Source organism: Scleropages formosus, chromosome 1 (assembly GCF_900964775.1).
Source record: "Scleropages formosus chromosome 1, fSclFor1.1, whole genome shotgun sequence".
NCBI classification, from domain to species: Eukaryota; Metazoa; Chordata; class Actinopteri; order Osteoglossiformes; family Osteoglossidae; genus Scleropages; species Scleropages formosus.
Window position 1 is genome coordinate 25,797,686 of NC_041806.1, and position 144,179 is coordinate 25,941,864.

The following is a 144,179-nucleotide window of genomic DNA, read 5'->3' on the forward strand; positions in this document are numbered from 1 at the left end:
ACGTACATCTCAGAGAGAGCGAAACAGAAAGTGGATTTCATCAACAAAAGGAAAAGAAGAAAAAAAAGCAATATATACACTCGTATTCCTGTGTACCCCAGTTCCAATGCTGTCTGAAAGATATGACAGTACAGATTAGCTGCATTTAAAATGACAAAAATAGCCTTGCACCCAGCACCACCATCACACTTTGAGAAAACATTAGGTGCATGAAATCCCTGCACTCTGCCTAGAGCAGTTGGAAAGAATACTGATCTGAGATCTGGAGGCGCTGACCTTCATCCCAGGTACAAACTGCTGTAGCGCATGCTGGATTGTGTGCCTTGCATCGCACAAAAAAACATCCTTGGTGGAGATCAGTTTTTCCTTATGAGAGCCAAGAACAGGTTTGGCATGACCCCTCTGTAACAATTTTATGATATACTGTATATATACAGAAGCTTCTTGTTGTAAGTACTGTGACAGCAAAATGTCAACACTTGTGCATTTTTGGCAGTGTTGAACATTATTGACTTGCTACATTAAGGTTGTCACTTCTAATGGTTCATAGAACCCTGATTAAATGCTGCTGATCAAGATGCTTAACTTTATTTGCTTTGGTAAACATGTGTTGCTTAACATTAATTAATTAATTAATTAATTCATTCATTCATTCATTCATTCATTCATTCACCAGACACTTTTCTCCCTAAGAATGTTATAATAGTACAGTCATACCTCAAGATACTCCCACTGAAGTAACGAGAATTTAACTTTACAAGGAGTTTCATTTAATACCTCTACTTTGGCTTACCCAGTACTCCTTTACATTGACGAGGACAGAATTTGGATTTTGTGTGTCCTGACAAGCAGCGGGTTTGGCCAGTGCCTGCTCTCTGGTGGGCCTGGGGTTTGAGTCCTGCTTGGATTGCCTTGCGACGGACTGGCGTCCCGTCCTGGGTGTGGCCCCTGTTAGGCTCTGGTTCGCCACCACCCCACTTGGGACAAGCAGTTTTAGACAGTGTGCGCGTGTGTGTGTGTGTGTCCTGACAGCTGAGCAGTGTGAGATATTTATATTTATTCATTTAGCTGACGCTTTCACTCTAAACTGGGACATGGTAGTGGGGTGGACAATGCTGGTGCCTCACAGCTCCTTAGCTGCTCAAGCTGTGTGAGGCTTGTATGTTTCTCCTGTATTTGCAAGTGCTGTGAAATACATTAACTTGTTCAGTAAGTGATGAAAATTCATGTGTATTGTTTTCATTGATTTCTTTAGTTTTAACTGTTCTTTTGTTTTTGCATTAAATGTTAAATTAATATATAAACCTTGGGTGTTTACGTGTGTAGTTTTAAGCGTATAGCACATAATGGCTACCAAAGAGCTGAATTAGTGCATGTAGACAGCCATGCAGTATCATAATTAATGAAGAGGAACAGCTATGCTCTGTTATGATAACCAATATTAACTATTGGAGTAACTGTGTCATTAAAATGGTTCTTAGTGATATTTCAGAATAAATGTGTCTCAGTTTTGGAGCTTGCATACCAGTTTTTACCAGTGAAACTAAGGGTATTTATGTGTCTTTCCAGTTCACCTTACAAAGGGTTGTTCAGGCGTGATTAACCTTTGTAAGGGATAAATAGCCCGTATTTGTCCACACAGGGAGTTTCCAGGATTTTCAAATACAGAGGATTCATTCTAAATGCAAACACAAGCACACACACACACACTGAAACGAATAAAGCTATACTTTCCAATGTGAAATGTTCATTAAATGCATTAGTTTGTAGGGAACAAGTGTTATTAGACTCTAGTGCTGGTGAATTGGAATTTACTGGATTTTAGGCAGATTTTTCTCTTTCCCTATTGAAGCTATGTCTGTAATTACATTTAGTAATGGCTTAATATGCTGTATTTTAGTGCAACTTTACGTATAATCGCATTTATGTATTGATTGATTTACTTAGAGTGAAAAGTAGAGCTGAAATTCTGACAAATGTGGGAAAGGTTTAAACTCATTAAATTTCAGTTTCTAAGTGACCAAACAGTGAAGAAATATGAACTCAACATTTTCATTAAAATATTTCAGACACTAAGAAATTTAAGAAACATTTATTCAAACCAGAACCAACAGAATCAGAGAAAAGCAGAAGAGGGGATATAACCCTATTATTTTCACGCCCCCATTGGCTGACCCATCAGTGACGCCTGCTGCTGCTTAGGGAAACTGCCGATAAAAGGCAGCCCCGGAAGTTCTCACACGTGGAACCTCTGCAAAAACCAACTACTGCCTTCCTTCGTGTGTTTTCCTGAGTCTCTGCCTTTTCTGGATTTCCTGACCTGTGCCTGTTCCTTGACAACGAGTTTTCCCTTGTACGACATTTGCCAATCGCCTGACCTTCGTCTTTTATTTGACTACTCCTTTGCCTGACCCTTCGAACATTAAAACATGGAACCTGAGCTCTGCACTTGAGTCCGTTCCCTCTGTACCACCGGGCCAACATGACAGAAGGTTCCGCCATGCACACGGACACAGCAGAGCTCGCCCAGATCCGCAGCACACTCGCGTCTCAGGGTGCCCTTCTAGGAGCACACGATCAATCCCTCAAGTGGATTGAGGAAACCGCGTCCTTCACCTAAAACAGGGGAATTGAATGGTGGCTGCCTATGCCTTGGAATTCCGGACTCTGGCCGAACAAAGCAACTGGAACCCCTCTTCCCTCCTAGCCTGCTTCAGGAACAGACTCTAACCCCGGATTCAAGCCGAATTGGCATACTATGGGGAGAATTGGACCCTTGACTGCTTTGTGGAGACTGTGATCGTGATATACAACCTCGGACCAGAGTCGATGCAGCTCGGACAGAGTAGGATGGACCCTGAGGATAGGAGGCATCATTTTCAGAATAACCTGTGCTTCTACTGCGGTGCGTCTGGCCACGTTTGCTTGGCCTACCCAGTATGCTCCTTATGAGGAACCACAGGTAAGCCACTTGGGCCGGCCTGGTCAACTGATGTTGCTAATTCACATAACCTGGGAGGGAGGTCAAGTACACACTCACGCATTAGTGGACTCAGGGGCTGCTGGCTGCTTTATGGATATAAAGTTCGCGCAGGCAAACCATGTCCCAGGTCGGGACTGTGATTTTAGGCTACGGGTCAGTGCCCTTGATGGCCAACCCCTAGGGTCCGGTGTGGTTGATAGCTGCACAATGCCCTTGCGAGTTACAATTGGGGCATGTCACCACGAGGACCTAGTTTTTTATCCTATCTGAGCCCCAGACACCCCTATAATTCTAGGTTTCTACTGGCTGGTCTGACACGATCCGACATTCCGATGGAGTACAGGCGAGCTGGTGTCCTGGTGTGATGGTTGTCGACAGTCGTGCCTAGTATTCCCATGCCAGGCTACATCGGTAGAAGGGGTTGCAGAGTTTCCTCCAGTAGATGTTCCGCGAGACTACGAGGATGCCCAGGAGGTCTTCAGTAAGACCCGAACAACCGAACTACCACCCCATAGGCCGTGAGACTGCGCAATAGACTTGTTGCCAGGAACAACCCCTCCTAGAGGCTGTGTGTATCCCCTGTCCTTGCCTGAACAGCAAGCCATGCAGGCATACATCCAGGAGGCCCTGGAAGCGGGCATCATCAGGCCCTCAACTTCACCTGCCTCTGCCAGGTTTTTCTTTGTTGGTAAGAAGGATGGGGGTCTCCGTCCCTGTGTAGATTATTGAGGATTGAATGCTATAACAATCCGTTATCCTCACCCCTTACCTCTGATCACAGCCGCCTTGGAAAGGATCCATGGAGCCACGATCTTCACCAAATTAGACCTCAGGAGTGCTTATAACCTCATCCGCATACGCAAGGGGGGCGAGTGGAAGATAGCATTTAGCACCTCCCTAGGACACTATGAATACCTGGTAATTCCATTTGGTTGATCGAATGCTTCCTCAGTGTTCCAGGCGTTTGTAAACCACGCCCTAGCAGACTTCATCAACTGCTTTGTGCTGTTGTACCTGGATGACAGCTTGGTCTTCTCCCGCACTCAAGAGGAACACATCGAACAAGTATGAGCTGTACTGCGTCGACTTCTCAGCCACTGGTTCTGTGTGAAAGGTGAGAAATGTCTATTCCACTAAACCCACATATCCTTCTTGGGATATATTCTGAGCCCGGATGGGGTGGCTATGGACCCCCAGAAAGTTAGCGCGGTTACTAATTGGCTCAGACCCACTACAGTGAAGGCACTCCAACATTTCCTAGGTTTTTTAAATTTTTATTGACGTTTCATTAGAGGTTTTAGCACCATTGCAGCCCCACTCACAGGTCTGACCGCCACCAAGGGACCCTGATTTCCCTGGAGCAACACCGCAGAGAAAGCCTTCAAGGACCTGAAGGACCGCTTCACGTCGGCCCAAGTGCTCAAATGCCCCGACCCCACTTTGCCTTTTGTGGTTGAGGTGGGCGCTTCACAGGTGGGAGTAGGAACAGTGTTATCCCAACGACAGAGGACCCCACCTAAACTATTCCCCTGCGCCTACTTCTCATATAAGTTGTCACCAGCCAAACACAACTAACCGGCCGAACGCGACAGTGGGAACCACAAGCTTCTGGCCATAAAACTCTCACTCAAGGAGTGGCGGCATTGGCTCAAGGGTGCAGTGCCCCCATTTTTGGTGCTTACCGACCATCGCGACCATCCGGATTCACAACCCAGATCCCCCCCAGGACCTCCCTGAGGGTATTTTACCCAATGGGTGCTTTGTGGCTCCTGTGCTTTGGCAGTTCTTCCAAAAGTTACAGGCTGCTCAAGCATCGGAACCAACTCCTCCCGACATACCCGAAAGAAAAGAGTATGTACCTCCTAGCCTACGGTCCACTCTGTTGCAGCAGGCCTACAACTCCCTATCCCTTTTGCAGGGGCGGTCCTGGTGGCCATCGTTATCTGATGATGTCCGGGATTACGTGGAGGCCTGTACTCTATGCTCTCAAGCCTGGAGCCCGACTCTGAAACCCACAGGGCTCCTGGAACCTCTGCTGGTGCCTTCCCCTCCCTGGACCCATATCGCAATCAATTTCCTGGTGGACCTCCCAGTCTCCGAGAGTAAGACCATGATTCTGACCATGTTAGACAGATTCTATAAATCTTGTCATTTGATCCCTCTTCCCAAGCTCCCATCCGCCTTGGAGACAGCCAAAATCGTATTCCACCAGGTATTCAAGCTGTTTGGATTGTTGGAGGATATCATCTGAGATCGAGGCCGTCAATTTACCTCAAGGCTATGGAAGGCCTTCTGGAACTGCTTGGGCACCCAGGTAATCCTGACCTCCGGATACCATCCCCAAGCCAATGGCCAGGTGGAGTAGTTCCAACAGGAAATTGCCCGGTACCTGCAATCTTATTCTGCTAGAAGACAAGATCAGTGGGTCAGTTCCTACCCTGGGTGGAGTATGCACACAACACCGCGCCACACTCTGCCACCGGGCTGTCACCTTTCCAATGTGTGTTGGGGTACCAGCCAGCTCTGTTCCCATGGTAGACACCCTCTAGTCAAGTCTCGGTCGTAGAAAATTGGCATCGTGGCAGTGGCGATGTATGGCGGACCGTTCAGAAACAGCTGCAGGACAGTGCCGAGCGCTACAAGTGACAGGCCAATCAGCATCATAGGACCCTTTACTTTTTACCCTTTCCTTTTTACCCAGTCAAAGGGTTTGGCTCTCAACGGGGGACCTCCGGTTGAAACTCCCCTCGAAGAAGCTGAGCCTGTGGTACATTGGTCCATTCAAGGTTTTGCAACGGGTTACCCCAGTGACATATAAACTGCTGTTGCCTCCGGACGCAGCCCCGGAAGTTCTCACATGCGGAACCTCTGCAAAGACCAACTGCTGCCTTTCTTGACCTGTGGAACCTCTGCAAAGACCAACTGCCTGGATTTCCTGACCTGTGCCTGTTCCTTGACGACGAGTATCGTGTTTTCCCTTGTACGACGTTTGCCAATCGCCTGACCTTCGCCTGTTATTTGACTATTCCTTTGCCTGACCCTTCGAACATTAAAACCCAGAACCTGAGCTCTGCACTTGAGTCCATTCCCCCTGTACCATTGGGCCAACATGACAATTATACCCTATTATACCCCCAAAGCAACAGCTACACATGAATAGTGGTGAACGTTATAGAATTTTGAAACATTTAAATTGCTGTTTTATTGGGACATGGAAAGACAGGGGATGTAAGATTAAAATTCCTGTTGTCAGGTTGAGAAATGAAGCACTTCACTTTGGTGCACAAAACAGAACAAAGTCTATGTGGTGAGATACTTTTAGCATTGTTTAGAAGGGGGATGGGGGGCAGCATTGTCATTGCTGCTGATTTGATACTCAACTGAGGTGGAGCCTGTCAACTTACATTTACATTTATTCATTTACCAGATGCTTTTCTCCAAAGCGACGTACATCTCAGTGAAAATACACTTATGCTTGTAGAGCCAAAACACCTCATGATACACAGGTTACAGAGAGGAGATGGCACTGGGGGAACTTAGTTTTGTTTTGCAATACATTTATAGAAATCTTTTCCTCGGTCAGCTTGCATTTCTACCTCTGACAGTAATGTCCATTTTTTACATGTGCAGTGTGACAAGTTTCACTGACAACACTTTTCTAAAAAACCTGAACCACACCCAACATAAAAACACATCAATCACTGTCTGAAACACTTTCATTTTCTTGCCCTTCTGAATTACCAGCTTGAAGTGAAGTACAGTTAAAATCATTTTACACGTTTTATTTAATTGGATGGAACTCTCTTTTTCTAGGCATCCTCCATCAGTTTTTTCCTAATAACTTCCACACTGTGTATATAATGTGCGAACAAGAACTACAAGCAGCATACATCAGGGTATTAAATGTGAATAACAAAAGTGAGCAGCAGGTAAAACACTGAAAAGTACTTTTTAACTCCTGTGTTATTACTTTAAGTAAGTAATTGTCATTATATCCAACTTGTAATCCAGTGATGTAAAATAGTGTTACAGCAGCTCATCATAAAGGTCCAATAGCTGTGCAAGGAAGGAAGTAATGAAGTTAAGATATTAAACCTGGGGCATGGCAGGCAGGTGGTTTTGTGCTTGTGTTTTGATTTGTTTTTTAAATCTTGTAAAATAACTGGGATTATATGACTTGGATAAGAGAATGATATATGTACAAAAAGTGGGTTTATTAAATTCTGATATGGACCTGAGATGATTCTAAAATCTTCAACTACACACATTGCAGGTTGTTATGCTCCTTTAATTTTCAGTAATTAATGTGGTTTTATTTTGTGAAGGATTTATAGGGAATTAATGAGCGTGTAATTCTTTTTTACATTGATGTTTTGCTGTCTGTACATTTCTTATGATGAAGAGGACAGATGCACCGATTCCATCACATCTTCTATGTTCTTAACAACCAGATGCTGGTAGATGAGTTCAGCCCTTATTTGAAAGAACAGCAATCTTCAAATAAGTACATTTCCTTAAGCTCTATACTGCCTGCTGTTGCACAGTTTAACTAGTAGCGGCACAAATAGCATGGATAAATTTCACTTAGACATTTCCCCAGGCACAGGTTATGTTTGTGGTATCCTGCGTGTGCCAGTGGCAGTATGACTGCACATGGGAAGGTGCAGGGTGTGAAGGAGCCTGCCAAGCTCATAGCCGAACCAGCTAAACAAAATGGAAGAGGCAGATGCTTTCCAGCAACACCTTGGCCTAATTCTCCACCTTTTTTCATTTCCCAGTATATTTTTGTGACTTGCTCTCTAGGGAGCACACAGAAGCTTTTAAAAGGGAGCCGAAAAGAGAAAGCTTTAAGAGGGATTTGTGTTATGTTGACTTTTGAGCTCGTGTTTCGTTCCTGAAGTTTGTTTGGAGGAAGGATGTAGAAGTCACTGGAAAACAGAGTTTGAACAGATGGAAACTGAACTTCCGTCATGTGCAGCCACAGTCTTACTGACCATGAGGGCATCATTATTGAATTTCAGTGTGCCTGCACTTAAGCCCTGCTGGGTTCATTGGAAGGTTCTGTCCTTTTCCATATCTCATTTAGTTTGACCATTTCTTATATCTTTATATATCCTTACTGGAGAAATTCGGAATAATTACCTTGTTCAAGACTACTACAACCAGGCTGGGGACACGGGCCGGGCACTTTCAGACTGCAACAGCCCTGACCCATCCCAGCAGCCTGCTGACCCAGCAAATGAACATGAATATCACTTTCATTCTTTCGGCAACTTTGATTTCAGTAGCCGAGTCCCTCTGACTTTCTTTACAGCAGATGTGTCTTTTAATTCTTTCACGTTCTTAGGATCATGTAAACATGCTGCATGATCATACTTGTGAAGAATTGTTACCTTTTCACCCTGAACCCCTTGGTCTATGTATGTGGAGAGATTAGAATTTTGTGATAGGCACATTGTTAGTAATTCTCCAGTAAGAGCAAACAAGGTGGTCCTTTTGACCAAAGACTGATGACTTCACTGTCAAAAGAATATTCCTCGATCCCTCCTGATCCCTGATAGAGGTGACAACTACAGCACAATTGCACCAGCACAAAACACAGCATGAAAATCTTATGCCAGGCTGCACGGTGGCACAGTGAGTAGTACTGTTGCCTCACAGTGCCTGGGAGGTGTGAGAGAATGTGGGTTTGATCCCTGCTCAGTCTGTGTGGAGTTTGCATGTTCTCCCCATGTCTATGTAGGTTTCCTCTGGGTGCTCCAGTTTCCTCCCACACTTAAAAGACATGCTGTTCAGGTTTACCCATAGCGTGTGAGTGACAGAGAAAGTGTGTTCCACTGATGTATGAATGAGGGAGCCATTGTAAGTAGTGTATCTAGCAGTGCAAATCACCTCTGTGAATAAGGTGTGTGGGCTAGTAACACCATATAGAATCCATTGTAAGTAGCTTTGGAGAAAAGCATCTGCTAAGTGAATAAATGTAAATGTGTGAAAATATAAAAAGAGAAATGATTTTTCTACATATGTTCTAGATAAATATATATATATATATACAGATGCGCACACACGCATACACACACACACTGTCTAAAACTGCTTGTCCTGAGTGGGGTTGCGGTGAACTGGAGCCTAACCTGGCAACACAGGGCACACAGCTGGTGGGGGAGGGGACACACCCAGGATGGGACATCAGTCTGTCGCAGGGCACCCTAGACCCTCCAGTTTTACTGTTTCTTGTTTTTGATATATGATACAGTTTGTTTTGGTGATAGTGTATGATAGCTTGATTCGGTGATATATGTTACAGCCACGAATTGGAATTTAAAAGATTCAGTTTCTATGGAGTTTGTCCCCTTCCCCTCCAGCTTTGCGCCCTGTGTTGCCGGGTTAGGCTCTGGCTTGCCGCGACCCTGCTTGGGACAAGCGGTTTCAGTCAATGTGTGTGTGTGTGTGTATGTGTGTGTGAGTTGCAATGGATTCAGCCAACAGAAAATGGAAGACCGTCATTCTGTAACAGCGCCACTGAGTTTTAAGAATGTGCCAATGAATGGACTGTTTTCATACAAGGTTGTAGTTGTGCAATAGAATGGCAATTTGTTCTTTTAACTGCGGGACACATTTACCATCTTATACATGACCTTTTTGATGAGGTAAAAGCTGAGCAAAATGTAAAAAGCATTGACCTTGCATTAGTCTTCATGGAGGAAGCGGAAGCACAGACACATGTCGCTGAGGTAAAGCAGTGATTCTGTCAGAAAGAGTCATTCAGTGCCACAAAGGCTGTGTATCTCATTCCCACCCAGGCTCAGTTAATCTTCTCACAGCTAATCTTCTTGTGCATCTTCTTCACCGCATTATCCTCAGTGCAGCGGGGTTTTTTTTTTTTTTTTTGGGTTTGGGCTTTATATAACTGGTAATCTTCCCATATGACTTGAATTAAATTCCACTGGCTGAAAATCCTGAGCTCCACAGAAAAGCCATATCCACACAATTGTAGGAATGGTACATTTGCACCACACATTTAATAAAAACCAAATTGCTTCATTAAAAAATACTTTTGTGAGGATGATTTGCAAGCAGTGTAAAACAGCTTCAGTATCAGCATATATCTACATAGACTGTGACATAAAATCTAGGTCATAAAGTCTAATAAAGTCTCTTCAAAAATGACATTGACAAGGTTCCATAATGAGTCATGGATGATCTGAGCATTAATCAAGAAAAATGGAATAAGTACACTGGGTCCTCATGTTTGCAACAGTAAAGTTTCAAACTTTTGAAGATACAAAGTTTTGAGTTTATTTTTCATTGTCAATTTATTTATCAATTACCTTTTCTGAAAGAATAAACTGTTAGCTGGCAGCCCAACACACCTGTTACACTCCAACGTGCTCTCATTTCTCTCATCCACTGTTTCGTTCTCCTGTGCTGCAGGAGGAACATTGGAACAATATACTTAATAGGAGGATTTTTAAAAAGTCTTCAAGTGCACTTCATTCTAATGTTGCTTCAAATTTAGCTCAGTTTATTTTCATAGAGTGATCTTCTCACACACTAACACAAAGTGCTGAAGAAAGGATCAGAGGCATAATACAAATAAAAGGTTGGCTACACATTAAATTACTACAATAACTGCATTATAAAAGCTGCAAGTAAGCTGTGGCAAGTTTTACAGCTGTAATAAAAGTAAATATATCATTGCACTTACTCATTTAGCTGACACTTCTCTCTAAAGCAACTTACAAGGTTAATCTACTTAGAGTTATTTACTCATTTATACAGCTGAGTAATTTTACTGGAGCAATTTTAGGGTAAGTATTTTGCTCAAGGGCACTAGAGCTAGAGGTGGAGAGCAAACATGCAACCTCTGGGTCCAAAGGCAGAAGCCTTAATCACTATGTTACTAGATGTCCCTTTCCTCCACTGGTGTGGATATGGCTTCTGCTGGGCTTGGGATTTTCAGACACACACACACACACACACACACACACACACATCTTCTGAACCGCTTGTCCCATACGGGGTCGCGGGGAACCAGAGCCTACCCAGCAACTCAGGGCGTAAGGCCGGAGGGGGAGGGGACACGCCCAGGACGGGACGTCAGTCTGTCACAAGGCACCCCAAGCAGGACTCGAACCCCAGACCCGCCAGAGAGCAGGACTCAACCAAACCCACTGCACCACTGCGCCCCGGATTTTCAGACAGTGGAATTTAATTAATCAGATGCATTTAAATAATGAGGAGGGACGGAACACCAAAAAAACAAAAAAAAAAAAAACTCCCAAGGGAGAAAAAAACTCTGGGGGTTCAAGTGGCAGTGGCTAAACCAACCCCCCCCCCCAGGAATTTTAGAATTAAAAAAAGACGTCAATTTGCGGTTTTATCTAATATCGTTGCTTGATGCTGATCAGTTCAGTTAAGGTACAGTACACACAGGTAGGTCTCGTCCAGAACGGAATATGCAGGAGGACCCTCACAGATCTCTCTGACACCACTGACTCTGCTATGAGGGCCTACAGTTTGTGTGACGGCTGTGCTCTACTCATCATTTATTGTTCACTTCTCATCAAATGAAGTGGTGAATGAAACAGAAATCCAAGTTTGAGCCAAGCATAGCTGTGACATCAACTTTTTTTTTTAATAAATAAATGCTGTGGTAATTTGATTGTTATTTATCTGTTAAAGGAGAAAATATAATTTAGCACTAAAGTTGCTAAATATGTTTATATGCATTTGCAGATGAATTACATCTGACAAGTTTATTCATGGTTGGGTAGCTAAACAAACAAACAAACAAACAGCTTTTAATTTGTACTATTATCAGATTAGTGGGAACACAAGCAGTAAATGGACGTGTTCGTGTTTGCAAGAGGATACAATGCAATCATGCGTTGTATTCCTGGGGCAGTGTGTGACGCTTCTGTTGGAGTCGACTTGGTACACGTTTGTGTGTGCAGGGAATACTGCCGTTCTGAACATGCTCTTCTTTCCATGCTTGGCTATGATTCTGTCATGTCTCCTGCTGTATCCATATACTGTATATGTATTTATGAACACAAACATAAATAAGGTCGCTATATTGCAATATTAATAGTGCATACAATATGTGGCAGTGCTAAAACGAGGCTATTAGGAATGTGCACTGATACTGTTACACTGCACACACACATTGTCCGAAGCCACTTGTCCCAAGCAGGGTTGCAGTGAGCCGGAGCCTAAACCAACAATACAGGCTGGGACACACCCAGGATAGGATGCCAGTCTGTCACAAGGCACCCTAAGCAGGACTGGAACCCCAGACCCATCAGAAAGCAGGCACAGGCAAAACCTGCTGCGCTACCACATCCCCCTGCCTTAAAATGGAAATAGTGTATTCTTTAATGGTGCTCTGATCTGAAAACATCAATAATACAAGTGCGTATGTTAATGAAATCTGCTGTTGAAATTAGGTAACATCTAAACATACAGCTATAATGGATTGCTGATCCTCAGGCGTATCTCAATTGATGGAAGATGTCGTATGCAATGACCGTCCAGGAAAGACTCATTTCTTTGTCTGGAGAAGCAGAAAATGAAGAAAGGCAAAACTCTGAGTTCATTAATATAATTTCTCAGACCAAGACTGGTTTATCTCAGCCTATTATTAGTCTATTATTACTGTGTGACTGCAGCAAAAACGTAAATTACACTACTGAAATGTGATCTTCAAAGCCTCCAGGTAGTCAAGTTATCCACAGATCTTTTTATTCATGACGGTTTGTTACACTGCCTCATATTGTCCACATCGGGTGCTCTGAAATATGTCATCATGTCCGGTGATATGTGTGGAAGAGCTCTGCCACACGGGGCTCTCAAAGCCATGCGCTGACCCTGCTGGGGGGCAATTGCTTTCCATTATTATACTGTGATCTCCTCATTGCTGAGCTCTCTAGCACTCAAATTAATGCACTTTATGTTAAACAACACATTTTATGACGCATCATAACTGTCATCAATGAAAGCATTATAGGAACTCCTACCTGCTCATGGAGGGTGGTACTCCTACTTTCTCCATTTGATTCACTGACTCTGCCCATTGTGAAACATAAGCATGTTTTTTTTTTCTTTTACCAATGATTACTGTATTCTACTGTATTTGTGACAGTAATTAATATGGTGCTCTTATCAGATGATAGCCTCCTGCTTTTTAACTTACAGAACACATTAAATGGGAAACAGTTGCTTGTTCCATCCGCTTTATGCCACAGTTTAGCCACCAGATGGGAGCCTCACACCACTTACTAGAGTATGTTACCATCCCAGAACACTTGACATTTACTTGAATGTACTTCATTTAACTGGTGCTCTTCTCCAAAGCAACTTGCTGTCATGTCCCTAGCAAGAACCTCGGGGTGCCAACCAGGACATGACTTCATTTCTTCAGCTCCTTCTTTGGGTCAATTACTTGTCATTGAGCAGGTCTGATACTTTCCAATGGATTTGAGCTGGGACACAGCTGTAGTGTTTCAGAAGTGGTCTGATAATGTCGGTATGTGCAGGGCGGCAAATATTGTGGGTTTCAGGAGCAGAGCCAGAAGTTAAATGGGCATCTCTCTTTCAGGCCACATGAGCTCCATCACTGAGCAGTTATTATAGTTCAGAGTAAAACACAATAAGCATGGAATGGGTCTGGCACCATTAGTTATTCCTCTCCTTGCCTTGCTTGTGCAATAAAGCTGTTTTCATTTGTATTTGTTTAGTGAAGACTGCCAGCAGAGGCTAGAAGCGTAGCCATTATCTACAAAGACGTTAAGCCTTTCTTGGGAGAGACATTACAACTCGGTTAACGCCTATAGCACTTCTTCACAGTACACTACAAACAGTTCATTAGACAAAACAACTCTTCTGCATAAAGCACGTTGCTGAATGAAAATAATCTGCAAGTAGTGTAGGGTTTGCAGTCATGGCATTGCAGTTTTGTAGTTTCAAAAGCCCCGGGTTTGAATTCCACTGCCTATTGCTGTACCCTTGAGTAAGGTCTTACCCTGAATTCTAGGAAAATCGTTGTATCTTGCTTTGGACAAAAACATCAGCTTAAAGAAAGAAACAAACAAGAAGATGAACATATAGATAGATTGATAGATCGATCACAAAGCAGAATAGGAGCTGTACTGTGCATGAAAGCCAAGCGCTGCTTTATCACTGTTCAGTATAATACACTTTGTATTATATCCTGTTGCTTTTATTATAATTATTGGCACAAATAGTTTCAGAAAGAGATAAAACATGAATGTACGGCTGAATTTAACATACAGGCCTTTAAACAAACAGGCTTAATGCTAAGCTCTGAACTGAGTGATTTCCATGCAGAATGAAAAAAGAACAGCAATTCACATTCACATAGAAGCTGCTTGTCCCAAGTGGGGTTGTGGTGAGCTGGAGCCTGACCTGGCAACTCAGGGCACAGGGACACACCCAGGATGGGATGCCAGTCTGTCACAAGGCACCCCAGGTGAGACTTGAACCCCAGACCCACCAGAGAGCAGGCACAGGCCAGATCCGCTGCACCACCACAACCCCCCCCCATTCAATTCAATTCAATCCAGTTTAATTTTATAGAGCACTCTTCTCACCAGTGTAGCACAGAGCGCTGAACAAGGTTGTAATGTTAAACAAGGTGAGTGGAAATAATTCAGAATTACAGAAATAACATATCATTAACAAGAGAATACGCAATCAGAGGGAGGCATGACTTGAGGACATGATGACTTTATGACCTGATGACTTGACATGCTGATAGGGGTTCTAGACAAGATCTGTTGTAAAGAGCCCAAGTAGGTCCTGGTTCAGTTGTCCTACTCTCACAGCTAACACTGAGGACTGGCCATCAGTAACTAGCTACAGAATACCTTAAAAACTAAATAACACATTATACTTTTTATTAAGGGGGGCATGGTGGCACAGTGGGTTGGACCGCGTCCTACTCTCTGGTGGGTCTGGGGTTCGAGTCCCACTTGGGGTGCCTTGCGATGGACTGGCGTTCCGTCCTGGGTGTGTCCCCTCCCCCTCCAGCCTTACGCCCTGAGTTGCCGGGTTAGGCTCCGGTTCCCCGCGACCCCGTATGGGACAAGCGGTTCTGAAAATGTGTGTGTGTGTGTGTGTGTGTGTGTGTGTGTGTGTGTGTGTGTACTTTTTATTAATCACTTGAATTATGTTTTTCTCTATCGCTACATTTGCAAAACACTGTTTCAGTCACCTCTCGTTGTATGCCCTTAATTTTTACTGTCATGCACACTGAAAGCAGAAAGTGTGTGAGGAAAGTTGTGTGTTACAAACCAAGGCTTGGCCTGGCGGCCCGAGCAAATTTCTAAGGCTCAATACCCAACGAAGCTGCCGAAGTCATGACCCGAGGCTGCACTGTGCACTATTTCAAGGTGTGAAGCAATCGTTGCAAAAAAGCGAGCCAGGCGTGAACGTGATTAGTGCCCTCCATGAAATTACTGGAACTTCAAAGAGTAACAAAAGCGGGAGCCAAAGTGGAAAAGAAAGTTGAAATAATTCACAGTGATCGCCATGCAAGGGAGTAAAATGTACTTTACTGTATATTCCAGTCTAATGAATAGGGCTTCTCTATATCGGCATTTTATTGTGCCAACAATGATATACTCCATCTCCTTCACTAATAACAAGAACTGCACAGCATCTAAATTATTTAGCAACAATGTGGGGGGAAAACAAAATAATAGATTGTGTCAATAAACTGTGTCAAGCAGAAAATTAATCTTTCAACTAGAGCGTCTCTTGATTCATACAGGATTGTTCAAGCATTAAATAAAGAGAATAATAAAAAAAGGCTAAGATAATCTGGTGGCATGCCAAAGAAAATTTTTAAAAGGGCATTAAACTACAAATTCTCTAGAGACATACTTTATACTTTGAAATGGTTACAGTTCAAATGGTTTCAACTTTTTAGCACCTCATCTGTTCTGTTTGTCTCTTGGGTTTTTACAGTTCACTTATTTAGTAAAGCAAAGTAAAAATTCTCTGCATGCTTGGGAAAATGTAGATGAGATTCTCTTATTCCTGCTCGTTTCCCACTTGACTGGTTAAGTCTTGTCATCAGAGCCATTTCATACATGACAACACCTGGTTAGTCATTGCAACCCTACAAAATACAACTTTAACCCGTTTTTGACTCAAAAACAATCTGATACTTTTCTCCAAAGCAACTTACATTGTTAAGGTCACAATTATTTACCCATGTGGGTAATTTTTACTGCAGCAATTGAAGGTAAGTACCTTCCTCAAGGCTACTACAGTGAGAGATGGGTATCAAACCTGTGACCTTTGGGTACAAAGACAAGAGCTTGAACCACTGCACTACCAGCTGGCCAACTAAACATCACACAGCCCTGTCAGAAAAAGGAAGGAGTAACGATTAGCACTCCAGGGACACTTTCATTTTCTCTTTAAATTATTCCTGTAGGTTTGAGCTACAGAATGTTTAGTACGCTTGTCCTGCTCACTAAGTTTTCCGCAATCCCTGCTGTGTCTGTCTGTATTTGTTCAGAACGAAAACATCGCCGCTGCACATACCCAGGTATGGTTTCACATGAGGAGTTTCCAGATGTCACTGGTCAACAACATCAAGAGGAGATCATGTGTCTCTATGGTGCACAGTTAGTCGAGCTTCTTCAGAAAATAAACTGTGAGCTTCTTGGAAATCTCCTACTGAGAGCTCTCGCCCAGTGGTTTGAGGGTTCTAATGATAAATTAATCGTGAAGTCTGTGTTGCCTCTTTCATCTACATTTTCTCCAAGTGAATAAACAAAAGATTTCCAAAACACATTGTCTGAAAAATTTACTAAGCGTGTGGGAACGTCTTTCAAAATATCCTGACAAGAGGACATTCAGTCTCTCAGTAAAGCAATTAAAATATACTGCTCCGGCATGAGTGGGAGATGTTCATTCCTGAACATTTACTCTCAGCTTAATTTCATTTCACCTTATGGGGAAAAAACCATTTCTTCTGCAGCTGCAAAAAAAAAAAACAAAAAAAAAAAAAGAACCACCTGCCGTGCTAATTGCCCGTTCTACGTGGCACACGATTTCATTTGTAGAAGGTAAACACCACTTTTCTTTTTAATTCCACTACAAGATACAGTCTTCTGCTTTTTCTCATTAATTATTAGCAAGTTTGCAACATGAGAAAACATTTTGTGCTGCCCAGTGTGCTATACAGTATTGTAGGGTGTAGTACTTCACCTCGTTCCTGATACATTTTTGGACATGTTTTTTTGCAATTTTATGGATGCCAGGATAATAAATTTTAAGAGCAATACACAGCCGTCTAATATATATAAATATATATGTGTGTATATACACACACACACACACACACACACAGACACACACACACATTTTCTGAACCGCTTGTCCCATACGGGGTCGCGGGGAACCGGAGCCTACCCAGTAACACAGGGTGTAAGGCCAGAGGGGGAGGGGACACACCCAGGACGGGACGCCAGTCCGCCGCAAGGCACCCCAAGCTGGACTCGAACCCCAGACCCACCGGAGAGCAGGACCTAGTCCAACCCACTGTGCCACCACACCCCCTTAATATGTGTATATAAATATATGTAATTAATTGTAATAATAATCATGTCATCATGATAATAATATTATATCTAATATATATGTATATATGTATATTAGATAAAACCCCCACTTCCCTGGGGCTGACTTCTCAAGTTCTGAAGGATGTGCTTCTCAGCCACAGAGCAACAACCTCCAGAGGAGGAAATCTCCAAATCAACTTACAATGTTAATCTAATAAAAGTTGATTACCCATTTATACAGCTGGGTCATTTTACTGGAACCATTTAGGGTAAGTACCTTTCTCAAGAGTACTACAGCCAGAGGTGAGATTCCAACCTACCACCAGAGGGGCCCAAGCTAACAGGTGTAACCACTACACTACCAGCCGTCCCTGAGCTCTCTCTCTGTCATGTATTATACCTCTAAAAACCGACTCTGGCTCAGTACGATCCTTTATCTCGTTCCGGTTAGGGTTATCCGAAGATACGTTGGGAAAGGTTATCAAAAATGTACCCCGATCCATTTTTTATTATGTTGTGCATTATTTAAAAGGCAATTTTTTAAAAAGGGGCAATGTTGTTTCTTTAAATGCTGTAATAGATTTAAAGATTTATTTCATCAGGTTGAGTGCACAGCTTACCAAAAAGTGGAAAATACAGGTACTCAGACATTTGATGGGAACATTTTCTGTTTCTGCTGCAAAATAACAATAAACATCAGGAATGTTGTCAATTTGGGGTAACTGTTAGAATGTACATAGCCAGAGGGTATTTTTTTTTCTTTTCATGCTGCCGCACTGCAGCCGCATTCAGTCGGTGAAGCCACAGGGGAACTTCTGGTCATGTTTCTAACGATGAATTTGTTGTCACACTTTCTCAAAGCTGAAGTGTCTGTGTGTCAGTCACTATCTTTATAGACTTATGTGTTTAAAACAATCCACAGAAGGATACAGGATCTTGTTTTTATTTGCCTGATGCCTGTGTTAAAGTGCTCCGTGTCACTGCATGAGAAAAGTACTCTATACAAATAAACTGAATGAAATTGATACTTATTTGAGATTTTTTTTGAATGCGATGCTTTATGTTGTGTCCATGCAGCGTGTTTTTGAAGTCTGGGCAAAATTGGTGCAGCTGTCTGAGATGAGAACTTTTATCGCTCAACTGCTTTCAAGACTTGGCAGGGGCTGCACTGTGCCTTAGCTACATTGCCGAGACAGTGGAGTCCCTGGAGATGGAACTCGAAAGGCTCTTCCCTTTCAGAAGAGAATTTGTTTACAATAATCAAGAGAGCACTTTATTATTTTGCAGACAATGCTAGTCCATATTCAATATTATCATTGCATATCTCATTATAGCTGTGAGGAGTTTGCATGTTCTCTCTGTCTGCACTGAGTTCTTCTGGGTGCTCCTGTTTCCTCCCACAGTCCAAAGACATCTAGTTCAGGTGGACCAATGACTCTGAATTGCCTCGAGTGTGTGAATGGGTGAGTGTGTGTGTGTGTGAGGAGCTTACCGCGACCTCCCTCAGGGCAAGCAGTTATTGAAATTTGGATGGATGGAAGGATGAGATATCTGTAGAATTTCCATTAACTGGACATAATACATAGTAGTAACTGTGCGATATAAAAATTTAGAATCAGTAATTGATCCCATTGGTCTTTAGTTTTATAGGCCACATAACAAACTTCTGAAAAGGCAGAAAAAAGAGATCGATTCATTCTACAAAGGGAAGCGTGGTACATACAGGCTCTTAATATGCCTTGCCCTCATGGAATCTGTCATTGAAGTTCTTCTTCAATGTATTCTATGACTTGCTTTAGTACATATATTGTTCATTGCATGTCATTATATCTTACGTACAGTTTTCAGTTGAAATACAGTAGTGCTGAGGGCGTGTTTTCACTTTTGTCATTTACCCTGACATTTATTCTACTATAGACAGTCCTTTTCTTTCCTTTTGATTCATTTTATTGATTTGCTGTTTTCCTTAATTTTAACATTTCGCTTCTTGGGTGTGCAGTGTTGCGGTTCTGTGAGACAGTACACCACTCGAGACAGTTCTAGAAATATCAGAACAAGTCTTCACTTAAAAATGTTCCACGTGTGAAGGAAACCTTGACTGCCAGGAAGAGAGCCTTGACTCAGTTTGATTAGGATGTTTTGGGAATACTATTGATAAGAAGAAGTCAGGCTCTTTGTCAGCTTGTGCTACAACCAGTGATGTTTTGCTTTTAAAGTAGTTGTGTGTGTGTGTGTGTGTGAGTTGCTTATGGATAAAATCTGGGGGGAAAAAAAAACTTTGCAGAAATGAAACCAGCACACCTGACACTTAATACCTGCATATAGATGGGTAGATTTTTTTAAAACATTTTTTAAGCAGATAAATTAAGTTACTAAAGTATTTTAGGTAACCCCTCATTCAATGTTTTGATGGATTCAGCCCTTCTGAGAGATAGAGGGAAATAATTCCACCGCAATAAAGGCAGCACTGAGAACCTTTCGGTTTTTCATTTTGAACCTCTTGTACGTGGGATGAGCAAGTGGCCAGAGGTGGAGGAATGTAGCAGTGTGCCTGGGATGTAGGTAACGGGGGCAGATCCATTTATGGTCTTGTAGCCTAAAACTACAGTATTGAACTTGATATAGTATTGTAGATACAGTACTTGGTATAATACAGTAGATACATGGGAATGCTTTGGCAAGTCAAACACAACTTGTATAGTGGCATTTGGTAAATAGACGGAACTACCGCTTTGGCAAAATGATTCAAGTGATCATTTCCTCAACAACAGTGGCAATTTATTATTTTAATATATAGTAAAAGGGGGGGTAGCGCATTGGATTTGACCGGGTCCTATTCTTCAGTGGGTCTGGGGTTTGAGTGCCACTTGGGGGTACCTTGCGACAGACTGGTGTCTCGTCCTGGCTGTGTCCCCTCCCCCTCCAGCCTTGAGCCTGTGCCGCATGGTTAGGCTCCGGCTCGCTGCAATTTCAGACAGTATGTGTGTGTTTGTGTAGCATTAAATTAATTCTGTTTCCACAGCAACTATAATTGTATCTTCCAATAATGAAAAGAAATTAATGGAATTTTTAATTGCAATAATTTATAATGCTTGCATGTAATAAACATTCATTGGTAGAACTTTGCTAGAGGCAACAACAAATGGCATATTGTGTATATGCAGATAGATCTAAACAAACAAGCCCCACAATAACTTTTGATCTTAGGTAATAATACTGTTGGTATTGATTTTCATCTAAATTTTATATTTTCCTTTTACTATTTTTTGCATATTTTTTTGTAAATGTTTTTCCATTCAGATATATTTTAGCTTTATTTATGCCTATATATTTGCATTCCCACACACTCACACACACACACAACGTCTACATTTATTAATTCCTCAGACACTTTTATCCAAAGCCATGAATAACACAAGGTAAAGAAAAGTGCATTTCAGAACAAAGCACATTACAGATGCATCATTACTGAGGCAGAGCTTGTTGTTTCGGTACCATCAGGAGTTACATTTAGCTGATGCTTCTCCTCTAAGCAACCTACAAATATTTACCCCTTAATATAGCTTGGTCCCTTTTACTGGGGCATTTTAGGGAAAGTACCTGCTCAAGGGTAGTAGGTAGCAGAAGGGGGATTCGAACCCCCGACCTCTGAATTCAGATTTTAATTTTTGATCTTCAGTATTACACGTAACAGCACACTGGAAAGGTAACACAACAGCATTTCAAGGCACAACCAAAGTGAGTAATTTCTCCTTCTTTACAAAATGAACACGCTACTATGGCAGGTCCCAAATTAAAATGATCATATGTTTGATAAATAAGTAATTAATGTGCACAAAACATGAACTGTAACTGTGCAACTGACAACACTGGAACAATAGTCAAACCCGCAACAATATTATCAATAACCAAAATCAGTTATCAGTGATCAGGGGCAGCTGGTAGTGTAGTGGTTACCGCTGCTGCCTTTGGACCCGGAAGTTACACATTTGAATCTCACCTCTGGCTGCAGTACCCTTGAGCAAAGTACTTTAAATTACTCCAGTAAAATTACCCCTCTGATAAATGGGTAATAAGTGTAAAGTAGCTTAAGTTTATAAGTCGCTTTGGAGAAAAATGTCAAACACATGTAAATGAGTGTTATGCTAAAGAAGTATGAGTGTAATAGAAATGCCAAGAAACTATGCAATTATATCACTGACTGCTGCACCGCTTCTGTTCTGTCCACAGGAGCTCAGTGATGGTGGTGCAGAAAGGAACTGGAAGGGCATTGCCATCTCCCTGCTGGTGATCATCGTGGTCCTGTCACTCATCGGCCTGGCCATTGTCCTTCTTTCCAAAGGTCAGGGACGTGTGTCAAATTACTGTCCCACTGAGCCGTCTTTTTTTAGAATGATGCGATGTTACACGACGTATACGTATTGTGTAAGTAACAAAAAAACTGTACTTAAAATCTAAAGATTTCTTGTTCACAGTGGGGAAAAATGATGAGAACAAGCTATATACTCACATACTCACATCAAGGGGAACACCTGACAATCATAGAAATTTCATTTCAGAATATGCGCCTTGGTGACATTGAGTACCCCATGTGGCAAGCATCCCCTGTCCCCCTCCGCTCACCTTTATATTACATTACATTTACCTTTGTTCACACGGCAGATGCAAATCCAGCATAGCTGAGGCAGGTGGAAGTCGAGAAGTTGTCTGAGATGGAGATGACTTTGTGTCTCTGAAAAACAAGGCAAAATTATCAACAGTGAGAGAAGAGAGAGGAGAAGAAGGGCATAGCAGGGATGATAAGGTGGAGTACAGCCTGTGGATTTTTGATTGTTTTTTTTGTGGGAGAAGGTTGTTTTGGTTAATCAAATAGCAGAGCAACAGGTCACTAGAGGTTCTTTGTAAATTCTCAGGTCTGTCAAGTCTTTCGTTTCATTAGTCAAATCTTATAGACCTTGTAGGGCAGCTCCAGTTGGACCTGGAGCTGAGGTAGCTCTTGTCTTCCTGACCCCTCCTCATACCTCCTTAAAAGTAGGTTCCTTCCTTCCAAAGCAGTCAGTGAATTCCGAGGTGTGTGGTTCCGTCAAGACCCTGCACTGCCTCAGCTCCTGCTATCTCTCAGGATCACTCATTGTTGAAGTAGCTGCCAGTTTCCTCTTTGGAGCACAACAAGCTGTGTACTGTGTTTCTGCCCCAGTAGTCATCTAGGAAACCCAAACTGTCCCGAACTGACCAAGGAAGGCTTCCTGCTTTCTGGCCCTTTTTTTCCCTCTTTTCTTAGGTCACTCTGACTTCTGCAGGAACCTGAGACTCTTGCTAAGAGTGCTGCTCAACTGCCCGTGCTGCTCTTTCCTTTTTGCTTGCTGTCCCAAGCCGCTGTCCGAATTTACTCAATTCTTGCATTTTTTCCTGGGTCCTCTGTTCTCAGTTGTCCTTGGCATGTCCTGGGTTGACTGCCTTCTCTTCTGTGCCAAGCCTTTTTTGTGTCAACTAATTCCTCGTAGCAACCCTTATCACCCTTTTAGGTTGCCTTGAGCATCTTATCTGTATCTTTAAATAATTTAAGGGCATGCATGTTTTCACTGAAAAATGTCTGTGGAAAGATCAATTTTGTTGTCAGTTAAATTGGTTTTTATTCCAAAGATTTTCAAAGAATACCCTTGCAGACCTTTTCCAGAAAAATTGATACTGTAGTGCCTGAAAGCAAAAAACTGCCATAGCAATTTCAGATATAAAATGCAGTGCAAATTTTACTGTTCAAAACACTGCTGGAGTTGTTCAGTTTGTGTGACGATATTTATTTTTATTTACTTAGACACTTTCTCTAAAGCGACTTCTAATGAACTCCGTGTACTGTTATCAGCCCACACACCTTATTCACCAAGGTGACTTACACTGCTAGATACTGTAACGACCCTGCGTTACTGTTTTTGGAGGGAAACCTTTGTAATGTAAATAGTTGCACTGTGGGGAATAATGTTACAGGTGGCTCTGCAACTGGGGTGCGGTGGTGTAATGGGTTGGACTGGGTCCTGCTCTCCTGTGGGTCTGGGGTTTGAGTCCCGCTTGGGGTGCCTTGCAACGGACAGGCGTCCTGTCCTGGGTGTGTCCCCTCCCCTTCCGGCCTTACGCCCTGTGTTGCCGGGTAGGCTCCGGTTCCCTGCGACCCCGTATGGGACAAGCAGTTCTGAAAGTGTGTGGGTGTTGTGGCTCTGGGGGCACTTCGAGGGACAAGAATGGGGTGATTGTCTGCCAGGGTGTCGAGAGAGCCTGGGGGTGCTAAGCAGGCTGGGAAGGCTGGCTGTAGGCGCGGGTCCTAGAGGAAACGGGGTTCTTGGACCGAGAGCCTTGCTTTCCTGGTGCTGGTGTTCAAATTTAATCGTTTGTTGTGAACGCTGCCTCTGCGTCCTTCTTCGCTCCATCCAAACCCACAGGGCTGCGCGCCACAATAAACTACTTACAATGAGTCTCATCTATACATTAGTGGAACGCATTCTCTCTGTCACTCACACACTATGGCTTCTCTTGTACAACATCTGCTGTACAGTCGCCGTTTCACCAAATTACAAACTTGTAAATGAATTTGTAGAGATAATCCATAAGATACTGCAGCTTCCATACCTGTGGGAGCTAATGGAAGCAGCTGCCAACCTTCCTAACCTTCTGCTACAGAGTGTGCACATGAGCTCATCCAGGTCTACAAACCTCACACAGACTCAGTCTGCAGATTCCCTACCAGGAACACAACAGGGCAAAAATGTAAACTCTGAACAGGTGTATGTGCCAGATTTTGTCCAGTTTAACTCTGGAGTATTTTTTTTAGAATTTAGATTGACCATTATCAATTTTTATCTTACTTAGAGTACCACTATGATCTTTACTATTACATTCCAGCAGGAAATCACATACCATCTTTCCAGTTCTGCAGCTATTTCCAGAGATGTAGGTGTCATGATCCATTTGTGTGGATAATGTGTTTCTGTCTGTGATAAGCACATATCTTTACTTATTTTTCAGAAAATGGAGCCACATTTCTGGGATCTCCATTATCACTGGACGATCTCTTCCGAAGAGATTTTCAGGTGCATGATCCTGAAGCCAAGTGGATAAATGGTACGTGCCCCAACAGCAATAGATTTCATCGTCATGATAAAAATGTTACTTGGTGCCAAAAGATATATTTTTCCTGCAGTCAAGCTGAATTTCAACTTACAGCTAAAACGCAATGTATAGTCATGCGGAAAAAGGTACCTTTTCAATTCTGTGCTTTTATATATCAGGATGTGTGGATGCGCCATCAGATTGGGTCTGACTCACAGGAACCACTACCACATAATCCAAGGCAAAGGAGGAAGAGAATGAGTTTGCCTGTGCCTTCATCCATGCATGAGTGCAGAGTACAAACAGAGGGAAAACATGCACTCCACACAACATAACTCAAATCCCCAACCCACTGAGCAGCTCCTGAAATTAGATCTAAGTTTAGGTGGCAACACATAGCATATCCCACAAAAAATAAGCCAACATGCAAAAGCCACGTGTGAAAAGTTAAGTACACCCCATGATTCAGAGGGTTGTAGAATCACATATACAGTAGCAGCGATAACTTAAAGCAATTATTTTCTCTATGAGTTTGTCAGTCTCTCATATTTTTTGGTTCACTCTTGTTACTTCAGTTCGTTGATATCCGAGAGCATTCATGAGCTCCTTTTGTTGATGCTTTTCTCCAAAGCAGCTTATAATTATTTACCCATTTATACAGCTGGATAATTTTTACTGGAGCAATTTAGGGTAAGTACCTTGTTCAAGGGTAATACAGCTGAACGTGGGAATTGGACCTGTAACTTCTGGGTCCAAAGGCAGCAGCTCGATCCACTACGCTACTAGCTGTCCCCATTAAAATGTACACAGTTTTTTTACCTGTTCATTATTTTATTTGTGGGAATTTTGCTTCTTTATTTGCAGTAATACATTTATAGCTCTATGTAGAGTTGTAAATATTTTGGTTTTTTTTTATTTCCTATCGGGGAGTGTGGTGACGCAGCGGGTTTGGCCGGGTCCTGCCCTCTGGCAGGTCTGAGGTTTGAGTCCTGCTTGGGGTGCCTTGCGATGGACTAGCGTCCCGTCCTGGGTGTGTCCCCTCCCCCTCCAGCCCTCCGCCCTGTGTTGCCGGATTAGGCTCTGGTTTGCCGCAGCCCCGCCTGGGACAAGCGGCTTCAGGCAGTATGTGTGTGTGTGTGTGTGTGTGTGTGTGTGACAAGCACAGCAGACAATGTAAAAAAGTAATGTGTTCAGATGAAAAAACAATTACATTGTGTTGATCATTTTATTGTCAGGTGACCAATGATGTCTCTCAGCTCTCAGAGATCTTCTTCTGGACACTTTATAAAACGATGCCTATTACTCCCTACGTTGAATATACTGGTCCCTGATGTCCAGTCTTTTGAGTCACACATTTTCAGCAATTAAAACTTATCTAAGAAGTATTTAATATGTATTCTTCCACAAAAAGACAGCTGGCATAGCAATTTGAATCTCACGCCAAAGCATTATGGAGAGACAGCGTGCTTTTCACAGATACCAAGAGCCGCTTTAAATGTTTCAAAAAAAGCAGAGCAGGTGTAAAAGGAGTGAAAAGAAACTGATGAAGCTGTAGATGATTCTCTGCTTCCTACATCTACTTGTTTTGAGCTCATCGGTGAAATGTCGTCTCTCGATCACCCCGCACCTCCATGTAAAACCCCCAGCTTCAAGGTATATAACACACATCTTGTACACATTAAATTGCTGCAGTACATCACTTCACTTCTGCTTCTTTTGTGTGATGCAGACTTTTAAACGTTTGACATCCTTCGGATGAACTTTGTTATGCTCATTTTTTGTTCATAATTCAAGAGAGAGTTCCAGAAAAGAATGCTCGTCACACCTCCGTATTCCGGTTCCACTCTACAGATCCGTGTTTTACTTTCCACCTTTGTGACAATACACACTCTGTGTGTGTGTGTGTGTGTGTGTGTGTGTGTGTGTGTGTGTGTCTTTGTCCTATGTTCATCATCCCCCCCCCCCCCCCCCCCCCCCCCCGCACTGTACTTCCCAGTTCACACTGTAAACCTATAAATACTCTCTGCATATGGGGTCATTGTACTCCACAGCAATAGGGGTCCGTGTCGAGCTCACGTCTGGAGGCGACATGTGCTCATGAAATGTTTTATATGATCGCTTCTAAAGAAAGAATGCATATTGGTCGTAAATAACTGCTTCAACTGAATTACAAAGCTCTCCCTTTTGCACAGTCAGAGGGTTCATTTGTGCTCTCATTTGACCTCAGTGTCCACTTATGAGCCTACCTTTGCAATTATGTCGCACTGCACCGGTGGACACTTTCCAGTGTTACTACTTCTTAAAATTATGCGATACTACAGTATACAATGTTTTTGGTTTCCTGTTAAAAATGGTAATTTTTAGGCTGCCTGTGATGCATTACTGTGTTTTTAAAAAGTGCCACAGGTATTAAAAAGGTATTAAAAAGGTATTAAAGAGCATTGGATTGTTTTACTGGAAAAAAATGTGTCGCTGTCCTCGAACATCACAACACACTGAAATCATAGCGATATCTTGCGCTTGTCACTGGAAGCATTGTTTGAACCAAGCTAATTATTGTTTCTACATCTTTCTTGCAGATGAGGAAATTGTTTACAGGAATAAAGATGGGGACATAGTGAAAATTAAACTAAAGAGCAGTGAGGCAGAAATCCTGATGAAAAACACCACCTTTGTAAGTGATGGATAAAAAAGGAAAACAAAACGTAGCTGTGGCAGGCGTCACCGAGAATGTAATGATGTTGCAGAAGGGTAATGTGGTTTAATGTGGTTTAATGTGGCAGTTGCTGATGTCACAAGGTGGGTAGGTGGAGGCAAATGAATGCTCTGTTCATTTTTAACTGTACATTTAAAAACAGATATTTTTCCTGGGAAGGAAAATGTTGGTGGCATAATGCTTTGATTTACATTCATATTTACATTATATTTTACATGATTCTTTTCAGTGTAAAAATACAAGGGCATGTTTATGGGCAGGTAAGCTTACCACAAGTATACCTCTTATATTTGTCTCACAGGCAATGTTCAAAGCCTCCAAGTTTGCCATTTCTCCAGACCTCAACTTTGTCCTGCTGGCATACGATGTGAAACAGGTCAGTGAAAGTGACTTCCGATTCACTTTCACTCAAAAGTTAAGCATTTTGGGGTTGAAATATTCAATTTTCATGAGTTTTCTATTTGATGCTTGTCTCTCTGTGTTTTAATACATTTATTATGTACTGGGGCCCATGGCTTAAATTACCTGTGTACAGTACAGTCCAAATATAGGGCATCTGAACACTTTGAACACAATGTTACGTGAGGAAAAAAAAAACTTGCCGCAGTGTAGTACTGTCAGGATACACTTTATATATACAGTATATATATGAATATTTTTCTCCAGCTGTGCCAAAAATCTGTATACACATTCAATACCCTAGGATTGTGAACACCTGATGTTGGAAATAATGCTCACCTAACAGGTTGCATAGTTTGTCTTGTGCTTAAGTGGTGTCTGAAGTGTTAGAACATAAAAAGTTTGTCCTCAGCAGTTCGAAACATTGTAGGCTGTCAAGGTGAAATGTGCCATTTAATAATTCATATTTAATAAGTTGATGGAGTAACAGCAGCTGAGCGGTGACCAGTGGCAGCAAGGTAAAATAATTGTTAAAGATATTAATTCTGATTTATTTTATGAAAATAAAATAATTATTGTAGATATTAAATTAAACAGCTGCTGTGCTAATGGGTGAAGGTGTTTTAACTAGCCATTTACACTATTTAGAAAAACATGGTGGCAAAGCAAAAAACATAGGAAAACCAAGCTATCTCAAGTGAGTAGACTACTGTAGCTACAGAAAACTACAGAAAAGGGCCTTCAGCATCTCCTGTATGACACCCCAAATGAGTACTCCATGTACCAATAACCAAAGTACAGGGGTAGCACCTGCCTCTTCTCTAGTGTCTGGAGATGTTGGCCTCAGTATCTCAGTCCCATGTTCTATCAAAACTGTTAAAATGAATCATTGTTTTGTTGCAACATATACTTCAAACCTTGTTCTGTGTACTAATTTAGTATTTTTTATTTCCGTAGGTTTTTCAACACTCTTTCTTGGCATCCTACTTGATGTACAACTTGCGCACAAGGTATTCATCTGCAGGAAGAGAACTAGAAATTCTCACACAATTACCTCCACAAATTATGATCAGTAATGTTTCTTCTCATACTTCCAGGGAGGTTGTAGAATTGAACCCTCCAGAGGTGTCTGACTCTGTTTTGCAGTATGCATCCTGGGGGGTTCGAGATCAGCAGCTGGTAAGAGGTCCATCTTATCGTCCTGATGAATTCACAAGTTGATGTGCAACAGCACTAAATTTTCAACTTTTAAATCATTAAAATGGGAAAAATGATTAAATGCAGACATAGTGTGGACAGTTAGGTGATCAAAGAGCTTACTGCCATATAAGGGTAGTACTGCTGTTTTTCTTCACTGATCCCATCAGAATAACCTCCTAATTTCTGCAATTAATTTCTACACATTTTTTTAGCTGTCATTTATCTCCAAAGCAACTTAAAATAGTTTACCCAATTTCCCAGCTAGGAATTTGTGCTGGATCAATTCTAAAATGTGAAAGTCACGGCTGAATTCCTCAGGAGTGCTACAGTAGGAGGTAGGGTTAGAACCTGAGTTCTTCAAGGGCAAAGTATAAATGCTAAGTGGTACTTCATCTACGTAAACTATTTAAATCAACATTCTAAAGCTGTAAAAAATAAAACATCAAAAATACCACCAGTAACACACTAAATGTACAGTTGTGAGAAGTGTTTTCTCTGGTTTTGCAGGTTTTTCCACATACATCAGTACTGTTTTTATGCCATTTCCTTGGGTGGAAGATAATGAAATATACAATTGTTCCTGTGATGAGAATAATCGGACCCTAACTTTAAAGGAGTCGTTAGAGTGAGCTGAACACACTCAGGCCTATTTGGGCCAGCCCTGTTAAATAGATCTGTATAAACTGTATATAACTTCACATATTTAAACCCTTACCAGCAAAAGTCATCAAAGACTGAGTTGCCCCACAATCATGCCCCACAATAAACACTTTTCTGAAGACTTGCAGGGAAAATGTGCTGAAGCCCATCACTCTAGACAGGGTCATACAAACATTTGTTAGCAGGAAGAATTATGCTCCTCTCTATAGATGCTCTAAATGCTTTCTCTATTGCTCTTCAGGTGTATATTTTTGAGAACAACATTTACTACCAGGCCGAAGTGAAGATGAGCTCCTTACGGCTGACTTCATCAGGACGGGAAGGTGTTATTTTCAATGGAATTGCTGACTGGCTATATGAAGGTACACCTCATTCTACTTTGGACTCTAGTACTCAATGCGTGTGTGTGGGCTTCACAATAGCAACACTTTTCTAAAGTGTTCTTTTTATTCATAGTCTGTTTCTTTTTTCAAAGCAGCTTTAAGCAATGCAGATAGATTCATCTGGCGTGATTTCAGTTGCTATTGATTTTTTTAAATTCACTGCTTCAATATACATACATTATCATTAATTGCAAATGATTAATTTATAACAAACTGTCTGACAAAACAATTGTAGAGAACTTCAATACTGGAAGTACAGGAAATGGCTGGAAACAAGTTAAAATTTCTAATTTATAAAGTTGCATATTTTTTAAGACTGGAAGAAATCAGTAGTACACCTATGTATTTTAGCACCAGGATTTGTTGTATTCAGAACCCCAGTGCTCTGATATTTCCAGTATGTTGGTGTTAGTGCAGTATTTTGCTTACATTTTTTCTGGAACACGCCCTTGTTCTGCAGAGGAGCTGCTGCACACTCACGTAGCTCACTGGTTGGCACCCAATGGTGCCAGGCTGGCCTACCTTGCAATCAATGACACCTTGGTGCCCAATATGATTCTGCCACGCTTTACTGGTGCACTCTATCCCAAAGGGCAGCAGTATCCATACCCCAAGGTAAGAACATCCAGAACCTACATATTCATATTCTGCAAAAGAAAAGTATAAACTGAAACTCTATAGAACCACAGTTCTTTGACAAAAGGTTCTCTGGTCTTTTTTAAACACAGAATCTGTAAAGAACACTATGTTCCACCTCAATCTGAGGAGTATAATTCAAAATAAACCAAGGAGCTTTTATTTCATTGAAGTACTGCACCAGAAATGCTTAGATAAAGTTAGTTTATCATGAAACAAATTTCCAGTGTGTGACTATTCAGAATAATGCAGAACCAAACTCTAAAATACAGCAAATTGAAACAGACGAAAACCAGACTCCCCAAAGCTTTGGATACAACTGTCTTTGCAAAAACAAAATTTGCTCTTCTAATTCCAGTTTTTTTTTCTTTGGCCCACTGCAGGTTGGTCAGATCAACCCAGTGGTCAGTTTGTATATAGTAACATTGGACGAGGTGTCACAAACAATTGAAGTCATACCCCCAGTCTGCTTTCAAAAGAGGTACTTTTAAGTTTCCCCATAGAGACATACAAATTAAATACACTTGCACAGTTTAAACTTGTTCTTTCATAATTTATTATTCACAATTTCTTTTGTTAATTCTCGTAAAGTGTAAGTACCAGAGACATTTTTGTTGTGAGAACAAAGATCAAAGTTGTTCAGATTTGAAATTGGAGCCTGAGAGATGAAAAGTGACACCAGTGCTGCATTAGTAATAGCCCTTTCACATTCTGTACCTGGTTATACCACCTTTGGCTGCAATTCTTTCCTTAACCGTTGACCAGGGAGCTGAGCGTTTAGGAAGAGTTCTGGTCCACTCCTTCGTGCCGGTCTACTTAAGTTGAGGAACATTTGCAGATCTGGTCTTTAAGTAGGTCATTCCGTAAATGTAGTTGTTTGTTTGAAAAATTCAGATGTTTATTTGCTTGTCTTGCTGCCTGATCCAACTGTACTTTAGCTTTAACTGAAAAACTAATAACGTGGCACAAAACTCAGGAATTTTTTTCATGCAAAGTTCAAATTCATGGTTCCTTCAGTGAAGTCAAGTCACATAGTGCTGTGTCAGCAAAACATGCCCAGATAACATTGTACTTCATATAGTGGAAAGTTCTTACTTTGAAATGCTGTATTTGGCTTTTCCAAATGTAACACATCCCATGCTGTCCAAGAAGGGCTATTTGTGATTGTCCTTAGAACGTTCTTCCCAAAGACTGAGGTATCCAAGTGCTTTTTTCCTGAATAGTAGATGGGTTTTCACATTCTTCTTGGTGAACAGTGGATCCTTCGTTGGCACTTGTTTCATCTCACCATTTTTGCTCAGTGTCTTTCTCTTTGTAAAGTCATCAACACTGATTTGAGCTGAGGCAAGAGAGCTCTGCTGTTCTCTTGATGTTTCTCTGGGTCTTTCTTTGAGGTTTATAATAGTTTTACTCCGTGCTTGTAGAGAACAACAGCAGAACAACAAGTGCTAGGTAGAAGTACCACTGTTCCAAACTTCTTCCATCTGATGAATATGTCTTTGACACAGTTCCTCAGAGCTTTAGAGCCATAGAACTGGCTGTGAAACCCTTGCCAGACAGATGGACCCTTTTTTCCTCTAGAAATGCATTCTTCTGATGAATTTATGTTTGTCATCTTGACATTTGCTGGCAAGGATTTCAGTAGTTGAAAAGCTGACTGCATTCAAAGAACTGGTTCTAATACCTTGTTAAAATAAAGGGGCAATAACTTCTCTATACCTGTGTTTGCAAAATTCATGGTCTTTTACACCAAGGAATGACATAAAGACAACACTGGTGTATCATTGTCTCTCTCAGGCTCAATTCATGTACTACTAAAATGAAAAAAAAAACAGATGATGTTCAATGTTAAACAGCTATGGAACAAAACTGGAAAGGGGATTAACATTTTTTAAAACAATGTGACACCATAACTATGCTGTTTTGGTTATTTATATTTGGACCATACATAATTCCACTCTTTGTAATACACTCCTTCTTATTTTTGCTCTGAAATGTACAGTATGTCGCTTTGGAGAAAAGTGGCTATTCAATGAATAAATGTAAAATCTAATGTAGATACAGAACCAGCTTTTGCACTGATGTTCATCAACACCAACATGATATGACTAAATCTAAGAAGTCCATAAGTCACTGTCAGGCTTTTGTTCCTTCTAGTGAATATTACATTGCCATGGTGAAGTGGGTTACCAATGAAAAGATTTCTGTGAGGTGGCTGAACAGAGCCCAGAACACCTCCATTCTAACTGTGTGTGAAGTTTCCACTGGAGAATGTCTCAAGGTAGTTAAATTCTCTTCTTTTTTCAAAGAATTTTCACAGAACTGTATGTTTGTGCTGTCTTTTCCAAAATAATTGCTACTGATATTAAATTAAACAGGCTGATCTCAAGCAAAACATTATCTGTTTTTTTTTTTTTTTGTCAGATCAAAGCATAAACTACTAACCCACAGTTGTGTATAACCGTACATAGAACATAATGTGAAATAACTAGATCCTTTCCAATTACAGAACCAGATAGCAGCAAAGATTTTGTGTGTTTTCTGAACGTGTTGCTCCAAAAATATGGTACACTTATACTTGAACAATGAAGTTATGAATTATCAAAGACACAAACATTTCTGTTTTTTTTTTTTAACTGCCTTTTCTGCACCATTTGATTTAATAAAAATTCTATACTAGTATTCTATGTATGTTTTGGGACAGTTGGTAGTGTAGTGGTTACAGGTGCTGCCCTTGGACCCAAATATTAACAGGTTTGAATCTCACCTTTGACTGTAATACCCTTGAGCGAGGTATTCACTCTAAAAAATTACCCAGCTGTATAAATGGGTAAATAAGTGTAGGTACATTAACAGTGTAAATCACTCTGGGGGAAAGTGTCAGCTAAATAAATAAATGTACAGTGAAAAATGCATTTCTGCTTATTGTAATTGCAAAGCAGAAGAAGAAAAGGTTCAGACAGGATAGAAACAAATTACACTATGAGGGAAGGGGGTGCAGAAGTGGGATGCTTCACAAAGTGATGTCAGTGTATTTTTAAAATTTATTTTACAAAAACTATTAAATGAAAATAAAGGAATGTATCACATAAAATCCTTTTCACTTTTCAAGCCTTTATTTGTGAAAGAACATGGCACTACAGTTATTCGTCTCCAGTTCAGCAAACATCTCAAAGCCATTCTCCAACTTGTCAGGTTTTTGTTGAGTTTATTCTCAATTCCCTCCTTCCGTACCGGAGCTACCACCCCCAGGGCAAGCTGAGGCTCCTCGACAGCGTCATGAAAGAGTTGGGTCAAATTGTAACGCTGCCAGTTTCTACGTCCGTTCTCACCTTCCTTCATTCACAAGCTCTGAACCAAGCTTACCTGATCTCAGCTTTTCCAGCACTCATCCATTCCACAGTTACCCATGTCGGCGCACTCAGCTACCTCGCTGGACAGAAGGTGCAAGGGTCCCAGAAGTAAACCAAGCACTTTCGCAGTACATACGCCCAAGGTCTAATGGTTCAGATTCCTGGAGTTGAGGGACACTCCGTATATTGCATGGACTGCTGATAAAAATAGAATAACAGAATAAAAGTTTTCTAGTGAATTTTCATTTAGTTTCTAATTATGTTTTTAATTTGGGGAACTTTGTTCCCAACTTTGTTTGCAAGGTGAAGAACAAATGTGTGTTTAAAAAATCTGTCAGTACAGAACATGATGATTGTGTTTTTGTTGGGAAATAAGGTTGGAAGAAGATAGTGTTGATAACTTTTTTGTACTCCCTGCTTATAACATAGTGCAGTACTGTTTTTCAGCTACCGCCTTTTTTTTCTCAGAAACAGGTGATGACATCAGATACCTGGCTTGACCGACAGGTAACCACTGCAAAACACTTCTGCTTCTAGTGCTGCCTGTAGCCCTCTATCAACACGGACAAATTCACAGTTAGAGCACGCTCAGCTGTCATGACTAGTCTTGAGTAGAGCTGTTGATCCGTCAACAAATTGGGAGGAAAAAAAATGCTAAAAGGCTTACTTTTTTCATTCATCACTCTGCTTTTTCACTTCTCTTCCTTGCAACGAGTTGCCATGTTGGATAGATCAGGCTATTGAGTGAAAAACCCTGCTGAAGGTCCAATAGCGTCTCCAGAAAAGCCTCAGATCACATCACATGAGACAGTCTGTCAAATACAGTAGTTAAATTCAGGAAATTCAGAGAGGGAATTGCTGTCTGATAAGAATGTCTCTGGTCCACAGCCCCATATACTGTATGATAGGAAAACAAATTTTCTCTTTGCTGTCATCCAGATTGCCACTGGAAGCTGAAGGTTCACAAACAGACAACAATAAGGCTGTTTCACTCTTTTAATGACTATTTTAGCTTGTGTGCAGCTTATGAAATTGTGAAACTGTTATCATTTTTAACCCCGAAAAATTTCTTGTAGTCATAATTGACTTGGGATTTATTTCTTAAAGTTTTTTATAGAGTTGCAATCATAAAACAGTTTAGTATATTAAGCATATTTTTAAAAAATGTTCTGGAGTGAAAAAAATGACATACGGTATATATGTTGCAATCTCGTTATTGTTACTGTGCTTTGGGCCAGATAAATCAAAACAACATACAGATCGATAATAGACAACAAAATAAGTCCACATACATAGAGTGCGGGTTTAAAGTCAAAAGGTTCCAATTTTCACAGATGCGATCATAAGGCACTTTCTAGTAATTTCCGGATGGGTGTCCAGGTATTCCTTGCCAAATACGTCAGAGTGGATTGCCCGTGTACCATAAAATTATCAGGAAAGGAGTTTGGATTGTTTGGATTTCACAAGAGAATACTTGGGGAGAAATCACATTTTTAGTGAAGGTTTCTTGGATCATTCTGTGTACCTGGACTCTAGTAAACTTGTGTCTTACCACATTCCTAGAACAAATGTGTCAAATCTTTTATTGTCTTTTTTATAATTTACCTTTTTTATTTTAAATTTCCAGGATGAAGTCCCAGTGTTTTCACAGGATGGGAAAACACTATTTCTTACCATGCCAGTTGAAAGTGGTGATCAAGGAGCCTTTAATCACATTGCAATGTTGTCTGATCAGGTAGAACCTTCTGTCTTCCTGGACACAAACCTTTACAGTTTCTACTGACATGCACATTACAGCACTTTCTCTTGCTTTTGTTGTATTATATTATGATTTTGCACACATTCCTATTTGATATTGAGTCGCAAATTTTTAGGCTGAAAGTGAGACAGTAAACATCCAATACTTAACCTCTGGAAGCTGGGAGGTCACTCAGATTATGGCATACGATGAGAGTGCAAACGCAGTGTAAGTCAAAGCTTTTTCCTTCATACTGTAAAGGATAATTGTTGTGTCATCATGTATTCAAACACTCAGCAAAACAAAGTGGAGAAAATGACACAATTAAGTGCTGCAATGGCACAAATCCTGTTTTTCTGTCCATAGATATTTTTTAAGCACAGAAGGTAATTCCTCTCAAAGACATTTGTACAGGTATGTATCTCTGTATATCTGTTTTCAGAAAAAAGTACTTGCTGTTGCTCTAACTAAGAAGTTACTGCTTACTAATTTGGATTATCATTATAAACATTTTTATTTAGTTAGTACCTTGCCGGGGGTGCGGTGGCGCAGTGGGTTGGACCACAGTCCTGCTCTCCGGTGGGTCTGGGGTTCGAGTCCTGCTTGGGGTGCCTTGCGACGGACTGGTGTCCCGTCCTGGGTGTGTCCCCCTCCCCCTCCGGCCTTACGCCCTGTGTTGCCGGGTAGGCTCCGGTTCCCCGTGACCCCGTATGGGACAAGCGGTTCTGAAAATGTGTGTGTGTGTGTGTGTGTGTGTGTGTGTGTGTGTGTGTGTGTGTAGTACCTTGCCCATGGTAACTTACAGAAGGGTATTTTTTTACTGGTGCAACTCAATAAAATTCAGTAAAATTTGCCGTAACAGTGAATTCAGTGGGGGCACAGCGGGTTTGACAGGGTCCTGCTCTCTGGTGGGTCTGGGGTTTGAGTCCTACTTGGGGTGCCTTGTGATGGCCTGGCGTCCCGTCCTGGGTGTGTCCCCTCACCCTCCAGCCTTACGCCCTGTGTTGCCGAGTTAGGCTCCGGTTTGCCATGACCCAGCTTTGGGCAAGCAGTTTTAGTCAATGTGTGTGTGTGTGTGTGTGTGTGTAAATTCAGCAGCTCATTAATGATACATGAGTCAATGCGTGGGTAACATCTGTTTTGTATAGAGGATTTACTATTTAAAACTGTTTTTTTTTTTTTCCACTGTAACAATGATTGCTACTTGGCAAAATATGAAGACCCATAATACGAGTTTATGATTTGCACTTTATGTAGTCCTGCATACTGTTCTGTGTTGCACCATGGTCCCAGAGAAAGGACATTACATTCCACTGTATACAAGCTTTATAGAGGGATGACAATAATAACCCACTTGATTTGACTTGACTTGACGAGTGTAACCCTTCAGGTGCTTTGCTGCTTGCTCCTCAGTCTAATCCATATTTGTTTTCACTATTTCAGGGTGTCCGCTGGAAAACCATTTCAGAGGAAATGTGTGACCTGCGATCTGCACAAGCAGCAGTGCTCCTACTACAGCGCAGTGTTCAGCCTCAACATCCAAAGCATGATTCTCACCTGCAGAGGTAAAAGTTCCTCGAAATGTCCAAGACACAAAAGTAAAAATAGACTTTACAAATGAATGATTTCTCCACTGCATTGCATCACATATATCACAGAAGAGAAATTATAGTGAGAAATGTACTAATATGCTATAAATACTTGAGTTTGGGTAGCCTGTGAGTATGAAAAATGTGTTTTTTTTCAGAATTTCATTACTTCCATGAATAGCATATGCTAAAATGAACCATTTTAAATTTAGTGATGGTGCCATAACTGCTTTCAACTGCAGGTCCAGATGTTCCAAGAACCTCTGTTTACAGACTGAGTGACTTAAGTAGTAAGTGTACTGCTTTCCTCACTCGCTACACTGTACACGATAGCTTTGGGTTTAGCTTTGCCTTCAATTACTCTGTTGTTTCATTCTTTTTCATCATAAGCAATCCCACATATTTAGGGAAAATGGAACTTGTGTGTTCTCCTGGTTTTTTTGTAGCAAAGGAGCTGGATGCAACACTGTGAGGTTCATGGGTAATAGTCATTTGACAAGAATTAGAAAAAAAAGCAAAGCTTGCTCTCACACTGCACTGAACATGTTCCCTCTACACACACACACACACACACATTTTTCATCCCTTTTGCTCAAACTGTTGGACCCACACCCAAAGCATGCGATGCAGCAAGACACTGATGTAAAACATATACTCACCCTGTATGGGGAGTGAAGGCAAGGATTCACGTGTGAAATTCATGTTTGAAAACTCAAACGCACTACTGTGTTCAGGATGGAGGAGGAGCTCAAAAATCCTCCAAAGTGCTCTGAAGTTACAACTTAAGCAAAGAAATGTTATTAATGAATGAAGCAAAGAGGTCATTAATATGGTACTGTACACTTTTTTTTCTCTTTTCTTCCAGATAGTCTTACTTTGGAGAATAACAGAGATTTAAAACAAGCTTTGAAAGACAGAAAAGCACCAAGGAGAGAAATCAGAACACTTGAAATGAAGAACTACGGTATCATTCATCTCTCTTTATACCTAAGTTACCAGAAGTTGTGGTGCTGACGCTAGTAGCAATTGCATCAACTGCCATTGTCATCAGCAGCTCTTTTTCATTGCAACTGAGCTTCGGGCAACAGTTCTAAAGCATAGTGGTGTCATTCAAACTCCATGCGCAAAAATAATAAAATCAAACGGAAAGAGTACGAACAGAATGCTCACTAGTTCTCCATTTGAACTCACAAAAAAAAAAATCAAGTCGAACTGTAAAGAGGAATCCCCTTTTAAATGGTACCGGATCCTGCAAACACACATGGGGTAAAAATAAAAGCCGGTGCTTGACTTAGTGACAATATTACAAAACTTTCCATCACCCTGATTTATCGATTCTCTTATTGTGAGGAAGCTGCCATGTGCTTCCACCAGTTTGATTTCAAAGCAATTTAATCTGATTTGCTTCATTTCTTCAATGTTATTTAAATTAGAAGAGCTTGGCACTGTTCAAAGCCTCACTGAAACATTTGCATGGCTTTGCTGTGTATTCTCTGTCGGTGTCATCCAATACGTTTACTTTGTAATGATCACACATACAGAATATTAATTATTCAATATGTGACATAAGTGTGCGTGACTTTCAGAGAACTACACTAAATGTTACTGAATTTGTGATCTATTTTAAAAATATTTTACGTATTCATGGATGCAGTTCAAATTTCTTCTTAGATCAGAGCGGTTACATTTACTGCCTTTGGACCCAAAGGTCGCAGGTTTGGTTCCCACCTCTGGCTGTACTACCCAGCACAATGTAGGGTAAGTACCTTGCTCAAGGGTACTACAGCTGGAGATGGGCTTCAAACATGCAATCTTTAGGGCTAAAGGCAGCAGCTCGTACCACAACGCCACCTGCTCTCATGTTAAATACAAAAGTTTTTTTTAACAGGAGATCAATGACAAAAGGCTCATTAAGCCTTTTTTTTTCACAGTAACTAAAGGCACTACCATGCCTCATTTACATTTAGATGTCTATTCATTTAACAGATGCTTTTCTCTAAAGTGTCGTAGAAAACAATATAAAAAAATGCACTACAGGAACAAAAGGATGAGCTCTGGATGCAGACATGTGATTTTTGAGTACAGTCAATTCGTCACTTACCACTGTATAAACAGCATACATTACACAAGTAACTGCATCTCGGCTTTTTAAATGATCAAAAAGTCAGTATCACTGAAGGTGTAGTGCTCAGTACCATATTGCCACAAAATAGACTACCAAAAATGCACGGTACCAAAGTACAAAAGGAAACATTTTACTTTACATCTTTTTGTGTATGAATGGATGCAGACTGCTTTATTGCTTCAGCTGTATATAAAAGCCACAATATCAATGCTATTCTACATACCCCCATATAGGTCTTTTAAAGGCAACCTTAACAAAGGTCCAACAGACAGTATCAGACAGTCTGCTGAATACTTGAGAGTCCCCCCCCCCAACAGATCACTCTAAGCCTCGCTACTCCCCACAATGGTTACGCGGTCACCCCTTGCACTTGCCAGAATTCTCCAGTGACAGATTGAGCATCAGCAACATGGTAGCCAACGAGAAAAGAACACAGGACGATGTACAAGAACACAAACACCGACTATTTACATTCATCTACATCACCCCCCCATTGTTATATACTGTATACTGTATATATATATATAGTCTGTTGTACTTGCAGTATATTATACCATATTCTGCATATTACTTTAAATCCAAGGAATTACCCATGTGTTGGCATTTGCAGCAAACAAATACTGAGAACATTCAATTTTGCATTCTACGTGATTCGAACAAACTCTACAATATTGTTCACATCATCTCTGAAATGATGCAGTTCAACTGCTTTTCAGTTTATTGTCAAACTGCTGTGGGACTAAACCCCACAGAGAAAGAAAGAAAGAAGTCCCGATATGTAACCGATGTGAGCCATCAGTGTATATTTTAGTAGCGAGAACTGACTGCTGATGCTTCTTTTTTACTTTTTCTCATAGCATTTCGAATGGAGCTGAACTTCCCAAGTGACTTTGAGGAAAACAAACTGTATCCTCTTCTTCTCATTGTGTAGGCTGCCAAGTGATCGCCCCAACACTCTTGTATTATGTTAAGTTTTTTTTCGTTATTTCTTTCAGTAGGTATAACTTTTATGCTGATTCATAGAATATCTTAAGAACACGTAATGAACGAATGAATTCCTGCAAAAAATATATTCTACTGCAAAGCTAAACTGAATTCACTTCTAAATTAATGAATTTTTTCACATAAACATACTTCTTTGTGATACTTTAATGATTTAAACATTGCAGTTGCCAGTTCTTATACAGTATTTTATTAATGAAATATTTGAGCTGTCTGCTCTGTGTCTCTATTCTTTATTGCAAATTTTCAAAAAACAATATACAACACAACTATAGAATAAATATATGTGCCACCGCTGTGACACTTAAAATAAATTTCCATAATTATACCTTAATATGAATTTCAATCATAAATCTTTTCAAAAGTTACATAAGGAGTTTCATACCAGTAAAGCTATTCTAACTTATTTTGAATTATTCAATATTTAAACTACATTCCTCATAGAAAAAGCATGACCATTTTCTGGTAATGTTCTCATGTGAAGGAAAAATGCATTTATTAAAAGATAACGCCATTTTTTCCAAAACCAGTTTTGGTGGATTATCTTTTTTACTTGTCTGTTGTTTGAGTGATTTCATTACTATCTGGATACTTCCTCTGAATATTAATTTAATCCTTTGCTTAAAGATAAAAAGATAAAAAGCAGTTTGATTTAGTCATTAAAGAAAGACTTGTGAAATATACAGAAAACAGTATTCCATATTTTTTTCACAGTAATAATGAAATTATCACCATGATGTTTTGCAGTCGTTCGGCTCCAGGTATCCAGTCGGTAGGAGATTGGTTCCAGCTTCATTGGGAATCAGTTCTCATCAGCGCTGACAGCGTCATCGTTGCCCGGCTGGACGGACGAGGATCACGATTTCAGGGTCAGAGGGTTCTGCAGGCAATCCACCGACACCTGGGGATCACGGATGTGGAGGACCACATTGTGGCTGTGCAGTACGTGCAGCAGAAACTGTTTCACACACGATTTCTCAACATATGTGGCTTTTACTGTATGTGTGTCTGCGACTTTCTCTACAACGTGTCTCCCAGAGATACATTACTAATGGTGCTGCAACCAGCTGCTCACTATAAACTTGCAGGTACTTTGTTCTGTCAATGAGTCCTCATTTCTCTATCTTCTACACCAAGAAAATGACACAGAAACAATAGTGGTGCCACTTTCTCTCTCTAAGGCTACTTTCGCATACAAGGAGAGCTAGGAAAGATACGATCAAGTTATCAAAAAGTTGGAAGCAGAAAATTGGAAAGTTGCAAATGCTTTTCCACTTCCCTAAAGATAAACAAAAGAAAAAAGGGGTTAAAATGTGTTTAAAAGTGATAAAAAAAATTGTTTTTTATAATTCTGCTTGTACAGAAAATGTTTCCCTTCTCTTAATACTCTGATTTGGACTGTTTGTGATAAAGATAAGGACTTTAAAAATAATGCTATGTAGCACCATGAGCAGTTAACACAAGATGACAGAATAAGAGAAATAAAAAGTAAGGAAATAAGAATAACTTATTTACCTGAATAACACTGGATACTGTATTAATGAGCTTCACTTTTGATATTGAGTGGCATTTTGTCACCATTAGTTTTCATCTGCATGAATAGTTGTTATTCACCCCATAAACCTATGAATTTTTAAAAATGTTTAAACTGTAATTGAAAACCAGTGAGATTTAGTGGGTTAAGAAAAATTCTTAAGATGGAGCACAATCAGAAAAATTATGAATATGAAGTCCAGTGAAAGGTTTCAGACTAGAACAAACCAGAACAAGTTTTCGGGGTTTGCAATTTTCTATAATGCAGTTTTTAATAACACATCTGTCATATTAAAGCAGAAATAACTGTACTAGGGTCCTAACCCTTTGACCACCTTGTAGGCAGTAAACTAGAGTCTTAGTCTTTACCTTGACACAGGTACTACAGGAGGCCAGGGGACAGAGACGAGGAGTAGAAATGTCTCAGAGCACTTTGGCAAGTCAAACACAGCTCTTCTTGCACTATTTAGTGTAAAAGAACAGATCTCATGTTTTCCATGAAGGAGGTATATGTACAACTGGCTTTTGACTTAAATCTGCTCTGAAATGAAGAGATAGAGACTTCCTGGCCTTTGACTGGTGAACTGGATAAAATAAGCAAATTGCCCAGTTCGTTACAGGTGCATGAACCTGCAGGAAGACAAAGGTTCTTGGTCTTGGACAGATCGAGCTGCACATTGTGCTCAAAGATGCCCACGATTGCAAGCAGCAATTCAAGAAGGTTCTTCTGTATAGATACCTGTATATACATGTTAAATGCATGATAGAAAGTCCCTGAACATTGTTACATTTCCTGAGATTCACAAGTGCTTCATAGTTTTATATGTTTTATAGTTTTATACCGTAAATTTAAATTGTATCTGTTTTTAAATTAACTCAAAATCGTGGTGGGCTTTCATGAGGTCATTGTGCAAAACACAAGTTTTTGTGTCTGCCTGACATCCATTTATGGTTGTCAGAAAGAACACAAAGTGAATAACAGCTAGAAATTGCACAACCTACACACAACCTAGTTAATGAATGCCTCTGGAATGCATGAACTTCACTGATTAAGTTGTAAAATAATATGGATTGATTAATTACACCTAAGGGGGCACGGTGGTGCAGCAGGTTTGGCCAGGTCCTGCTCTCTGGTGGCTCTGGGGTTCAAGTCCTGCTTGGGGTGCCTTGTGATGGGCTGGCATCCCGTCCTGGGTGTGCCCCCTTGCACCCTGTGTTGCCGAGTTAGGCTCCGGTTTGCCACGACCCCCACTTGGGACAAGTGGTTTCAGCCTGTGTGTGTGTGTAATTACACCTAATTTAATGGATGGTTTTTTTGCTTTTTTTTTTTTTAAACCAATGCACAGGAGTCGCTATTTAAGATTTTTCTTGAAGGCCAATTATTGTTCATTTTCAAGTTAAAAATATTTCCAAATACATGTGTACTTCTGTTTTAGGTCTTTGGTCAAGCTTCCCTACATAGATGGCAGCAGAGTTGGAGTCTATGGGAAGGTAAGAGCTTAACATTGCATTCTCACTCCCAGTTCTACTGACACATTCAGTGTGATGTGTGCAGCTAAACTCGACAACAGCCTCTGCATCCAGATTAAACATGAAACTTTTTCATCACATGTCCTCTGGTGTCGGGCTGTTAGAGTGTTTTTCACAACCGCGTATCTGCTGGCCTTCCTTCCAGCCCGTTTCTTCGTCTTTTCTGGTCCAGTTAGTGACACTACAATGAATTTGTTTAATTATATTAATGAACAAGTTTAAATATATTTCCTAAGAATAGATTTCTCAACAATCGAACGGTTTTACTGGTACCTGATGTCTCCTTTGTCTTCTTGTTCCTTCCGTGTTCCATCAGGGATATGGAGGCTTTCTGGCAACTCTGCTCTTGTTGTCTTCTGATACCTTGTTCAAGTGTGGGGTGGCGGTGGCACCAGTCGTGGACTGGAAACTTTACGGTGCGGCCTGTAAAACTGTTACACACTATACACACACACACGCAGCGATTGGACAAAATAGTTGAAAAACCACATTAAAATGACAAATTTCAAGTAACTAAATGACACCAAAGCAGCTAGTTATGGGGGGTTTTTTGTACCCCCCTCCAGTTTTTGCAATATCATTTTTCAAAGCTTCATAACTGAACCACAGGTATCTGTTCAGAACTGCTTTGTGCGTTTATTGGAGTTTTTGATAAATGGTAATGTATCAAAGTCACATGCTTCCTTTCGACTGCTTTCTGTTATTTATCTGTCAGATGGAAAGAAGCTTTTCTGCTGCAGAAGCTGAAAAACTTGTTTCAAACTGGGTATAAAAGGATGATATTGAGGTTTAAAAGGTTTTATCTGATTATATAAGCAATGCATCTGGAGCTCTGAAACTCTGAAAATTTCACAATGGTTAACTAAGTACCTCTTATGGGGTTCACCTCAAAGGTAAAGTGAGCACCAGGTACTGTTTATGAGCTCAAATTTTCTTAACAAATGTTCTAAACCAGCACTTCATCATTTTCAGAGGAAATCTGAGACTCAAAATACAGTAAGCAAAAGGGAAAGTATTATGCGTCCAAGCATATCAAAATAATAATTGAACTTACCGAAAGTACAGTCATAGTAAAATACAGCATATGAGCAATTAATCAAAAATAAAAGTATACCATCAGAAGTGAGAAATGTAAAAGTGTACAGCACACAATGCACACTGTCCTCATACTCTGCTAAGTGTAGCTCCATCCTTCCCCGTTTTCCCTTTAGAAGCGGCTCTGGTCACACCTGGTTCTTGTTTCTTCCAGGTGCAGCTGTCAGTTCAGGCTGCGAGTGAACATGTGGCTCCACTTTAACACAATGTGTCCATGTGGCTTCATGTAGGAGCCAAACTGCGCACCATCAGTTGTTGGAAGGCCTGGAAAAGTGGCTCAGAAATGACTCCATGAATACAATATTACACCTGTGCTGCGCCTGTCAGGACTTTTCACAATGACTTCTAAATTTTCCCCAGTAAATAATACTCCTCTGGAGTGCAGAATGAGTATGAGAAAATACTGAGAGGCCGAAGAGAAGAGCCCTTCTTGCAGCAGAGGTGCAGGAACCCTTGGTGAAAAACCACGTTCCTGAATAAAGGGCTCCTCAGAGAGGAGGGCTGTAGCGGTACCTTCATCTCCCTGCAGTCCATTAGTCTCATTGGTGCTTCTGCTGAACTCGAGACATAGAGTTTAAATCCCAGAGTAGGTAACGCACTCATATTTACACTCACATGTAACCATTAAGGTCAGCGGTGGGCTAGTTGACAGTGTAGTGCTTTGTGCCACTGCCTTCACATCCAAAGTTTGCCAGTTGAAAACTCATTTAATGCTGTAGTAGCCTTGAGCAAAGTACTGGTACAAGTACTGCAAAAATGACCGAACTGTCGAAATGGGTACTTTTTAAGTTGCTTTGAAGAAAAGCATCAGTTACATGAATAAACATTTTGATGAAAACAATGTTTCTTTTGCCTTCAGGTACTATTCAACAGTGCAGAAGATTGTGTTTATCTTGCTAATATCGTATCTGATGCACGTTAATCTAACTTTCGAGTATTTTTATATTTGTTTTTAGGCTCTGCATTCACCGAGAGATACTTTGGATTCCCAACAAAGAAGGCCTACAAATACCAGGTAAGACTGATGATGAAACTGTCTGCTGGAGTCCCACAGTGAAATGCGAGTGTATTTTTTTGAGATGAACTTTAAATGTTGCTTGAAATTACATGCCTTTTATATGTTTCTTTTCACAGATCTTCAGTCTTCTTCCCAATATGACCAGAACATACCAACACAAATTCTTAATTATGCATGGAACAGCAGATGGTAAGAATTATTAAATGCACCCTGCTAGACATTCTGACACTGCAATATGTGATGCTGAAGGATGTACACTTGTTACCAAAACTAGCTCATGTCACTCAAGTCCTGCTGCTAAATCCTTTTGAAAGTATTGTTTCATTTAAAGCTTAAAATGTTTCCCCTCATACTGAATATAAATAAAACAAAATTGTCATTCCGTAAAAATGAATTCCTCAAGTTACTGCAGCTCCAAATGACCATTTGTTCGAACAAATAGTAACTAAACCTTGACCATCACGTCTCTGTGTTTCTCCCAGATGATAATTACCATTCCTCGTCAAATTCATTCCTCCTACATCTCCATTCTTTGTCTCTTCTTTTTCAGCTACTGTGCACTTTCAGCATTCTGCAGAGTTGGTGAAGCTCCTTTCGACATTGAATATCAACTATACACTACAGGTATGCTGTTCATGGTGAAAACGTGCAAAAATCACAGTTGTGACTCAAGTACAAATAGCGTCTTTACAGTTCAAAATAGAAAATGCAAAAATACTCAGAAAGTGCAGAAATATTACACAGGTCAACAAAACAATATAATGCCAAAATGGTCCAAAAAACTGACTTCCCATATGACAAGGTGTGTGCTTGTAAAGACAGAAACGTTTTTTTCATCTTATTTTCCTAACATCTTCTGTTATCTAGCGAAAAGGAGCCATGTTTTAATGGTCACTTGACGACCGGAATAGGAGTGAAACACAACTTGACATCAATTCGCTTCATGGAGCTTAAAACAAATACAAAACAAACAAATACATTGTACAGTCAGTAAGTTCTAGGACTGACATTCTTTTCTCGCCCTTTGGCCTCTCCTTCAACAAACCTATGAGACCAGTATGAAAAGAGAACTTTCCTGTCTTTCTTTGTGCTCCTGTCATCACAAGGCAAGAAACACATCCTCTTTTCACATGCCTCTTAGTACAGATGAATATCGACCCGAAATTACAACTGTTTGGCAAATGTTAAACAAATCCTGCTTCATGTAAGTACAAATAAGCTCTTTGAGAAGACAGTATTTCTTATCCCCCTGCACATGCTTCAGGACCATTAGGTTTCCATCGTCCTCATTGCCATTTGATACCAAGAGCACCTTTACAACCATCCTGACAATGAACAGCTTCAGTATAATCGACAAAATTACCCAGAGCATCACCATTGTTTCCGTCCTTTGGAACACAGCAGAAGCACAGTTTTATGTTTTATTTAGGCTTGCTAAATGTGGAGTCTCTAATGAACTTTGCCATCTCTGGAGAGGCGTGAAACAGGTTGATGAGGGTCACTTGCTGGCCATTGATCTGCTGCAGGTAGTGTAGTAGCACTCATCTTGCCTGCTGTTTAATTTTTCATTATGTAGCTCCTGGTGTTGGCCATACAATGAGAAACATCATAGTGAATATATAATGTTCATAAAAATGAGATTAACTGAAGTCATGTTGGGGAGTTGGATCACTGTGTCTAAACAGCCTGGTGAACCGAAGGTTTACAGAAGTGACCTGAGTGTCTTTTTTTTTGTCCAGATCTTTCCGGACGAAGGCCATGAAATTATTTCCACACGGAGCAGGTACTACATGCTTACTTCTGTGGTCACCTTCTTCCGGGAATGTTTCCAGGAAGTGTTTCCCGTCACAAAGGACACCAAAGAAGGGCAATAGATTTCCATCTTGATGTTCAGGGGTCTGTTGGGAGTTGATAAACAGCAGGGAGTGAAGACGTTGTGTTGATTCCACAGAGATATGCGTTTGACACAATGTTACGCAAAAACAATGGGAAAGTGTGGTTTATGTGCATCATGCAGATAATCCATACTTGTCCAGCATGAGCAAGAGAGTGAAATATACCATAAAGGATAAACCGAAAGTTTTAAAAAGTTGTAAGCAGTAGCAAGAAGATTTTCACAGAAAATAGTAGAAAATAGAAAATATACATCTTTATATATAACATATTGTTTATAATATGTTACGGTACTTTATTTCATACTTTAACATGTGCATAATAGATAAGAAATTTCAGTGAACTCTTTGCATCATGAGTGGAGATCATAAGTAAAATATTCAAATTTGCATTAAACCAAAAAGCCATTTCCACTGTTTCTTGAAGAAAAAAATACGTGTTCTCCACCCTAGTAAAGTTAGCCAAATTTTACTAAAATATGAAAAACTATGACATTCATCAGGTTTAAAAAATGGACCACCTGAAAATGAAATCTAAATAACAGCAACAAAAGAGTTGAATACCAGATAATAATGTAAATGATTATAGTGCTGAAAATGTGTGAATATCATCAAAATAAAAAAAAGCCCACTAAATCTATAAATTACCGGTAAAAAAGTTAAGTGGACCCTGCACTGACCCTGACTCTTGGTTGTATTGTTTTCCTGAAACATTGTTACGGTTCCCTTTGAGAATGACAAACATGGAATTTGATTTGTTGTCAAGTTACACGGATCTTGATGAACTTGCATGGGAAAAACACACCAACCTATAATTTTTCATGCAAAAATTCTAATGTACTCAGTATAAACCTACACATATTTTTAAAATACCAAAATTAAGTATACAAATCCTTAAATTCCACTAATTTTTCAGCGTTGTCTCCCTCCATTTGACAACTGTGTGTTTTTTGTTGTGAATTTGTACACTCATAGTGTGAAGATGATGTATGCAGACAGCGAGTACTGATTGCTAACCAGAGTAAAGGAAATTAATGTTTTACACCTCATTTTCACAGATCACAGTTTAAGAAAAACCTCAGGCAGAATGTAGCGGCAATAATTCAGGATTTAAACCATTCTGTTCTGTCCAGTATTGCAGTACTTTGATGTGCTTTCCTCTAAAGATGGACTTGTGACTTTGACGTGCCCTTCTGGCAAACTGTGGACTGATAGAGACCGAGATCTTCCAGCCCTATGAGCTTCAAGAGCTTGTTCTTAGTCCTTTAAATTCGGCTCTTGCGCACTCGTACGGATCTCTGTAGAGCACGTAACCGCACCTTTGGGATTGTTTTACAACATACAGTAGGTCACCTAAAACCCACATCCACACTTTTTCCCATCCTTATATATTTAAACAATATTTTCAATAAAGATATATTGCATAATTTTTTGTGTGCCGTTTGTTTAATGATTACGACTTAGATGATCAGGTCACATTTAGCAAACATTTCATGCAGAAATCGGATAAATCCAAAAGGTTCACTAACGTTTCTAATATTATCTTTTATGCTAGATTACTTAGCCATGTAAGTCCTTTGGTCGCGTATTGTCACTTTTATCGCATCTATTTCATCTTATTCTGAATATTTATTTATTTAAGTGAAATAATCTCTGTAAATACATACTCTTCAGTAGTGTGACATTATAAGCTGTTTTGGAGAAAAGCATCAGATAAATGTGTGAAGAAAAACACAGTGACTTTTTTCTTCTGTGCCAGTAAACATAAAATCTGTATTTTACCGAGATCTCTGACTGCTGTCATTTTACATGGTTTATTGTCCTCGAGCATCCCTGATTCTTCTCATTAGTTTTAACATCGCACCATGGTGGTTATTGGTCAGGGAAAGTGATAAATAGTTCCTTCTTTTCCAACATGAAACTGTTAAGAGACATAACACAATGCTACACAGACGATATACTGTATACACAGTATAATGAGAGAGAATTGTGAAGTTGTATGAAAAGAAATAAAGAAAAAAAACTGAACTGAAACTGTAGAAAAACTTAAGGAAAGGTACCATGTACATACAGTTGCACCCTGAGATTTATCCATTTAGGTTATAAGAATTCAACATTATGATGACTTTCGTGTAATATCCCTACTTCAGCTTCTGGAGCATCTTTTCAGATTTATGAGGACCGAACCTGCATCTCACATGGTTCGTCGCAGCTGAGCAGCACAAGACCAGTGGGGGGAAGACTGTAACAGCATTTCTTTTTAATTCTTTTCAGTTTTATTTTTGTTGTCTTTAAATTTTTCTTTGTGAATGTACTGTATAGCAATTACATTGTTCCTAATGGATCTCTCATGTGTTGCAAATTTCTCAAACTGAAATGTACTGTCTGAGGTTTAACAGACTATTCCAGACAATGTTTCATTCATTTCATTAGCAGTTCTCTCCAGTTCATTTTCATTTATTTGTGCTATAAGACAACAAGTCCCAGACCCACATCCACCCTCCCATATAAACAGCAAAATTAACAAGACCAAAATTTACAAAATCCATCCTAAGAAAAAACAAACAAAAAAATACAATAAGACACAAATTTCAAGTAAATCAATTCTTATAGACAGCTACATGATCAAAGATATCTCAAAAAATATACGTATGTACACACTCTGCTGTACTGTACAAAATACCATATCTTTATTGTGGAGGATATGAGAGGAGGTGGTGAACGAATTGCACTTTTGCCTTGTGTGTCATAGTCATGTTTTTGACAAGAAAAGAGGAACAATGCAATTCATTGTGCATCAATCAAAAAAATGGTGACTTTCAAGGATGGGCGGAAGGGGACCCCCTCCACCCCCCACCCCCGATGACTACCACAACACATATATACATGGTAAAGTCCGAAGCAAAGCTGAAACTAGAAACACCCATGCACTGCATAATCGTAGGTGGAGGTTATCCAAATGTGGAGAGAGATGATCTTAGTTCAGTGAGGTCCAAAAATTATAGGTTGCCATGATATGTGAGAATTCCTTTCGATTTCCCTGTGGGAGTCACTCCTTTAAGGAAATCCTCCCTGTACCATTCTTTCAGACTCTGCAGCTGTCCCTGCAAGACTTTGACAATCTCCTCTAGCTAATATGTGGGTGACGACCATTGTGGCTCCGGCAGTCAATACAGAAACAAATGATCAAGTCCCATTGCTGCTCCCCTCATCTTTCTACTCCTCTTCTTCTGGTTCATCTGGTACAAGCAATATATCTTCTCGGAGACACTCTCTGAAGTAGGTAATAAGGGATGTGTAAAAGTGCTGCTGGCTCTTCTGGGAGAAAAAATGGCCCTCATCTGGGTACATCTGCAACAGAACAAAGTGGTTTAGTGCGCATGGGAGGGACAGTTTCAGTTACAGCATCTGCCTACAAAAGTGTTGGGTACACATTAGTATCGGTGTCAAAGTGACGTTTCACAAACTTGTACAAAAAAGGAGAAAAACACAACTAAAGAAAACATGGTTACATTTAATTTAGCTGCTAAATACAGGTTTGTATGAGGTTTATTAAAATCATCTGCTTCTTAAGAAACTAACAGTTACGATGAAACTAAGCTCACTGTGGAGGGAAGAAAAGTTTGTACTTTTTCGTTACTTGGTGTTTTCAAGTGTATATTTGTAGTATACGCAGTGACCATAATTCAGGCTACATACCTGCATAGTGTAGTTTGCACCAACTTTAATAAGGTGTTTAATCAGCTCAGCTGAGTGCTGAAAATGAACATTGGCTGAAAGGCAAAAGGCGTATGTATTTCAGCATGTACTTGAAGAAAAACATACGGACACATGTCTGCCACTGAACTTAAGCAGCAAAATCTATAATGCAAACATTATCATTCAGTTTTTAGGTTCTTTGCTCACCGTCTGCTGTTCCATGCACCAGCATAAGGTTTTGTCCTCGTAGTCCTTGGACATCCTGGAGAACACTAGAAAACTGGAGAACATTTGAGATGTTAACATCACTAGTCATGACTTATGGTAAAATTAAGGACCTCACACAGGAATATCACATGACAATCTCATTTCTCATTAATATCTCAATCAGATCACAAATGGGAATCTCAGCAGATGCATGCCAGAGCTACACCAGCTTTTTGGAAGTTCTCATTCTCAGAATTTGCCGAGACATTGCGTAGGTAGGTTACATTTATCAAATTTAGTGAAACAAAAAAAAATGCACATACAGAACAGATCCCAGTACAGCGGTTCCCCAATCTGCAAACTTTATTTGGACCAGGAGCTGGTTTGCTACTCGAGAGTTTGGAAGCCAAATGTAATGCAAATCAGACAAGGGGCTCATCGACAATTTTGTATTTAACTACTTATGTAATGTACACTTGTAGTGGTTATTGGTTTAAGTGATGAGGTGATTGTACTAAATGACTGTGGTGAAATGCACTTTTGACTATTCTGAATCACACATTGTTTTGATGAAGACTGTCTGCAAAATTTCAGCACCGCGGACAGCTCTGTGGTCGGATGGAAATTGCGGGGGCTTTTTGGATGGGAATAGAGTGGTAAGGCACAATGTTTCCTTCGGCTCTCTTTCTCTCCACACACACACACACACACACACACACACACACACACTGAAACTGCTGGTCCAAAGCAGGGTTGCGGCAAACCGGGGCCTAACCCAGCATCACCGGGTGCAGTGCTGGAGGGGGAAGGGACACACTGAGGGCAGGATGCCAGCCCGTCGCAAGACACCCCAAGCAGGACTCGAACCCCAGACCTGCTGGAGAGCGGGACCTGGCCAAGCTTGCTGCACCACCGCACCCCCCGCCCCCGTCTTGCAACCCCTCCTAGGAAATTTATGCATGTGCCTGGGTGTTTTGAGTCCCCTGGCAGAGGTATTTATGACATGAAGCCATAATGAAGAAGCATCGCATCCCCAGAGCAACACCACTGTGCTGTTGCTCCTCTGTGGCTCCGGTAAACGATTCTCAGAAAACTTTGTAACAGCAAAAAGTTTGATACTCAAAAGTTCATAAGTTGGGAACATGAGAATAAAGTGATGTTTCACTGGTAAGAACAGCATATAAGTGCTATAAAACAAAGACTGAGGAATTATGCTCCCCAAGTCCTCACATCTAACAAAACCTACCACTGCTTGAAGGGATGAGTTTAGAGAAACTGCATGGAATTAACCCACATTACTCTGTTTGGTCAGCAAATGAATTGGAATTAAAAGCTCACTTTCGGTTTCACTGTCTTAGGAGGAAGCTCCTATAGATAAACTGGGCTTCTGGTATCAGAGCTGTACAATGAACTGTGAAACTTGAGTTGAGAGAGAAGCAAAGGAACAGAGCGAGTCAGTTTTGCATGTGTGTAATGGATGTTTTCTTAACTTAATACCATAAAGGCACCACATCCCGATTTTTGTTGATTTTCTTATGAAGACCCTTGCTGTTCAAGAAACCTCCGTCCCACCCATCATGGCCACCTCCAACTCTTAGCTATATTTGGCATTTATGATGTAGCTTATTATCTTTTCAAGTGTATTAATTCATAGGTTGACCTTTTGCTGGCTATAGTACTCTGCTTCTTGTACGTACTGGTACCCTGTGGTTTTGACATTAATAACCTATTGTAACAGTTTATTAGGTGAAAAATAGCCGAACGTGTTCAGCATGAATGTTTAATCTCTACTTGAAATGACTTCAATGTATTTAAAGTGAAAAGAGCAGTGGACGGAGTGTTTAAACAGGTTATCAGCTAATACAATAGGTGGACAGTCATCAGTTTACCACTGACCATTTCGCTGTTGACGTTTTTGGGATTCTGAACTCTAAACTGATCCTTCTGCCCTGACTGAACATTTTCTACCCGAGCTTCTAACTCCTCACTTACTGAACTACCAATCAAGTTCCTCAACCAGGCTTCCAAAAGCTCCTTACCTTGTCTAGAGCTGAAGTGAGCCAGACCCCTCACGTTGTCCCAGTTGAAGGCATGTCCAGTATTACCTGAATGAGCCCAAATTGAAAGTTTCTTGTAACTTTGCCCCATGTGAGGATGCTCACAGATGCCACAATATATTCTGTAGACACAGGACTTCTCGAAGTCCATGATAGTCTACTTGTGTGTCAGAGTACTTGCATGTGAGAGTAGTCAACCGGGACAGAGTGAGGATCCTGGCCCCAATGCAGCTGTATATATGCTAAAGAGCTTCTGGAATCCTGTTTCTCCAGACCAGATTCTTGCATATGGACTGGGATGCTGGTTCCGGGCCAGTGAGGGGGTAAGTAGGTCATATAGCACAGTCTCAAGTGATGCAAATGGGATCAAAACATCTGGAAAACTGAAAAGCTCAACAATAAAAGGTCAGCTTGCCACTGATTTTGATCAGCTAATCACCACGGTCCACCTGTCCGGGTTGCATGGCAACCTATATCAACACAGTCATACCACCCTCTGTGATGATGTCACTTTGATGATGAAATATTTACACCAAGCATGAAAAGTTCAAATCACTTTATCGTCAAGCTAAATTCTCCCAAGCTACTAATCTTCTTTTAGCGCTAACATTTTAACAGCTATGGCAGTGCAAGTCGCCTCAGGCAAAACTGTCATATACACACACATAAATAAATACACACATACTTTCTGAACCACTTGTCCCATACAGGGTCACAGGGAACCGGAGCCTACCCAGTAAGTCAGGGCATAAGGCCGGAGAGGGAGGGGACACACCCAGGACGGGACACCAGTCCGTCACAAGGCACCCCAAGCGGGACTCGAACCCCAGACCCACCAGAGAGCAGGACCTGGTCCAACCCACTGCACCACCGCACTCCCCAGCTAAATAAATAAATAAAACTAAAATCAGAGTTCTTCAGCAGGTAACACATACAGCTTTGTGAAACAGGCCATAGTCACTGGTTTAAAATCTGAAATTCAGTGTTTAATTTTAGAGGATGTTTGCACTTATTGTACTCTGTATGTCTACAGCTGTGCATATTTGGTTTCATTCTAACCAAAAAGTCAATTGATGCGGTAGAACTTGAGAGAAAATAATGTGTCACAGTACAATTTTACATCCCTCAGTGGCGTAACACAGTCGATGGCTGAGGGATGTACTGTGATGTGTCAAACAGCTGTTGCCGCTTTTTTCCTGGCTGTGCTTGGCAGCTTGTTTCCACAGGCATGAAAACCTGTAAGCTCTGTATACATGGAGCTAAGAGAAGTGTGTTTTCAAGAAAGCGGCTTACCTGATACGTGCTGTCATCTCTTACAGGCATGCCAAGGAACCGCTCCGAAAAAGCAGATGCTGTTAAATTTGAAAAAGGGTACATTTTTATCAGAAAGCTATAAACAGATTTTTTTTTTTTTCAAATATTCACGCGAATTGAGCACCCTACAATGATTTCAACACATTTGCAATATTACTTCAGCATCTACTTAATACAATATATAGTCGTTTTGCAGGTTTTTGATGTTGGATGATATCACGTACACCTTTCCAAGCCATTCTTGACATGCTTGTATGTTTGGGATACTTGTCGTGTTGCACGATCCGGCTTTAGCTTCAGCTTCAGTGCAAAAACTTATGGCCTCACAATATCTTCTACAATGAGACATTCTCCAGCTGATGAGGATGGCTGTGAGCATGCTACCAGTATGGCTTTAAGTCGCTGGAAATTGATTCGGACAGGTCCGCTACAGGTCCGGTCCAAATCAGGTCCCGCTGAATTTTAACAGCGGACTCTAATTACCCCTTAATTTGGCTGTTTAAAGTTAGGGGGCAATTTTTTCTACACATATGACTCACCGATCCCTTTCATATAACTGTTTCTATTTTGGCATTTTGTATTCCAACTGGGATGCCTGAAAAGCAGTTTTCACAACAAAATCTGTTCTGAGCTCACAGATTGACACGTATGAGGTACTTCATTGGTGCCCTGTGGTACCCAGCGTACCTCACGACTTTCAGCATATAATTTACTACTGTTAATGGACTGGGTTACATCATCAACTAAGTTACATTGTCACATCATAACTTTCAAAATAAGCAGCCAAGGATCAATTTGTTTTTCATTAAAAGGCATCAATTTCTCTGCCATGCTTCAGTAGATAAAGAAGAGATGTGGAAAATAGATGAGCAATACAGCCTGAAAAGCGTTACCCCAGGAGGAACACAAGACCTTGTTGTTACCCTTACAGTAGAGATGCTACAGACATGACTGTGTGCTACACTACAGGTAAGAACCATGTGTTCACATCTGCCCGGGAACGTGCAGGTAGGAACGCGATGCGAAAACAGTATTTTCTCTCGCGCACAACGTGTACGTTTGTTGTGGATTTGTATACGAATTTGGGTAACATCAAATAATATCAAATAATCATTTGCTGCAAAAAAGTATGTAATGAGACATCTAATACATTCATTAACAGGCAACACAAAAATATGAAAGACACATGACATTTATCACTCATGATGGAACTTGTTATTTATACATTTAAAAATTTCATATTATTTGGCTCACCATAAAGTTTCCAGTCTGTTACTGGGGAAACTGTAACTGCACATTTTATCAAATTTTCAGTTGACTTAAGCATCATTAATGCTACATATCCCCCATAGCCCTGTGGGGGGAAAAAGACCAGTATAATTATACAATTCAGTAAACAGTTTTATTAGTAAACAATATTGTTTTACTACAATGTAATTAGAGTTGGATGAAATGAAGCTCTCTGTGAGAATGGCTCAGTTTCTGCACTAGATGTGGTACAAACCAGCTGAACTAACTATATGCAGGATGTTGTGCTACAGGAAAGAGAAATCACATTCACACGCACATTTTCTGAACCGCTTGTCCCATACAGGGTCACGGGGAACCAGAGCCTACCCGACAACACAGGGCGTAAGGCTAGAGTCCGTCGCAAGGCACCCCCAGCGGGACTCAAACCCCAGACCCACCGGAGAGCAGGACCCGGTCCAACCCACTGCGCCACCGCACCCCCCCTCACAGTCACAATATAAAACTTGATTTTGCATCCTATTCTGTCATAAAACCTGAACCCACCTGTCAAGCAAATACAGAAAAAGTCAGCACCACTTAAACTCATGCTGGGATTGTCAGACTTAGTGATAAAGTTTACCTTCCCAAAAACTCCTATTCGTGTACGGTCAATATACGGACTCTTCAACATGAACCTGTAATAACAAAAGTATTCACAGAGTAAGAATTTCATTGTATGGTGTAACAGACTGTTTACTGTACATATGATAATAACCTCTTGAATCTTGAATCTATTCAGTTTTGACTCATTTAATCAAATCCCACCCATAAACAAAAATATTGTAAATGTCAGAATAACTGTGATAAACAGCTTTGGCAGTGTGTTGTGAAATTTACACGAGTTTATTAAAATTAACTGAAAGCCCATCCCGTGAACAAGAAGAGGAACATACTCCACAGCTGCTATTTGGTCTTTCACATCCACGGTCCCCAGGGTCTGGTGAATTGCGTGCAGGACCCTTTGGCCCTGAAATCCGGCTCCCCTGCCATCCAGTCGGGCCACAATGATGTTGTCAGAACTGACCAGAACTGAGTCCCAGTCGAGCTGGAACTGATCACTCACCAACTGGCTTCCAGGAGCCCCATCACTACAAATTAATAAGTCAAAAACAATTATTGTGGATGGTAAGTACTGAAAGTATTTTTTTAAATTACGTAGAATTAAACAAGCTTTTAAAGGAAAATCTTTAGGAAAATATATCGTACAAATAAAGCGGGTTGGCAAACTAAACCCTCACTCACTATCGGTAACTACGAGTCCAAGTCAGAGTCACAGCGGTCCAAAACCTATCCTGGAAACATATGGCACAAGGCTAGTTGAGAGCACGGCCGGAATGGGATTCCGGTCCATTGCAGGATGCACCTGCAAAGCATGTCTTTGGACTGTGGGAGGGAACCCATCAAAATACTGGGTAACATGCAAACTCTGAGCTGCATTCAAACCAACACCCTATCAGCCCAGTTGCTGCAAAGCCAAAGTGCTACCTGCTATGCCAGCATGCTGCTCCTTGAGCCCTAACCTTAGGGCTACATTTCATCTCCTTAACAATGTACTGGACTTCTGCAATACTCTGTGCACTATTTGTTCCAATTTCTTGGTTTTTCACTCCCTCGACAGGAATAATTGACCATTATCATACATGCGTAAAACATACAAGCAGGTTTTAGCATGCCGTTGTACATTTCAAGAGCCCTTGAGAAATCAGCGAACAATGGTGCAGTTGATACCTACACAATCATCAGAAGGCCATAGTGTTTTGATTCAGAGAAGTCAAGTGGATAAGAAATTTTCAAAGGTAGGTCTAAAGGAACAAAGATGAGTTAGTAATGCTGGAAGGGTAAGGATAACAATAGAATTAAAGGTATACAATAATGCAAAGAATTGATGAAAATAACTTACCAAAGTGATCAATCACAACAGATCTGAACTCAGAATGATGGATCTTTTTATTCCACAAAGCAGCTTTCAGCACAGTGTTATTCTCCAGAATGAAGTAGTCTATTTAAGGAGATTCTACAGTCATAAATACAGACCAGCAAGTGACTAACATCACCAAATATTGGACTGTGGTTTACAGTTTAACTGCAGAGATTTACTCGAAACCATTTTTCATAACTATGCATAACAATGACCCACCAATCCATTAGACTGGCACCACAACCTTACATCACACATGTAACACATATTGAAGAAAGCCAGGCAACCAGTGGCATGTACTGTATGGTGATGTGCACTTCCTTCAGGACCTGTGGCCAAAAGGTAGCGAACTCACTTGTTCGGTAGATTGCTTAAAATACATTGAAGCTGCATGCAAAGCCTGTAAAATATCTAATATAATATAACATATAAAACTGTAAAAATAGAAGTGGCAAAAGCATAAGCTATGTAACTAAAAATAATAGCCCTAGACACACTGAAACACACCTGTGACATTAGCCATTTACAACCTCAACTGAATAGTCAAAAAGGGTTAAACTGTGTAAAGTGCAGTTGAAGAAAGAAGATGTGGCATTCGTACTCACTAGTGGCATTATGAAGACTACGCAGGATCACCGTTGGGACACCAGGGCCTAGTAGTGTGAGGAGAAAAAACAACATTTTGCTTCTTCAAATGTGTGAGATTGCACACTCATCCACAGGTGTAGAGATACTGTATACTGGGGTTTCAATCAGTGGCACTGCAGTCAGAATAGATTATTCCGGAATTCAACTGCCTACCGTCTATTGATTTATACTACTCAAAGTATCTATTTAACATCTTCCTTTCAACAAAATCAAGAATCATTCTGTTGCTGCAATTAAACTCGTAGGCTTTATAGTTCCATTATTGTTTACAACGGATTTGTGATAAAGACAAGTATCATACTATGGTATGTACTATATATTAATGCATACTGGCAGGCAGAAAAGTTAGAATTAAACGTTTCAAGAAGCATGCATGGCTGTTTAAAGAGAAATTTTACAAAAATCCATTCAGTTTCCTTTTTACGTTTACCATAGTAGGAATTTACACCTACTGCAATACAACTTTTACATGTAATACAAGTACCTAGTAGAACCCAATACTTAACACACCTAACACAACTTTTGTAGCTATTTAATAAAAGAAACCTTCTCACAGTTCTTCTGCAAAAACTGGAACGCTTTTCAGAAAGATTTTTTTTTATTATTATTATTATTCATTACGTAGGATGAGGGGGCACGGTGGCGTAGTGAGCTTGGCGGGCTCCTGCTCTCGGGAGGGTCTGGGGTTCGAGTCCTGCTTGGGATGCCTTGTGATGGACTGGTGTCCTGTCCTGGGTGTGTCCGCACCCCCTCCAACCTTGCGCCATGTGTTGCCGGGTTAGGCTCTGGTTTACCGTGCTTGGGACAAGCGGTTTCAGCCAGTGTGTGTGTGTAAGAGAGATTTTTAGGAGTTACAATGAGGTGGTTGCTATAATCCTGAACCCACTGCGGAAACAAATCTGCACCCCTGCAATAATAAATGTTAACATACTGTATTATTGCTATTATTATTTACTGACAATTGATTTCCTCTTCTTCTACTGGTATCTAAATACTGTTCCTGCACTTCTTTCTGACACTTGACGTAGACCAAACACCGTGTTCGGCAGTGAAAGCCTTGTGTTCCAGGTCCAGGTGTGTTCCATGCGTACTGTCCTAAGGGAACTTGAACGTCCCCCCAGGTGCCTCTCACCTTTGCAGTGCAGGATGACGTGCTGCTGGCCAGGACTCATGTCAGCATCAAAGTAGGAGCAGTGTGTCTTGTTCAGGTCGCATGTCAGACAGCGGCGAGGAAATAAGCCAACCGTGAAGACACTTAGAGGAAGCAAAAGAAGAAACCACTTTATTGGCCTTTATTTCTGGCAGCTCAGCTGTAACACAGAAGTTCTTACTCCGATTACAGCAGAAAAGTAGCAGAACATGAGTCTGGACGGTTAATATCACCAGCGCAGTTCCGCTGTGAGCTCTCAGACGGGACCAGAAAACATTCATTTGTTGCATTTAAGCGCAATGTAATGCACATGCGTGTACTGCCTTACTGACGATTAGGAAACTAAGTGAATTGCCACTGGGTAACTGGAAAAATGTACGTTTCTCAAAACATTGTTAGTTTGTATCTATCTGTACAAGATCTAGATCAATGTGTAATTCCTGAGCATTTATGAGGAAATACTGCTGATGTGGGGGGTGCAGTGGAACAGCAGGTTTGGTCGGGGCCTGCTCTGTGGTGACTCTGGGGTTCGAGCCCTGCTTGGGGTGAAGGAATGTAAAACACTCTGAACTTGAAATAAACGTCACATTTCAGAACTCCCAAGCTGCTGCAAGAACATCATTTCCTTTTTTCCTGGTCCGTTTCCTTAATTAATGTGTCGAAAGCGTGATGAAAAACAAAGAGGTTTTTTTTTTTTGAGTCACCTGAACAGCTGTCTCCGTCTTGAAGAACCTTCAGTGCTTAGGAAAAATCTGAGAGCAAAAACACAAACAACAATAAGGAAAAAAAAAAAAAACAGCACATCCAACAACTATATGCAAAATTTACAGGCATTACTGTAGCTCTGAAAAGTTCAAATTTGTATGTATTATTCAGAGCGCAGCACAAACCGCAAGTTGATTCCTGAGTTTATTCTCTCTGTCCTTGGAAAATCTCAATTGACTGACCTTTTTTATTTCTCAAAGTCTAAGTTACTCTTCGGTCTTATTAAAATTTGTCATTTATTCCTCGTGTTTATGCCCAGGAAGAGTTGTCAGTGTGTAATGTGGCGCGTGTATTGAACATATTGACTTTTACATGTTTTGGTGTTTTAAATTATCCTGCACTGCATGGCGAACTTGTGGCCCCATTCCACAATTATCGAATTGCTGTGACATTTTCTCCTAAGCGTAACTGTATTACGGAGACTCAGTTATGTGCTTGAAAGGATATAATAAGAAAATTATCTAACTTATTATTTTAATTATTAAAGAATTAATATATTTTTTTAAAATACTGTGTTTCATACTGTATGTATACTGTGTGAAGCTGGGTTTTCTTTTAGGACTCTTGTTGTACCCAGTGCTGGATGGGATTTGAAGATTTATTTTTGCTTTTTTCAGTTTCACACCCTTCTTCATGTGTCCAATGCATGTCCAAACAATGGCTAATATTAATGCGTAGCACACTGTGGTCTTTTTTTGTTTTATTTATTTATTTATCAGTAGTTTTCCACCTGAAAATTTTTTGACGAGTACCTGTACTTGAGCGATTGATTTTTTATTTTTTTTTTAAAGTAACAATATCTTTTTGAAACAAATGTTCTAAAAAAAAAAAAGACTCACATTTTTTGATTAATTTCATCAAATCCCAAAATTTTGGTCACTTCCCAGTTTCCTGAGGTCAAATGGCGAACGTCGCTTTGATCGACTCTGGACTGGGACGGAAAAGAAAAAATATAAAGAAGACAATAAGAAAACTTTGAATGTACAGTATTGTCTAGCAACTTTTCTGTAAATCCAACAGTGTATCGGTACCTGAGCTGTTCGCCTGCAGCCCCAACATCCCTAGACTGTCAGAATCCTATCCAACCAGCTGCCATTGTTGCTCTTGTGATCACTGTGGATCACTTGATTTTCTGTGTGCTTTCTTCTGTTTACTTGTTTTAAACTCCTGTGTGTTTATTCCCCGTTCTTCTTTTGAGTTTCAGAGCACAAACTGATGCCCTGACATTCTGCTGTAGAATTTCTTGATGGAATTCATTCAACCTTCAGCGACTGCTGGCCATCCAGGCCGTGAGGGATCGAAGCAGCCCCACGACATTAAGCTCCCTCCGCCATGGTTCATAGTTGCGATGAGGTTTTGTTGCGAGTATGCAGTGTTTTGACCAAATATAATGCTGCGTACATTTACCAAAACGCTGCACAGCCCAGTGCCGACTTCTGTCTCATCTGTCCGCAGAACATTGTTCAGAAGTGTGTCACACAGAAATCACACACACTTATTTGCTTGCACAGTCATACGCGAAGGGCAATTTGCCTCTTGCCAGTAGGACACCCTGTACTCCCGTCTTTCAGCCTGAAATTAACAAGCTCCTGCAACCCCTTCATTTTCAGGTGTTTCACTTGTTTGTTTCAGCTGTTTACAAACTCAAATAATCAGCTGCGGGGTGTCACGGTGTCCGCCCGGAGCGGAAGCGCCGGACCCAAGCGCGGAGCACAGGAAAGTTTCACGAGGGGAAATCCGAAAGACGTGGTCACGAGACAAGCAAAGGGTCACCGATGAATATATGTTGTTGAAGGGACAATCCGAAAGCCGTAATCCGAAGAGATAAGCGAGAGGTCGAGGAGTACCAAGAATGGAGATGTAGGGATTCGGGAGAAGGAGCTGGGGAGTACGGACTAGGAAGGGCAGGACAGGAAAGATAAGCAGGTAGATGCACAGGAGACACGCGAGTAACAATTCTGAACAAGGTTCCGCGTCTGACTGCGCTCTGAACCTTCCTTTTATGCGCCCGTCCCCTGATCCGCCGCAGGTGATCCTCGTTGCGCCGAGGTGGAGGGCGTGACACAGGGTATGATGGCCTGTATGCACATCTCCTTTAAAAGCGTGTTTCTGTCGTTTGGCAAACTTGTTACAGACAAATTTTCACTGGCGTTTTTAAATCTAGTAATCCAGCTTCCTGCAGAACAATTTTCATTCTTTTATGTTTTTCTAACATTGTTGATAGAAATATTTCTAACAGAATCATGGATTATTTAAAAGCTAATAATTTACCACACTCTCATTAGTATTGATTCTGTAAAAAATCATTTCACCTCCATTGCCGTGGTCTAGTTGATGGATAAATGTTCTTAAGCTATTTATAGCAATGAATTTATTGAGTGCTTTAATGCTTTTGATCCTGTTGATTTTGTACCACAGCATGAAACTGTACTGTGTACCACTGCTGTCTCACAATGTCTGGATTGCCTGGGCCTAAATTTGAATCCGAGTCACTGTGTAGATCACACGTTTCCCTGTGTCAGTGTGGATTTTCTCTGGGGGCTCTGGTTTCCTCCCCGAGTCCATAGACTGTTCTGGTGAATTGGCGATACTAAATTGCTCTTGGTGTGTGCGACTACGCTGTGATCGGTATCCCATTCAGGGTCTACCCTTTCTTGAGCTTAAGGATTGATTCCTGGCTAGTCTCCAGACTGCAGTGACCCTCATCAGGACAAGCAGTTCATGATGGACGGAGGGAAATTGTACTGAAATTAACTACTAATGCGAAACTCAAACTGTCACACAGAAAAGAAACCATAATCTTTATGTGAAAAAAGTTGGCACTATAATGGGTAACCTGTCCTTATTGTTGTTACGAACAACAAAAATATACATTATGTTCCTTACCTGTGTGCTAAACATAGCAATGTGGTGAAATTCTCCTTGGCCTCCCTGTTTTACTGGCACTGTCAGGAAGAACTTGCTGCCGTCACTCGAAAAAACTGGCTCCTGGTCCTACGAAGATGTTCGGAACATGGCGGCACTGGCTCTATTACACTGGTCCACATTTTCGCTCATATTTCATAAAGAAGTAGAACATTTCCATTATTTGATTTCCACCCCAATTTATTCGATTGACCTTCTTTCTTATACTTTGACGACTGCTAAAAAGTGGTGCCCACATGTTTTCTGTTACACGTACGTATTGGAAGTAAGTCTTTAACAATACAAAATATAGCTGAATATAGCTTCCAAACTCTTCGGCAGAGTAGGATAACCACATTTTTGACATTTTACTAATCTTTTCCTGAGTGAGCGCTACTAGATCTCTTAAGAACAAAAGTGATCGCTTATTTCTACTTTTCCACACGAAGTGGCTCCATTCTTGTAGCCAGCTAGTCTGTGACTCAGCTGGGGTGGATCTGTTCAGGTTTCCAGCAAGGGCACAATATTATATACAATATGTGTAGAGTATTCAACAAAATTGACTAGAAAACAATTACAGCAAATACAGCAATATAGCATATTGTTTAAAGGCAAACTATGAAGTCATTTGAGCAGATGTGTAAATATGTACCATTCATAGAATAAATATTATACTCACAAAAACTATACAATCAACATGTAATAAGAACATTGCATGTTTAAAATGAAACAGTTCACCTGCTTGTTGAGCCAGAATTCTGAAGCCTCCTCATGTACCTATAACAAAGAAGCAGGTTTATTTTTTTCCCCTGGCTAATTGTAAAACAGGAAAGATCTCAGTGGTTGTTCTGACACAGTTGAACATTCATTATTTTCTCTAAAAATTATCTACTGGGGAAAAAAAAAAAATGCATGCGGCAAAAGACATTTTTCACAGAGAGCGAAAACCATTCTTAAAGTAGAGACCACACACATTCCAAGCGCACACCTAAAAGTCAGGGTGGCAGCACTGACTCTCATAATAGGATAAAAGCAAGTTATTCATCCATTCAAAAAGATTCGGCAAAGATGTTCATATCTGCCATGCAGATTATTAACACGTGGACTGAATAGTAGATTTGTTAATGCACTGAATTAAGGAGAAAACTTTTATGTTCAAGTAATCTGCTTTTGTAACCATTAGAAATGCCCTTGTCAGATACTTTTGTGAATAATCCTGAAAGAAAAAAAAAAAAAAACGAAATACCTTCACAGCTGGAATGTATGTGTTAGTCTTTGAAAAAAGAAAAGGACTGCTGCCACAATTGCACTGAGTGCAGAAGTGTGTACCTTGATGCAGGCCCCAGTGCTGGTGTCACACACACTGAGCACAGACATGTTTTGGGCCCGGTTTAACCACCTCACAGCAGTCTTGGTGCTGCTGATCCATTTCACCATCACCACATAGTAGTCCCTGTGTGGGAGCACAAACAAGACTCTTACTGACTTACTTGTGGTCCTCTTGAAATCTGTGTAAACCTTTACAAAGAAATTTGGAGGAAAACATATTTCTTCCCGTATCTTCCTTTCCAAATGTTCATTGCATCGTTGCTTTTTATTCATAAAATGTTCTGTACACACTGAAAAGACCACATCTTGGCAGATTCCTGATGACATCACCTACAGTAGCAGCCATGAGAAAGCACGTGTTTCCGGAAGGAGCTCGGCACACAGCCGCTCCTTGCTCTCACCTGGCTTTCAGGCTTTCTGGAGGAAACAGCTCCTGTGTGTGTGTTGGTCCGTAGAGATTCGCCACAAACAGCTTCACCGTGGGGTTGGGCTGCCCAGCCTTTTACCATATGGCAGACAAAGCCACAGAAAGAAAGAATATGTCAAGACTGGGAATATGTGCACTGGATGACAACCCATGTTCTTCATATGAAATACATAAATTAATAAACTCCAGGACTCATGTGCTAAAAGAAAGGTGAACAATTCGCAATCATTTTTCTTTCATGAATGTATTTTCCAGCTGCGTCTTTTGTTTGACGGTTTTTACTGACTCTTTTCATCAGGATTGTAGGGAAATATTTTTTTCTTTAATTTTGCAAACAAAAAATTTTGAACAATGAAGTTAATCTTTGTGCAGTAATATATCTGTGATTTATAAATCAAAAGGAAAGAATAAATTGTGGAAACTGTGTATTTTCTAAGAGGCACAGTTTTAATTTTGGGAGGTACAGTACCTTAGGGTATGGGTACTGCTTCCCTTTTGGGTACATTGCTCCAGTGAATCGAGGAAGGGCCATGTTTGGTACCATGGTATTGTTGATCATGAGGAAGGCCAGCCTCTCTCCATCGGGTGACCACCAATGAGTCACGTGGGATTTCAGGATCTCCTCTGCAACACAGTTCAGTGCCATCAGTAACAACCATCACCAGTTCCATTCAAACTGAGACCTCCGCAAAAACTGCGCTGGTGGATCTAAATTTCATGTAAATAATGAAAGCTGTAACAGTAAGTACCTTGAAAGTAAATCTGATGAGTAATTGCTGAGAGAACTGAGAAGCCTCCGAAAAACGCAGATATAACACTGAATACATATCTCCAACAGACCTTCATATAACCAGTCTGCAATTCCATTGTAGATGTCCCCTTCCTTTCCCGAAGAGGTCAGCCGGAGAGAGGTGCTTCTCACATCTGATTGGTAATAGATGTTGTTCTCAAAGATGTACATCTGAAAAGTGAAGATGATAAGAGCCAAAGAACAAAACAAAACACGAGCGCTATTGCAAAAAACAACATGAAAACAAGATCAAATAAAGGCATGAACTGTGCTTATGTGGACACTCACTTTTGCATTTAAACCTTGTGAATGTATGTAAGAAGTACATTTTATCACTGGAGGCATTTGCACTTAGGAAAAAAATGTATATATAAAGTCATGCTGCAACAGAACGTACTATTTTGCATTACTACACAGTTTAATAACGGACCATGCCTTGAGAAAAAACTTACATTTATTCACTTAGCAGACACTTTTCTCCAAAGCAACTTACAATGGATACTACAAAGTGTTACTAGCCCACACACCTTATTCATCCAGGTGATTTACACTGCTAGACTATACACTACTTACACTGTGTCACTGATTCATACATCAGTGAAACACACTTTCTCTGTGTCACTCACACACACATTTACATTTATTCATTTAGCAGACACTTTTCTCCAAAGCAACATGAATCTCAACATTCATTCATTCTCATTTATCCATTTAGCTGACACTTTGAATACCTTTATTGTTCATTTTCAGAGTGCACTTTTAGATACACTACTTACAATGGGTCACTCATCCATACATGAGTGAAACACACTCCCTCTGTGTCACTCATATGCTATGCAAGAACCTGAACAGCATGTCTTTGGACTGTGGGAAGAAAGGGGAGCATCCAAAGGAAATCCACGCAGACACAGGGAGAACATGCAAACTCCACACAGACTAAGCAGGGAATCAAACCCATGATCTCTTGCACTACCCAGGCGCTGTACAACAGCAGTGCTACTCACTGTGCCACAGTGCTGACTTACTGCAAAACTGCTCGAATTGATGCTTTTTTGCCATCAGGGACACATTAGACTCCATAATGACAATGTGTGTGTGGTTTCGGAAATTTTTGCACATTTTTAAAAATAAAAAACTAAACTCTCCCCTTTGGACCCTTTACTCGGCACTTTGTAGGATCACCTTCAGCAGCAACTACAACTACGTGAGTGTGTACTTGGATGTGCTTCTACCAGCATCTGGATTTGGCCATTTCATTTCTTTTCAACATCTTTCAGTTCTCCGTTTTGCCTCCCATGTGAGGTAATGACCTCCCCCTCTCACTCAAAACTGCTGAAACTCTCTTTACATTTAAGAAAGGTCCAAAAACTCACGCGTGTCAGACTCCCTTTTTCTTACTTACCCATTTATACTGCTGGGCAATTTTGTTTTAGTAGATGCTTTACAACATGTTTACGTGTTGGTCAGCACTTTACTATTTCCCTGTGACTTCCCCAGCAATATGTGTTAACTGATCCATTTCCCAAGTTCTGTTCCACTGTGTTTCTGTTCCAGTCCTGCACCCCAGTCCCATCTGTGCCCATCCTTCCTGATTCTGTGCAGAACCCACACTCCAAATCTGTCCACTGCTCGTCTCGCTATATTAGTCTCGTGCACATAAACCCATTTCACTTACTGTCAGAACACTCTGTGTGTCTCTCTGCTCTGTGTTTATCATGTTGCACGTACATTTCATTCCCTAATTCGCACTGTGCAATTGTATGTACTTTGTTATGGAGATCATTGTACAGTACTTCATGTCCCTGTCTGGCCATAAACATGTAAAACATGGACGTAAAACATTTATGTCGATTTCATGTCCGGACATCACAGAAGGATGAAGGATTAGATGGATAATATTTCTATTTTGTCAGTACAGTCATGAAAAAGCAGCTATACTGAGATGAATGCCCTGTACGAATAATAGATTTTGCAATCTATGGATTTTGTGAAACAAGTTAGAAACTATAGAGACTCCAGTCTGTGCTTTTGTCCTGAAGACATGATAAAATGCATAGAGTACTTCTGAAAAGTCTAAGCCTTTGGTGAAACTTGGAAGAACTTACCAACTGCTGTCCTTGTACACCCCAAGCAGCATGTTGAAGTACTGAGTTTGGCACTTCTGGGGGGTTCAGCTCCCACACCTCCCTTCAAACAAAAAACACATATCGGCATCTACTGTAAGGGAGGACAGTAACACATACCAGCAATACCATTCATTATATTAAGTTTTATATACTATATGTACGTATTTATTTATTGTTTAGTTATGAACAAATATTAACAAAGATATATAACTGAGTTGTCTAACACACAGTGTAAAACTTAAAAAATACAGTAAACCACTTCAGTTTGCAATAAAATCCATATGAATATAAATATACATTTTATAATATATAAATACTCATACATATATATATGTACAAACATGCACAGATTTCATGTACCTGGTATGAATGTTGTAAATTATATAAGATGCTGTAACAGAATACCGGTACACCTAAAACATGAAGAAAAAACACACAAGATTACTTGTCAAACAAGGGCTTATCTTATGCTTACAAATATTTTCAACTATCATATAACAGGGTCCCATAGAAAACAACCACAACAGCTTTTGAAAATATATAGCATTTTTCATAAAACAACATCTGAAAAGACAGTATCCACTGAACCACAGAACTGACAGCTGAGTCAGCATCTAAGGAACGACGGAATCCCTGTTTCGTATTTGAGGTCTATCCTCAACAACTCAAGATTTTCTTTAGTGACATTTTATCAATTGCTGGCGAATGTAATGACAAGGCAGGTTAACTGAAGGACATTTCTGAGTCTGCTCACCAATAGCTCAGAACCAATTCCCTTCTATCTCTGAAACACATCTCAAAAGGGCACTGAAAAACCCAACTGGCACCCAACTGGAAAACACCAGACATGAGCACAGTTTTAGTGAAAGCATGTCAAAGCAGCTCATCTATAGTTTACGTTGACATTTATTCCTTTAGCAGACGCTTTTGTCCAAAGTTACATACATCTCAGCAAAAGTACCATTTTTGCATTACACTAAGAGAAAGAGACACAGCTGCAGACATGTAAGTCTCAAGTAAACCTTGTTTTTTACCTATCACTTGCTGTAATGAGGTTCATTGTTCGAGTAAGTATATACTCAACTATATTAGTTACTCAACATGGACGTTATTAATAGTAATTTAACGATATAATCAGTGGCTGAAGCAGAAGACTGGTTTATTCCTGCCAGGTGTATCTTACCCCAAAAAATCTGAGCACGAAGGATGTTAAGAACAAGGGTCCAATTGCGTGCCTGCCCACAGTATAGAACATTGTAACCTCCATTATCTCTGAGGACTCTCCCAGAGTCATCTAATTCACACCCTGAATTCCTGTTCTTTGTCTCATTACTGTGCACCTTAGTCACCGGCTCCTCCAACAGCATTTTGTTGCCCCACGAGTACTGCTGGAGTCCAGGAGAGCCCAGACAGTATACAGAAGCATCAACCTCCATAGGTGCAGGAGGAGATGGTGCAAGAATCTCCTGCAGAACAGAGGTGGCACAAGGCTTCGGTAAGGATATCTGAAAGGTGAGTCAGATTCTGTAGTGTGGAGGTTAAAATGGTAAGACACTGGAGAGACTCTCTTCAGAAGGGCCTATGCAGTGTGGCCAGAGTTTTCTCAAGGGCAGCTTCAGTTCAATATCTTGTGTGGATAACAAACCTCTTTGCCCCAGCTGATAAGTCACGGTATTCTGCTTCCAGTTTGTTTGTTATTTGTGCAATCTCACTGCCTATTGAAGGTAGACATCTGCTGACTCCCAAACCTCCTTCCTCTCTTGGTATCATTCATCCATAGACAAGACATCAATGGGGTTCAGGTTCTATGGAAATAAGAGTGGCTGATATCCGAAGGAGTCATGTCTGTGGAAGAGTGCAAAAGGTTTTGTCCAAGGCAAAAAAGTGTACTGGTGTTGGCCACAATAACTCTGCACATAGTGCCCTATCTCTTTCACTGTTACAAACTGGCCATTTGCCTGAGGGTGATAACCACATGTCTCATTGACTGATACTCCCAATTTCTCCCAGAGAGCCTTCCAGAACCTTGAGGACAAGTCAGTGACAATGCCTTCCTGTCATTCAAACAATTCAATTTCAGAATACATTCTGAAAGAGCAGTTCAGCTGTCATACAAAGCATATCTATATGACATCGGACATTGCATCAGCCACTGCAAAAGCACTGAATGCTCAGTGGGAACCATGAACAGGTGCTTGAAAGGCCTCCAGTCAAATTAAAAGCTCAATAGTAAACATGAAAACATGAGCCTATCGATAGCTACATCCTTCATACTTTAACTTGTGGCTTTAAAACATGGAAAATTAAGTGAACCAAAGCAAAAATCTTATCTCTACCCAAAAAACAATATGAGGGGGGTGCGGTGGTGCAGTGGGTTGGACTGGGTCCTGCTCTCCAGTGGGTCTGGGGTTTGAGTCCCGCTTGGGGTGCCTTGCGACAGACTGGCGTCCTGTCCTAGGTGTGTCCCTTTCCCCTCCAGCCTTACGCCCTGTGTTGCCAGGTTAGGCTCCGGCTCCTTGCGACCCCGTATGGGACAAGCGGTTCGGACGGTGTGTGTGTGTGTGTGTGTGTGTGTGTGTAAAAACAATATATAAATTAGTAACATAAACAAAATGGACCACATAATACATCCAGAAACAAGGTAAAAAGCAGGAATCTGAGATTTTCTGGAAACATGAAATGACAGTGTAAGAGATGGACATCGCAAGAATGAAATCCAAGAAGTGGAAAATCAGGGTGACGAACTGGTATCTGAGGAATATCAAAAAGACCAGAAATGGCACCTCTAATGTGGGAAGACCCTCTTGTCAGATTCTTTGAAAGAAAATAGAGAATGACTGTTCAAAATGGGGCACTGCTGTACGGCATGAGTATGACCTGCAGTCTTGGCAAAATCCAAACAGAAGAATTTGGTCCCTCAAGGGATGACGGATGGAGGATGGAGCATCAATGCACTCAGAGTAGTGTTTATGTGAAAGTGGATAATGAACATTGGCGTCATTCTCATTCATCATCTAATTTCTATCTTGCAGACAAAATTACAGAAAGAAAAACATCACATTTGAGGCAGTGATACTGTAATCAATTGAACTGACTCAGCACAGTGCACAAACAGCGAACCACATACATGTTCGAATCACATACAGTTAACATATCAATCAAGGTCAGTAGCAATGAACAAAGAAGAAAGCCAGTATCATATTTACGTTGGAAATTTCACTGTAAAGGACGGATTTGGCTGCTCGTCCGGAGGAGGCACCATAGGGGCAGGATTAAGGCACAGGGCAGCAGGTCAACTCAACAAGGGGTTTTCTTTCGCAAAATTAAACCAAAACACGTACAGGGTCCATTCTCAGGGGAAAAACACAAACCAGGCCAAAAAAAAACAAAAAACCTGCAAATTAGACCTGCTATCCATACTGTGCAAACATACGCTACACCCGCTGTCAGAGCACTGCTTCAGTGACCCTTGTGCTCTCTCACTGAGTCATTATTCAGCTTGAGTCAGGGCCAGAGTGTGGGGGTGCTTCACCACCAAAGGAGCCCTGCACCTGCCGGATCAGTATCATTCAGCAGCTCAAACATGTTTCAAAATGAAACACTTTTGAGGTGAACAAGTGTGTTTAGCACAGATCACAAAAGCACTGTGGTGTGAAGGTGAATGAACCCTAAAAAAAGTTTCAACAAAGCTGAAGATTTTTTTTAAAAAAAAAACACTGAAATGAAAGTCCCTGTCACACCCTCATCCTGGAGCTGATCACAGGGGCATTGTATAGGAAGGTGTACCGGACTCCAGTGAGCATGGAACCTCCCACGAGCAAATGGCAGCGATTCCCCAGCGGCTCTTGATGATCCTTTCTGGTTTCCTGGCTTTTGACCTGTGCTTCACGTTTCTCTCAACCATGATCCTGCTGTTTGCCCTGGTGACATTTGCTGTGCGTTCGACCTGTGCCTGTCCCTGGATTTCCGTTTGCTTTTCCCTCTCGCCTGATCTGCTTACCACTGATGATGAGTGCACACTTGAGTCTGTCGCTCAGTTCTGTCCGGCAGCCATGACAGAAGGTTCCGCCTTAAAAACAGACTCAGCGGAGACCGCTTGCCTGCATGATGCCGTTGCGGTTCAAGACGCTGCACTTAGGGCGCATGAGCAGAAGCTGGAACAGATTGAGGGGGCACTTCAGACTGAAGGCGTGATCCAAGCCCCGGACGACACTGCAGAGACCACTCTCCATGGCACCCCGCCCATGGTCACTCCGAGTGCACCTGTCCCAGGCCACTGCATTGCAGACCCCGAAAGGTAAGATGGAATGCCTGAGGATTGTCAAGCGTTTCTCATGCAATGTGAGCTCGTGTTTTCAAGCTCCCCCCAGGTGTACCACACCGATGAGACCAAAATTGCATTCCTGGTGTCGTTACTAACTGGCCCGCTGCGGCGGTGGGCTCCAGTGGATTGGCCTGCCCGTCCCCAGACCACCTACCAGGAGTTCCGGAAATGGTCTGAGGCCGTCTTCAATCACCTGCTCTCTGCACACAATGCCAGCGATTGGCTCCTACGGATCTGGCAGGGCAACCGTCCAATGACTAACTAAATGCTGGAATTCCGAACCCAGGCTGAACAGAGAGACTGGGATGAGGCGTCCCTCCTTGCCTGTTTCTGGAACAGCCTTCAACTGCATCTGCAGACTGAGCTCGCTTACTGCAGCGAGGACTGGACCCTCGACCGTTTTATAGAGACGGCCATTGCTGTAGACAACCTTGCCAGGGAACGCACCCTGGGATGATGGGAAGGGGCCTCCAAGCTCAGGAAGCTGGACCCCGAAGAGAGATGCCACCATCTGCAAGACCGGTTGTGCCTTTACTGTGGCGCCAGCAGAAACTTCTGTGCCACCTGCCCGATGTGACCCCCTGTAGGAACCTCTCAGGACTCTTAGATCAAGGGGTTGAGGTGTTCAGGGCAGGTCACGGTTCCTGTAACTATCACCTGCCTGGGGAATCAGTTAAGCACCCATGACCTTATTGACTCAGGAGCAACAGGGTGCTTCATGGATGCTGGGTTCAAGCAGGCGAACAACATCCCCAGAATGAACTGTGATGTAACGTTATGTGTCAGCACTCTAGACGGGTAATCTCTAGGCTCCGGGGTTGTGGAAACCTGTACCCGAGGTCTCCACATGACAGTGGGCACCTACCACATCGAGGACGCAGTGTTTTTTCTCATTTAGGCCCCAGACACCCCCATCATACTCTGTTTTCCTTAGCTGGTGAGACATGATCCAGTGTTCCTTTGGAGTATAGGGGAGTTAGTGTTCTGAAGGGCCTAGTCCATGCAAACTTGCTTGTGCCTTCCCTGCTGGGCCACGTCCATAGAAGGGGTAGAGGGGGCTTCCCAGCAGGAGATCCCCCCATGAGTATGCAGATCTCTGGGAGGCCTTCAGGAAGGCTTGAGCAGCCAAACTACCTCCACACCAACCTTGGGACTGTGCTATAGAGCTCCTACCCGGCACCACTCCTCCCCGTGGCCACATATATTCCTTGTCCCTTCCCGAACAAAGGGCAATGCGGGACTACATCGCCAAAGCTCTCAGAGCGGGAATCAGTCAGCCCTCCATGTTGCCTGCGATAGCTGGGTTCTTTTTCATAGCCAAAAAGGACGGGGGTTACGTCCTTGCATTGACTACCGCGGCCTCAAGGCCATCACAGTATGATCCCCGCACCCCTTACCCTTAATCACTGCTGCTTTCAAGAGGACACACGGGGCCACTATATTTACCAAACTGGACCTGCAGAGCGCATACAACCTGATCTGCATTTGCGAGGGGGTGAGTAAAAGGCCGCGTTCAGTACTACCCAGGGTAACTACGAGTACTTGGTCATGCCTTTCGGTCTCTCCAATGGGCCCTCAGTCTTCGAGGCTTTTGTGAACTATTTACTCGGGGACCTGGCCAACAGATGTGTATTGATGTACCCGGACGACATCCCATCTTCTCCCGGTCCAGACAACAGCACATTCGGCAGGTCAGGGCCGTGCTGACTCGGCTCCTTCAGAACCGGCTGTACATAAAAGGTGAAAAATGTCTGTTCCACCAGTCTCGGGTGTCGTTCATGCGGTACATCCTCAGCAAAGGCGGAGTGGCTATGATCCTGAGAAGGTAAGGGCTATATTGAAATGGTGTAAGCCGACTGTTGTGAAAGCCCTTCAGCAGTTTTTTGGGTTTGCGAATTTCTACTGCAGGTTTCTCGGGGGGTTCAACACTGTCACCACCCCGCTCGTGGCCCTCACCGCCAGTAAGGGACCCTGGCTGGCCTGGACTAACTCCGCGGACTGCGCCTTCCAGAACCTCCGGACCCGCTTCACGTCAGCACCTGTACTGAGGCACCCTAACCCTTCCCTGCTGTTCGTGGTTGAGGTGGATGCCTCTTTGGTGGGGGTAGGGCCCGTCCTGTCCCAAAGACAGAGAGACCACCCGAAACTCTATCCATGTGCCTACTTCTCCTGTGAGTTGACTCTAGCTGAAAGGAATTATGATATCAGCAACCGGAAACTGCTGGCCATAACGCTAGCGCTGGCAGAGTGGCGCCATTGGCTCAAAAGGGCAGTCCACCCCTTTTTGGTTTTAACCGACCACCGGAACCTTGAGTACCTTCAAAAGGCCTGTCATCTCAATACCCAGCAGGTCCGGTGGGCATTGTTTTTCACTCGGTTCAGGTTCACGGTGTCTTACAGGCCCAGCTCCAAGAACACCAAGGCAGACTCCTTGTCCTGAGTGCATGATCCAGACCCTGCGCCCGACCACCCGGAGATGATCCTGCTCGAGAACTTGGTGGTCGCTCCAGTCACATAGAAACTCTTCCAGGAATTGCGGGACGCCCAGAAGACCAAGGCAGGGCCGTTCGACTGTCCTGAAGGAAGCGACTATGTGCCCACGAGACTGCAACTGTTGTTGTTGCAGTGGGAACATGACTGCCCATCGGCCGGACACCCGGGCATCCACCGGACCCTCTCCCAGCTGCAGGGGCACTTCTGGTGACCATCCATGAGAGAGGATGTACGGGAATATGAGGATGCCTATCCGACCTGTGCCCAGGCAAGGACCTTGACACAAAAGCCCGCAGGCCTCTTGGAGCCACTGCTGATCCCTACCCATCCTTGGTTGCATGTGGCAGTGGACTTCTGCTATTGGATGATAAGACAGTGATACTCACCCTGATAGACCGCTTTTCAAAAGGCTGTCATCTGATCCCCCTACCCAAGCTGCCGTCCACGCTGCAAAGAGCCGAGACGTTATTCCAGCACATTTTCCAATTGTACGGCCTGCCAGAGAACATTGTGTCAGACCAAGGCCCGTAGTTCATTTCATGGGTCTGGCGGGCCTTCTGAGACAAGCCGGGAGTCACAGTGAGTCCAAACGGACGGCATCGAAATCAGATCGACTACTTCCTCTGCCAACAACGTTGGAGGAGCTCAGTACAAGCAGTCAAAGCACTCCCTGGTGCCAACTGTGGCTCCGACCATCAGCTACTTGTTGCAGAAGTCAAACTCCGGTTCAACATCATCAAAAGACCACCTGCAATGAGACGTTTCGATAGCAGTAACATCCCAACACAATATGCAGTTGAGGTACAAAATAGATTTGAATCAATCAATACAGCCGGAAAAGCTCCAGAGGAATTATGGGATGAAATGAAATCGATCATAACGGACACAGCGGAACAATTCATCCCTCATAAAAAATCAGCAAAAAGACCACAATGGCTTTCAGATGCAACGATTGAAATCGCCAACATGAGACGAGGAACCAAAGTCACTCCCAAGAGCACCGATTACAAAGTGCTAAATGCGGAATTTCAAAGAGAAGCAAGGCAAGATAAGGAGCGTTACTGGAATGAGCAGTGCGCAAAATTGGAAGATGTGAGCAAACAAGGTCACACCCGCGAGCTCTTCACCCATGTGAAGCAGGCACAGGCACCATTCATGCCCCGCAAAGCAGTGACCATCAAAGACAAAAATGGCAAAGTTCTACAGCATGGAAACCAAATGATACATAGGTGGCAAGAGTAAACAGCTGAATTGTACATGGGCAACCATCCAAGTCAATCAGCTGGTCACAAAGACCCAATCAAGGAAGAACCAGATATTCTGGAGGAGAAGGTAGCCTGGGCTTTGGAACAACTACCAAACAAGAAAGCCCCGGGCATTGATTGCATTCCGGCCGAATTACTCAAGTCAATACCGATCCCAACGTTAACAGAGCTCTGCCGGCAGATCTGGAAGACCAAATTGTGGCCCAGAGATTGGACAAAATCGGTCTTTATCCCACTTCCAAAAAAAAGGCGATATGCAAGAATGCTGCAGTTATGGAACCATTGCTCTCATATTGCATGCAAGCAAAATCCTGCTGAAAATCATTTAAAAACGAATGGCATCAATTGTTGAGACGGAGCTCCCTGACATCCAAGCAGGATTTCGCAGAGGACGCGGAGCCAGAGATCAAATTGCGAACCTGCGGTGGATCATGGAGAAGACGCGCAAATACTAAAAGGATGTATGTACAGTGCTGTGAAAAAGTATTTGCCCCTCCCCGATTTTTAATTTTTAGCATATTTGTTACAGTTAAATGATTGAGATCATCAAACAAAGTTTAATATTACACAAAGATAACCCAAGTAAATACAAAATGCAGTTTTTAAATGATGATTTCATTTATTAAGGGAAAAAAGCTGTCCAAACCTACCTGGCCCTGTGTGAAAAAGTAATTGCCCCCCCCCCCCCTTGTTAAAACATGAATGAACTGTGATTAACCACATTTTTTGGAAAGCTGAGTTAAATTTCACTTGCCACACCCAGTCCTCATGACTGCCAGACCTGTTGAATCAAGAAATCACTTAAACAGAACCTGTCTGACAAAGTGAAGCACGCTAAAAGATCTCAAAAAGCAACACATCATGCCGCGATCTAAAGAAATTCAAGAACAGATGAGAAACAAAGTAATTGATATGTATCAGTCTGGAAAGGGTTACAAAGCCATTTCTAAGGCTTTGGGACTCCAGCGAACCATGGTGAGAGCCATTATCCACAAATGGAGAAAACTTGGAACAGTGGTGAACCTTCCCAGGAGTGGCCGGCCTACCAAAATTACTCCAAGAGTGCAACGATGACTCATCCAGGAGCTCATAAAAGAACCCAGAACAACATCTAAAGAACTGCAGGCCTCACTTGCCTCAGTTAAGGTCAGTGTTCATGATTCAACAATAAGAAAGAGACTGGGCAAAAATGGCATCCATGGGAGAGTTCCAAGGCGAAAGCCATTGCTGACCAAAAAGAACACAGAGGCTCGTCTCACATTTGCCAAAAAACATCTTGATTATCCCCAAGACTTTTGGGCAAATATTCTGTGGACTGATGAGTCAAAAGTTTAACTTTTTGGAAGGTGTGCATCCTGTTACATCTGGCGTAAAACTAACACAGCATTTCATAAAAAGAACATTATACCAACAGTCAAACATGGTGATGGTAGTGTGATGGTCTGGGGCTGCTTTGCAGCTTCAGGACCTGGACGACTTGTCATAATTGATGGAACCATGAATTCTACGCTCTACCAGACAATCCTGAAAGAGAATGTCCGGCCATCAGTTCGTGAGCTCAAGCGTACTTGAGTTATGCAGCAGGACAATGATCTGAAACACACCAGGAAGTCCACCTCTGAATGGCTGAAAAAAAAACAAAATTAAGGTTTTGGAGTGGCCTAGTCAAAGTCCGGACTTAAATCCGATTGAGATGCTGTGGCATGACCTTAAACAGGCCGTTCATGCTCGAAAACCCTCCAATGTGGCTGAATTGAAAGAATTCTGCAAAGAAGAGTGGGCCAAAATTCCTCCATAGCGATGTGAAAGACTCATTGCCAGTTATCGCAAACGCTTGATTGCAGCTGTTGCCGCCAAGGGTGGCACAACCAGTTATTAGGTTTAGGGGGCAATTACTTTTTCCACATAGGGCCAGGTAGGTTTGGACAGCTTTTTCTCCCTTAATAAATGAAATCATCATTTAAAAATTGCATTTTGTATTTACTTTAAATTTGTTTGATGATCTCAATCATTTAACTGTGACAAATATGCAAAAAAAATAAAAAATCAGGAAGGGGGCAAATACTTTTTCACAGCACTGTATGTGCTTCATCAATTACAGTAAAACATTCGACTGCGTGGATCGTGACAAGTTGTGGAATTGGCTGAAGCAAATGGGCATCCCAGAGCATCTGGGAGAATCGATATGATCACTCTATGAGAATCAGGAAACTATAGTCAGGACAGCATTTGGCAATATAGACCGGTTTGAGATCGCAAAAGGCGTCCAACAAGGATGCATCCTGTCACCAGCCCAGTTCAATCTGTACACTGAAACAATCATGAGGCGATGTAATCTGGACAAATCACCAGTTGGTGTGAAAACTGATGGGAGGAACATCAACAACCTTCAATATGCCAACGATATGACTTTGTTTGCGGAAAGTGAAAAGGACCTGGAATATCTGTTCCAAATAGTCAAATAAAAAAGCGAGCGCATGGGCCTGTACCTTAACTTAAGAAAACAAAGGTAATGACAACAGCAGGCAACAGCACAGTTCACATAACAATCTACAATGAAGAAATTGAATCAGTACAAGATTTCCTTTTCCTTGGATCCAAAAGTAACCGCAGTGGCGAATCAGGACCGGAAATCAAGAGAAGAATTGCGCTTGGTTGCAACGCGATGCAAGGAATGGAAAAATTTGGAAGAGCAAAGACATTAGCACCGCAACAAAGATTTGAGTAATCAATGCAATAGTTTTCCCGATCTCCACGTACGCATGTGAAAGCTGGACACTCAAGAAGGTGGACAGAAGGAAAAACGACACTTTCGAACTATGGTGGTGGAGGCGAATGCTGCGCATGCCATGGAGATCAAAGGTTACAAACAAGACGATTCTAGAGAGAGTCAAAACAAAGATATCGCTGAAGGGCAAAATCACCAAGCAATGGCTCTCACACTCTGGTCATATGATGCGAGCTGATTCCTTGGAAACAACATTAATGCTTGGCATAGTCAGTGGGATGAGAAGAAGACGTCAGAGAACATGCTGGCTGGACATAATCAAGGCCAACACGAACATGCCCATGAAATAATTGAAAGAAGCAGTGAAAGATCGTAAAGCATGGAGAATAATGATCCATAAAGTGAATGAAAGTCGGCCTGGACTGAACAGTTAAATCACCATCGCTGAATATAACTAATTACACTGAATATAACTGTAACCCAAAAAGAGAGCAAACAAGGGTATCAGTAGTAGTGCCAGTAGCAGTTTTTGTGACACCATAAATTCCTGCGCAACAGAGCAAGTGAAATAAGTAAAAGCCAGCTGGGTGTTCACATGCTCTTCCTGCAACTCGGTCACTCTCTGTTGAGTTTTCATGAGCTCTTAGATGCCCTTTTACAGCCCACTGTTGTACTGAGTTTTTACTTATACCTTTTACTTACGCCTTTTATTTACGCCTTTTACTTACGCCTTTTACTTACACCTGTTATTTACACCTTTTATTTACACCTTTTATTTACACCTTTTACTTACGGTGTACTTGTTTACCTGTAGACACACTGCCCTTCTCTCCTGACCTCTGTCTTCAACAGACTCGTTTCACACACAGGACTGTGACTAAATGGATTTCTTTTTGTTTATCATAATATTCTCTGTAAACTCTTGACGCATTTTAGTGCATTTGAATTCCAAGGGGGTGACTATTTTTGAGACAAATACACTCGTGTGTTTGGAACTCATAATCCCATCATGTTCAAAGTCAATTACATAAAACATAAATGTTTCCCATTTTATTACCACGTACTTTAGTGGCACTTTGGTTACAACTGCTAAACTTGCACTCAAAAGGACCCAGGTTTAAATCCCTGGTCCTGCTGACAGACATACATACACACACACATTTTCAGAACCGCTTGTCCCATACAGGGTTGCGGTGAACTGGAGCCTACCCAGTAACACAGGGCAGGGGACACACCCAGGACAGGATGCCAGTCTGTCGCAAGGCACCCCAAGCAAGACTCAAACCCCAGACCCACTGGAGAGTAGGACTGTGGTCCAACCCACTGCACCACCACACCCCCTATGCTGACATACCCTTGAGTAAGATACTTACCCAAAATAGCTACAGTGAAACAAGGAAAAAGCACGCGATTGGTCTTCTTTAGTACAACTCTAATTGATGCTGCTTAACCTACCTCTCACATAAACAATCAATATTAAGAAAAATTAATAATGGCAGTTTTTACTTTTTCAACACTTTGTAACTGGAGCTTGTGATTTTAGGCATCTGTCCCTCACTCTGTTTTGCATTTATTCATGTCACTGTTTTTCATAAATGGAAATGGAACTGATATAATGACACACTGTCAGCAATTTTGTGTTGTTATTGCCATTTTTCTCAAAATACTTTGAAGGTTTTCTGCTGCAGAAGCTGCAGAAGTCATTACAGAGTGGGCAGAAAATTATTGTGATGTTTCAGATGTTGAAGCTGATGATGCTACCAATGTAACTTGCATCTGGAGCTCAAAAGCATTAAAAATTCAGCCCAAATAAACTAGTATGTGATTTCTTATGGAGGTAGCCTCACACACACACACACACACACACACACACACACATATTCTTTGTGCTTACAGTTTCTGTCTAGTGTTTCTGACTGTTGGCCTCAATAAGACGCTGATAAATAATGCATATGTTTATGGAATGAATGAGTCAGCATTTGGCATCGAGAGTTGTTTGTGGAGACAAGATATTTTCATTTCCAGTCATTTGAAATTACACACATTCCTTGCTTAAAGGGGTTCATTCGTTCTGTGAAATCACCTTGTTAGGCAAATTCCTGCTGTGAGGAGATCAAAACAACACTATTTCTTATACAAAAAAATAACCGACTGCTGGAAGTAAAACATGTCACCTAAAGTTAATTGGCTTCCATTCACTCACATCTGATTATAGACGTATCTGTGAAGATCTCGGACATTCCAGCATCGGAATCAGCACTGGCTGGCGATGAGTACAGTAGTTGTAGCCTGGGTACTGGCTGCTTTTGCAGTGAACTTGCTTTTGCTTTGCCCTTTGGTAAAGCTTTTCCTTTCCATCTTTGAGACAGATGTTCAATTCACATTTTAAGTATTTTTGCTCATGACAAAAAAGCTCTGCACAGCATGACAAACTCTAGATGATTTTAATCTGATGACAAGATGAAGGCTTTGTTTGTGCTTTTGTAAACATGTTCATGTTACTAAAGCTATTATATGACTGTGGGATTCATGCACATGGTGACACAAAAGGAGGAGGGACAATGTCTTCATCGTCCTTTATTTAAACATTCCTTGGCAGTAGGAGGGCGAACCACCCTGTAAAGTAGAGCAGAGAGAGCGTGCCCCTGCCATAGAGAATCACTCACCACTTGTATGTAAAATGAATAAAAGCACCAGTTTCACATACACCTTGAGTCTGTCCTGCTTCCTTACAACATTTGTATTACACTTTTTCTCCAAAGCAAATTATAACATTAATCTAACTGAAATTACTTACCCATTTGTATAGCTGGGTTATTTTATGAGAGCAATTTAGGTTAAGTATTTTGCTGAAGGATATTATAGCCAGAGGTGGAGACCAAGCCTGCAACCTTTGGGTCCAAAGGCAGTAGCTCTAACCACTGCACTATAAGGCATCCCTACGCAAGCCTAAAACTCACAGCGATTGAAATAACTCAGTTAACGGTGAAATATTTGTATGAGGATTTAAAAGAAACCAGGTTTGTATCTCAGCTCCTGGTTTAGGACCCTTGACTGTGATTGTTGTGCTCTGTGAATTTCATAGATGCTCCCGTGAGTGTTTATTCCACATACACTTTTCTGTGTTGAATGACTGCTCCCAACTGACAACCTAGGGACTAGAGTTGTGTTGCCAGAGATCACCTGTGTGGGGTTCGATAAATAAGTGTGTCGTTTGCATTATCTTTTGGTTTTTGGGAAAAAAAAAACATCTGCTAAATGAATAAATAGAGTATACAGTATATGTAAATGTGTTGTGTCTTTTTCAGGACCATTCAAAGGAGTTATGTAGAAGGAAAATGACTATGATGGGCAAGAATGTCTCTAAATTATTATATCATGTTTCAGTGTATGAGATCCCATTATGTGAGCCATAGTTTATAAAGTTAATAACAATGCTAAAATAAAATGTCACAGCAATTTGCTGATGAAAATTCAGTTACTCACCTGTTTAACGTCATAAGCAAACAGTACGTATCTCAAATCTGGAGAAATGGAATATTTTGCAACTTTGAAGGAAATCTGGAAGAAAAATATAAGTAAGAATATTTGCTTTGTATTACGATCACTTCAAAATCCACTGGAATATTCTTGTATCATTCTCTTAACAGGAAAAATTGCTGATATCAGTGATGTGCTGAATACTGGAAAACAAAACACGTATATACTACATATTGCAAATACTGAACGTAAACATCCATGCTGGTGACGTAACACTAAACCTACTGGAAATGGCTAGAAGCTGGGGCAGCTGATAGCCTGGAGGTTAGACCTGTTATTACTGTACCGGAAGGTCACGGGTGGGAAATCTGACCTGCTACCGTAGTACCCCTAAAGCAAGGTAGTCACCCTGCCGTACTCCAGTAAAAGTACCCCGCTATATACATGGGTAAATGTTTGTAAGTACCTTCACACTGTCAGCCGCTTTTGAGAAAAGCATCAGATAAATGTAAATGCTTTTGATAATGTTAGCTTTAACCCCAGATCTATAAGGCTTGCAAATATGACTCAGTCATAACATTTCAAATAATACACTGTAACCAATAATATACTGTATCTCTATGTATTTGTAATTTCTCAGAATACTACATTTTCACATTTAGCTGACACTTTTCTCCAAAGCAAGTTAGAGTCTGGAGGTTACAGTTATTTACCCATTTAAACAGGTGGGTAATTTTTACTGGAGCAATTTAGGGTAAGTACCTTGCTCAAAGGTACTACAGCCAGAGGTAAGGCTTGAACCTGTGACTTTTGGATCCAAAAGCAGTAGCTCTAACCACTATACTACCAGCTGTCACATGCTAAATTTAAAAAATAACTGAGATACATCTTTGTATATGTTCTTTAGCCTGCACAGAGAATATACAATTTAAATCACAATAATACTGGTTTAGTGAAAGTGATTTAAGATTTATTGTGTGGTCTGACTGCTAAAATGTCTTGTATCCTTAAATGTAGAAGAGAAGGGTTTTTACCCATTTATTTTGCTTTATTTTCAGGTTCATACAGCAAGAAAATTTCTGAACAAGAGCTTTTCCTGAGCCTACCATAAAGGTGTAACTCTTTGTTATGACTGAAACAAGACCACCTCTGCTCCCACATAATTTTGTATGAACCTTCAGCACTAACTAATATATTATTTGACCTCGTACAGCCCTACTGGACTTCACCATGACATCCGAAAAATGTGAAACGTTGTGTCTCAGAGATGTAACTTGGCCCAAGTTACTCTTGATCTAACACAGTAGGCCTAATACTTTTGTCGTTGTGACTGTCGCAACAGTTTTTCACTGAATTAAACAGATTCTTGGCACTTGGAAGGAACTGAAGTGTGTTTAACATGTTGAGTAAAACTTCCCACTGTAGAACATGACATATGGAAAAGGCCATGATTATCTTCACAAATGGAAACAGGTCAAATACAGACCATGTGTCCAGCTGGTTTATTTAGGGTGTATTTGCTCGTGCTTTTCCAAGGTCACAGCAGTGTGATGTGTACTTACAAATGTGTTGTTTTTCAAAAGAATGTCCGTCTCATTCGTGGCAACATTGAACTTGATGACGTGGCCGTCATGGTTTCTGTAGACCACCTCTGACTCTGTAAAACAAAACGAAAACATGGCAAAGCATGGTTATATACAATTATTTTTCTTCACATTCTGATGGCTAAATATTATATTATACAGTTATAATCACACACACACAAAAACACAATTCATTTATGAGGACATTTTCTCCACTGTATAGAATTGCTTTTGAATGACTTCAAATACATTTGTCGGCAATCGACATAAAATTCAGCAAACTGAAAAATCACTTTGCATTTGTAGACAATCGCACAAGTTCAGCATTATCTCATGTGTTTAAATAGTTCATTGAAAAATTATTCAATAACAAAAGCAAAATATTATTTGGGGCATCAGAACTTCATTTACAAGGTGGCACAGCGAGTGGTGCCGCTGCATCACTGTGCGAGTCACTGAGTGTGTGAAAGAACGAGTTCAACCTCTGCTTAGTCTGTATGGAGTTTGCGTGTTCTCCCCGTGTCTGTGTGGCTTTCATCAGGGTGCTCTGGTTTCTGCCCACAGTCCAAAGACAAGCAGTTCAGGTGGGTTGGTGACACTAATTTGCCCACAGCATTTGAATGGATGAGTGTATGTGCATGTGTGGTGACCTGTGATGGAATGGTGGTGGTGGTGTACTGTCCGGGGGTTACTCCCCCTTTCATTGGATGGGCTCCAGTGAATCAACTAGACTTACAGCACGCTGCCTTTGATAAAGGCGTTAGCTCGGTACTACAAAGTAGCAATTTTCCATCGCTCTGGAGAAAAGCTGAACGTGCGAAATGAAAAAACGTAAGCGTACTATTAATGAATAAATAATGAATAAACATAATTTAAAGATGGAGATGAATTCCTACACAAAACCTGGCCTGATGTTTGCTAACAAAGTGTTGCAGAGGATCTACATAAAGCAGCAGTACAGGGTGCGTTTTGAACTGAGCTGTGAACGACCAAAGAACTGCTTTAATGGTATAACACGCTAAGTGCTGAAAATTACCAGTTACGCTAAAGGTATATTTTCTTCGCAAATAGCCACAGAGTAACATTTAGAATTCCTCCTAATTCCCCTGCTCTCCATCAGACCAAAGCAATACATCGCAGTGTAACGGTTCAGATATTCAGATATTATTCCTTTACATGGACAGGTTAATCTACATTACTGTAAGTGTAAAACACTGTGAAAAAGTACTTCAAGTGTTTGGTAAAAATGTATTGATATTCTGCTCAGCAGGTACACTGGGAATGTGACAGGAGCACAGAAACACTGTCCCATTTGGACTTTGGGCAATAAAAGATGAAGAACGGTGGGGAATGAAAGAATAAAGGACAGAAAGAATGTGAACTTGGCCATGCACATTTATTCATTTAGCTGATGCTTGTCTCCAAAGCAACTTACAGTGCTAATATCACAACTATTATATGCTTACAATTATTTACACAGCTGGGTAATTTACTGGAGCAATTTTAGAGTAAGTACATTGCTCAAGGGTATTAAAGCCAGAGAGAGGGATTAAACCTGCAACCTTTGGATCCCAAGGCAGTAACACTACCAGCTGCCTCTGCATATATACCAAAGCCAGACTGAACCTATGCAGAAGTGAGACATTACTTTCGAATGTTACGTGACAAGTCCTGTTGTGCTGTACTCTTTCAAACATCTCAGGGGTTCCTATAAGTTGCTTTAACATATCTGCTTTTTTTTCTTTTTAATAAAAAGGCAACGCTCATGGGTTATTTAAATAGATATAGATAGACAGACAGACAGGTAGACAGACAGGCAGGCAGACACTGTGCTGATGTCTAGGATAGATGTAGGTTTCACCTCCTGTCAACCTCCCTCAAAACAATATGAATATATTTATCTACTTGTCGGATTTCCTGATACTTGCAGAGGAGTGTAGAACGTATTTATTTATATTGTTAAGGCTAATATACACAGGTAGGTTCATGTTTTGTTGTGACAATCATCCTTCTCATGTCCTGAGTGGGGTCGCGGCAAACCAGAGCCTAACCTGGCAACACAGGGCACAAGGCTGAAGGGGGAGGGAACGCTCCCCAGATGGGACATCAGTGGCGTAGCAGGTTTAGCTGGGGTCTGCTCTCTAGTGGCTCTGGGGTTTGAGTCCTGCTTGGGGTGCCTTGTGATGGACTAGCATCCTGTCCTGGGTGTGTCCCCTCTCCCTCTAGCCTTGCGCCCTATGTCACCGGGTTTGGCTCCGGCTTGCTGTGATCCCACTTGGGATAAGCGGTTTCAGACAGTGTGTATGTATGCATACAAGCTTTTAAAATTCCTTGTATTTGTCTGAAAATGGTTCAGAATATCATGGAAATTCATTCAAAGCGTAAATATTCATGAGAAATATGAAATGCACCACCTAACCCAGTTCCAGACGAGAGACAAAGAGCGGTTGAGAGTAAAGGAGAAAAAGGTGCTTGTGTGCTTGCATCAACATGGGACCACTGGGCAGTTTCAAAAGCTAGATCTCCATGGACTTCCTTATCTGGCTGTCCTACATTCCGGGGTCATTCACATGTCTGAGAGGACAACAAAGTCTGAAGCTGTGACTTAAAAAGCAACAGCCCACAATTTAAATATTCCTGCTCCGAATACCCCTCGACTGACTGAAGCTGCTTGTCCCAAGGCGAACCGGAGCCAAACCTGGCAACACAGGGCACAAGGCTGGATGGGGAGGGGACACACCCAGGACAGGACACCAATCCATCACAAGACACTCCAAGCAGGACCCGGCCAAACCCGCTGCGCTACTGCCATCCCATCTGGGGAGTGTGGGCCCTAACTAGTGTGGAACCAGGGCATCTCATGTTGGTACTGTACACGATACACGAGAATTGCTTGGTCAGGGGCCTCGGATAGTTACTTCCAGCCAAAATGACGTGCTTTTCACTTCCAACACCACACTTTTGCCGTCGACTTGGCCACATTTTACACCAGTTGTTCGACACAACCACCCTGTACCCCCTCTTTACTATGCACTATTATCCTGTCAACACACACCCTCCTTTACTGTGCTCTCAAAGGTCTTTTCTTCAAGGGCTTCAACACACAAAGTGTTGTAATGTAGGCAAATGTAGTGACAGTACCTTTTTAGCACAATTATTGTATAACTCCATCCATCCATCCATCCATGCATCCATCAGTTATCAGTATTCCTTTTCCCAATGCAGGGTCAAGGTGGAATGGATCCAATCCCAGATGGGACAATTAGGCAGGATACAAAGAAAATTTTTACGTCTGTAACTATGTCTCTTCTTGCTAATGTAATGAACGCATTGTATTTTCCATGAGATGTACATCGCTTTGGAGAAAAGTGTCCGATAAATGAATACATGTACGTGTAAATGTAAAATGAGATACTAGTCAAATGCAGAGCAAACAAACACGCGCGCGCACACACATGCATACTCACAGCCAGGATTATTCAGTCACACATTTATGTGAGATACACGTCTTTGGACGGCAGGAGGAAACCAAAGTGCCAGGAGGAAACCCACACAAAAACGTGAAGAACATGCAAACTCCAAACAGAGTGAGATGGATTGAAATCCACATGCAAAGAAACAGCCCTTGAGCTGAGAGCTACTGTCATTAACACGGTATACATAAAGGAAATACTGTATACTAATCTGGTGATTTTCAATGTGTCCTAAACACAGAGTATGTTCTATTGCCTAATGGGATGATGACAAATGGAGCAGTGAATGCACAGGGATATGTGACGGTGGAGCTTCAATGCATCAGTCACTGTTGAGTTCCACAGGCTTGAAAGGCAGTGAGAGCATCTTTGAAAAACAGAAACGCTCTGCCGTTCAAAGAGTCTTTTCATCTCTTAAGTAAGTGCTGGTGAAATATGATGGTGTGAGGGCAGAACTTTTATAATTTATTGAATTATGTCTCAGCAGCAGATACATTCCTGATTCCAAATGCATGTAACATAGCTCTTCAGTTTGAAGTGAAAAGATTAATTTATTAAATTTAATAAGTCTTATTAATCATATTTCCCCACTAGGTCTCCTGCTACATAACTCCTGGGAAACGGTTGGCATAATTTCATGTTGTCCTTTTGAAAACTCCACCAAAGGGTGAAATGTATTCAGTGCTGAAGACATTGCTGAACTCTGTACATTGTTTTCCATTTGAGCCCATGAGTTGTTGGTTCATGCCCATGTTCTTGGTCACTGTGATGACACTCTGCTCTCATCCAGCTGCTTGGTTTGAAGGACTTCCTGCTCTTTTTAGTAGCAGACCTGTGCATTTTTCTCATTTTGTTAAAACAAACGTACATGTATTGCTACGAAGGTGCAGAACTGGCACTAAGTCTTACATCACAAGGACTTGATGTGAAAGTTCGAAGGCAAGTCCCTCGCTCTTCATCGCAGCATGTTTGACATCTGTCTTTCTCGTGGGAGACCAGAGTCTGTCATACTTTTTTTTTTAGTGCAAAGGAAAACCTCATTTACCTTTTAATACAATCTGTAATGAAAATGGAATGTATCAGTCCAAAAAATGAAAAATACTCAGAATCTTTAATAACTGACATGAATCAGTGGATTACAAACAAATTCCCTCAGACTCCATATGACAACCCAGAGAACAAAAAAAACCTCTGGAATTAGGTTTTTTTAATCCGGAAAGCAGTTTATTACTAAGTCACTTTCTTTAATAACATACAAAAATCTCAGAAATATTTCACTTTTTTACAAAAGGAATGTTGGGAAATTTAAAATATGCTCTTTCCTATTGACACACTAATGCAGAAGACATAACTGTCTAAAGCCAATATTTTCATGGAACAGCTAAAATGTCTAAGACTTTTGCACAGCACTGTGTACCATCAGCATGATTTATTAGGAGAGTTTTTCCCTCACTCTTCCCCAGCTCACTTGACCTACTACTCTCAATTCATTTACATGACAGACCATGTTTAGCATTAACCCTATGTTTACCACATTGCATCATCTGCAAGTATCTCTGAAACTCGATATCAAGTGAGTTACAAAGACCTTCCTCCTACACCTGAGGAGTATGTCCAAATTAAAGCGCTTCCTCTCCATACTGAGTATTGAGAAGCTACTTTGTGCCATCATCTCCACCAGGCTTCACTACTGTAACTCATTACTTTCCAGCAGCCCTGCTTGCATCATCTCCTTGCTTCAACCAGTGTAAAACACAGCATCCAGGACTGTCACGAGAAATTTATCAATCTTTATACTGGCTATCCGTTTCAAAGTGATGTGATTTTATAATACTTTTTATAACTTATAAGGCATTCTGGAGTCCAGCAAAATCTTACTTTGATCTCCTTACCAAATAACCACCAAACTGTGCTCTTCGTTCATAAGTGATCAACCTGTTCGAAGAGCATAAGATTTGTTTGAAAACTATCGGTGGAAAAGCATGTAATCAGTGGGCCACTAATTTATAAAGCTACCTACTGTTATGAAAGACATCCCTTCTGTTGATTTTTTCCAATTCAGACTAAACTTCTATTTCTTAAAGTAACCGTTTCGGTAGTTTGTTCTCCTGAGCTGCTTGTTGAGCCCCATCTTTCTCCATCCCACCTCTTTCAATGTCCACCTGTCCACTACTATTATATTCACCAGTTTTCCGTATTTCAGTTCCACCTGGGTAGCCTGTGGCTACACCTACATACCGAACACATACTGTATAGATTGGCCACCTGATTCTTGGACTTTACAAAACCTACAATTTTTTCTTAGGTTCAGTAAAACCTCAAAAAAGAAAAAAAACTGCACAAGACGTAAAGGTTTAGAAGTTCAAGCAATATTAGAAGTAATACAGAATTACTGAAAAAATAAATTTGTCATCTCCAGAGCTTCCTATTCAATGCTAAATATTGCCTGATCCTTCCCACAGGAATGTCCAACAACACACAAAACTTCTGACTCATCTGCAACCTCCATTATAATGTACAGTACAAAATAATAAAGAGTGAATACCAACATGCATTGATTTATTTACAGGTCAGGTTTTGTAAATGACAACTTTGTAAGACTTTTAATGTGATGAACATGTTATGGGGCAGAGTCACTAGAAAGCAGGGTTCGCCTTCCAAAAGAATGTTGCTTTAGGAAAAAACTACTAAAATTAAGATATGGCCCCTTCAAAGAAAGACACGTAGCAACAATGGAAACAAAGGTAAACTAAATAAGGCTCATACATCAACTATCTGAGCCCACCATAGGGAGCCCTCTTCCTCCTTCCCAACACTTCCCACACCCTCAGGCAATCTCTGAGATGCCATACAAGTCCCACGGATTCTGTCTCAAGTGGCAGCATGCGGTCATCATGAGGCCATTGAGATGAGGCAGGGGCAGGCAGCAAGGAACTGCCCATGAGCGAAACCCTATCCCTTCCATAGGTGTGCAGCCCACGAGCTAAAACATTAAAATTAAAACTAATGTATCTGGAGAGATTATACCTCCCAGTTGGCCTGGGAGCGACTAGGGATCCCCCGGGTTGAGCTGGAGGAAGTTGCAAGGGACAGGGACGTCTGGGCTGCTCTGATCTCCCTATTGCCACCGCGACCCTAGTAGGAGAAGCGGGTAAGAAAATGGATGGATGGATAGATGGACTAATGTATCTCATTTTGCAAAGACAGAAATAAAATACTACTGTCTTCACAAATATCAATGCACTGTAAGTTGCTGACCACTTCACCCCATAAACTTGTGCTATATACGGCATTTGTGTTCATCTTATTATTGATCATCAGCCTTCAGGGCCACCAGTGTGTTCATGGACACACACACACATTTTCGAAACCACTTGTCCCACATGGTATCGTGGGGAACCGGAGCCTAAACCGGCAACTCAGGGCGTAAGGCTGGAGGGGGAGGGGACACGGCCAGGACGGGACGCCAGTCCATCACAAGGCACCCCAAGCGGGACTCAAACCCCAGACCCACCGGAGAGCAGGACCCGGGCCAACCCACTGCGCCACTGCGCCACTGCACCCCCCTTTTGTTCATGGACATAGGAGGCCAAAACAAAAGTAAAAATTAAAACTAGCAGGAGCACGAGTTTGAATATTATGGTGATTGTTTTTGTAATAATACTTGGATAAAAAGTTAATTTGGCAGGCATCAGTGGGGGTGGCAGACATTGTCAGGTAACATGGGAAAGAGTGCATGCATTGTGTCATTTTGGCACTGGTATATCAATGGGGAGTCCACTACAGTTTAGGCCCTTATATTGAGCATGCAGTATGAGATGCCTTATCATTTCAAATTCTTATAATGATTATCAACAGGCCACTGAAAAAGCAATTTCTTCCTGCCACACTTGGATGAGAATGTGTTCACAGGCTAAGATTTGGATTCACCTCCAGCATCTGACTTTACTCCATCATTCATCAGCAGCCACTGCTATTGTCTGCTGTATGTAGTACATATTTACATAACATTTGTGTTAGTTTGCTCAGAAAATATGGAGAGCAATAAGTAATCCACGTAGCATTGGTGGGTATTAGGTCGCTATGTACACGTGGATGTAGCCAGATGTAAAATAATTCTACGTTCTGTAGGTAAAAGAATTAAGGGGAAACTCGTGTTCAAAACTCTATTTTACCGTGTAGTAAATCTGTTGTTCGATGTAATCATTTTGCAGAGAAGTGATGATAGTCCTGCATTTGGACAACTTAAAAGAGGATGTATAACTATCTAGATAAGGGGTGCCGGTGGCGCAGTGAGTTTGGCCCGGGCGTGCTTTCCGGTGGGTCTGGGGTTTAAGTCCTGCTTGGGGTGCCTTGCGACGGACTGGCGTCCCGTCCTGGGTGTGTCCCCTCCCCCTCCAGCCTTACGCCTTGAGTTGCTGGGTTAGGTTCTGGCTTGCCGTGACCTCGCTTGGGACAAGCAGCTTCAGACAATGTGTGTGTCTGTGTGTGAACTATCTAGATGTCACTTCCAGGCATCAAGTGTATGCAGTGAAAAGAAAACTAAAGCGCTCACATTCAGTGGCCATGAAATTTGCTCCAGGAACTTTCCAATGGCCAACGCCACATTTCGTACACACACACACACACATTTTCAGAACAGCTGGAGCCTAACCCGGCAACTCAGTGCGTAAGGCTGGAGGGGGAGGGGACACACCCAAGAAGGGACGCCAGTCCATCGCAAGGCACCCCAAGCGGCACTCGAACCCCAGACCCACTGGAGAGCAGGACTCGGTCCAACCCACTGCGCCACCACGCCCCCCCACATTTTGTACACTAAATACAAAATAAGTTGCCAAGTTCGACACAGTACCGGTAAGGAAGTGGAGCATGAACTGCATGCCTAAACCCTTGAAAAACTGGAGAATTATATCATATGGTCAAATGGAGCACATTTCAAATGATTTGCTTTATCCACAAGCACAGACCAGAAAGTGCCAAAGCTAAATGCACCTTTTTTCTCTGTTTACCAAAAGGGAGAACTTAAGTTAAATTACCCATGTGAAGAATCTAATAAATTCAGCTACTAGGAAATCAGTGAGGTGTGCCAAAAAACAACCAAGGGAAAACTATACTGCTGAAAATTGTTCTGATCCGAAACTTTATGGAAAAGTTTATGGAAAATGGTGCAATAAAAAAAGATCCACTTCTAAGGGCAAAACACCTTGTAAATAAGGAAGTTCAGAGGAGAATGGCAAAACTAGTAGTTAAAGCTAATAGGAAGGACATAACTGTAAATAGGGCCATAACTGAGATGCAAATTGCACACTGTCAGATTGAGACCTACTGTACATCTGCATTGTGAGGTGGCAGCGCCATGGTGCCACTGTTTCAAGTGTTTGTCTTTGAATCCTATTGTCCTTTTGTCCTTAAACATATCTTTCTCTTCTTTCTTCATATTGTGTGTTTATGATGGCAACACTGACAGCTGTGTAGTGGAAAATGGCACAGAACTACAGCTATGAATTATTAACGTGAAATGTCCTTGACCTTTGAAAACATTAAAAAAGTGGTTGTACAAACCAGATTTTGAAAAGAAAAAAACAATATTGCTTAACTGGAGCGTTAAAATACAAACACTGGCCATTTTATTAGGTACACTTGTTCAACTGCTCGTGAACGCAAATATCTAATCAGCCAATCACATGGCAGCATCTCAATGTATTTAGGCATGTAGACATGGTCAAGACGATCTGCTGAAGTTCAAACTGAGCATGAGAATGGGAAGAAGGGTGATTTAAATGACTTTTAATGTGGCATGGTTGTTGGTGCCAGACAAGCTGGTCTGAATATTTCAGAAACTGCTGATTACTGGGATTTTCACACACAACCATCTCTAGGTTTTACAAAGAATGGTCGAAAAAGAGAAAATATCCAGTGAGCGGCAGTTCTGTGGGCAAAAATGCCTTGCTGATGCCAGAGGTCAGAGGAGAATAGCCAGACTGCTTCGAGCTGATAGAAAGACAACAGTAACTGAAATAACCATTCGTTACAACCGAGGTATGGAGAAGAGCATCTCTGAAAGCACAACACGTCAAACCTTGAAGCAGATGGGCTACAGCAGCAGAAGACCATACCGGGTACCACTCCTGTCAGCTAAGAACAGGAAACTGAGGCTACAATTTGCACGGGCTCACCAAAATTGGACAATAGAAGATTGGAAAAACGTTGCCTGGTCTGATGAGTCTCGATTTCTGCTGCGACATTCAGATGGTAGGGTCAGAGTTTGGCGTAAACAACATGAAAGCATGGATCCATCCTGCCTTGTATCAACGGTTCAGGCTGGTGGTGGTGGTGGTGTAATGCTGTGGGGGAATTTTCTTGGCACACTTTGGGCCCCTTCGTACCAATTGAGCATCGTTTAAACACCACAGCCTACCTGAGTACTGTTGCTGACCATGTCCATCCCTTTATGACCATAGTGTACCCATCTTCTGATGGCCACTTCCAGCAAGATAACGTGCCAAGTCACAAAGCTCAAATTATCTCAAACTGGTTTCTTGAACATGACAATGAGTTCACTATACTCAAATGGCCTCCACAGACACCAAATCTCAATCCAATAGAGCACCTTTGGGATGTGGTAGAATGGGAGATTCGCATCATGGATGTGCAGCCGACAAATCTGCAGCAACTGCGTGATGTTATCATGTCAATATGGACCAAAATCTCTGAGGAATGTTTCCAGCACCTTGCTGAAGCTATGCCACAAAGAATTAAGGCAGTTCTAAGGCAAAAGGGGGTCCAACCTGGTACTAGCAAGGTGTACCTAATAAAGTGACCAGTGAGTGTACATGTATATGTACGTATACTGTACATATATATATGTGTGTATTTTATATATATATATATATATATATATATATATATATATATATATTCTGCTTCTGGCTTACGCTGTTCTTGGTAATATGACACACTTTATTACAGTGCTTACGTCATAGATAAAATTGCATTGGGTTGGCACTTGAACTTATCACCAGGAATGTCAATGTAATTAAGAACAGGAGGATTAAAATATTCCTTAGTATTTTTAAATAAGGAAAAAAATTGCCTGCTTAGCAGTAGCTGCTCAAAACCTGAAAGGCGCTGGGTTTAATTTACTTCGTAGCTTTATTTTAATTATTTCTCTATATAGTTGTGACCCAGATCTGTTCTATTGCTAATATAACATAGAGCTCAAGCTTCAAATACCAGCCTTTCTTGTAGTGCAGCTATGTGGTTTTATTAAGAGAATGCAATTTTTGTCTTACATTTTGTATTCAAACCCACTTTCAATCAGCTTTCAAATTAATAGTATATCTGTGTCTCTGTATCTGTAGTATTTAAAAGCAGCAAGGTTACAAATAGCTCCTCAATTTCATCTTTTCATCCTCTGTATCCCCATTTAAACTCTGACCATGTAGTCTTATAAGTTTTTAAATGACATATTATCAACATCAGAAACTTTATACTTAGATGTATTCATTTAGGGGGGTGTGGTGGCACAGTGGGCTTGGCTGGGTCCTGCTCTCTGGTGGGTCTTGGGTTTGAGTCCTGCTTGGGGTGCCTTGTGATGGACTGGCGTCCCGTCCTGGGTGTGTCCCCTCCCCCTCCAGCCTTGTAACCTGTGTTGCCAGGTTAGGCTCCGGTTTGCCGCAACCCCGTTGGAAACAGGTGGCTTCAGATTTTGTGTGTGTGTGTGAGTGTGTGAGAGACAGAAATTTGGACTTCCAAGCTGCTAGAGCTGCCTCCCTCTCCTCGGTCCTCATCCTCCTTGATTTGTCTGCAGCATTCGACACTGTAAATCACCAGATTCTACTCTCCTCTCTTAACCAGCTTGGGATCAAAGGTGCAGCACTCAGAGTTGAGTGGTTTGAGTCCTACCTCTCTGACAGATCCTATCAAGTGGTCTGGTGGAGCTCTTGTTCTTCTCCTCTGCCTCTCTCAACCAGTGTTCTGGAGGGCTCGGTATTGGGTCCTCTTCTTTTCTTGATCTACACCTCCTCCCTCAGTCCGGTCATAGCCTCCCATGAATTCAAATACCACTGCTATGCTGATGATACGCAGCTCTTCCTCTCCTTTCCACCTGGTGCGTCAGACATCTCCGCACGCATTGCTGCCTGCCTGTCGGACATCTCTTCTTGGATGTATGATCTCCACCTCCAACTCAACCTCTCCAAAACAGATTCTTTACCTCCCAGCTGGCCTGCCCTCCTGTCACGACCTCTTGATCAAACTGGACAATTCACTCATTTTGCCTAGCTCCTTTGCTAAGAGTCTGGGAGTTACAATTGATGCGAGTCTGTCATTCTCTCAACATATTGAAGCCACAACCCGGTCCTGCAGATACATCCTGCATAATATTCGTAGGATCCGTCCCTACCTCACTACTGACTCCGCCCAACTACTTGTCCAGGCCATGGTGACTTCCCGTTTGGACTACTGCAACTCTCTTCTGTGTGGCCTTCCAGCTAATGCCATCAAACCTCTACAGCTGATACAGAATGCGGCTGCATGAGTTGTGTTTGACTTGCCGAAGCGCTCCCATGTATCTCCTCTAATCATCTCTCTGCACTGGCTTCCTATAGCTGCCCATATCAAATTCAAAACCCTGGTTACTGTGTACAAATGCATCAATAGAACTGCTCCCGGCTATTTACAGGACTTGATCAACCGGTACACTTCAGCCAGGCCCCTTCGCTCATCTACTTCTGCTCGCTTGATGGTCCCGCGCATGAAAGGTAAAGCTCGGAGGTTCTCGGTTCTGGGTCCGTTGTGGTGGAATGACCTTCCCCTGTCACTCAGAACTGTGGAAACTCTGTCTACTTTCAAGAAGGGTCTGAAAACCCACCTCTTTCCAGATCCACTTTGCCCAAAATCTCTTCAGATAATCTATGGCGTAACCGTTCACGCATCGTAACTCCAGAAGCATCCCCAGATACAACCTTTATTCAGCCATTACTCTGGTATTGTACTGCTCATTTGTGTACCTTATAATATTTAATAAAGAAAAATTTTTTTTAAAAAAATGGCGTGGGTATCAGGATTTGTCTGTGTCTTATGCACCTACTTGAACAATGAACCTCGGTGTAGCAAGTGGTAGGGAACGAACTAGGTTTGCTTGAGACTTACATGTCTGCAGCTATGTCTCCTTCTCTCAATGTAATGCATAAATTGTACTTTTGCTGAGATGTACGTCGCTTTGGACAAAAGCGTCTGCTAAATGAACAAATGTAAATGCAAAAAAAAACACTTTAATATGACTGAAAAATTAGTTAGTGGAGTCTTGCCCTGAAGCAGAAAAAAAATGAAAGAGGACTATGAAAGAGACAAGATACTCACCGCTAATCCATTTGGCTTCTGGGTCACGAACAATAAAAGTCGGTTTGAATAGGTCATCCACACAGAGCTTTGTGTCACTGCCACCAGATGTGTCTGCTGTAAAGAGAGCAAGAGCATCAGTTGCTAACAACCATTCAATGCAACACATGGCAACAATACTGAGGTGCTCTAGGGAAACGATCAGAGTAATTCGAGTGAAGAACATCACAACCGCTTTGGACAGGCTTAATATGAACATTCTCAAAATTGCTTTTTCAAAACACAGTTGCTCCTCCTTTCTGCTTCTTTCTCCTTCTCTCAGAATTTATCTCACTATTAAGTTCTCTTTCCGATTTGTTCTGTTCTGATTTTGGTGGCGGTGTGGCACTGCGGTTGGCTAACAGGTCTTGGGCTGTGGATACAAACATGGGTTTGTCTTTATGGAAAACTCCATAAGACTCCGGAAATCCATATTTTGTTTTGTCAGTCTTGAGCTGCACATGGTCCTGTTTTTACCTCTCAACTAAGTCTTTCACCAAGCTTCTTTACTCACCCTCTGGCCCATTCCTGACACATTTACACTTTACCTGTACATGTATTCGTTCGTCAGACACTCTTCTCCAAAGTGACGTACATCTCATAGAAAATACAATGTGTTCATTACATTAGCAGGAAGAGACACTTAGGTGCAGAAGCGTGATACTTAAGTGCAGTTACACACACTGTGTGAAACCCCTTGTCCCGAGCGAGCTCGCAGTGAACCAGAGCCTAACCCAGCAACATAGGGGGTAGGGCTGGAGGGGGAGGGGACACATCCAGGACGGGACACCAGTCTGTCACAAGGCACCCCAAGTGGGACTCAAACCCCAGACCCACCAGAGAGCAGGCACAGGCCAAACCCGTTGCGCCATCGCACCCCCTTAAGTGCAGTTAGTTTGTACATCTATCTGTTGTTGTTATCATGTAGGACTTGTGTAGGTAACATGGCTCAATGTTATACTTAAACCCCAAGGATAAAGAGTAAACAAGAAAGGATGCATCTGCTCACGGTCATCTCTGACACAAAGTCCAGCAGTTGCACCATCTGTGCTTGACCAGTCAGTTAGCTCTTAATTTACATTTTTTCATTTAACCGATGCTTTTCTCCAAAGCAACTCACAACGTTCAGCCACTTACAATTACTCAACTGTTTAAATAGCTGCGTAATTTGTGCTGGAACAATTTAGAGTAAGTACCTTGCTCAAGGGTGCTACTGCTAGAGGTGGGATTGGAATGTGAAACCTTTGGGTCCAAAGGCAGCAGCTCTAACCATGAGGCTACCAGCTGCCCCCTCTCATAATCCAGGACATTAACCATTGATCAAAGCTTCAACACAAGCTATATGGTGTTGAATGCACTGTTTCTAAAAAGGTGGGCTGCCCGCATCATCTACTTGAACAAGGTCTTCGTCAGCAATCTGGACAGTGTTCAACAGTCCTGACCAAAGATCTGAGATGCGTCAAATCAGTCTTATTATGGTCATAATGTGCAAAATAATAACAACAAGCCAAGAGCCTTTAAAGTCTGGCAATCACCCTTTCTTTAGAAATGGAACCAAGCAGGCTGTTTCCACATCACTCGGGACTCTTCTCCCAGACTAGGCTTAGGCTGAACACATGCTGCAAGACTCTGCATAGCTGCTCCTCAGACATCTTTAATGCCCTTATAATCCTGCCATCAGGCCTTGCAGCTTCCCCCTGGGTTGCTCTTTTGCCCAGTTGGTACAGAAAAACATCCAGAGGAGCCAGGGGGTAGGTAGTATAACCAAGAAGAACAAAGTCAAGCAGTCTACTCAGGACTGGGTGTCTCAGCAAACTTACTTGAGGACCAGACCATATGATGTTTAACTGACTCAAAAACTAAATCCAGGGATCTATTAGCCTCTGTCAACAGAGTAAGTACATTTCTCCTTATTCCAGTGTATTCTAGAGCAATTTGTCCGACCATCTGCCAGAAGCAGGTCATGAAACAGGACAATGATGCTAAGCACATTAGTAAATCTGCTGCTCCATTGCTGGAAACGAAAGGAATCGGAGTTTTGGAATGACCGGGTCAGAATCCAGACCTCAACCCCACTGAGGTGACGTGATCTTACGAGAGCGGTGCATAAACTGAGCTCAAACATTAATGACCTGAAAAGCTTTAGAAGAAAATTCTTCCATTGTAATTTGAGAAACTGCAATTAAAGTTCAAAATCTAATTGCAATTCAAAATCAAAACTATTTCTGCAAGCTTCTTAACCATGGCGTGCACTTTTATACACAAGGCTTTGGTATGAATCTATCATGAAATGTAACATCTCACACACACACACACACATGTATTTCTATGAGATGTACATTGCTTAGGAGAAAAGCATCTGCTAAATGAATACATGTATGTGTAAATGTAAACATCTATTGAGTGTTGTCACATGCTGTTACATGTAACAAATGTTAGGACTTGTTGCAGATGAGATGAAACTTACTTATGTCCTCGTGTAAAACCATACCATTTGAAGATGGTCACCATTCTTTTTATAATCATGGTATGACACATATCCCTTAAGAAATGTCTTTAGAACTATTGCAAAAGATTTTAATTCGGTGAGAAAGTATTCTTTGTGGCCTCTTTCAGTGTTTTAATGAAATGTGCTTCCTTAGGGCGGGGGTGCGGTGGCGCAGTGGGTTGGGCCACAGTCCTGCTGTCCGGTGGGTCTGGGGTTCGAGTCCTGCTTGGGGTGCCTTGCGACGGACTGGCGTCCCGTCCTGGGTGTGTCCCCTCCCCCTCCGGCCTTACGCCCTGTGTTGCCGGGTAGGCTCCGGTTCCCCGTGACCCCGTATGGGACAAGCGGTTCAGAAAATGTGTGTGTGTGTGTGTGCTTCCTTAGGGCTTCTCACGATGCAGCACTTTTCTCCAAAGAAACACAGATTTACTTATTATTTTATTATTTACCTATTTATTCAACATAGTATTTTTGCTGGACCAATTCAAGATAAGTATCATGCTCAGAGGTATACTGTATGAGCAGTACAGTGCTGCAAAGGGTGGCGCTTGTGCCTCACGATGCCCGGGATCTGGATGAGTGTTTGAATCTCGCTCAGTACATGGGGGATTCTTCCAGGTCCTCTTGTTTCAACCCACAGTATACTACATGTGTTTGAACTGGTGATTCTAAATTGCCCACACTGTGTGTATGTGTAGGGGGGTGCGGTGGCACAGTGGTGCAGTGGGTTGGACCGGGTCCTGCTCTCCGGTGGGTCTAGGGTTCCTTGCGCTTGGGGTGCCTTGCGATGGACTGGCGTCCCGTCCTGGGTGTGTCCCCTCCCCCTCCGGCCTTTCGCCCTGTGTTGCCGGGTTAGGCTCCGGCTCCCCGCAACCCCGTAGGGGACAAGCGGTTTCAGATGGTGTGTGTGTATGTGTGAGTAAGTGTGTATGTTACACTGCTCTGGTGTATAAATGCGTGAATGATGGCAGGGATTTTAGTGCAGAAAATCTCATATTGTAAGTCATCTTGCACAGCTACTATAAATATTAGTCATTGATTGTTGCTTCTGAGACAAGCATGTCCTAAAAGAATAAATGTAATACATTACAATATTAGTGTGGAGTGAGAATATAGGTTATGCTGTATGTCTGCACCTTTAATCACTACATTAGCTACTAACACAATGAGCAGAAGTTTCAGCAAATGTTTTATTATTTACAGCAAATATCTGAACTTTCCATATTTTTCATGTACAACATGACAGCAAACATCCATTTTTAGCAGATACCTCTGTGTGACCCTATATCGTATTGCATAATTCCATTATTAAATGTTTCTACCCTCCCACCGTTCAGTGCCACAATAATATATTCTCATGCTGAATCGCGTGTTTTTGTACCTGGTGTAAGGAGGATAACAGACATGGTGATGAGTGAGCAGACCATCAGGATGACCAGAAGGGCGATGGCAATCCCTTTCCAGTTCCGCTGAGGGGGGCTCCCAGCACCCAAATCCTGTGGGAACAATAGTAAGCCTTATGTCTTATGTATTATGCTGTGCAGCAAGAAAGACACGGCAGCATTCACTAGTTCAGAAAAGTGAATTTCAATTTGCCTTTCAGCCAATCACTGCAATGACGACAGTGCAGCCTTGCTGCTGAATGGTCTGGGACCACCATATTTGTATAAACTGTCAAACTGTAGCGTCCCAAAGCCCAAAACACTGCCTATATGCAGTACAATGCTGTGATTTAACAACTACATAAATAACGAAAAAAAAAAAACTTGCTACAAAAGGTGGATGATTCTTACCTGTTGAATTTAACGGGAATTCAGAAAAGTAAAAAGTGTAAAACACTGTACAGAAAATGTTACATTTTGAAGTTTGTCTGCCTGCAGAAATGTGGGTCCAGAATTGCACAACCATATCTGAGAAGGACAAACGAGTATGTGTCATCTTCTGCATACGCTGAACTGCAGTATAGCCTCAGCTCCCAAAAACTCATATACCCTCTGAGCTGTCGAACGCATTTTGGGAGTCAGAAACTGGGAGGCACGGCTGCCATGCACATAGTTGCCTCACCTTATGTTCCACATTTACTCCTGCTTTATGCTCTTGAAAGAAACCAGGCAGACCACGAGGGACACGAGTGCAGGATATCAGTTAGAAACACCCTAAAAAAAGGACACTGCACTCGTATCCTCGGAAAAATGGTGCAGCGGCTCAAGCAGCACTTCTGGTCACAGGTAAAGATACAACAGATACACTGCTTTCAGGTGGCTTTGTACCTCTAGCCAGATGCTCTTTTATTTTATTTTATTTTATTGTAGCTTCCCCCAAGGAAATGTGTTTGTGACTGATTGTTTTACAGTACATTCATACAAGAAACATTTGAGAACATTAGTCATGCAGTAGATAAATGCATTTAAAAAATGATACCCAGAAAAGATAAAAAAAAAAAATAACCACTGCAAAGCATGACGCACATTTTTTTCCCACATACGGTGCTGCTTGAAAGTATGTGAAAGGATGAGCATTACTCATGCATAACATGTACACAAGTTTAAAACAAACTTAGAAAATTAAAATTTTACGCCTTAAAATAAACTTACCTAATTGGTTTAACCAATGCAACTTTCTCTGCTACACCCATGAGTTCCTCTAAAGCGACACATGGAATTGGTCACTACACACCTATAATGTTTCACGGCCCCGGATGACCACGGGGCTGTTACCTTAACCGCGTGCAAATAAATGCCGCACCTTCAGCTGCACCTCATGAAAATACAGTTTAAACAGAGACGCCGCTCCAGTGATGGTGGAACCTCATCGAGACACCTGGCCTTTCCTCGCGCTTAGCTTTGCTCCTGGTCCTTTGCTCCTCGGACCACGGCTCTTCGCGCACCTTTTTCATCGTCAGTGTGAAGCACCAAAACGGCGCCGTACCATCTTCTCATTTTTAACGTGGTCCTTCCTTCCTTCCAAATTAAAGCTTGTTATTGCGCTCCCCAACAAAGCAGGAACAAATGCTGCCCAGTGATGTTCAGAAACAGCTTTTAACCCTCTGACTAGAAACCAGCATCCCAGTTCGGATCATAAAGTAATTTAGCAAACTAATCTCATACATGTTCACCGCTTACAGTACACCTTCTACACGCGGCATCCACACCTCGACGCGTGCGGACAGCCTGCCTTCACAAATTACACCGGAGTCCCGAGCAGCTTTTCTTTCAAGTGCACAGCCTCCAGAGCACATGTGTAAACACGGTAACTATAACACTATAACTTCTATGCATCCATGAAACACTCAGCTCCTCTTCACTGCCACCTGCGTAGAGTTCACGTTTTGGGGGGTTAACTCAACAACCTCACTCCACGGTAGGCGCCAACCCTTCAGCACATCCTGAAGCTAAATTTGCCCAAATGCTGAGCCACTCGAATTCTCCCAGCTCATGGATGAAATATTTGTAAAAAGTACGTTTCAGGAAAGACGTATCAGACTAAATCAGACGAAATCCCTGACCAAGAGCAGCTGGGAATCACGCGTAATGTTGTGAAGCCCCCGGCGCATGTTGCTTCCAACAAACCTATCACCACCCTTCCTGTACCCCTGAGTAAAGTGTATGTTCTTGCTCCAAGTGTTTTGCTTTAATCTCATTTAATCATTTTCTGACATTATTTTCCAGGCCTAAGCTCCTCTAAATAGAGCTTGGGCAGTTCAATGTCCACAAAGAGTTGCTTTGGCAGCAACCCGAACAGCTGCCAGAGAAAGCGGTCGGTGCAGATTTTCTTAACGCTAACTTTTTGGATAGAAAGTTCACAGTTTCTGCTTATTTAGCTTATAATTAAGGTTGTAAATCTAAAGTGCGGTGAAATCATTGGTACTGATATAGGAGTAACGCTTCGATAATCTGCCAAGTTTATACTAGCTTCCATCAGACCACGAGCTTTTTATGATCTTGCTTAGACTTCTAGAGCTCCCCTTCACTTGAGTTTCTTCATGACGTTCCTGACAGTGGAAATTCCAGGCTTGAGGCATTTGGATAGCAATTTATAGCCATCTTCCACTGTTAAGGTCAGTTATCTATATTTTCAAGTCCTCATGTAACTGCTTGACAAAAGCCCATAAGAAGTGAGAGCAGGTACATCTTAAATGACAAGTACCAGAGTATTTGTTCAACTCTGTAATTGTCTCATTGGGTTAATTAAAGGCCTAACAAATTAATTGAGCTTTTAAATTTACTACTATTATTATTATTATCTGAATAAGCTATTTCAGTTATATATTAATTGGAGTTTTTGTAAAAGAAAAACATATTTTGGGACAAAAGGACACACAATGCGTGCAACCGCTTGTCCCGAGCGGGGTCGCGGCAAGCCGCAGCCTAACCCGGCAACGCGAGGCGCATGGCTGAAGGGACACGCCCCGGGCGGGATGCCAGTCCACCACAAGGCAGCCCAGGCAGGACGTGAACCCCAAACCCGTCGTGCCACCGCACCCCCCTTCGGGAGCAAAGTATTGCTTCGAAAGTTGTCCACAGATATCAGTCACACAATGGCTGTAAAAGCTCCACAAACCTACATGGTTCTGATGCTTCCGGGAAACACACCACCCAGCGTTCGCTCCTCTCTTAACCGGTTCAGTCTCAGGGTGGCAGGAAGTAGTTTGTCCCATGTTGCCTTGTGTAAAGAACAATGACTGTTCTGTACCTAGTTAAATGAATTTGTGTTCTGTAATTTTTTTAAGATCTTCCCATGAGTGACTACTCCTTGCTTGCCGCGTTGTATCGACTGACTGCCGTGAACTGAACCGAACTCCTGGGACAGGAGCGTATGAGTGAATTTTGGCAAAAAGCGGAACTGCAAAATAGACGAGGGGAGAAAATTCTTTTAAAAATATAGAAATAAATTTGGAAATGTTTGTGTCTTCAGTAATTTGTAAGGCAGATATTCTCGTTAATGACAATCCGGAATGATTACCGATAAGCGGTGTTAACTTTCGAGCAGATGCGGGAAAAAAAAAAGATTGTGACACCGTGAGAATGAAAAATGGGGACAAGTGTAAACAGCCATTTATACAATAGGATATTCTTACTGCTGCAATTTAGGGCAAGTGCTCTGCTCAAGGACAACAGAAGCGAGGACTTCAACCAGAGACTTTGGGAATGCAATATAACAGTCCTAACCAGTGCACAGCTGTAGAATACCCAATAACACCATCAGACTTGCATAGTACATTTACATTTATTCATTTAGCAGACACTTTTCTCCAAAGCGATGTACATCTCAGAGAAAATATAATTTGTACATTACATTAGGAGAAAGAGAGACATAGTTGCAGACGTGTGATTCTTAAGTAAACCTAGTTTGTTTCTTTCCACTTGATGCACCGATGTTCATCGTACGAGTAGGTGCATAAAACTCAGAATAAACGATTCCTGATCACCTTCCTAGATTTTTTTTTTTTTAGAAAGGTACACAAACATTTACGTACAATAGTAATGAACTGTACATCACATTTAACTGTTCACTCCTCTATATCGCTTGAAATTCAAGCGATAATTATGACACACATACGGTATGTTACATTAAATTACAGTACGATGGAGAATTTACAGTAAGGTTGTATAACAGTGTATATTTCACACGTTACTGAGAAGACACCATTAAGTTCTCAACAAGACAGCATCTGAGTGTGGAAAAAGCAGCATAAATTATTCATGTTTGCTATTTTCCTGAACTAAAACGTATGTAAAATAGCTGTTATCTTGGATAATGCTACGGAGTTATTTTGCTAGCTATGAGTCACAGTCTGTTAGATGAAGTTTGTAAAACCGTACAGGCACTGCTACTTAACAAATTCATTCAGTAACATTAACAATGTGTGTAACGCCTTTTTTTTTTTTACAAAAATCTCAGCGCCAGCATACTGCCCAATTAAAACTATGAGATCACTCTCTGGTTGAAGCAGGAAAAGAAGATGAGAAGCAATGTCATTTTGTCACGAATCTCATGAGGAGGGAAGGTGGAAAATATGACTGAAGGCATGTGTTTCATGCGTCTCACAAAAATAAAGGAAATGCGGTACATTAGAAACTTGCAATCACCGTACATCCATAAATCAGTCATCTCTATTATGAGGCTGCAAGTAAGATAAGCGTTCGGGTACAAAGAACTCGACAGTTAAAGCCCATCTTGCATGGAAAACATTCCGTTTATTTCCTTATTACAAGGAAAAAATAACGAGTGTATATTGTGCTGTTTGACAATATAGAAGTATGTAAGTCTTACTGACGTTATTACATGTGACTAACAGAAGCATCATCCTTATAGACAGAAATGTGATACACAGATATGGGCAAACTGACAGCAGCATTTCATGTGCGCTCATTATAAAGAAACGAGCATTATTTTGTCTGTTGGTCCTCTTTTCAAATGGACAGTGAGTCAAATAAAAACTGCTCCTCATGCATAATTACAGTGAGTCAAATAAAAACTCCTCATACATAATGACTTCCCAGTCCAGACACATCTGTATGTATGACATACTGCGGTCATTACCATAGTGAAAATGACCCGTTTACAGTGAGCATGCCCAAACAAATTGAAATTACTGGGAGGACTGTCAGGAATGTACTGTACAAATTAAGTTACTGTTTAATAGTGCAGGTAAATGAGAACAAGAGAACTTGCTAAGCATATAGTGTTCGTTACAGTGCTGTTGAGAGGGAATAAAGCAAAGAAACAAGATTCCAGCAACCTGAACAAAAGCACATTCAGGAAACGGCAAACTTCTCATCTACATCCGCTCATGTATATTTTCCAGATGAGAACAATCTCATTTATATCAACAAATAAGACTGCCTCATTAACAAAGAAGATGAACAGCTACATTTCTGAAAGAAATGACGGAAACCCTACGAGGGTCACAACTGCAAATAGTACCACTGCATAATAAGTAGATGTAAAATATTTTAAACACAAAGCGCTGCCAGAAGGCCTGGTCTTTTTAGTGATGCAGTCCTCTGTGGCCAAAAACCCCCAAAATGTTAAAGTAACTCTGAAATGTGGCCTGAAGCCCTTTTACTGTGTCAAATGGCTGCAGTACAAGAAATATGTTGAAATACTTTGTCTGGTAGAGGCTATAGGCTGGAAAGGCAAGAATCATCATCATCAGCAACATCATCATAAACGCCTTCCACCCCTCCTGGGGCACAGGCCGCCAGCAAGGGCTCTCCAGGCGTCTCTGTCCAAAAACCAAGAATAGCCTGCTTAAAATTCTGTTAAAACTTATTTAAATTTCCTTTAATTTAGCTCTCACTGGTTTCTGGGGACCACATAGTTTCTATGATATAAACCTAAAGGTTCAAGCATTATCATGTTGTTTTGGGTTCTAGATAAATAGACAAAGACTAATTGTAGGGAATTATAATTACTGAGGGAAACTTCTGAGATGGATATGTGAAAAACCTTCTGACGTTACAAATGTAATCTTTTTCAACTTATTTATTCCCTTTTCCTGAACGCAATGTTCTCCACTTTCCTTAAATTTCTTTCTGTAGCAAAGCAAATGTGACTTGTGTTTGCCAATGAAGCACAAGTAAAGTGCAAGGAACATGCTGAAATATTTTGTCTGGTAGAGGCTATAGACTGGAAAGGCAAGAATCATCATCATCAGCAACATCATCATAAACGACGTCCACCCCTCCAGGGGCACAGGCCGCCAACAAGGGCAATGAAGCGCAAGTAAAGTACAGTAAAGGCAGTGTAAGAGAACAGGAGTACAGTACAGTACAGCAGAGCCAGAACGAGAGGCTTCTACTGGGGTCAAGAACAACACAACAAACATCGTATGTTCTTATGTACTGGATCGCTGTGCAATCACTCGCGAACAGGTCAGGGCAAATTTTTATGTATATAAAAAGAATATATTTGTAGAAGTCTTACAGAGCATGTTTATTTTCTACAATGAATAAATGAAGGGCCATCTGTGTTTTTACTGATTGTGCTTTAGGAGGAAAAGTGACTGGAAACAGACATAGATTTGGGAAAAGCCTTCTGGTGATGGTGACACCGGTGGGAACGGGGGAGAAAGATGGCAGCGACGGTGTGACACCAGGCAGGCAGAAAGGGCGACTCACACGGCCCCACATGTGACTCCAGCACCAAGGAGCCCCATTAAAATTTCAGCCGACGGTCATCAATAATGCAGTAGAGGAAGCTGGTGTCCCACCACTGACAGACACACGAGCGAAGGGTCTGCAGGTCGGCGTGTTGCCCCCCCACACCCCCCACCCGTCTCCCCACCTTCGCCATTGGTGTCTAACACCATCTGCCCCGAAAAGGGGGTTTTGCAGATCCCCTCCATCATCATCAGCATCATCAGCATCATCAAGTGCACAGTAAATGCATCAGCTGTGCATGTTGCCTACACTGTTGCCCATGGTAACATGGTAAAGTCACCACGGTGCACTGGGCTGCTCACATAAATGTTCACTTGTATGCATTCTGCTCTGATGTAGATACATACAGTATATTGTGTGTGTGTGTGTGTGTGGCTCAACAAGGTGTGTGGCGGGTCTCAGCAGCAGGCCAAGCGCTCTCCACTATAATAATAATAATATTAACGACCCGCGTTACATAATAATAATAATAATAATAATAATAACAGTAGTATACGCCCCAATCGATTTCCGTACATGAACGCAAACGTGAGCTCGCGGCGGATACCGCGCGCGGAACGGGAAACACGCAGTGAATAATAAATGTGTCGAGATGCCCTGAAAGAAAGTCATTATTCCGCGCTACTGCGACAACATGACGGCGAACGCGGAGCGAATTCGTGGGAAAATGAAGGGAAGGAAAATCGCCGCGCGGTCAACTCGGTGTGTGGAATTCCGCGCGACACGCGCCTCATATCACCGCTCTAATGGTTTAAAATGTGCATTTCGTATGAAATGTGTGTGTAGAAAGAGGAGTGACGTGAGGCGCATCGATCGGTGCGCTGCCTTATACACATATAGGAGCTCTGCATTCTTTCGAAGGACGGAAAAGAAAGCAAGGGAAGCGCGCGCGCGCGACACACACACACACACACACACACTGCACGAGCCACGAGAGTCCCACACACACGAGCATAAATGGAGGACGACGTAGAGGAGCCGGTGACACATTTTCCCTGTAAACGTGTCGAAGGCGCCCAAGTGTCGCCTTGCTTTTTCGCATGAAAGAGCGCGATGACAGAGAGGTGACATCGCGCGCCACTCGCTGGCACGAGCCCTTCGCACACGTACGGCAGAGCAGAGGGAGGCGCGCGAGCAGCGAGCGCCGTCCGCTAAAAAGGAACGAACGCTTTTCTTGTACAACAGCACACTCGCCGTACGTTGTTTTTACCTCATCCTGCTGCGTTTGGCTCAGTCGCTGGTTCTGCTGCTCCTTCGTAGCGGTCATGGTCTTTTTTTGTGGCCTCGGTCTCCGTTTCCCGGGCTTTTTTCTTCCGAGTCCGCGGCGGCGGACGATGCGTTCGGTGGTCACAAATTGAAATTCAGGTCGATTGTTTTTATTTTTATTATTATTTTTTTTTTTACTTCAGTCAGTGCTGCTGCGGAGTAGAATGATCACCTGCCACACGACGTGAGCTCGGTGTCACTCACTGGTGTCGGCGTCGCTGGTGTCGGTTTCGTTCTCCTTCGCGGCTCTGCTCCTCCGCACCACACGGCCGGGAGGGAAGAGAGAGGAACTGAGGATCCTTCACCTGAGCGAAGCGCTTCCACGGACGGACGCGGACGGACACGGACACGGAGACCAAGTGACGGCAGAAAGCGGCGAATCGCCACCGTCTCCTGCTCATCGGCACATGTGGAGCAGCAGCGAATGGAGAGAATGGAGCTTTTCCTGGAAAGGAGGAGACTGCGGCATGAGGGCGAATGGGCGAACAAACCGCCTTATCCCTCGGCTATATATAAATATATATACAGAGAGAGAGAGAGAGTTCACACATATAGATACATAAATATCGAGTCCAATATATGAGGCGAGAGGCGAGAAATGACGCAAAGAGCCAAACGGGGATGTTTGCGCTTTTTTTAAATGACATGAAGAAGTGAACAAGGAAGGAGGGAGCCGCTTGTGCTTTTTCCTGGAAAAGAGGAAACTACAGCCATGTAAAAACAATAACTGCTACGACTAGTACTATTAATAATAATAATAATAATAATAATAATGCCGCTCATGAGACAGGAGAAATCAGTTGCCACTGAAAGCTTATCCACACTTTTCTATGAACTAAACCCTTGGTTAAGTAAGACACGTTGAGTCTCTGCATGCTTCAGGAAAGACACTTTGTGAACAGTCTTTACAAATCTTACTTTTCACTTCCATCCTGGTACCATCCTTGCAGTAACCAACCCCCGCCCCCCTCCCCCCGACTTTGAGCCATATCTAAGAGATATACAGTATATGGTGGGGTCAATACACCCTTCAAAGGATCACAGCTTCCTTACACAAGTCTTACATTGACATAATGCTGCGTACTATATCAAGACACATTTATGTATCCGAAATGTCAGTGCATACCCAGGCTATAGAAATTGAGCGAGAGTAGATATTTTAGGGCTTTAGAGCTAACCAAGGCAGAAAAACATAAACAAGCAAGATTTACATTTATTTAGCAGACACTTTTTTCCAAAAGAAACTTCCAATGAACTCTACATAGTGTTACCAGCCCACACACCTTATTTACCAAGGTGACTACACTGCTAGATACACCACTTACAATGGGTCAGTCATCCATACATCAGTGGAACACACTCTCTCCATCACTCACACACTATGGGTGAACCTGAACAGCATGTCTTTGAGAGGAAACCAGAGCACCCAGAGGAAACCCACACAGACACAAGGAGAACATGCAAACTGCATACACTGAACAGGGATTGAACCCACATTCTCTCACACCACCCAGGCGCTGTGAGACAGCAGCACTACTCACTGTGCCACCATACAGACATTGCCTTGATTTATTTAGCTGACACTCTTATCAAAGAAACTTGCAGTGTCAAGGTTACAATTACTATAAGCTTACAATTATTTACCAATTTACACAGCTGGGTAATTTTTACCTGAACAATTTACTAGGACTAGAATCAAACCGGCAACCTTTGGACCCATACAACTGGATACAGCTGAATTTTTGTTTTTTCATGATAGTAACTATATCCTTTAAGGACAATAACAAATAAAGGTTTTAGGAAAATAGCAGCTCATAGTGTGAGGACTAAACTATGGTGGTGCTTTATGCAGCTACTTGTGAGGTGTACATCGGTTCATATGGTGGAATGTGACAAATTAACTGCTTTAGAATCACTCGCCTGTATCCAAGTCTGCTTCTGTAATGCACACATTGTGTTTTTCCTCTGAGATGGGCAGAGCTTTGGAGAAACGTGTCTGCTAAATAAACGTAAATGCAGCCATTGATCACCTTGGCGAATTATTCAGAGAATAAGAACCATCTTTCAACAGATAGATGTTTATTTCCTCATATTTTGTGAAGTCCGTGGAACTGGAGCAGCTATTTTCTGATTTGACTAACAGACCAAAAGTTTCCAAGCGTAGTGACAGAAAATCTTATCTTACAGTTTGTTATAAAATTTCGCACGCAAAACGGCCAGTCACATGAACCTCAACTGCGTATGAGAATTTTGAAGAAAAACTGTACATTTACAAGGCAATTATTAATTGAAATAAATAAATGTCTAACAGGGTTTTTAATTAAGAATGGCTTTTATCTGCAGTTTGTAGAGCACCTGGGCCATATATAGATTCTGTCTTTAGTAGATCTTTACTAATTTATTTAACTGAGTCTTTTCTCCCAAACACCTTGTGATGTTAAGCTGCTTACAATTATTTACCCATAAAGCAGGTAATTTTTCCTCTGAGCAATGCAGAGTAAGTACCTTGGTCAAGGGTAGTACGACAGCAGCGTTATTCAAACCTGAGTCATCTATTTGTTCCTTTTAAATGAATGGCAACGAAAGGGTGTTTTTATGAGAAGATCTTCAGGATTACATTCATTATAGAAGGGCAGCTTGTATGTCTTTTAATGCAGGTTGAAGGCCTTTAGATGAATGCATCCATCTATTGAAATAATTCAAATGATTGTTTATTAGGTTTGTGAATGCTGCAGTCCCCCTTTTTATTTTAAACATCTCTAGACAGTTGAGATTCAAGCACCGAAACTATGCTTCTGTTGGCTCTTGAGTTGAATGCATCATCCTAGTATCACCAGACGTTCTGGTGCGACGAGAGAAAAATGTATGTTTGCTCCAAAACATTTTGTGTGACCCAGTGATGCCAGTCTGGCTGTATTCACTCTAGATCTAGGCACAATGACAGCGCAGATTGCTTTACACAAGCTGCTTGGGAGACACTAAATGTGGACCACATTTAGTATGGACCCACAGTGTAAGCAGCCAGAACAGTGCAGTACATGATATGGGATACCCTCAACACCATCAATTTAGTGAGTATGAAACAAATTAAATTAAATCAGAATATTTTGTATGTACAATAATATGTACAAAAATCAGAAGACATATTTAACACCGTCATGAAGTTTCACACAGCGAACATGAATGAATTCCACCGAAGTGCTTTGAGACAGGACAGGACCGCATAGGATAATACTTTATTAATCACTGCAGGGAACTTCACACACAGCAGCTCAACGTGATGCTACCACAGCCAGGAATCTGCTGTTAAAACGATTGCCTTGAAACGCATTTGCATTGTATATACTATACATTAGATTCATTATTTTGAAACACAGATAATGGAGTATTATGCAACAATTACTGCCACATATAAAATATTGTGACAATGGATGACTCAAGGAACAAAGGGGTGCACAATTTAAATTTTATTCATTCAAAATGAAGCAGAGTACAAACACAGCTTTGGCCCACAACACACACAAACAACATGAAGTGTAACATGAGACACACCAGCAGTGAGAAAGCGAATACTACAAGCGCACAAACACAATAACCCTCCTCAGAAACTAAACTACAATTAACACAAGAGAATCAACAGAATACGTGAAAATGCTTTTAAAATAATAGTAAACAACACATACGCACTGCACAATAAGGGACACTGGCAAGGGTTTCACCGGCCTACTGCACCAGTATGTCGGTGTGATGGTCTCATTGCTGGTAGTGAATTTGCTGTATGAGAGATCTTTAGGTACAACTTTGTGGGTCTATGAATACACCCCCCCCCCCCCCCCCCCACATAAGAAATAACAGTAATTAACACATACATAACATCCCCTCCCCAATAGGATGATTTCACATAACAACTGGGGCACATTAAAGTGGATGAAACTACAGCATATCAATTTAAATCTCAAAAACATTTATTTTGTAAACTTCAGAAGATTAGCACCTGAATTGTACTGATGTACAATGAACTATGAGTGAAGACATTACTATTATGGATTTACTGAATATCTGAAAAATAGAAAAAAGTTTAATATTATGTAAATGAATACTGATGTGGGGACAGGCATTGTAAAGCCAGAGAAATTCAGAATGACCGGTAATTAAATTCAATTTCTTATTCCCTCATCTTGACTGTATATCAAGAGCGCCCTGCAAATAAAGCCACCTGCTATGACTAGAATTTCCCTCCTCATTTGTATGATTAACTCAATTAATTATGGAAGGTAAAACAGCATGTACAACACTGCACGCATTGTGCTGGTAACTAGTAATAAACTGGTTTCCTAACGCATCCCATTAAATGAAACAAATATGTTCTTTCCATTTCTTCAAAATGGTCCTTTGTTAATTAAAGTTTTTATGAGCTTTCTTCCTCTAGAGTTCTGTCGGGTGTTAATGCTAAGAAAAGTTTTCAGACATTAATCGCAAAACACTTCCCTACAGTTTCGGGATTTGAAATACTCAAGGGCTCTACAAGGATATTTGCTGGTTGGAAAAGCAGAAGCTTTAGATTTCAGGAAGGGAGTCTGCTTTTCTGAGCTATTAAATTTTAATTGTTGTTGTAAATATCCCACTGTGTAAACTCATCAGGCAATAAATTCAGGTTGGATGAACTCAAACGGAATTTTAGAAAGAGCAGGTCTTGCATCTGTTTCATGAAACAAAAGCTTGTTTTAATGTTTCAGCTGGACAGACATTTGGAAATGTAACAAAGGCTTGATGATGCCTAATGAAGCAACGATGATCTTTCCAACTGTAGTTATGAATTTCATGTATAAAATGTGGCTGGTTGTAAGGTGGATGCAGCTATAGGAGAGCGTTAGAGGTGTCCAGCAGCAGGTTTCATCACCAAAAAGTGTTTCAGTCTCAATCACCAAACCAAAAACGGGGACTGTGGCCCCTTTAGGGAAAATGTAAAAAACAATCACAAAAAAAAACAATGGACAAGACAAGCATATGAACCAAACAAGGCAACCATAAATAGGGTCCTCAAAACCCAAATTACGGCCTTTTCCACGGAGCCCTCCTGTTCTCTTCTGATACCCCCCCCCCCAAGCAGTTCTTCCTCAAAGTCCTCAGAGCAGCTGCTTTAAAAGCCACTCTGATGCTTCCTCAGTTAGCGACAGCTGGCCATCAAGACAAAGTACAGGGATAGGTTATACAAGCCAAAGCAGCCAAAGTTCCATCCACAGATAGGTGCTTGATTCAAATGTCTCACTTACATAGAGCAAAAAGCTAGTTTTAAACCAGAATCATGATTCTTGTGATTTTTTTCAAGACTTGATCACCTTTACGATTGTTCTTAGCTATATGACAACTTGTGTTTAAAATTGTAAACCTTGAGCCTTGTATGTCCCTGTCACGCGGAGACGGAGGCGCGGGGGGCGGTTGGACCCAAGTGCAGGATCGGTCGTCAGGAACCAAGGGATCAGGCAAGTTCTCGGTGTCGGGGACGGGAGAAGAGTCGGTTGACCGGCAGTCAGAGTGAGAGCGAGGATCCATGGACGTGGTCAGGGGACGAGGCAAAGGGTCAGAAGCCGGTGAACGGAGACAGGAAGCAAGGAACGAGGAAGAACAGGACGTGCCGCAGATGGGACGGTTGACTCAGCAAGTTTTCGCGAGGGAATGGGAGCTGAGGAGGATCTTTCAAGGGTGGGTGTACTGATCGGTGTCTGGTGCTTGATTGGTGTCAGGTGCTGTCGATTTTGATGCGGGCGTGGATGTGATAGTCCCTCTGTACGTTTTTGTTGTTTCTCTGTCTACTAATTCGGTCTCTGTGCTGTCGTTGACCAGATCTCCTCTGCTGGCTTGTCAGTTTCTAAAGTCAAAGTGCTATTTGTTTAGCTGAAGATTTTTTTGAAAGCACCTTACAGTGTTCAGTTACCTACACTTATTTACCCATTTATACAGCTGGGAAGTTTTATTAGAGCAATTTAGTATAAGTATCTTGTTCAAGTGTACTACAGCTGGATCCTACAACTTGTAATTGTCCGCCTCTCTAGCCTCTGCCACTTGGATGTTCGCTGGATATAGGCTAGTGAAGGCAGAAAGAGAGTCATATGTACTCCTCCTGATATGACTCGCCAGAATGAAGTAGTCGATATTCTTCAGGACCTGGTACCTGGTAATGTCGTCTCCACTAACTTCCGTAGTATTGAGCCATAAGTGTTCTCACAAGTCTCTCTGAACACCTGCATCACCACATCAGTATTCTCTAAGCACCCTGGAACAGCGGGGATTCCTCATTTCTCTACTGATGTGTCAATACATGCCGTGTCGAGCAGCAATGCTGAAGAATAACTAACCCTCTACACTGAGCAGAAGAGAAAACAGAATTGATTGATCCTGTCTGAATTGCCCCCTTCAAAGATTCGCACCTCTTCATTTCTAATGCTGTGCAATGCTCCCCTTCTCCAAGTTCATCCTAGTTGATGGCCTTCTCATCTGTGCTAGTCCTCTCTGCTGCTGCACTAACAATGGCTGTCATAGACTAAAGCTTCTTGCCAGTGTCATTTTCTGCTGTTTCCTCCATCCCTCCATCACCATTTTCACTGAACTAGTGCAACCCTTTATTCTTGTTGCCTTAAGGAAACTGGACTCAACAGCTTTCTCCTATTCTGCTTGGGGTTCAGGCTTGTGCCACATGCACTGTAGGTTGCCTAGAGGCCTGGCTGCACCTGTGACACGTGCTTTACCTACGAACATCTAATCTTTGCCTGATGGATCTTTAATCCTTGTGAATTCTTGCAAACTTTCCTGCACACACACACAGCACTCAGAACCTAACCATTACACAGCCTCATTGAGTAAATCAAGATCACAGACTAAATCATGCAGTTCACCCTGACTGAACAATTTAGATATTTTCAAATTCTCCATCATCTGTGTATGGTTCTGCAGGTGAAAACTGTTCAACGTTATCAGTGTCATCGGTCAAGGCTGTGAAAATAGGAACAAGTACTTCTTCAGAATGGAAACTGGTCTTATACCGACGGCCGATTCGGGTAACTTATTGTCGATTTTGTCCTCAAACTAAACCCAGAAATGTTGACCAAACAGAAACTGCAGTCATCCAAGTGATTCTTTGGTTCTCTCCACACCATTGGAACGGCAAAGTTTAAGCTTTGTCTTTTTCCTTTAGTCCATTGTGTCCGGTCTTCAACACAAGAGCGAGACACTGAATGTGGTGCCCAGACCTCACCTTGGTCACCACTTTCATTGCAAAATAAGCAAGATAAGCCTTCCTCACAAATCTGTCACATTGTGTCTCAGTTTTCATGTGGTGAAACATCCACAGATACAATAAAACATATCCAGATGATGTCTGCACTTTCTTCTGGCACTGGCCATGTTGTCCCATGTACAGATGGGAGATTTATATTCCTGACAATCATTCCACTCTTATTCCTGATAACATTACATGACTCACTGGAAGATGAAAGTGACCCTACCTACATCATCTGAACTGCTTGTTCCATATGGGGTTGCGGGGAGCCGGAGCCTAACCCGGCAGCACAGGGCATAAGGCTGGAGGGGGGAGAGGACACACCTAGGACAGGACGCCAATCCATCACAAGGCACACCAAGCAGGACTCGAACCCCAGACCCACCGGAGAACAGGATGAGCACCAACCCACTGCACCACCGTGCCCTCACAGTGACCCATTTATGGCAAAATCTCTGGAAAGGGACAAACTTGACATTGGTTAAATTTGGTATCAATAGTGGAAAAACTTGACGTGCTAGACAGGAGCGCCTATTATTTTTGGACTCAGCACCCCAAAATTTGGGGAAAACAGGTATTGGTTTTAAGTCAGCAAAACTGTTGCAAGGCAGTGTTACACACAAAAAGAAAAAGTCATCTTCCTACAGTGCTTCATGGTCGAGAAATTAAACTCATATTATTGCAGTTCCACCATCTTCTGGTTTAGAACCACAATGGCCACATGAACAGATTATAAATCTCATTCCACTCATGTTCCTGCTGGAAAAGAGCTTTTTTGTGGCTTTCAAGTATGTCTAATAACGTAGTGTTTCAACACATTATTGCTGACATTCTGCCAAACTGACATGCATTCAATTTCCCGTAGGGTTGTGTGCATTGTCCGGCTACCCTGCAATGGAGCGACGTGCCATTGGGGCTCCACCCCTCTCAGACTGCTACCAGTGTTTAAGGCATGGGCTCCGGTTCACCGTAACCCTGCTCAGGACAAGTGATTACTCAAACTGAATAAATGAGAATGAGAAAATTTAATTTTTTTCCTACAGGGATCAAGTAGCTGCTCTTTTTTAATTCACTATTTTTTTACAATGGGGGTGCAGTGGGTTGGACCACAGTCCTGCTCTCCGGTGGGTCTGGGGTTCGAGTCCCGCTTGGGGTGCCTTGCAATGGACTGGCGTCCTGTCCTGGGTATGTCCCCTCCCCCTCTGGCCTTATGCCCTGTGTTACCGGGTAGGCTCTGGTTCCCCGTGTGGGATGAGTGGTTCTGAAAGTGTGTGTGTGTGTGTGTGTATTTTTTCACATTTTTCAGCAGTGCAGTGCTATCTGTTTCAAATGGTAAAATGTACCCCATGTTTAGTCATCTGGGATACACTCTGTACTGCATTATTTTTCTCAGTAAGCACCATTAAAAACAATAAATATGTATATATTTAATAAATAAATCCCTATTTACTTGATTTACATTCTCATTGTTAGCCAGGACAGGTTTGCTGCTGGTTTCTACTGACATTCTACTTTGCATTTGATTTCAGCAGCACAGCAAACATGTAACTGATTCACACTTCAAGCAGAGCAAAAGTAACTTGAATGTATATTTTGAGCATGTAGGGTATTGTGTCCTTAAGGAAAGTGAAACACCTCTTTGAATGGCAACAAAAAGATCACAAGTGGAAGCATTACTTTTTTGTAGATAATAGTGCTTACCAAGTAAAAATTTCAATATATGGTCATGAAGGCCATCAACCTTATTTTACAGTGGCAAAATCCCCAGACTTCAAATATTTGCACCTTGTTCAGAGAGTATGAAAAGCTCCTGGCCAGTGTTAACAGAATAAGAGCATCACAATAACAAAAGAGAGCAGAAGGTCACCTCTCCACTGAAAGCTCGACAAAGAGAGCTGTTTACCATTTAAACCACAACATCTCTATGTGCAACGAACTGGTGCATGAAAAATTCAATATTTGGATGAAAGACCTTCATATTCAAAATGTGAAATTTTCAGAATGAATGAACGAATGAGGGGGGTGTGGTGGCGTGGCGGTCTGGGGCTCGAGCCCTGCTCAGGGTGCCTTGCGATGGATTGGCATCCCGTCCTGGGTGTGTCCCCTCCCCCTTCAGTCTTACACCCTGTGTTGTCAGGTTAGGCTCTGGCTCGCCATGACCTCACTTGGGACAAGTGGTTATTGATGAATGAATGAATGAATGAATGAATGAATGAATGAATGAATGATCCAGTTTCACCAATTTCTGATCCTGGGGAGGCTCACGGTGGTCTGGAGCCTATCTCAGAATCACCTGGCACAAGCCTGGGAGAGGGGATGGGGGTACACCCTGCACAGGATATCAGTCTATCACAGAGCAGCCACACAGACACTCACTTGCCCGTTCACACACTTGGGGTCATTCAGTGTCATCAGTCCACCTGAAGTGCATCTGTTTGGACTGCGAGAACAAATCCAGGCAAGAGGAGAGCATGCAGCTGCGCCCAAACAGCTCAGGTACACCGCACAATAGCTTTCACACACAACACGTCCCGTTCCCGATTTTCCAACGGCTCAACTAGACCCCAAGAGTTTGCGAATAAAGCCAAAGTGAAGCCAAAAACCTTGAGCTAGCGTCCTCCAGTAAGGAGAACAAGGCAGCTATCAGTCACCTCTTTTTTCCATCGAGCTACTTTTGTAGCCCAGATTACCTGCCGAAGAGCAACCACTGAAATGAGGGAGGCGATACAGTACGGTACGGTACTCTCTCAGAGCGAGGTAAAAGCACGACAGAGTAGTGGGAAATGAGGGTGTGTGATAATTCCCGAGGCGGCGACGCATTCCAAGCCTTTGTTGTGTGGAATCACCTGCATTTTCTTTAAAGTTCATTTGGTCTTTGTGCAAAATTATTTGGCAAATCCACTGCTAAAGGCAATCGGGGGCCAAACAATTTAGACCGGACTGTCCACAAGCTGCTCCACCCACAGCCGAGAGGCTCCAGCACTTAGCACAGTCCTCCTGCCCTCGAAACAGACCTGCTGCTGTTTTAAGCTCCGAGCAAAAATGAAGGAATTCCCTGGAGAAATCCCCTTCCGATGTGAATGCATGATTTACAGTATCGCACTCGGCATTATGAATAATTAAAAACAGAGCTGTACTGAATGCATCCTTAAATACTGATCTTCGGCAGTTTCGCAGTGAAATATGCATACTTTTCCTTTATATATGTTAAGTACAGAAACGGGAAAAGAAATCTGCACTATTCAGATGGTACCAGCAAAGAGTCGAACGCAAGACAGTGTGCGCACCTTGTGTATACGTTGTGTGTGTGTGTGTCTTGGGACATGACTGGGGCATTTGCAACCACGGGAGTGTTGATGTGCTCTCGGTAAGAATGGGTTGCTCTACCACTCTCTCAAGGACATTGAGAAAAAACTTCAAAATAACATATTCATTGCTAGAGTTTTTTTTTTTTTTTTTCAGCTTTTTTCGTGTCCGTGAGCTTCTTCAGCCACTTTCCATTCAATAAAGCTGAGCAACAAGAAAAGACTCCACTGCCTTACAAAAATCATAGATGTCACCCTATTCAGCCAAGGCCATTTGCATCTCTTTCATCACGGCTGCACTTGTCCTCTGGGCTTCAGATGTGGCCGGAGCGCATGTAGGTGAACCTGCAGTAACAAGGCTGGGACGGGTCGCGAAGAGTGGAAGAAATGTAGTAATTCAATAATTCATACTTATTCATTCATATTAATTGCATAATTCGATTAAGAGAACTTTTTCTCCAAGGCGTTGTAGGTGCTCTCATGGAGAGAGAGATGTAGGGGCCGACACACGACTCGGGAAACGGCTTTTGCACAGTGACTCAATAAAACTGCATCAGATAGAAAGTGCAAAGGGCACCGTGATGGGAAACACGGAGAAAATCATATCATGCACAACGAGGTCGGGGGGTGACAATATTTCAGGATTGGTTGACATCTTGTCTTGAGGATGAGCACCTAGAGCTCAAGGAAATATAACGGTGTGAATGAACAGAAAAGGAATACGGGTCAGCAGTTACTTGTCAGCAACTTAACCTGATATTGTTATTAATAACAATAATAATAATAATCTACGGCAGCAGGTGGCACAGTGGTTAGAGGCGTTGCCGTACACTGGAAGGCCCCATGTGTCGCTTCCTGCTGTAGTACCCATGAACAAAGTCTTTACCTTGAACTGACACAGCAAAGAATACTCTGCTGTAGAAACAGGTAAATCATCATAAGTAGCTTAAAACTATTATTACTATTATTTTTATTCTGCGTAATCATGAATTTGTTACATGTTGCTCAATTTCCCTGGGAACATTTGGCCTTCCATGCAGCGCCGAGATGTATGAGCACTTTGAACAGGCCGTCAGAGTGAGTCCCACATTACAGAAACAGCAGCGGTGCCCCTTCACAGAACAACACGAACTTTCCAAGCGCTCGCGGAGACGTTCGTAGTGGACACTTGAACATTTAACTTGCGGGGAACTCAGACAAGACCCCCTTGAAAAGGCTCTTGGAAGGAGAACCCAGAGACTGGTCGTCTGTGGATCCGCAGCAGAGCCCAGGGTTCAAGTGAAGCACCATCCATGCAACCCAAGATACACTGCTGGCCTCGGGAGGGTCTCAGTTCACATTTCATGCTCTAATCGCTGCTAATTGTATCGTTTCGAACTGCTGCAGAGGCTTCGCTTGTCTAATGCAATTCAGAGTGCAATTCACTCGTGAAAATGTGCTTGTACATTTACATTTATTCATTTAGCAGACACTTTTCTCCAAAGTGACATACACCCCAGAGAAAATACAATTTGTGCCTTACATTACGAGACATAAGAGACATAGTTGCAGACGTGTGATTCTTAGGTAAACCTAGTTTGTTTCTATCCACTTTATGCACTGTTGTTCATCACACAAGTAGGCGCACAAACTCAGGATGGACTAATCCTGATGACCTTCCCACAGTTATTATTTTTTTTAAAAAGTACACAAACATTTACATACAATACAGGAGTACTGGCTGTGTAAAGGGTTATCTGGGTATGATCATAAAATTAAGATGCATGAAAATTTACACCATTCATGAGCTTGAGAGATCATGAGCTAAGTGAGTCTGGAATGGGTGAGTTTTCAGACCCTTCTTGAATGTAGAGAGATCTTCAGCAGTTCTGAGTGAGAGGGGGAGATCATTCCACCACAACGGAACGAGAACTGAGAACCTCCGTGTTTTACTTTTTGTGCGCGAGACCACCAAGCGAGCAGAAATAGACAAACACAGTGGTCTGGTTGGGGTGTAGTGGCTGATCAAGTCTTATAGATAGCTGCGAGCAGTTCTATTGATGTATCTGTACGCAATAACCAGGGTCTTGAATTTGATATGGGCAGCTATAGGAAGCCAGTGCAGAGAGATGATTAGAGGAGATACATGGGAGCGCTTTGGCAAATCAAACACAACTCGTGCAGCAGCATTCTGTAACAGCTGTAGAGGTTTGATGGCAGTAGCAGGAAGGCCACACAAGAGAGTTGCGGTAGTCCAGACGGGATGTCACCATGGCCTGGACAAGTAGTTGGGTAGAGACGGTTGTGAGGTAAGGACGGATCCGGCAGATGTTAAGCAGGATGTATCTGCAGGATCGGGTTGTGGCTTCGATGTGCTGAGAGAAAGATAGACTTGAGTCAATCGTCACTCCCAGACTCTTAGCCGAGGAGGTAGGCAAAATGAGTGAGTTGTCCAGTTTGATCGATAGATTGTTGGCCAGCTGGGAGGTGAAGAATCTCTGTTTTGGAGAGGTTGAGTTGGAGGTGGTGATCAGACATCCATGAATGATGTCCGACAGGCAGGCAGCAATGCGTGCGGAGATGTCTGACGCACCAGGTGGAAAAGAGAGGAAGAGCTGGGTATCATCAGCATAGCAGTGGTATTTGAATCTACGGGTGGCTATAACTGGGCCAAAGGAGGAGGTGTAGATCGAGAAGAGAAGAGGACCTAGTACCGAGCCCTGGAGGACACTGGTTGAGAGAGGCAGAAGAGAAGAAAGGGAGCTCCGCCAGACCACTTCGATCTGTCAGATAGTTAGGACTCAAACCATCTTAGTGCTGCTCCTTTGATCCCAAGCTGACTAAGAGAGGAAAGTGATCTCTCCTAAAACAAACTCTCAAGCTCCATTCAGCAAAGGTGGGAAAAACAAGTAATTCTCCTGTTCCTAAGCGAGAACGTTCACCTGGAAGTGTATCCGAGTCGTAAACAGGCAGTTCTCGCAATGACTGCAGTTACACTTTTCTCTCCGCTCAGGTATTCTTAAGGTATCGTTCGTGACAACATGCTGCATCAGATCATACGACAACACTGATTCATTGCTTTGACTTTTACAACTGCTGGGATTTCTTTGCAAACAAACATCGTTTGTTGGTCACAGGCCAAAAGGTTTTCAAATTTTCAGCACGGCAGAAAAGCAGAATATTTTGCTGTTGACTGTAAAAATATGCAAGCAGAGAAGAAGTTTTTGCGGATCACATGAATATGAAATACTGAGAGGCCTCCTGTATTTTGTGCAAAGATGCAATAGCTGGTACAGGACGCATTTCAGATAACCGACAAGCAGGGAAATTCATTTGAGAATTTATGCCCAGGTGAACCATCCAGGAAAGAGCCATTGAGTGTTATTCTAGATACAGTACTGTGCAAAATTCTTAGGCATTTAGATGTTTCACAAAAATATTTGTTTTAGATGGTTATTTAATGGCTTCTGTATTAGTGTCAATGTCTGTCTGAACCGCTTGTCCTATATGGGGTAGCAGGGAGCCGGAGCCTAATCCGGCAACACAGGGCACAACGCTGGAGGGGGACGGGACACACCCAGGACGGGACGCCAGTCCATCGCATTGTCACTTTACAGCTTTTTTCCCCAAGTGCCTAAAACTTTTGGACAGTGCTGTACATTCACTGAGCCCCAAAACGCAGTTCACTTCACCCTCACGCACACAAAGAGCATAGTTGAGTAGATGGGTAGAAAAAGCAAATCCTAGCATTTATACCTAGTGGCACACACTACTGTGATGCAGGAGATAAACAGAATACACTAAGAATGTGCACTGCTACATCAGTCATTAACTCTTACCCTCCCTACCGGGGCCACGTGTTCATTCATTTGAGTCATAAGCGATAACTTGTTCCGTTGAGAAGCTGCATTATTATCTTACTTTACGTTAAAGAATAAAAAGGCATTAAACAACGATAGATGAGGTTGCGTGTTCAAAGTAACTTCAAAATGTCATCTTTATTGTTCCGTCATTTTTATCCAACTCCATCCTGACCATGTGAAACAAAGACCAACAATATCGAGAAGCCAAGAATGTCCCTGCTTTTCTGCATAACGCTTCTTGGAACGGAGATTGACCACTGACCACCAATCACTTTGTTACTGTGCTTTCAGCAGCACCTCACAATCGATGCACAAAGTTCCCTCGTTGGTTTGAGCCGCACGCCACGGATCCTCGGAGGACCTCGGGCTACGTTCCGTCTCTCCTTCCAGCTTCCCCAAGAGGTCTTGGCGAGGACAAAGAAACCGGCCATGACACACATTGTGGCATCTTTCTGAGCTACAAGGGAAATAAGGATTGTGCGGTTGAGCAGCCACAGTGGATTTGGCTGGGTCCTGTTGTGTGGCGGGTCTGGGGTTCGAGTCCTGCTTGGGGTGACTTGTGGTGGACTGATGTCCTGTCCTGGGTGTGTCCCCTCCCCCTCCAGCCTTGCGCCCAGTGTTGCCGGGTCAGGCTCCGGTTAGTCGCAGCTCCGCTTGGGATAAGTGATTTCAGACAGAGAGTAGGGATGGAAGGCCATCACCCAAGGCAGTCCCCCACTAAAAGAAAATAATAATAATTAAAAAAAATACTCAGCCTAGACAGGGCTCAGAAAAATCTGGCAGCATTAAATACATTAAATACTGTAGTACCGGGAGGACAAAAGCACAAATAAAGAGAGGAATGAGTTGTCGCAGCTGCTCCCTTTGCACACTAATGCTACCAAGCTCAGCAAGGAGTGAACTTTATGAGAAATGATTATGGTCGATAAAGATGTGTGTGTTGGTAATGAGTGCAAAGACTCACAGTGGTCACACAGCACAAGGAGTCAGAGCTCAACACAGCAGAATTAAATGGACTCCTAGAGATGTGGAGGAAGCGTCTGAAAAATCCAGTTGTGCCGTGTGGGAACGGACGGAAAACCTGTTACAGAAACACACACTGCGACTACACTGTGTAGCACAGTGATCAGGACACTAGTACCCTCAAGGTTGCAGTGAAGTATCAGTGTAACGTGGTACTATGGTACCTGAACTGCTCCAGTAAATATTCCAGCTCCATTAAAGCTGTAAGTCACTTTGAACGAAAGCAATAAAATGTGACAATAAAATGTGACAGTTGACCTATGTACTGCATACTGTATTGACCTTATTCACCTGTGGGATGAATATTTTGGACTGGTATAAAGAAGAAAGGTGCGTGTGGTTTACAAATGGATCGATTTTCCCAAACTGTGAACTGAACACGGTGTAACTACACATTATCCTAACATTACAAGTGAGAAGTAACCCGAAATATGCTAATTATGTTACTTAGGGTGAACATGTTAAAACAAATCTCAAATCCTCTGACCTCAAATGCATGAGTTATTGACATTTACCAAGGAAAACTCTTATTGATAAAAGAGCATTATTGATTAATAATAAAGTGTGATCAATAATAGAGCATTATTGATTGATAATAGAGCGCTGTTGATATTATCATACAGTGTGATCGTTAATAGAGCATTATTGATTGATAATAAAGAGTGATCATTAGTAGAGCATTATTGATTGCTAATACAGCATTATTGTTTGATAATAGAGCGCTGTTTATTGATAATACAGTGTGATAGATAATAGAGCATTATTGATTGATAATAGAGCACCGTTCATTGACAATACAATATGACTGATAATAGAGTGTTATTGATTGATAACAGAGCATGTACCCAGTGGCAAATTCCCAGGGACACTGCTTTCATGATGGAGATGAGCCTTTAAACGCACTTGTTGGAACAGTTCAGTGAGGGTTAAAAATTCTCAAAAAACACTGAGAAGTGCATTTGCTACATCAGAACTTTGAAAACCTCAAGCTCTTTAGACAATGTTTGTTATCTCATTTAAAAAGTAATTACCACCATGAAGTAATATTTTTCCGTTTCAGCAAAACACACAAAGATCTGCTTTTACACTTAAATTCACTCTTTTGCGTATGTATTGCTTCATTGTGTCATTTGTTTTTTGTTTCATTTTCCGTAAAATGATTTTACATTTAAACAGTTTTCTACTGAATTAATGCTTTTCTCCAGGGTGCAACAAGAGAGCCAGATTGACATCTGATCCAACAACATACTGATCCCAAGGCCATAGAAACTGCTTTATTCTTTCATGAAAACTTTATGCCTCGTGCATTTACGGCACATTGAAGAAAGCTTTCATGTTTTTTAAACTCAGTGTCATAGCTTTTACACACAAACATTTCTGCTCTTGATGTTACATTGGTACTGATGTGACACTGGTATCGATGTTACACTGGTATTGATATTATAGTGGTATTGATGTTACTCTAGTATTCATATTACAGTGGTGTTGATGTTACACTGGTACTGATGTTACACTGGCACTAATGATACACTAGTATTAATGTTACACTGGTACTGATGTTGCACTGCAATTCATATTACAGCGGTATTGATGTTACACTGGTATTGGTGTTACACTGGTGTTCATATTACACTGATATTCGTGTTACACTGGTACTGATGTTACACGGGTACTCATGTTACAATGGTACTTATATTACACTGGTACTGATGATACACTGGTATCAATGTTACATTGGTACTGATGTTAATGGTATTCATACTACACTGCCATTGATGTTATGCTGGTATTCATATTACGCTATGATGTTATGCTGGTGCAATGCTGACGCCACACGGCCCCTTAAATGGACAATGGGGCCTCTTACATTTTACATGTACATTTATTTATTGCTTAATCCCCATCCTGGGTGTGTCCCCTCCCCCTCCAGCCCTGCACCACCCTGTGCCTGTGTTGCCGGGTTAGGCTCAGGTTCGCCGCGATCCCCTTGGCCTTGCCGGCTTGGGACGAGCCCTTCCAGAGAGCGTCACTTTGTGTGTATTACACGTTCAGATGATTTCTTGCACAAAGAAGGGTTAGGAAGCAAACGTTGGATCGAAGCTCGGCAGCAGTACACGTGTTCAGAAATGTCACAGTTAATGAAATTGTTAAGACTCGCATGTAACGTTTCCCTTTAGAGCAACACAAGCAGTAGCTGCGCAGAAAGCGTGCGTCCGTTCGCCCTGCTTCCACTAGGTGGCGGTGTTGTTCCAACCCACAGCCACGTGACACCACGCGAAGCTCCAACACGGAAATGCAGCTACAAATGAAGAGAACGTGGGCGTTTCGGCGCCTTGCGAGCCTCCCGTCCTCATTTCCCACAAACGTCCCCTGTCTTGTCCAACACGACTGTCCCGCGCAACCGTCTGTCGTCGATGGGCGAACGAGCGAAATGGTCGTGTGTCACGTGACGTCTCCGCAGCAGCGCGCGCGCGCCGCAGAACCGAACCTGTTCGAAAGAGAGCGGCGCTCGGGGAGGCAGGCGCGAGTCCGAGGGGCGATCCGGATACCGGAGGAAGAAAAGGAAGATGAGAAGGAGGAGAGCTGCGTGTAGGAAAGACGATGTTGTTTCCACCAGTGAGGTCTCGCGACCACGGGGGAAGGAGCTCATCGAGTGGTGGTGCTCGGACAAACTTCCTCTGCTAAACTATTCGAGTGTATTTGCCGTGACTGTGAGACTGTGTGCGGCGGAGACGGCGGCTCCTCCAGCCAAAAATCCCGAAGTCCCAAAGCCCAAATCAAATGATCATTTCTCTGCGCTGTCCAACTCACACAACTGCGAGCTCCTGGCCGCTACCGAGAGGAGAGGTGGGCGGAATCAATGCAAGAAAAACACCATCGAGAGGATACGCATATTATGATACGGTCTCTAAAGTGACTGTTGTCTTGTAACGCGGTGCGAAGCAAGCAGTGTGCGACTCGATGAGAAGACGCACAACCTCGCTCGCTGGAGTGACATTATTATAGCACTATGTATTATATTACTTTTAACATATCTACACAAAAAATGATGTATTGATCACCACTGAGTGTTGTTAAGGCCAATGTAGCAACACACGCAATAAAAGGTATTTATAACCCCCTCCGCTCCCGTTTTAATAACACTTCCGTGTAGATACGCCCCGCGTGATGACATCACAGCACAACTATGCCTTGGAGGGACGTGTTCCAAATACGTCACAGGTGTTCGCGAGCGCACCGGAGGGAGGGGAAGGTGCGCGCGAACGTTTTTTTTAGGCTTTGTTCTCGGCCGAGAAATGAATTTCGAGGCGTTACATTTTATTTTTGGGAACAAACTCACTGACCTTTTTATACAGATCCTCTGCTTGAAGCAAGCGGTTTCATTTGTGACACCCATCACCGGTTGTCAGAGTTTTTAAAAATTATTCAGTCTTTTTTTCCCTCTTTCCATTGTTTGTGCCGGTGCGTCGTGCTTAGTTAGTGACTGAAAACAAAACGGGCGTCAAGACAAGAATTTTATTTCCCAGGATGAAACTTTTCAAAAACCCCAACAGAATCTGCTTTTGTCATTGTAGTTTACGATTTTCATGAACGCTGTGTCATTGTGTTTTAGTTAGTAAAAAAAAGTTATGCTAAAAGTATAATCTTATTTCATGTGTCTTTCCTTTTTATCTTGACTTCATTTCTCATAACAGTATGTTTAGAAATGAAAAGCGAACAAATTTTAGGTGGGGCGTAAAACAGGAACGTATCATTCTTCTCATAAGAAATAATGGAAACTTTCGACATTCGGATTACATTTGGGAACACACCGGTACTACATTTGTAAGCAGCTACCAAGAAATTTATATTTATAGCAATATACCACAGAGATGCCTGACTGACATTTCTTTCAGTAATTACCTGCTTTTCATATGCCTCCAGACCTGTGCTCCAGCATCAATATTCACATTTCTTATTTAAAACCGTATATCATATACACTCACTGGCCACTTTATTAGGTACACTTTGCTAGTACCAAGTTGGACCCCTCTTTCCTTCAGAACTGCCTTAATTCTTTGTGGCATAGCTTCAGCAAGGTGCTGGAAACATTCCTCAGAGATTTTGGTCCTTATTGACATGATAGCGTCACACAGTTGCTGCAGATTTGTCAGCTGCACATCCATGATGCGAATCTCCCATTCCACAACATCCCAAAGGTGCTCTGTTGGATTGAGATCTAGTGACTGTGGAGGCCATTTGAGTATAGTGAACTCATTGTCATGTTCAGGAAACCAGTTTGAGATGATCTGAGCTTTGTGACATGGCGTGTTATCCTGCTGGAAGTAGCCATCAGAAGATGGGTACACTGTGCTCATAAAGGGATGGACATGGTTAGCAACAATACTCAGGTAGGCTGTGGTGTTGAAATGATGCTCAATTGGTACTAGGAGGCCCAAAGTGTGCCAAGAAAATTCCCCCACACCATTACACCACCACCGCCAGCCTGAACTGTTGATACAAGGCAGGATGGATCCATGCTTTCATGTTGTTTACACCAAATTCTGACCCTACCATCTGAATGTCGCAGCAGAAATCGAGACTCATCAGACCAGGCAACGTTTTTCCAATCTTCTATTGTCCAATTTTGGTGAGCCCGTGCAAATTGTAGCCTCAGTTTCCTGTTCTTAGCTGACAGGAGTGGTACCCGGTATGGTCTTCTGCTGCTGTAGCCCATCTGCTTCAAGGTTTGACGTGTTGTGCTTTCAGAGATGCTCTTCTCCATACCTCGGTTGTAACGAGTGGTTATTTGAGTTACTGTTGCCTTTCTATCAGCTCGAACCAGTCTGGCCATTCTCCTCTGACCTTTGGCATCAACAAGGCATTTTCGCCCACAGAACTGCCGCTCACTGGATATTTTCTCTTTTTCTGACCATTCTCTGTAAACCCTAAAGATGGTTGTGCGTGAAAATCCCAGTAGATCAGCAGTTTCTGAAATACTCAGACCAGCCCGTCTGACACCAACAACCATGCCACCTTAAAAGTCACTTAAATCACCTTTCTTCCCCATTCTCATGCTCAGTTTGAACTTCAGCAGATCGTCTTGACCATGTCTACATGCCTAAATGCATTGAGATGCTGCCATGTGATTGGCTGATTAGATATTTGCGTTCACAAGCAGTTGAACAGGTGTACCTAAGAAAGTGGCTGGTGAGTGTATATTAATATCTTTGCAATTACTTGTGGGCCCTTCTAACTATATTAATAGATACTGATGCATTTGGCAGCTGCTCTTAAGCTGTCCATCTCAGACAGAACACATCCAGTTCACCTCCTGCACCAGAGAGGATGAGTGACAACATCACGGCATTTTAAAAGCATTGATTTTACCTTGGCATTCCACAAGTCAGTTTGAAAGCCTTTCAGGCACCGCACCCTCCTCCAAGTCCGGGATGCTTTATAGGCAATCAAATTAATATTACATTTCCTGGGACGATAACCTGGGGCTGTGTGACCCCCATCAGAGTGCCTTAACATTGAAGGGACATAATGGAAGAGGGCACTTGGGGTTGAACCACAGAGATATGATAATGCACTTACTGTCTGTGCCAGTCTGGATCTCAACCATTAGAGTCACATTCATTTTTCTTTAAATTAGTACTGACGAGCTTCCCAGGTACTGCTAGCGGTCAAAGTGAATCTCCCATGGGATTTAATAAAGGATTTTCCATTTGCATGTTATTTTAAATGGGTGGTTAAGGTCTAATGAAATAAAATATACAAAAATATAAAACGTGATACGTGGTAACGTTTCGGGAAGTCAAAAACAACTTGTGCAGCAACGTTGTTTCTGTATCAGCTGCAGAGGTTTGATGGCAGTAGCTGGGAGGCCTGACAGGAGACAGTTACAACAGTCCAGACGGGATGTCACCATGGCCTGGACAAGTAGTTGCGTAGAGTTTGTTGTTAGATAGGGGCAGATCCTGCGGATGTTTCTGCAGTTCCGAGTTGTGGCTTTTATATGTTTAGAAAAAGAACACTTGAGACAATCATTACTCCCAGGTTCATACCCAGTGAGGCAGGCAAAATTACTTAGTTTTCCAGTTTAATAGACACTCAAAAAATATGATTTAAAAGGACTAAAACCATTTCAATGTAGTTTCTTTGATGCCAAGCTGTCCAAGGGAGAAGAGTAGAATCTGGTGGTTGACAGTGTCCACCTCAGACAGAACATGTCCAGTTCACCTCCTGCGAGGAGAACTGTCCCAGTGGAATGTTCCACTTTGAATCCATACTGATATCCATCAAGGAGATGGTTCTGGGTGAGGAATGCACACAGTTGATCACAGGTTGTCCGTTACAGAGGTTTTTACAGAAAAGGGAGGAAGGGGTCAAAATCCAGAGAGGGTTCCTTTACCAGAGATGAAATGAGGGAAGTTTTAAAGTGAGATGGGAAGCAGCCAGAGGAGAGCAAGGAGTTGATGATCTTGGATACGAAGGAGGACAGTTGCGCGGAGATGGTCTGTAGGAGTGTCGATGGAATCGGATCAGGGGAACAGGTGGTGGCTCTGTGTGACAGCAGGAGGTTGGAGATTTCAGTTTCTGACAGGGAATGAAATGTGGAGAGCGTGACAGGGAGGTCCAGTGTGACCGGGGCAGGTGGAGGTCGAGAAGTTGTACGTGACTTATTTGACTTTGTCTTTGAAAAACAAGGCAAATTTGGCAGCAGTGAGAGAGGAGGGAGGAGGAGGGCAAAGAAGAGATGAGAAGGTAGCAAAGAATCTGTGAGGTTTTTTGACTGCAGTTTGTTGTGGAAGAAGGTGGTTTTAGCTGAAGAGACAGCAGAGTGGAAGGCCACTAGGAGATCCTTGTAAACTTTGATTTCCACCATTGTCATTCTGCAGCCTGGAGTTTGGTCCTGTTGGCACATAGCACATCAGAGAGCCATGGAGTGGAACTGGGGCGTGCTGGTCTAGACGTTAGAGGACAGAGAGAGTCAAGAGAGGAAGATAGAGCTGAGAGGAAAACATTACTGGCGTTGTCTGTGGACAGCTCTGACAACTCTGGAGCAGAAGACAGAGATGAGTGCAGCAAAGAAGAGGGAGGAGGGCGAGAGAGATTTTAGGTTGGGGCAGAAGGTGACAGAGAATGCAAAAGGAGGAGTGTAACAGTGATGCAGGGCTGGAAGGAGATGAAGGAATGATCAGAGACATGCAGCGAAGTAACAGAGAGGACAGGACAGCCACAGTTTTGAGAGAAAACAAGGTCGAGATGATTCCCTGTCAAACCAGTCGAATCGGTCAAAGCAATATGCTGTCACAAAAAGTATATGTCACTTTTCTGTTTCTGAAGCTTTGGGCACTGAATTTGATAAGATCTTTTTGAAGTTCCATTACTATATGATGGGAGCTTGGCAGAGAAAGATGACACCAGTGTAACTGCTATTGTTTGCAAGCTGAACCAACTGCACCCACGAAAATTGTGAGTCCCCTCAAATTTAAATGAACCAGTTTAAAGGAATAATTGTTACCTGTTCCAATACTTTAGGAAACCATTCGGCCTTGTTTGGGCCAGCTTGGACCAATATAAATTTCACCCAGCAAATCCCTAAAATTTCAAAAAAAGTTATGCACAAGTTCCTAGAGACATATCACAGTGTGCCTAAATGAAATTCCCCCAGAGAACAGTTGTCAAAGCCTGTCAGTCTAGAAAAGATTACACAGCCATTTCTCAGGCTCTGATGCTACAAAAGCAGAGAAAATCAGAAAGGAAAGAAGTACTTTTTCATACTGTTGTATTTACAGCCACAACACCCAATAATCAGACTGAAATGTTTTACACATCTGTGATACTAAAACCTCAGTATTAAAGATGTGAAGTCTTCTAATTGTATAAACTCTTTACCTGATAACTTTCTAATAAATGTAAAATACAGTGAATATCACAAAATGTTTTTAAAAATCCAAGTTTAGCTAATAACAGGCTGGACTGAGAACAACAACAACAATTATAATATACAGTTTTAATTCACATTTTAAATCTGCTGTGCAAATAAAATTGGATATTGTCAATTACAGTTATCAAATAAAAAGTCAAAATGCTCAAAAGATGCGGAAACTCCAAAGGTAAGGAATTGATTACTGTCATTGCCACATACAGATTCAAACTGTCTTAATGAGCATAAAAAGTTTCTGCTTTTTCCCACAACATAAGAAAATAAATGTCATGTCTGGTGGTGACAGAGACCAATACAGACATAAGGATGATGACCTCAAGTGCAGAGTAGCTGTACAAGTGCACACTGTGAATTAGGAAATGAAGCGCCAATGTGTTACGAGGAACACGGAACAAAGAGATGGGCAGAGTGTTTTCAAATTACTACACAGAAACGCAGCTTAGACAGGGCTGGGACACGGGACAAGAGCACAGAGGACGGATGCAGACAGAACCAGAGATCGGGACGGGAACAGAAAGACATTTTGAATGAGACTCACGAAACTTGGGATCACAGGCAAAAGCAGTTGAGAGCTGATTAAAAATCCACAACTAGATGTTTGTCCCTCGGTGCTTTTATAGTGTTGAGGATGTGGTGCTCATTGAGTTTAGCTGTCCTATGTGACTGAGTGGACCTGGGGTGGCGTCCCCTGTGTTCCTCCTGAGTACTGTTCTCAGGCATTCTCACAATAAAATTAAACATTTATACATGATGCTATGTATGTGATTACAAACAAAAGCTATATTTTACAGTTTTCTTATCATTCTTGCCACTTTCTTTCCGTACTTAGCTGTGCTTCTAGCAAAAAGACATGACTAAAAAAGAGCATCACATTACAATATTACATTAAATAGTATTCCACTTACACACATTTGTTTGTATGAACTATAATGACTCGTGGTAATTTCAACACACAATTCTGCTTCACTCATTAATTCAAGTTAACCACATCTTTTACTTTCAAGCAAGCTCTGTTCTTGGAGGTATAGCCGAATTATCTTTCCAGCAATTTAAAACTGCAGCTTCAGATCAGTTCCATTTCTTTATAATTACTATGACTGTTATTATTGCCATTTAGTGGGGATAATGTTACTAAGAGCCCCTTTCAAGATAAAAAAAAAAAAGAAGAGTCCCTCTTTGGACTAAAATGAACAATCTACAGATTACAGATTTATGCTTTTTAGAATCAGCTGCTTGCTACCTTAACCTGTATAACCTTTTCAGGAACTGCCACTCTTTGCAGCAGCATTACAGCATATGGTTAACTGTTTAATAATGGAAAAGCCTTTATGCAGTTACTTGTCACATTCTATCCTATGAACCAGTAGACAAGTTGTCTGTACTCAAGAATCATGCGTTTGTATCCAAATCTCACCTTCTGTTGATGTAATGCACTTTTTGTATTTTTCTCCAAGTTGTATTTTGCTTTCAGAAAAAAGTATCTGGTAAATTAGAAAATGTTAATGTAAAACAAATGCAAACATTGAGGGAACATAAAAGTAAGAGCCACACACAGTCTGAAACCGCTGCTCCCGAGTGGGGTCACAGTGAGCTGTAGCCTAACCTGGCAACACAGGGTGCAAGGGGACACACCCAGGGCAGGACACCAGTCTGCTGCAAGGCACCTCAAGCAGGACTTGAACCCCAGACCCATCAGAAAACAGGCACTCGCCACACCCACTGCACCACCGTCCCTCACGCTGAGCAACACTCAAATCTTCAAATCAGTATAGCCTAGGCACAATGAGGCAGCAGAGCAGCGTTACCAGCTGTCCTTGCTCTTAGAAAAAACAGTTTACTGAAAATTTTACAATTCCTTCGATTTAATATTTTCAATTACACCACCATCCTGAAAAATTCACTGTTCTTGGTAAAACTAGAACGCTCTAGCTGCACCCTTACATCTGCTGACCAAGCACAAGCCAAAAGCCTCGGAAACTTCATTAAGCTGACATTAATATAATTTTGTCGGTCACCCTCACAAGTTGTCAAAATTCACATTAGAGTAATAGTTCTTGAATGTGCCCAGCTACTAGACAAAGCTGATCTTATTGCCATTCTATAGCCATCCTCCCATATACAGAGACAACACTGACCTTTCCATTACGACCTGCAAAGAGTACCCCCCCTTCCCCCACCACCCGAGATCCATAGTGCTTCGGTGACCCAAAGTGTCCACAGTAAACACAATTGTATTACCAAGGATTTTTGCTTTGCTTTCTCCTGAAATGTTATTGCCTTCATGTATTGCTTTTTCTTTTGCCCTAATGCTACAGGTAATGTTACCCATTTATACAAGAGAGCACATCAACTGAGCACTTCAGGATATGTACAGTACTGGGGCGTAAAAGAGCTTCCGAAAGGACAGCTTCCAGTTGACTGTCAGGTTCTTTAGCGAGTACCTCAGCTGATGGAATGGAGTGAACATCTGAGCGCAGACTTCTTCTATTGAACCCTAACCCTAATGTAGACAGCGAGCACCAAAGCGCAAGTACGGGGCAAAAATGTGCGTTGAGTCATTAGATCACTTAAAAAGGGCTGAACGGAAAACAAAGGGGCTGGAAAGAAGAAAAAGCTAAATAAAATCAAATAAAATAAAACACGCACAGCAGTCTATGTTGTCGCAGACACCTATGTCATGAAGAGACCAGTGAAGAAGGATTCCTGCTCTCTTTACCTTGATATTGACAGTAGAGTACGGGACCTACTGGGCTCCTGTCTTGCTTTTCCAAACCATGCAATGGATCAATGTATGTACAGTATAGTGCAGTAAAGTACAGTACAGCAGAATACAGAGTACAATAAAGTACAGCATGGCAGAGTACAGTAGTAAGTTGGAGTAAACGTGCAGCTCACTACAAATTTTAGAATAAATACTATTTAAAATAGATAACAAAATGGGTCGAACGTCGGTTCAGAGCAAAAGATTAATGAAAGACACGAGTGTCTAAAAGAGTAAAGTACAGTTTAGTAAAGGTGCGGTGAGGAGCCCCAGGTGTCCAGTTTTACCTTCAAGCTGAACTACCGACCGACACACACACACACACACACACAGGTTTTACATTCTGAGAGAATCCGCGCGCTGAACGAACGTGACGAGAATCCGAATTTACTCGCTTCGTTCCGCTCCTCGGAGCTTCAACGGGGTGAAAAAATGACAAACGAATAATAAAGAATCTGCGCGCCTTTTCACTCACACACTTTTGAATAAGTTTTACCTCAGATAAAACTGTTTAGCAAGCGAACACAGGGAGGAGACAGAACTGCTCTGCTGTGATGATGTTGCTCGTGTCAAACTCGCCCACAGAGACGCATCGATCATAACAATCACGATGAATAAAATTCCCTCGTTTCTCCTCCGAACACAGATAACTTCACGGCGAGACCAAGAACCGACACACGACGGCAACAACAATGAATGACTGAACGATTCGTTTCCAGTTAACGCCGATATACACAGGAGGACTGTTGTGTTGGACCAAATAAATAAATAAATGGCACCACTCAAAGTTTGCATTCTGAAACTCGCAGAAGAAGGACACACACTGACTGACACGTCCGCGACGCCGCTCTCCGCTCGTTACCTTCACACACTTGGACGACTGGCATTTCACTTGGTGCGAAACGGTGGCCGTTTGGTTCATGTCGCCGCGCCGCCGACGCCGCGAGCGGGGCTCGCGCACAGGAGGAAACGCGCGCCCGGCGGCACGCGGCGCGTCCGGAGAGAGAGGGTCTCGCGCGCGGCTGTCCGGTGTGACCCGCGCGCCCTTCGCCGCGCCTCACCGCCGCTGTCGGAGTTCGACGTTTTGGGGGGGGGAAACGCAGAGGGAGCAGCGGCTTCGAGTGGCGGTGGCGGCGACTGTACAGCAGCGCTTCTCTTCACTCATTCATCTGTGTGTGACGGGGGGGGAGTGTTGGCGGACGGCGTCTAGCTGCGGCAGAAGAGTCCCACCCCCGCGGCACCAAGGAGAGGGGTGTGTGTGTGTGTGTGTGTGTGTGTGTGTGTGCGCGCGCGCGCGCGCAGCGAATAGCAGTAGGTGATACACAATACAATTTCATGCCCCTCAGCAGTGGGTTTTGCGCCACCGCTCCACACACGCATCTGTCCATGACCAGAAACCATCATGTGCAGCGCGAGTTACTGACGTTCATATATTGACTGCCTTTCTGCACCATGTTTTTACAGGGCTCAGTGACGCCCCCCGCAGAGTCCTGCTCATCCCCCACGTGTACACACACACACACACACACACACACACACACACACACACTCCTCACCTCACTGCAGGCCTTCTGGAAGCTCTTCTTGCTACAAACACTTAAACCTTGACTTTCTCTATAAGGATTCAGTACAACACTGGTAATGTACACTGTTTTCACAATAACTTCCCCCATACACTTTTCCATATTTAATCTGCATCGCTTCTTTGCTCCATGATGTTGTAATGTCTCTCTTTCCTACTCTGAACTAAGTTCTTGTCAGCGTTCAAAAAGGGTCTCAAAACACATCTTTTTCACACTTGTTCTCTCTGCATCGATGATCTAGTTCCTAAAAGTTCGCATTACATTATTTCTCACTATTACATCTTGTATTTCTTTTCGCTTTTATATGCAGCTGCATCAGTACCCGTGACTCCTTTTCCAAGTGGTGTTTCCCTTATTTTGTTCACCTGCTCTAGACTTGTACATCTGTGCTTATGCAAATATTACAAGACCATCAGTAAAAACCTGTCCCCTATGTCATGTTTCTGGGTGTCATTATGAGAAAAATCACTGAAGTCATGTTTAATCTTTACTCAGTACCTTCTATTTCATTTGCAGTATATATGCTAAAAAAATGACCAAATTACATGTGCATTTTATCTTACTGTTGAGACAAGATTACATGGCTCATGGTATTTAAACTGTACCGTTTGACCTAACTACATACAGAACTTGAACCTTCTTTCATTTTCAGCATCTTCAGTTCTCATTCTGAACCACAGCGTTTACTGCAGAGGTTTACCATATTTTACCGTATGGGATCCTATTCAAAGAGATATAATCCTTGCTTGAGAAGTTGTCTTTTTTCATTTACTTCATCTAACAAGTACATTTGGGCCATTTGGTGAAACATCACAAAACTCCTACACAGTCCCAGCACCATTTAAGCCTCGCTTTTTCCTGCATAAATTCACTCATGGTTTGTGAGTAATGCTGCTGAAATGTAGAGAATGTCATTAGTGAGTCTTAAAAAGGGTGCAGGTCTAATGCTGACCTGGAAAAACTTCTGCTATTCAAGACATAAATGCCTTAAGTTATCAAAGTTTTTACATGCTGGTATGGAAACAGCATTAATTTTTAAAAAGCTTCAGGCAAATATATACTTCATTAGAGCCATTTTTAAACTGATAGACAGTGACAAGTGTAGCGAAAACATAGCAGTCAAATTATAGTGTAATTATAATTGTACAGAAGCACATTCCATAGGCAAATTCTGTAATGTTTGCATTTTACTACCCACTACGATTACAGGTTTAAAAATACAGTTAAATTTGATTAATTTTTAAACGTTTTAATACCAAAACAAATTATAATCAGACTATGTGTCACCTAAAATTTAGCACGTATATGGTTTCTTGATATTGTATAGATGTAAAGGCAGCTCCGTCCTCTGTGTAACACCAATTTCTCTGCCACAAATGCTCTTAGACACGGGCAGTGTTGGCGTTGCATATGGCAGGATGGTACAAAAGAAGGCAGTTCTCAGAAAGAACCGTCTTAAAGCACATGAGGAATTTGCCAGAAAGCATGAAAGTGACTCATCTACAATGTGGGAAACGGTTTGATGGGTAGATGAGGCCAGGAAGGAGCTTTTCTCCAAAATCCAGGACATGTGTATAGCAAACCTCCTACTGCCAATGCCTCAAGAAGCATCATGCGAGAACTAAAGGAAAGTGGTGGCAGCATCCAAGCTGTGGAGCTGCTTTTCAGAACAACGGATTGGGCATCATGGTGGAAGAGACCGAAGAATGGATGGAACAAAATACGGGGAAGTACTGGAAGAGGACTCTGCTTAAAAACTGAAGTTTCGGAGAAAATCTTCCATTGAGCAGGACGTGGTCCCAAGCACAAGGCCAGCAGAGCACCTGGATAATGGTTCAAGGACAAAAAGGTGAACATGATACTGTGGCCTCATCAAATTCCTGATCTCAATCTCATTGAGAATCAGCGGCACAACCCGAAAAGTGCAATTTACAAACATCATGCATCCAGCATGAAGAACCTGGAGCAAATACTAACTGTTCAAGCCCAAAACACTTAAAGCTACTGCTGCATCAATGTGTACAGTTTCAATTCCTATTTAAACACCACATTCTTTTTTAAAAAAATTTTCTGTCTCCTTCAAATAAAAAAATTGAGTTTTGAAACATAATTCAGTATGTCACATTTTTGCAACGCGCTCTTTGTCTTAAACCACTTGTTTTGTTTCCTTTTCCGTTCTCCTTCATTTTCTTTTCCATGTTCATGTACCACCTACTCCATTCCTTCCCCACTGTTACCTTCACCCTCACTGTGCTGAACTTTTACTCCTTCTCTTCTTTCTCCATCTCTCTGCCCAACTGCCTTTCCCAGCTCTCTGCGGACTCTCAAACCTATTTTTCTCCTTCCATCTGCTCTCTAATTTATATTTACATTTACATTCATTTAGCACACAATTTCCTCCAGAGCAGCATACATCTCCAAGACCCACACAAAAATGCATTAAATCCACAGAAGGAGACATTTGAATGCTGGCATGTGATTCTTAATAACTGCATGGATAATGTATCACTCTAGTTACACTGGTTCATAGTCAACTGTCTTGTTCATTTGACTCTGCACTGTGTCACTGTGTGAGAAGAACACTATAAAAATGAATTGCATTGAATTAAAACTGAATTCTTGAGTTTAGTCAGTTGGTCACATGGTACCATATAAACCAGTATTCATTACACTTGTAGTTTATTTATTCAGCTATTAAACAGATAACATACACATACGTTTATTGAGCACTTAGGAGATCAGGGAGAAACGAATCCCACCATCGTCTAGTTCTAAGCTCTCGCCTCTCTACATCAACCTTAGCGATCACCCACTCCCCACATTCTTCATTGTTTCTCCAGGGAGGTTTGTGTGGCTGGGAGAAGAAAAAAAAACAGCAATTTCATCATGGAATAGTGTCATCTGAACCCTGATCACCTCTGTGTTTACATTTATTTATCAGATGCTTTTCTCCAAAGCGACTTTCAATGAACTCTATGTAGTGTTATCAGGCCACACACCTTATTCACCAAGGTAACTTACACTGCTATATACACTACTTATAATGGGTCACTCATCCATACATCAGTGGAACACACACACTATGGGTGAACCTGAACAGCATGTCTTTGGATTGTGGGAGGAAACCCACACAGACATGGGGAGAACATGCAAGCTCTACGCACACTGAGCAGGGATTGAACCCACATTCTCTCACACCACCCACTACTCGCTCTGCTGCCACCCGACTCTAATCAAGCCACTGTTGTAACCACAAGATTTTCCCTTGTTATCCTCCAGTTCTCCTGTTGTCTTTTTTACTCTTAAGGTGACAAACATCCAGAACAGTTTTTTTCCCTTCAGCACCACATTTCTGTCATTTCTGACATTTCACATTTTTTTGCATGAATATAGACCCAAAATCTGAGTTTATATTAAAATTATTTATATGGTGCACAACAAAGTGGTAAGTTATTCGTTGATACAGCTGGGTAACTTTTAATGGAGCAGTTTAGAAGCTGTACTCTGGTTACCGTACAGCCAAAGGTATGAAATGAAAGCCTTTACTTGCAAGACAGCAGCTCTAAGCACTGCACCACCTTCATTACCTTTAAATGTCACAGATTTTTTTTTTAGAAATTATTTTGGAAAGCATCATCCTTTCTTGTTCAGCTACTGCTTACAAACATTGCCAGTAGCACGACTTTGAACACGCTGTGGATGAGTCTCTCTCCAAAAGTGACCGCTTCACTTTATCACTCACCATTGGCGGGACTCCCTTCATCTGTTATCTCTTCTTTCCAACTCCACAATTTATCTGCCATTCTGGGATTTTTTTTCCTTTTTTTCTTGCTAAATTCACACCTCTTTTTTTTCCTCCAGTTTCCCCACTGGCTTTCGAATGCTGCTGGGAGCAGCTTCAAATCTCTGCATGACTTCACACCCTATTAGGGCCAATAGGCGTCTATATTCTCCTCCTCCTCCTCCTCCTCCTCCTCTACTCCACACAACGTTCTTCCTGAGGCTTTCTGCTCACTCTGCCTTCATTCTCCACTTACAGACAATTCCTCCCTCTTATTGTTGCTTTCAGGCTCTGGAATGAGTTTCCTTTCAGCATCACATCTCTTCCTAGTCTCCTCACTTACTTCCATTGCTTGGCATTGGCAACTCATCTCATGAAAGAAAACCCATGTGACACAATACTGTGTGCAGTCTTCTCTCTATCACTTTTAATTGTTTTCATAGTTTAGCTCATTTCTTTAATTTTTTTCAAAGAATATGTTGTTTTTCTTTGAAAAGGTTAACGTCTCCCTGGAAACAGTGTACTTGTTTTATGTCTTTTCATTCTACATAGTAAATACATATACACATACACACGCACATTGTCAGAAACCACTTGTCTCAAGTGGGGTCATGGTGAACCCGGGCCTAGCCCGGCAGCACACGGTGCAGGGCTGGAGCAGGATGGGACGCCAGTCTGTTGCAGGTCACCCCAAGCAGGGCTTGAACCCCAGACCTGCCAGAAAGCACCCCCCATACATATATATATATATAGATAGTGCTGCTTGAAAGTATGTGAACCCCTTGTGTCCCTTAGTTTTACCACAAAATCTTTATTTAATCAGAACCAGTCTTTCACATCTGATACAACAGGTGCGTGATGACCAATTCCAAATGTTGGTTCACAGGAAATCATGCATGTAGTAGAAAAACAAAAGTACTGCGGGTGCAAAAATAAGTGAACCCTAAATTGCTTTGGTTAAACCAAGTAGGGAAGTAGAATCAGATGTGTAAATCATAATCATTTATTAACTTGATAACTTCAGTATTTAATCTTTAGATTTAATCAGTTGATACCTTAACAAACTTTGATCTTGAAAATAAGTTTTGTATTCAGTCTGCTTTCCGTCACTAAAGACTAAATTTGTGTTCTGTATATACAGTATATATTCTTCACATATGTGTTATCATAATTACATTTAAAAAAGTTTTAAAAATTCACATTTTTCCCTTTCAGGATCTGTATGTCTGTATATCTAAAATGAAAAAATGTCATATATGAATGTGTACCTTCAATAAGAGACATAGAATTCTAAAGGGTACCAAATATCCTGGCCACAGCAGGCTTTTCCAACACTAGTTTCTGCTTTGTGTACAACACGGTATTCTTCCATCATCATTTTAAATTTAATACAAGTGGTAGCTCCTGCTCAAAAGCACTGCTTGAGTTTGAAAGCAAGAATTCTGCATCTGTAATGTACATAATCTATGAAAGGTACACAGTATACACCTGTATATGCAGCGTATTGCCAAAAGAATCAGACCCCGCAGATATTTTCAAATGTGGCTGTAACACGGTACAGCGGCACAGCGAGTAGTGCAGCTCCTCTACAACACCTGGGTTCACTCAGTCTGTGTGGCGTTTTGATTTAAGCTATCTTTGCATTGCTTCGTCAGTTTTGCATGTCAAGTTTATACTGCATATATTTATAAACAATATATATACCAGCATATAGCAGCAGTTACCAGCATAGAAAGGACAAGGAGAAAAAGAAAGTGAGGAGAGAAGAAGTGGAAGCAGTACCATGAGCAGGACCAATTTGCATAAACAGAAAAGGAAGGGTGGCGGAGTGATGGACCAAAGCACAGGCTAGATAGACACACAGCCACCCACCCAAGATTACACCTTCCAGAATCTCCCTGAGGGTCTCAGGCCAACTGCTTTTATAGTCCTCCCTTATTAGCTTAGAGTGTGTGCAGCTGGTCTTCTGCCCTGTTCTTGGGAGCATTCCAACAGCCAGCTCCCAACTCCTGTCCTGGGTTGGGCCTCCTGCCATATCACAGAAGGTCACCGAGGGTTTGTGCTCCATTATCAGCTTGGTGTGGGCTCTGATTTTGTCTTATACTGCCTTTCTGAAATTTCATTTTCACAACCTCCAACATTTGACATTTACCTTAACTTGCTCCGGTAAAATACCGAGCTGCATAAATGCATGAGATGCTGTTATTTTAAATAAAAGTGTCACCAAAGTAGCATTAGGGTAATTAATTATGTCCCTCTGTACTTTGTGCATTAAACCAGAAGAAAGTGCTCCAAGTCACATAGAAAGACAGTGTTCATCACACAGTGTGTGTTCTTATGCTTTGATTTCTAGCCGTTCTTTCTCACCATCTGTCTTCGGAACTTTGTCAAAAATGCTAAACGTAACAACTGCGATTTAATACAAATACATTTAGTTGAGAAAATGTTGCGATTATACTACCGTTCTACCAATAGTCACTGACTTTGTGAGAGGGAAGAAGCTACTCCATCACCAAATCTTGGATTTAATGGATTAAAAAAATAAGCATACATTGGGAAGAAGATTTAAAGCTTTAAAACAATACCAGTGCAAAAAACAATTTACATTTATTACTTTACCAAATGCTTTTCTCCAAAGCAAGGCAAAATTATTTATCTTTGCAATAATTTGTTGGTCTTCTTGTATGTTTACGTTACAGATTGTTTCCCGATTTATTTCGTGCTGCAATCAAATGAAAATATTTTCCATGTTGTCCGGTATGTGTTTATCTAGTAATGCCATTTGGTCCAGTGAACCGACTTGACATGCAAAACTGGCAAAGCAATGCGAAGATATCTTAAATCAAAAACTGGGACAATTTAATAAAATAAAAGAATGTATTCAGAAGTGTATCATGCTATGAAAATTGTTTTAACTTTGGCTGTTTAAAGCCTGGAAGGGGGTGTGGTGGCGCAGTGGGTTGGACCGCAGTCCTGCTCTCCGGTGGGTCTGGGGTTCAAGTCCCGCTTGGGGTGCCTTGCGGCGGACTGGCGTCCCGTCCTGGGTGTGTCCCCTCCCCCTCTGGCCTTACGCCCTGTGTTGCCGGGTAGGCTCCGGTTCCCCGTGACCCCGTAAGGGACAAGCGGTTCTGAAAATGTGTGTGTGTGTGTGTGTGTTTAAAGCCTGTTGTTGAGTAACACTAAAGTATTTAATTTTATGGCAGGATTCACAAGAATTCATTATTGACCTTTCAGTTCTGGACTTATGGAAAATTTCATTTCAGTTTTAAACCCATTTCCGGTTTCGGTTTCTTCTTAGAACCGAAGTGCATTATTTTAGGAAGCACAAACACAATGACACTGTACACCCACATGACATAATCCTTTCCAAAACCTGTTGTAAAATATAAATTTTCCAAATGGCACCATGACAAGAACACAAATCTAAATCCGGCACACACTTTTACACTGTTAATATTACCACATTTTAGTCTGAAAAACTGTCAATGCCTGATATTATATGAACATGGTAACATAGGAAAAAGGTGAAAACAAAATATTATTTGAAGTCATGCCCACATCTGCAAGCTTAGCCACAGCACCTGTTGCTGATTAGCACGGCCAGATATAAAGGCAGCACCACCACGGCATCAGGTGCAGAATCTTACAACGCCTACCTGCTCGGTTTGTGAATTCAGCATTTTGTTCCCTGCACCCTGCACCCTGTTCCCTGTTCCTTGTTCTTGTTTCTCCTGGCTTCTGACCCCTGCTTGTTCCACTGTTTACTGAGTATTGCCTTGCCTCTGAAAATAACGTCTGCACCTCAGAATACCCACGCCTGTCCCCGACCAAGGATTTTGTCTGTTCCTGTGTTTA

At 42.0% G+C, this 144,179-nt stretch overlaps 2 protein-coding genes across 2 annotated transcripts; one reads left to right on the forward strand and one right to left on the reverse strand.

The window, feature by feature from the left end:
- The first annotated feature begins 2,482 nt into the window (after positions 1-2,482).
- LOC108922267 (inactive dipeptidyl peptidase 10-like) lies at positions 2,483-47,532 on the forward strand. The gene is made up of 32 exons (XM_029252152.1): positions 2,483-2,555; positions 3,327-3,457; positions 3,581-3,671; positions 3,765-3,851; positions 3,936-4,048; positions 4,902-5,195; positions 5,685-5,750; positions 21,811-21,922; positions 24,598-24,693; positions 27,261-27,355; positions 27,699-27,773; positions 28,754-28,806; positions 28,894-28,975; positions 29,898-30,018; positions 30,500-30,654; positions 31,059-31,156; positions 32,833-32,956; positions 34,497-34,535; positions 35,656-35,763; positions 35,903-35,994; positions 36,133-36,180; positions 37,210-37,331; positions 37,598-37,649; positions 38,225-38,319; positions 40,338-40,407; positions 41,230-41,424; positions 43,452-43,506; positions 43,862-43,961; positions 45,597-45,655; positions 45,775-45,847; positions 46,209-46,282; positions 47,398-47,532. The coding sequence occupies exons 1-32, from the start codon at positions 2,483-2,485 to the stop codon at positions 47,530-47,532; spliced, it is 3,183 nt and encodes a 1,060-aa protein (XP_029107985.1).
- Positions 47,533-50,267: 2,735 nt separating this feature from the next.
- dpp10 (dipeptidyl peptidase like 10) lies at positions 50,268-109,322 on the reverse strand. The gene is made up of 26 exons (XM_018732409.2): positions 108,762-109,322; positions 100,768-100,882; positions 96,884-96,979; positions 84,027-84,121; positions 82,471-82,545; positions 68,535-68,587; positions 68,154-68,235; positions 66,099-66,219; positions 65,728-65,882; positions 65,233-65,330; positions 64,832-64,955; positions 64,241-64,279; positions 63,485-63,592; positions 61,438-61,529; positions 60,538-60,585; positions 59,816-59,937; positions 58,641-58,688; positions 58,018-58,116; positions 57,850-57,919; positions 57,011-57,205; positions 56,698-56,752; positions 56,082-56,181; positions 54,807-54,865; positions 51,457-51,529; positions 51,250-51,323; positions 50,268-50,901 (listed from the first exon to the last, which is right to left on the reverse strand). Exons 1-26 carry the CDS (start codon positions 108,816-108,818, stop codon positions 50,767-50,769), a joined length of 2,388 nt encoding a protein of 795 aa, XP_018587925.1. The 5' UTR covers positions 108,819-109,322; the 3' UTR covers positions 50,268-50,766.
- Between the last annotated feature and the right edge of the window lie 34,857 nt (positions 109,323-144,179).

Coding starts and splice junctions, on each gene's coding strand:
- dpp10 (XM_018732409.2), bottom strand. CDS start 108,818: ATGACCGCTACGAAGGAGCAGCAGAACCAGCGACTGAGCCAAACGCAG. Junction 84,122..96,883: donor AGAAGCCAAATGGATTAGCG/GTGAGTATCTTG, acceptor TTTGTTTTACAG/AGTCAGAGGTGGTCTACAGA. Junction 58,117..58,640: donor TAGTCTTCATAATGCCACTA/GTGAGTACGAAT, acceptor CTCCTTAAATAG/ACTACTTCATTCTGGAGAAT.
- LOC108922267 (XM_029252152.1), top strand. CDS start 2,483: ATGACAGAAGGTTCCGCCATGCACACGGACACAGCAGAGCTCGCCCAG. Junction 31,157..32,832: donor CCAGTCTGCTTTCAAAAGAG/GTACTTTTAAGT, acceptor TGTTCCTTCTAG/TGAATATTACATTGCCATGG. Junction 45,656..45,774: donor AGAAGGCCTACAAATACCAG/GTAAGACTGATG, acceptor TTCTTTTCACAG/ATCTTCAGTCTTCTTCCCAA.